The sequence below is a fragment of the Rhinolophus sinicus genome, chromosome 8 (genome assembly GCF_057876585.1).
Source record: "Rhinolophus sinicus isolate RSI-liver-muscle chromosome 8, RSI-T2T, whole genome shotgun sequence".
Classification (NCBI taxonomy): Eukaryota; Metazoa; Chordata; class Mammalia; order Chiroptera; family Rhinolophidae; genus Rhinolophus; species Rhinolophus sinicus.
Genome location: NC_142508.1, coordinates 32,638,563 through 32,751,075, shown reverse-complemented (window position 1 = coordinate 32,751,075; position 112,513 = coordinate 32,638,563). Strand labels below are relative to the sequence as shown.

At 44.1% G+C, this 112,513-nt stretch overlaps 6 protein-coding genes, 1 long non-coding RNA gene and 1 other non-coding gene across 13 annotated transcripts; 6 read left to right on the top strand and 2 right to left on the bottom strand.

Annotated features, from left to right (window-relative positions):
- The first annotated feature begins 903 nt into the window (after positions 1-903).
- Positions 904-7,276, top strand: AURKC (aurora kinase C). 2 transcript variants are annotated; one of them, XM_074315422.2, is made up of 7 exons: positions 904-1,535; positions 1,653-1,689; positions 1,946-2,137; positions 2,483-2,621; positions 3,882-4,030; positions 6,720-6,894; positions 7,068-7,276. In XM_074315422.2, the coding sequence occupies exons 1-7, from the start codon at positions 1,487-1,489 to the stop codon at positions 7,236-7,238; spliced, it is 912 nt and encodes a 303-aa protein (XP_074171523.1). In that variant the 5' UTR covers positions 904-1,486; the 3' UTR covers positions 7,239-7,276. The 2 variants fall into 2 exon arrangements, with proteins under 2 accessions (XP_074171523.1, XP_019572484.1); XM_019716925.3 differs by having other exon boundaries at positions 906-1,535; positions 1,650-1,689.
- A 3,271-nt stretch (positions 7,277-10,547) lies between these two features.
- Positions 10,548-42,922, top strand: ZNF805 (zinc finger protein 805). The gene is made up of 4 exons (XM_074315433.2): positions 10,548-10,841; positions 12,228-12,354; positions 15,633-15,722; positions 31,808-42,922. The coding sequence occupies exons 1-4, from the start codon at positions 10,623-10,625 to the stop codon at positions 33,439-33,441; spliced, it is 2,070 nt and encodes a 689-aa protein (XP_074171534.2). The 5' UTR covers positions 10,548-10,622; the 3' UTR covers positions 33,442-42,922.
- Positions 12,349-44,278, bottom strand: LOC148757477 (uncharacterized). Of its 2 annotated transcripts, none has more exons than XR_016022167.1 (3): positions 43,899-44,267; positions 15,106-15,246; positions 12,349-13,210 (listed from the first exon to the last, which is right to left on the bottom strand). It is a non-coding gene; the product is annotated as an uncharacterized LOC148757477 (long non-coding RNA). The 2 variants fall into 2 exon arrangements; XR_016022168.1 differs by lacking the exon at positions 12,349-13,210 and adding an exon at positions 13,220-13,571 and having other exon boundaries at positions 14,892-15,246; positions 43,899-44,278.
- Positions 44,279-44,280: 2 nt separating this feature from the next.
- On the top strand, positions 44,281-57,446 carry LOC109437592 (uncharacterized). Of its 2 annotated transcripts, XM_088800447.1 has the most exons (4): positions 44,281-44,710; positions 46,874-47,000; positions 50,648-50,743; positions 53,485-57,446. In XM_088800447.1, exons 1-4 carry the CDS (start codon positions 44,678-44,680, stop codon positions 55,323-55,325), a joined length of 2,097 nt encoding a protein of 698 aa, XP_088656573.1. In that variant the 5' UTR covers positions 44,281-44,677; the 3' UTR covers positions 55,326-57,446. The 2 variants fall into 2 exon arrangements, with proteins under 2 accessions (XP_088656573.1, XP_088656574.1); XM_088800448.1 differs by lacking the exon at positions 50,648-50,743.
- Positions 57,447-73,566: 16,120 nt separating this feature from the next.
- On the top strand, positions 73,567-84,545 carry ZNF304 (zinc finger protein 304). The gene is made up of 3 exons (XM_074315381.2): positions 73,567-74,141; positions 76,269-76,395; positions 78,216-84,545. The coding sequence occupies exons 1-3, from the start codon at positions 74,109-74,111 to the stop codon at positions 80,033-80,035; spliced, it is 1,980 nt and encodes a 659-aa protein (XP_074171482.2). The 5' UTR covers positions 73,567-74,108; the 3' UTR covers positions 80,036-84,545.
- LOC141567751 (U6 spliceosomal RNA) lies at positions 74,791-74,897 on the bottom strand. Its single transcript, XR_012490580.1, has one exon. It is a non-coding gene; the product is annotated as a U6 spliceosomal RNA (small nuclear RNA).
- A 5,471-nt stretch (positions 84,546-90,016) lies between the features above and the next one.
- Positions 90,017-94,414, top strand: LOC109437576 (zinc finger protein 416; the record flags this gene model as incomplete). Its single annotated transcript, XM_088800473.1, is given in 2 exon segments — positions 90,017-90,224; positions 91,446-94,414. Coding segments are annotated over 2 exon segments (1,275 nt in total), but the record flags the coding sequence as incomplete, so codon positions are not given.
- ZNF548 (zinc finger protein 548) lies at positions 91,580-106,872 on the top strand. Of its 3 annotated transcripts, XM_088800456.1 has the most exons (6): positions 97,171-98,808; positions 100,552-100,590; positions 101,641-101,767; positions 102,284-102,475; positions 102,617-103,325; positions 103,409-106,872. In XM_088800456.1, exons 5-6 carry the CDS (start codon positions 103,202-103,204, stop codon positions 105,094-105,096), a joined length of 1,812 nt encoding a protein of 603 aa, XP_088656582.1. In that variant the 5' UTR covers positions 97,171-98,808; positions 100,552-100,590; positions 101,641-101,767; positions 102,284-102,475; positions 102,617-103,201; the 3' UTR covers positions 105,097-106,872. The 3 variants fall into 3 exon arrangements, with proteins under 3 accessions (XP_088656581.1, XP_074171481.2, XP_088656582.1); XM_088800455.1 differs by lacking the exons at positions 100,552-100,590; positions 102,284-102,475; positions 102,617-103,325 and adding exons at positions 91,580-91,601; positions 96,950-97,160 and having other exon boundaries at positions 98,767-98,808; XM_074315380.2 differs by lacking the exons at positions 100,552-100,590; positions 102,284-102,475; positions 102,617-103,325 and having other exon boundaries at positions 97,170-98,808.
- Positions 106,873-112,513: the final 5,641 nt, after the last annotated feature.

Here is a 112,513-nt window from a genome sequence, read left to right as displayed (position 1 = left end):
CTGTGTGCTGCTGTGGGCTACCGTGTGCTGCCATGAGTGGCTGGTGGCCAGCATGAGTGGCCGGCAGCCAGGGTGAGCGGCTGGCAACCGGTGAGAACTGCCATGAGCTGCTGTGAGTGGCTGACCGATGACTGGCGACCGACTGCCTCAGCCGTGGGGAGCAAGGCTCATAATACCAGCATGGGCCAGGGAGCTGTGTCCTACACAACTAGACTGAGAAACAATGGCTTGGAAAAAAATTATATATACACACTGTAAAAAAAAAAAGAGAGAATAAAAGAAACAACAAAAAAAAGTTTTCCTGGAGCTGGTCAAGTGCAAGGCCTTTCTTTGCAATGTGTAGCATTTGAGAAACCTGTTCAGTTAACTTTCCTGCACAGTCCAGCCTTCACCCCTGGTCCTTGGCCTAGGCTCTGTTACAGCAAAACAATCATATTTGCCTGAGCATGTACTTGTAAGATACACCATAGTATTATCAAGAATATGGCTAACATTTGAAGGAGGCAGTATGGGGTATGGATAGATTTAAAGAAACCCCCAATTCATCCTATAAAGGCGTTTATCCATAGTTTTGTACTAATTTGATTACTCATGCTCTTTGTTCAATTGTACTTTGTGATAAACCACCTCCCCTGTCATTATGTTAGTTTAAGCTATCATCCTCACACATATGGAAAGCAGTAAGAACTTCCGAACAGATCTACTTCTCCTCTCTTGCCCCTCCTATACGCTATAATTTCCATGCAGCACCCAGACTGACCCTTTACCACATGAATCATGTCACATTACTGTTCAGATCAAAGCCCTGTGGTAGCTACCTGTTAGGGTAGGGCCCTCACGTATTCGCATGATTGAGGAGCAGCCTGGGTAGTGGCCTGAACTGGAAACACACAGGCCAAGCAGGGGGCATTTGGGCACGCACGTAGTTTTGGAGTTTTCCAACTGCCCAAGGTACTCCAGCAGCTTTCTATGGTTGGTTTATGTTCATTCACATGTGCGTCCTGAATGTGTTCACTCACTCATGCATTTATGTACGTTATCATTTATTCAGCACCGTTTCCATCATAGCCTCTGCGAACCGTTCTGGGCTTTCCCTTCTAGCGTCCAGCCCACCCCTACATCCACCCCAGGTCCCGCCTCCTTCTGGTCTCCGTTTGCTGCCGTCTCATTGGCCCATAGCCCTCAGTCCTCCGCGGCGGAAGCTCCCATTTCTGTCTCTTCTATTGGACACGCAGCCTAAGTCTCAGAAATTGCAACCAATGGGAATCGGTAAAGAACTACCTGTCAGCCAACCGGGCCGGGGCGCGTAGTATGAAAGGCCGGGCTAGTGTTGCTGCGTACTTCTTCAGACTCTGCGGGTTTCCTCGGCGTTGAGTTGTTGAGGGATCTCCAGGCTGTGCGGCGAGGCCGCCGCGAAAGCAACGCTTTTCAGGATCACCGGGACCGGGCTCAGGAAGACGTCATCTCGCCACCATCTTTTCTATTCATGAATCACCCACCAGCTGTGGTTAATTCGGGCGTTGCTCAGCCCGCAGGTAAGAGGGACAAGAACCAGGACCAGAGGAAGAGGGTTGAGAAGAAAGGCCTGGTATCTGTTCTGGGGAGTGGGGGGTACACAGAAGGAAATGTTGACAGCTCTTCTTTTTCAGCAGCTGCAGAGGGTCAAACGCTGCCCAGCGTGCCCACCTCGTGAGTGCCTTTGGCTTTGTATCTGGGAGAGGAATGGAAGTGGGACGGAGGGATGAAGAGCAAGCTGCATGTGAAGTGTTGGCTCATGGGACTGAGAGCTACTGACCACACACCCTGATAGGGTCCTTGAGAAAGGAAAGGGAAAGGGGGGGGGGGGGTTAAAATAGGAGAGGAAGGTGAGCGTTTGCGGTTCTTGACTCTCCCCCTCCACCTACGGTAACTCCCAAACTGAGGCTTTTTTTCCCTCTCCTGTCAGGCGGCGTCTCACAATTGATGACTTTGAAATCGGGCGTCCTCTGGGCAAGGGAAAATTTGGGAATGTGTACCTGGCTCGGCTCAAGGAAAGCCATTTCATTGTGGCCCTGAAAGTCCTCTTCAAGTCCCAGCTAGAGAAGGAAGGACTGGAGCACCAGCTGCGCAGAGAAATTGAAATACAATCGCATCTACAGTAAGGACTGTCCGCATGAGATTCCCACACTGGTTCTTAACTCTTGTTCTTCTGTATCTTCTTCCATCTTTGACATCTAAACCCAGCATTTCCCCCAATACTACCCCCAAATAGGCCGTTGCTTCCACCTTGAAAATTTTTCTCTTCAATTCATTACATTACACCAGGTAAAGCTCCCTGTGTCACACACCAAATGCCTATTCCCTGTTCTCCCCTTATGCACTCCCTCCTCAGGCTATTATTATTCTGGTCCCAGCACAATTTGCTTCTTGTGTGACCAATCACTGTAATAACATGATTTGGGCCTCAGGGAGGAGTCTGACTTTTCCTCCATCTCTCCTCCAGACACCCCAATATTCTACGTCTGTACAACTACTTCCACGATGCACGCCGCGTGTACTTGATTCTGGAATATGCTCCACAGGGTGAGCTCTACAAGGAGCTGCAAAAGAGCCACACATTAGATGAGCAACGTACAGCCACGGTGAGGTGTGGGGGGACTGGGGGCTCTGGGGTCCATGAGTTTACCTTGGGCTGGTAGGGGGTGGTCACTGCTTGTGGCTGTCATAAGTGTCCAGATTACTTTTTTACTTTTTCTCTGAATTTTATTCTGTAACATTTATATAATGACATATATATCTTACAATTTCACATTTAGATATCCTAATTGCCCCCAAAATATTAATAAGTAGTGTGTCTAAGTTTGGATTCTTTGGTTGCAAGCATAGAATGTTACTCCACTGCCTTATGCAGAGAAACATATTGAAAGGCTATGAGGGAGTTGGCTGAATAAATGAGTGAAATCTGGCTTAGAAATAGGAAACAAGAGGTTTCTAGAGGGCTTCTCATGGGGGAGCAGAGCAACAATCATCCCGGCAGGAATAGTTGGGTCATCCTACTGCCAGAATGAATGATCTTCCAATTTTTCTCCTGTTTTTGTATTATGTCCTCAGGCCTCAAGTCTTGTGGGAGATCATCTGATTGGCTCAGCATAGGTCCTCTGTCTGGCTACTTGCTATGCTATGGCAAAAGGGAGCATGTGTCCACTTTAGCATCCATCCTATAAGACTACATAAAACGGGAGGAGGGGGGCGGTCAGATGGTTCATTTGGTTAGAGCACGAGCTCCTTTCCCACCCCTCTTCCTTCACCTCCCCCCCAACTCCAGCAGCTCTCCCTGGCTGCCAGCCATTCATGCCAACCTCCAACTGAGGGCACAGCTCACTGGCCCATGTGGGAATCGAACTGGAACCGGCAACCTCCGCATTAGGAGTATGGTTCTCCAACCACCTGAGCCACTGGGTGACCTGGTGTGCGAGCTCTTAACAACAAGGTTGCCTGTTCAATTCCTGCATGCGATGGTGGGCTGCGCCCCCTGCAACTAAGATTGAAAACGGCAACTGGACTTGGAGCTGAGCTGCGCCCTCCAAACTAGGCTGAAGGACAATGACTTGACTTGGAGCTGATGGGTCCTAGAAAAACACACTGTTCCCCAATATTCTCCAATAATAATAATAATTAAAAAAATATATATATATATAAATATACATATATACATTAAACAATAAAAACGGGGAAGAGGAAATCTTCTCCCACCAATAGTTATGGTACTATTAAGGAGGCAATGGAGTTGGTAACGAGGAAATAAAAGATTCCACAACAGTTATAAAATGTATGATGAGTATTTTACATCAGGTAGTTGTGACAGGCTTTGACTTCAGACTGCTTTTTCTTTGCTCACACAGATAATGGAGGAGTTAGCAGATGCTCTGACCTACTGCCATGAGAATAAGGTGATTCACAGGGATATTAAGCCGGAGAACCTGCTGCTGGGGTTCAGGGGTGAGGTGAAGATTGCAGACTTTGGCTGGTCTGTGCACACACCCTCGCTGAGGTAGGTGAGGTGGTGGTGGGAGGGGCCCTGGGTGCTGGTTAGGAATGATCCAATTTAATACGTTCCGTATGTAAGACCCAGATACAAAACTGAGTTGGTGTTTGAATATAGTCATGTGCTACCTAATGACATTTTGGTCATGATGGACCACATATATGACGGTGGTCGCATAAGATTATAATGGAGCTGAAAACTTCCTATCTCTTAGTGATGTAGCCAACATAATGTTCCAGCACAACGCATTAGTCACGTGTTTGTAGTGATGCTGGTGTAAACAAGCTTACCGCACTGCCAGTCGTCTAAAAGTACAGCACATATAATTATGTACCATACATAATACTTGATAATGATAGTAAATGACTATGTTACTGGTTTATATATTTGTTATACTATACTGATGCAGTTCTAGAAGGACTACAACATCTATGACTGCATCAAGAACCTTGCTTGGGATTGGGGTGATGTCACCAAGGAGTGTATAATGGCATCAGACGTAGTCCAAGAAGACAGTCAGGAGGTTGTCCATGACTTCAAAGGATTTACCAAGGGTGAGGAGGTTGCAAAAATCAACAAGGCTGTGGTTGAGACGGCAAACCCAGCACTTTAACCTGGGTGTGGATGAAGGTGACATTGGGGAGCTCCTAGAGGTGGTTCCTGAGGGATTGACTAATGAGTTGTTGGAACTGGACAGGAACGCATAGCTGAAGAGGAGGCAAGGACAAAGGAAACTGCAGGGAAAGAAAAAGAAGAACCAAGAAAAACTCACAGTGAAGCATTTAGCAGAAGATTTTGCAGACCTCAACAAGCTCCTTAAAAAATCTGAAAACATGGACCCCAACACCAAAAGGTTTTCATTAATAGAGAGGGATGTTCATGGTGTATTGTCTGCTTACAAGCAAGTCTATGATGAAATAGATTAAGCAAATCACCTATGATGAAATTTCATCACCTATGATGAAATTAAGCAAAAAAACCTATGATGAAATAAATTAAGGACATATTTCTGAAAAGAGGGACACCTCAAGAAGAGCCTCAGGCAAGTCCTTCAGGAGGCCTTCCAGAAGAAAGCATTGTTACCACAGACAACAGCTCCACACGTGTTATTGCCCCCGAAGACCTTCCAATGGGACAAGATGTGGAGGTGGAAGTCAGTGATGCTGATTAACCTGACCCTGTGTAGGCCTAGGCTAATGTGTGTGTGTTAGTTTTTAAGAATAAAGTGAAAAAGTAAAAGAATAATATAAAAAATATATAAAAATAGAAAAAACTATAGAATAAGGATATAAAGAAAATATTTTTGTACAGCTATACAATGTGTTTGTGTTTTTAGCTAAGTGGTATTACAAGAGTCAAAAAGTTATAAAAAATTAAGTTTATAAAGTAAAAAAATTACTGTACCCTAAGGTTAACTTACTATTAAAGAAAAATATTTAAAAACTAAATTTAGTGTAGCCTGTGTACAGTATTTTATCTAATGCAGAGTACAGTATAACTTATTCTACTTTTTACTTCAAAGTCACAGAGATGATATCCATATGATAATTATAATGCCTACTCTACATTTTCAAGTACTCTACCCGAACATACGTGTATAGATGAGGATAGGTCATTCTCATAAAAAGACAAAATAAGTTTGATTGGGAGCCAGGCATTACGCTACTCACACATCAGCAGAATTGTGGAAGCCAAGAGGCAATCCTTTTTTTTTCCTTTTTAAAATAGCAAAGGAACAATAGAATATTGGCTGACTGGTGAGTGGCCCCACTAAGTGTACAGTGTTTATAAAGCCTACAGTAGTGTATGTAATGTCCTAGGCTTTCACATTCACTCACCACTCACTCACTGACTCACCCAGAGCAACTTCCACTCCTGCAAGCTCCACACATGGTAAGTGCCCTGTACAGGTGTGCCATTGTTTTTATCTTTTATGTTATCTTTTTTATGTTTACATACACAAATACCATTGTGTTACAATCGCCTACAATATTCAGTACGGTAAGATATTGTACAGGTTTGTAGCTTAGGAGAATAGGCTGTACCACAAAGCCTAGGTGTGTAGTAGGCTAGACCATCTAGGTTTGTGTAAGTGCATATGATGTTTGGACAATGATGAAGTCGCTTAATGATGCATTTTTCAGATGCATCTCTCCCCATCATTAAGTAGCACATAACTGTACTGCCTTTTTCAAATGCACGTATTTAATATTTGTTTGGAGACTGAAAGAATGCGGTTCAACCATACATGTTTTGATCTGTTAATGTTACCAACCAGTTTCCATGTAAATAAACAACCATTGCTCTGTAATTCCAGGAAGTTTACTGTATGAATAAACCATAATCCATTTACTTGATCTTTCTTGATGCCCAGAATATTCTTGTGAAAACACCCTGGATCATGAGTTAAATAATTGTATGAATAATTCTAGTTTTCCTTCCTTCCTTCCTTCCTTCCTTCCTTCCTTCCTTCCTTCCTTCCTTCCGTATGAATAATTCTAAAGTATAGAAATGGTAGGTCCCACTACTTGCTTTGTCTGAACCTTGATCCATATTAAAATTTGGTGTTTCCAAAGTCCGTGCTGGGGAGGGGACATCTCAGGACTTCCTAGGTCTCCCAACTCACTAGAGACTGGGGAAGAAGGGTTTCACTTGCTCTGGATCTCTGCGCAGTGCTCACTTCTCTGCCCTCTAGGAGAAAGACAATGTGTGGAACTCTGGACTACTTGCCCCCAGAAATGATTGAGGGGAGAACATACAATGAGAAGGTGGATCTGTGGTGCATTGGGGTGCTCTGCTATGAGCTGCTGGTGGGAAACCCACCCTTCGAGAGCACCTCCTATTCTGAGACCTACAGACGCATCCTTAAGGTGAAATGGCCACATTCTGAGAATTCATGGGGGATCCAGTCAGTGGTGGCTGGTGGGCGTGCAGAGCCTGAGGCACACACAGAGGTTGAAAACATTGCCTTGATGGGATTCAAAAACAGGGAGAACATGGACCAGAAATTAACCATACTCCTCTTCTTTTCTGGCCTCATCAGGTTGATCTAAGGTTTCCTCCATCAATACCTTTGGGGGCCCAGGACTTGATCAGCAAGCTTCTCAGATACCAGCCCTCGGAGCGGCTGCCTTTGGCCCATATCCTGCAGCACCCCTGGGTTCGAGCCCATTCTCGGAGGGTGCTCCCTCCATCTACTCAAATGGCTTCCTGAGCCCTTTCCACTCTGTACCTTTGTGTTTGTTCAGAGAGCTCCCCTGCCTCCACTATCTCATCTGCCTTTTGTTTCTTCTCTTTTAAAATGCAAGATGCTAATTAATAAAAGCTGAATCATTTTGTACTAGGTCTTTATAGTTGTGAAGTTGGTATGTAATTATGTAGAATCTTTATTTCTTGTAGAACTTTTTCCTATGAGAGGGGCCCAAAATGATGCTTCTCCTGGCCACCAGGGTTGGTGACTGGTTTCCTCTTTGAACACTAGTGACTACTTTCTACCGATAACCATCCCAGTGGTGCATAACCTACCACCTATCATAGTGGTTCCTAGACTCAACCTACTATTTCCCATGTTTTCAGGAGTATGCCATTTGTAAAACAGGACCCTGATCAACCCAGATTCAGTTTCTATTGACATCCAACATGCGGCTGTCTTCTAGATAAAATGTCTCACTGCACATCAGTGCCACCCAATTCTCAAATCATTTCACTAGCACCTCTGTGATGTGTCATCTGATTGCATCAGAATAAATCATCCCAAATAATAAAAGTAGCATCACCTCTTATGAAATCACATCCTCGGCTTGCAGCAATTTAGAGAGTGTTCTAACTTTCTTTCATGTGGCAGTTGCTCCATTCATGATTAGCTGACTGTACCAGAGTAAACATCTTAACTCAGCTGAGAGCTCAAACATGTATTCTGCTCATTGCAAGCATCGTAACCACACTGTCTCCTGACTAAAAACATGGAGTTTGCCCCAGTAATATTACTCCCACCACCATATTCTATACATTCTCAATGTGAACTGTCCAGCAGATGCAGGAGCACATCCTGTGATGACCAGACTCCCTCATTAAATATAAATAATTCAGCCACTCCACTCTTGGATGCACAGCCCCATCACTGCAGATCTATCATTTAAATGTTATGAGACATTGGCTTATGGTTTTTCACCCACACCTTCAGTGTTCACATCTCTGCTTTCTAGCTTCATCCTCTCTATCAGTTCTCTTGACTTAATACTTCAATTAAACACCTGGAAATTCCTAATAACTGGTGCATACGCAGGAACCATGCAATTTTACTAATTTCTGGTGTTGAATAAACTCATCAGTGGGCACATTTTGGACAGCAGAGAAGGAAAGGAAAATCAAACTAGTGCCTCAACATTGACTAGTAGATGATATGTGTTCAAATAATGAAAATTCTGACATGCTTTACAGTAGGGATTTCAAAGTTCTCCAATAGGTGTATAGTTTTCCTCACCTGCACTGATTTAGACATTCTGCCTCCCATGATGCAGAAAACATAAAAATCTTAGCTTTAATATCTGTTTTATGTCCTAACTCAAAATAATTTCATTTAACCAAAGGGTTTACCACATGTGAAAAGGAGAATTATGTCTCTCTTCCAATATGGGCAAATTACTGTCTCCAATGATGGATGATATTGTTCCTTATGCGCTAATTAAGCCACATTTGTCTACAACCTCCTTTTATGAGCAGCATCATCTTCTAGGAAATTAACTCCACCTTAATCCTTGATTCAATTAAAATCCTGTCACTACGCATTTCTCCAATTTAAAAATTAAATCTCTTGGGGCTGGCCCGGTGGCTCAGGCGGTTAGAGCTCCATGCTCCTAACTCCGAAGGCTGCTGGTTCGATTCCCACATGGGCCAGTGGGCTCTCAACCACAAAGTTGCCCGTTCAACTCCTCGAGTCCCGCAAGGGATGGTGGGCTCCACCCCCTGCAACTAAGATTGAACAGGGCACCTTGAGCTGAGCTGCCTCCCGGATGGCTCAGTTGGTTGGAGCATGGGTTCTCAACCACAAGGTTGCCAGTTCAATTCCTCAAGTCCCGCAAGGGATGGTGGGCAGCGCCTCCTGCAACTAAGATTGAACTCAGCACCTTGAGCTGAGCTGCCGCTGAGCTTCCGGATGGCTGAGTTGTTTGGAGCGCATCCTCTCAACCACAGGGTTGCCGGTTCGACCACCAAGGGATGGTGGGCTGTGCCCCCTGCAACTAGAAAATGGCAACTGGACCTGGAGCCGAGCTGCATCCTCCACAACTAAGACTGAAAGGACAACAACTTGAAGCTAACGGCACCCTCCACAACTAAGATTGAAAGGACAATAACTTGACTTGGAAAAAAAGGCCTGGAAGTACACACTGTTCCCCAATAAAGTTCTGTTCCCCTTCCCCAATAATAACAATAAAAAATCTCTTGAGTTCCATTTTCATAACCGCATGTATTCTCTACACATTAGAAGCTGGATTTTATTACCTGATTTTCATAGTCATGAGAAGAAAACAAGAAGTCACTGAGGTTGACTTCCAAGACTTTGGGCAATGTAATTCTAGAAGGAATGTTAGAATTCCTAACATGACTTTGTTGGTTTCTTGTCTGCCACTAGTTAATGATTGGTTCTGGGTTCACCCGTCCTTTACTTTCTCCATCTATTCTCATTCTTTTGTTGGTATCATGACTTGGAATAAAAGCATGCACTAACAACTCCTAAATTTATATACTCAGGCATGAACCCTCTCCTAATGTTCAGACATGGGTGAAAGTGCCTATGTGACACAATGTGTGGTCTTACAGATATTTCAAACTGACCTTGCTGTAAAGTGGAATACTGAGCTTCCCTCCAAGCCACCCCTATTTACGGCCTCCTTTCCTCAGAGGATGGCAAACCACTCTCTTCTGGTTACCTGGGCCCAACTCCATTACCCAGAAGTCCCTGCCTCACGTGAAGGTGGCTCTGAGCCAAAGGCAGCCCAAAAGACCTGTTCTTGCCTGCGCAACACGTCGGCGAGGAACTTTATGGAGTGCTCCTTTTGGCGGTTAATTTGCTCATTTATACGTATCGCCTACAGGAGGAGCAAGAGAGAGATGAGGCGCACCGGGAAGTCACGAAAACAGCAGAGGGCCGGGTTTCGCACCTTTGCACTTGCCATGACCCGGGGTGAATGTCCCTGCCTCCTGAGCCTCAATTTCCCCGGGCGGAGAATGGACGGTCTCGCCCCTTCTCCTTGGTTGCCCCGTGTTGTGTGAAGACACGTGACGAGGCGGGTCTGACCCGTAGCTCTGGGCCTGGTAAGTCTTTCACACCAAGGACCACTCGCTACTGAACGCGCTCAATGCTGGTTGTTTGAAGACAAAAACTATATCGTCCAGAAGGCTGTGCAATGTACGTGTGCGGCGGGCGCTGGACCAATGACGGACCAGGAGAGGGGCGTTTCCTGCGGCGGCCGGCTGAGGGGGACTGGATTTCCGGTCTCTCTGTGATAGACGTCATTTGCATGCGACGGTTTCGTCCACGCTAGTTGTGGGGAGGGGATTGCTGTTCTGTGGTCGCTGGTAGTACGGCTCTTCGAAAATGAGCAGAAAGGAGGCTAAGAGTCACCTCCGTCCTTTCGAACGAGCCATGAGCTTCCCTGTCAGCGGGGAGTGCGACAGTCAGTCGAGGTCACCCCGAGGGCAGGGAAGGGGTGGCGGTCGGCTGAGTCCGCGGGACCCGCCTGTGTCACCGCCTGTCTGGGCCCCCCTCTCTCCACTGGGTCCCGTGATGGCGGCGGCGTGGATAGACCCGGCACAGGTGAGTGGACATTGTTTTTGGCATTGCTGCTTCTCTGCTGGTTCGGAGAGGGCTCCTGCGCAGAGTGGAGGCCAAGTCAGCCATAGAATTCCTCTTTGTCCTTGTCGTTTATTTACAAGTGTAGCTGGCTTGTCACTTATCTCCAGCCTTAGAACATGAGAGACCGAATATGCAAATGTACAGTAGACAGACCAGATAGAAAAACAGAATTTTGACCCACAACCTGCAGCAACCTGCCAGGCAAATCAACCGCTTACCTACAAAAAACGACTCAGGACGTCAGCCTGCTCTAAATCAACTAACCAGACCCCAGATTACTATCTTTAGTGACAGTCCACGAAGCTGAACAATGACGTCCATAACTGTCGACCCGAAATGGCCAGGACTTGATTAATAACCAACTCTTTCTCTAATTGTTTCCACACTTCTAACTTAAAACCACAGAAAGACATATGTGCAACCCTAACCAGTTATATAGTATGCTATGATTGTATGTCAGAGAGTTTTCATCATTGAAACATGTATCATCTGGTAGTAAGTGTTGAGGCCCTAGTTGATTTTTCTATCCTTATCTGTTATCCACAGTAATGTGAGTTTATCCAGCACCTTAAATAAGTAATATTGCATGGTTCCTGTTAATTTATTAGGAATTGAAAAGTATTTAATTGAGATATTAAGAGAACTGATAGAGAGGATGAAGCTAGAAAGCAGAGATGTGAACACTGAAGGTGTGGGTGAAAAACCATGAGCCAATGTCTCATAACATTTAAATGATAGATCTGCAATGATGGGACTGTGCATCCGAGAGTGGTGTGGCTGAATTATTTATATTTGATGAATGGCTCTGGTCATCACAGGATGTGCTCCTGCATCTGATGGACAGTTCACATTGAGGAGAATGGATAGAATTTGGCGGTGGGAGTAATTACCGAGGCAACCTCCATGTTTTTAATCAGGAAACACTGGTGAAAACGATGACTTATGAACTGGGGACTTGTTATCACTTTAAGATATAATGTGAAGCCCTCAACATGGGGAAGGCACCTAGCAGGACCAGTGAGGCTCAGGTCCTGCTGTTGTTACTGTTATTGGTATTATAATTATTTCCTCAGTTCTCTGAAGTCCTAGAGACTTTACTATCTGCATCTTCCAGTCCATATGTCATTGTCTTTTGTCGTTTTACAATGTCTTCTGCATAGGAGACTTCTCTTTTACACTGTTATGTCCAAAGCATTGTCTACCTTGCTCGTGAGCCCAGCGTGGAGCTCGTCCCTCAGGAGGTGTTCGATGATTAGGGCCTTGATAGCTACACCATGATGCAGAATGAGCTCTGATTGCATGCAGCAGCCAGAAGGCCAACTCTGTTACCTCTATTTCACATTCCAGGTGTCTGTGACCTTTGAGGATGTGGCTGTGACTTTCACCCAGGAGGAGTGGGGGCAGCTGGACCCGGCCCAGAGGGCCCTGTACCAGGAAGTGATGCTGGAAAACTGTGGGCTTCTCGTGTCTCTGGGTAAGTCCTCCCCACTCTGCCATGGGGGACACCTGCCACCTCCTTCATTCTAACCTCTGGCTCTATCTTGGCTGGTCAAGAAGGCCCCAGAAGCCCTCCCTCCCTCCTACCACCAGGTGCAGTTATTTTCTAAACTCATTCCTTCCTGCCTGGTCTCCTGGTCTCACTTGAGCAAGAAACAATTTCCCTCTGGCTCCTAGAATGTGGTGGAAGGAAATGGGGGTGGTCTGTAGAACCCAAAGGCAGGATGTCCAGTCGGGCCCAATGAGAGACTGGTATAGGAATTGGGGACCACCAGGACTACGTCTTGGCTCCTGGGTCTCCTCTTCTGGCTTCTCTCTCTGGGTCTGCTCATGTCACTGTGTTCACAATGGCTTTTACTCCACATTGAGTTTGCGACAGGACTGGCCACCTCGGTCTCGGCTCTCTGTGGCCCCAGATTCCTTGTCTGTACTTCTTTGCACGTTTATATTGTTTCTTTTTCTTACTTTGCTGCTGGGCTCCCTGGGGCATCCCTGAGGCAGGAATGGCCATCCGAGCCCATACTTCCTGGGATCTCTCACCCCAGTGCCCAGCACAGACTGGCCTGTCTGTGGTTCTTATTTCACATTCCAGAGAGGGATCTGACTGAGCCAGCCTGCTCAGCTCAAGCGTCCCCTACAGGCCAGTTTTCAGGGCGGTGAGTGATGGGATGTTGTCCAAGAAGAGGGTGAGCAGGCAGACCCCCAGGAGGCCTTTGCCCTCCTTGCTACCGGGTATTGTTCCGAACAACATGGTCTTGGCTATGGGCCTTCTTTATTCTCGTGTGCCTCCATGATCGTCTCTTGTTTCCTAAGTCCAGGGCCAAAGTCCTCTCCTAGCACAAGAGAGAACAGTTAAGAGTGGCATTTTTATCCCCCAGGCAACATTTGGCAATGTGTGCAGTCACTTTTGCTTGCTCCGCCCTGGGGTGGGTGGTAATGTCATCTAGTGGGTAGATCCAGAGGTGCCATTAAATCCAGCAATGGACAGGACAGCCTCTCCCCACTCCTGCCCCACTCCCCCGCCAAAGGATTGTGCAGCGTAGTGTCAGGAGTGCCGAGGTCGAGAAACACCAGCTTAGGTGTTTTGTCTGCTTAAAGATGGTCACTGCAGACCACTCAGCTTGAGGGAATGGAGGGCTGAAAATCCAGGGTAAGGCATGCCTATTATTACAGAACTGGAATCATGTCCTGTGTCTATCAGAAGAGATAAAACACAATTAGAAAAGTTTGATAGATTAAATATTTAAAAAGTTTTAAAATAAAAGGTGCCCCATCTGGCCCTGCTGACTCTTCACCCCCTTTACATGCTTTCCTGGAGCTCACGCTGCCCGTCATGCTGGGTTTCTTGCTAGCGCCCATGCACATACCTCTTTATATGTCAAGGAAAGTGTTTCCCATTTATTAAGCGCAATACAGGATTTCATTTTTATTTTATTTTATTTTTATTTTTTATTTTTTTAAGAAGGGCACAGCTCACAGTGGCCCATGAGGGGATCGAACCGGCAACTTTGGTGTTATCAGCAACACACTCTAACCAACTGAGCTAACCGGCCACCTCCCAGGATTCCCTTTTATTTATTTATTTATTTATTTATTTATTTATTTATTTATTTAAATCAATTAAGTTTTTTCTAAAACTTTAAGTATGATTTTCCAGGACCCATCAGCTCCAAGTCAAGTAGTTGTTTCAATCTAGTTGTGGAGGGCGCAGCTCACAGTGGCCCATGTGAGGATCGAACCTGCAACCTTGTTGTTAAGAGCACTGCGCTCTAACCAACTGAGCTAACCGGCCGCTCCCAGGATTCCCTTTTAGAAGCAGTCTAAGAAAAATAAAAATTGGGTCACTTTAAGAAAAGTGATTAATAGTCACAGCTTGTGGTCCGTGGAGCACTGGTGGCATGTTAGGCCTGTTCCAGGTTCTGTTCCCTCTGCACCCATTTAATTTCATGGCATGCCAGGCCGCTGCAAAGTCAGGAAAACTTGGCCATTGCCACTTAACTTACCCAATATAGAATATACACTTCATTTCATGAAGCTGTCCTCTCTATTTTTTTGTAGTAATCCTTTTTTAATGAAATGTTGAAGACAGTAGATAATATTTGATGTTCCTGTAAATGTCCTTATGTGACCATATCACTATGTAGCATTCTCAGTTTTATTATTTTTTAGTAGTTATGAAATGCTGAAGTCTAGAGTCACTGAGTCTGCCCCTCCCCTGGCCCGTTCTCTGAGGATGAATCTTTATGCTCACGTCCCTGCCTCCCCACAATCCTGCACTTGGTCTCAGGCTGCTGGCCCCACATAGTGGTGTTCACTGTTTCCTCAGTAATGGAGTGTTTGGGAGACAAGGGTCTGGAGCCAGACCCCTGGTGTTCACTCCAGCTCTGCTCTTTAAAAACTGTGGCCCTGGGCAAGTTACTGAACCTGTCTGTGCCTTCCTGTGCTCATTGGTAAAACGGGGTGATAATGATATCTACTTTCCAGGACTGTGGCAAGAGTAAATGGGTAACTTACGCAGAGGGCTCAGAACACCTGGTGTGATCCCGTTGTGTGCAGGTTAGCAACTGAAAACCCTGCTACCACCACGACTACTGTTACTCTCATCAGATTCTTTTGGTCCTTGTGTCTGGACTCGGCACCTTCTGGAGCTGAGTTGTGTAGCTTTGAGGTTATAGCACAGAGAGCAGAGATGGCTAGACCTGGCTTGCATATTGGCTCCGCCACTCACCACTTACGCGCTCTTTGGCAAGTCGCGTTATCTGCTTGAGCCTTGGTTTCTTCAGTGATAAAATGGTGTTGATCACAGTATGTACTTCCTGGGATGTTATGAGGAAATCCTGAGATACAGAATCCTCATGTTGTCTGTGGTCTGTAGGAAGAACGATATACAACTTAGTTTAGGATCTAAAAAAAGACCTAGATCAATGAAGACACATACCTTGTTTTGAATGAAAAGAGTCAATATTTTAAATATGTCAATTGCTTAAATTACTCCATAAATTTATTTCAATTTTGAAATGACATAATTCATTAAAGTTGGTTGGAATATGATTGTACTCTCTATATATTAGTTTTTGGTTTAGTATTAGGAATAACAACTCCATGTCAGTATGGCATATCTGTGGTTTCCAGCATTTTGCGTGGATGGGAGCAGCTTCATTCTGAGGTCTTGTCCACATCCTGAAGTCCCTGACTAGACTGACAGGTTGTGTTTCTTTTCACAGAAATCCTTATGTGCTCTTTCTCCATGAACAGGGTGTCCTGTTCCCAGACCTGAGCTGATCTACCAGCTGGAGCAGGAGCTATGGACAGTGAAGAAAGACCTCTCGCAAAGCACCTGTCCAGGTAGGAGCCAAGATGTGGGCAAGTGGGAGACCCTGCAGGCTTGAGACCTCGAGGAGACCACTGTCATGGATCCCTGGGGAAGCTTCTTGTGGCCTGTCTGGTGGTTTGGAAGCCTTGTAGCCCTTTGATCCGTGGGCCCTCTGACCTCATGGAGGACAGAGGTGTGTGAGCTAAGATCTGTCTTAGGCTCAAAGCCTGACTTGCCGACTCCCAGCTCTGTGGTCAGAGCGAAGTTACAGGATCTCGCTGTGTGTTCATATAAGCTAAAACTAGCTACCAGATCAGACAAACTCCAGAATCTCAGTGCTCAGCATATGGAAACTGTTTTTCTCACTTCCCCTGAGGTGGGTCCATGTGAGTCAGCGGGGAGCTGTGTACCACACAGTTAATCGGGGACCCAGGTCCTTTCTGTCATCAACATGTGGCTTTCATGTTGTCCTGACATCCTGCAGCTGGCAGAGGAGAATGGAGAGAGGAAGGGGGAATGTCACACCTACTCCCACAAACATCGGGTTCCCCTCACATCCCCCTGACGAGAACTAGGCATTCAGGCCCACTTGGGTGTGTGGAAGTGTGAAGCTGTGTGTCCAGTTTGAGGAGCGCAGGGTTTGGTGAGTGTTGTCTGCTACACTCAGTGTGTTCCTGGAAGATGCTAGTAAATCACGTTTTCTGTGTCATGGGGTTGTTTGGGGCTGTAAGCACATCATGCATTTATGCATAAAACTGCTTAGCACAGTGTCTGAGCCATAGGAAGTGGTTCATGAAAAGTAAGTTGTTGGTATTATTTATCGCGTCAACTGAGAAGGTCATGTTGGCATTTTCTTCATTCTGTTAATGTGTATGACATTGATCAGTTTTTGTATGTCAAACCTTCTTTGCATTACAGGAATAAACCCCACTTGGTAATGGTATATTATCCTTTTCATATGCTGCTGGATTCAGTTTGATAATTTTTTTTTCTTTCTTTTTTTTTTTAGTTAAATTTTATTAGTTTCAGGTGTACAAAACAGCATAATGATCAGAAATTTACGCCCCTCACAAAGTGATAACCACCCCAAGTCTACTACCCCTCTGACATCATACATAGCCTATTACAATACCATATTTCCTGTTGTGTACCATATATATACATCCTGTGACCATATATATACATGTATATATATGTATATATATGTATATATACATATATATGTAATTATATTGACGTTTAATATTCTATATCAGCTTTAGGTGTAGAGTGCAGTGGTCAGGCATCTACACGATCTATGAAGTAATCCACCCCGATACGTCCAGTACCCTTCTTACACCCTACATAATCTTTATAACAATATTGATTATATTCCCTATACTGTATTGCATATCCCCATGACGATTTTGGGACTACCAATTTGTACTTTCTAATCCCTTCACCCTCTCTCCCATCCCCCAACACCCCTCCCATCTAGCAACCATCAGTTTTTTTCTCTGAATCTATGAGTCTGTTTCTGTTTTGTTTGCCTTATTCTGTTCTTTAGATTGCACATATAAGTGAGATCACATGGTGTTTGTCTTTTTCGGTCTGTGTTTCCCTGAAAATAAGACCTAGCCGGACAATCAGCTCTAATGCGTCTTTTGGAGCAAAAATTAATACAAGACTCAGTCTTATTTTACTATAAGACCCGGTCTTATATTATAGTAAAATAAGACTGGGTCTTGTATTAATTTTTGCTCCAAGACGCATTAGAGCTGATTGGATGGCTAGGTCTTATTTTTGGGGAAACACGGCAGATCCATCAATGTTGTTGCAAATGGTAAGATTTCATTCCTTTTTTTTTTTTTAATTCAAGTTTATTGGGGTGACAATTGTTAGTAAAGTTACACACATTTCAGGTATACAATTCTGTATTACATCATCTATAAATCCCATTGTGTGTTCACCACCCAGAGTCAGAGATTTCATTCCTTTTAATGGCAGAGTAATTCTCCATTGTATAAATGTACAACAATTTCTTTATCCAGTTGTCTATTGTTGGGCATTTCGGTTGTTTCTATATTTTGGCTATTGTGAATAGCTCTCCAGTAAACATAGGGGTGCATGTAGTTTTTTGAATTGGTGTTTTGGATTTCTTTGTATAGATACCCAGGAGTGGAATTGCTAGGTCATAAGGTAGTTCTATTTTTAATTTTTTGAGGAACCTCCATACTGTTTTCCATAGTGGCTGCACCAATTTGGAATCCCACCAACAGTGCACCAGGGGTCGCTTTTCTCCACATCCTCACCAACACTTGTTTTTTGATTTATTGATGATAGCCATTCTGACAGGAGTGAGATGGTATCTCAGTGTGGTTTTCATTTGCATTTCTCTGATGATTAGTGACATTGAGCATCTTTTCAGACGAGATCGGGCGCGTTCAGGGTGGTATGGCCGTAGACTGAGCATCTTTTCATACGTCTCTTGGCCATATGTATGTCCTCTTTGGAGAAATGTCTCTTCATGTCCTCTGCCCGTTTTTTAATTGGGCTGTTGGTTTTTTTGATGTTGGGTTGTGTGAATATTTTTTGTTTTAATTAATCCCTTATCAGATGTATCATTGGCAGATATCCTCCCATTCAGTAGGATGTCTTTTTGTTTTGTCGATGGTTTCCTTTGCTGTGAAAAACCTTTTTGGTTTGATGTAGTCCATTTGTTTATTTTTTCTTTTGTTTCCCTTGCCCTAGAGGATATATCAGTAAAAATATTATTAAAGGTAATGTCTGAGGATTCACTTCCTATATTTTCTTCTAGGACTTTTATGGTTTCAGGTTTTACATTTAAGTCTTTAATCCATTTGAGTTTATTGTAAATGGCTTAAGAAGGTGGTCTAGTTTCATTTTTTTGCTTGTATCTGTCCAGTTTTCCCAGAACCATTTATTAAATAGACTGTCTTTACCCCAATGTAAATTCTTGCTTCCTGTGTGATTAAATGACCATATAGGCATGAATTTATTTCTGGGCTCTGTGTTCTGTTCCACTGATCTATGTGTCTGTTTGTATGCCAGTACCATGCTGTTTTGATAACTATAGCTTTGTAGTATAATTTGATATCAGTTAGCACGCTACCTCCCACTTTGTTGTTATTTCTCAGGATTGCTGTGGCTATTCGGGGTCTTGTAAGATTCCATATAAATTTTAGGATTATTTGTTTTAGTTCTGCGAAAAATGTCGTTGGTATTTTGATAGGGATTGCGTTGACTATATTGCTTTGGGTAGTATGGATATTTTAGCTACATTAATTCTTCCTATCCATGAGCATGGTATATGTTTCCATTTGTTTGTATCTTCTTAATTTCTCTTTTCATTATCTTATAATTTTCTGAGTACCAGTCTTTTATTTCCTTGGTTAAATTTATTCCTATGTATTTTATTTTATTTATTTATTTTTATTTTTTAAAAAAAAGATGTTATAAAGCTTTATTATAAAGAATAAAAAGGAAAAAGAGAATTGAAAATACTTAACGATCACTTAACATTGTTATCTGTGCTCCATCAAAATCTAACAATCATGCCTTTTTCACACCTATATATACAATACAAACTTTTCTACAACTACCAACTTTATTTTCTTCAGGGAGGAGAGGTTCATATGAAGGGAGTGGGGAGTATTCTTAAATCAACAAAAGTTTACTGTCACAATAATCTAATTGAGAAGAAGAAAAAATTGAAATTAAAATCCTATAGAGATGGAGAAGAGAGGGCTAGGAACAAAAAAAATAAACAAGCAGTAGGTAGCAGGAAATTAACAAACCAAGAAAAATTGGGGTAAGGGAAAGAAAAAAACTCTAGGGAACTGATTTATATATAATTTTTTTCAATATAGTCCAAAATGTAATTTTTTATTGTTTTTTCACATTTTCTTTATTGAAATAATTAATTCATTTGGGAGGGATAGCAATGGACAAAAATATGCCTAATAAAATATTTCTGTTAACTGAATCTGTAAAATTCCCAAGTCCAAATTCAGAAAGGAGGTAAAAATCAGAATAATGTGCTCAGAAGTATCCAAGTTTCTCAAAAATATTAACAGTATATGTACTGTCTATTTCTTAAATGTCTGCTTGCACCTTTTTGCAATACTCCTGCTTCACTTCACTACCTTTTCTGGCCTACTGATATTCTCAAACCAGCACAGTCTTTAAAAAAAGAAGGAAAAGAAAGAAAAAAGGAGTACTTGAATAGCACAAATCCTAGATTTAAAAAATAAAAGTTCAATGACCAAAAAAGGATTCTAAAATCAATTACATTAGCCCTCGTAAATAAGTGTACTACATATACTATTCTGGCCACTGCTGAAGTTTCTCTGTGACCACTAAGAATGCCAGATGAGTAGTTAAACATTTGAATAAAGTATTTTCAAGCTCTTGTTTATAGGCGAACTACTGACATACTAACTGAAAATAACTCATCATTAAATGAGATAGCTATAAATCTCTATCTGACATTTTATTAAACTGCAGTAAGAGAAATTCCATTGTCTGATTCTGGCAAATGTAAATATTCAAGAATGGTAAAATTTAGGGAAATGATCTGAAACAGATATCACCTGTTCCTGTTTTTGCATCAAATTAGGAAATTCTTGGAATCACTAGCAGTGTTCCAAGGTGTCTCTCCCATAATTTACACTTAAGTTATAACTGTGGGTTAATTACAGGTTTGTTTGTTATATTTTCCGGTAACTTGTGTTTAAATATATTTCTGTCATGTTGAAAGATGTTATGTCCCTAAAACTGAGCCAAAGAATTTGAGAAGGGAATTAGTTCAGTAACTCACATTTTAACCTCCAGTGGATTTTGTCTGAACAGAATGTGACTTACAATAGGCAGTTTTCATAACTCTGTCTGAAATGAATGATCCAAAGGTCAGAGCTTTGGGATGCTGCTGTGGCACTTGGTAGCACTCAGTAAATGTTTGCTGAATAACTAACTATTCAGATTGAATAAATCTGAAAGACTTCAATAAGTTTTCTTTCACTATTTCTACAATATAAAATTTATACCATTGTAGGTAAAAATCTTAACATTCTCCTGCCTTTAGGCATAATGAATCAATCTCCCACTCTCAAAGATCTCAAAAATGTCAAGTGTATTTTGTTTGGAATGTTTGAGACATTAACAAACCTCCCTGAAGCTTTTCTTTTTATTTTTTAATAAGACAATGATAAAGAGATGGTATTTATTGTCATAACAAAGGACTAACTGTGCTCTAGGCCCTAGAGTCTAGGAAAACACTAAGTATAACAGTAGATTTTACAAAAAAATTTCTTCAGTTTTATCCAAATATAATAAAAACTTGAGAGTTAGAGTTAGAAAACAAGCCACTATGTAAGTATATGTATAAGAAGTCTTTAAATCTCTTATTAGTGTATTCTTTGGTAGTTCTTACCAGATAGAGGAAGAGCCCATGTTAAAGTCTGCTGGACTCTGTGCTTCTTTAACAATTATAGCTTCTTCTTGATTTCCAGTTTCTTTTAACTAGGTGGCTCAAGGGTAACAATATCAGAATCATCACTGACAGTTCCAAAATAGACATTGTCTTCAGGTGACTTTTCCTCTCCCTCAAGTGCTGACTTCGTTTCCTCCAAAGCTGGATAAACAGTTTCTCCCACTAACATTGTGCCATTTTCGCTTCTCTCTCCTTGCTCTACCTGCAGTACTTGTAACTCCTCTTGCTCTGAAGATGAATACTCTGGGGTGAGCTCACAGCTGTCACTGGCTGTACCATGTTCAGAATTCACCATCTCTTTATTGACCCCTCATGATTGATGAAAGTCCAACCACAAGACGATTCACTGTCACTGGAGTTTTCAGGCATATTTTAGGTCTGAAGGGGCAGCGCCACCTCCACCCCACTGCGCTGGCTGTCGTGGTGGCGGTGGTCATAGCCGTATTTTATTTTTTTTATGCAATTTTAAATGGGATTGTTTTCTTAATTTCTCTTTCTGATACTTCATTATTGGTGTATAAAAATGCAACCGATTTCTGAATATTAATTTTGTATCTTGCCACTTTATTAAATTCATTTATCAGTTCTAATAGTTTTTTGATGGAATCTTTGGAGTTGTCTCTATATAGTATCCTGTCATCTGTAAATGAGGACAATTTTATTTTGTCCTTTCCAATTTGGATGCCATTTATTTCTTTTTCTTGTCTGATTGCTCTGGTTAGAACCTCCAGTACTAAACTGAATAAAAGTGGTGAAAATGGGTATCCTTGTTTTGTTCCTGATCTTAAGGGGAATGATTTTAGCTTTTCCCCATTGAATGTTATATTAGCTGTGGGTTTGTCATATATGGCCTGTATTATGTTGAGATATGTTCCCAGTATTCCCACTTTGCTGGGAATATCATCATGGATGCTGGCTTTTGTCAAATGAATTTTCTGCATCTACTGATACGACTGTATGATTTTTATTTTTCATTTTGTTTATGTGGTGTATCACGTTAATTGATTTGCGCATATTGAACCAACCTTGCATATCAGGAATGAGTCCTATTGATCATAGTGTATGTATTTTTAATGTATTGCTAAATTAGTTTTGCTAATATACATATACATATATATATATATATATATATATATATATATATATTTTTTTTTTTTTTTTTTTTTTTTTTTTTTCCTTTCCTTCTTCTGCTTCACCCCCACTCTGGTTCAAGCCGTTGTTCTCAGTCTAGTGTAGGACACAGCTCCCTGGCCCATGCTGGCATTATGAGCCTTGTGCCCCCCCTCCCCCACAGCTCAGGCAGTCGGTCACCTGTTGTCAGTCGGCTGCTCACAGCAGCTCATGGCAGCTCTCGCCTGCTGCCGGCCACTCACGATGGCTGCCAGCCACTTGTGCTGGCCATCGGCTGCTCATGGCAGCACACGGTAGCCCACGGCAGCACACAGCAGCCCACGGCAGCTCACGCTGACCTCCAGCTGCACAGCCCAGCTCCAGGGAGAGCTGTTGTTCACAATCTTAGCTGTAGAGGGCACAGCTCACTGGCCCATGTGGGAACTGAACCGTCTCAGCGTTGGGAGTGCGCGCTCCAACCACCTGAGCCACCGGGCCGGCCCAGTTTTGCTACTATTTTCTTGAGGATTTTTGCATCTGTGTTCATTAGGGATTATGGCCTGTAGTTTTCTGTTTTGTAATGTCTTTGTCTGGTTTTTGGATCATGGTAATGGTGACCTAGTAAAATGAGCTTGGGAGCTTTCTTTCCTATTTGATTTTTTGGAATAGTTTAAGGAGAATAGTTGTTAATTCTTTTTTGCATGTTTGGTAAAATTCATCTGTAAAGCCATCTGGTCCAGGACTTTGTTTTTTGGGAGCTTGTTGATTACTGATTCAATTTCATTGGTAGTAATTGGTCAGTCAGATTTTCTGTTTCTTCTTGATTGAGTCTTTGAAGATTGTATGCTTCTAGGAATTTATCCATTTCTCCTAGATTGTCTTAATTTGTTGGTGTATCATTGCTTGTAGTATTTTCTTAAATTTTTTTGTATTTCTGTGGTGTTGGTTGTCAGTTCTCCTCTTTCATTTCTGATTTTCTTTATTGGGGTGCTGTCTCTTTTTTTCTTGATGAGTCTGGTTAAAGGTTTGTCAGTTTTGTTTATCTTTTCAAAAACCAGCTCTTGGTTTCATTGATCTTCTATATTGTTTTTTTGTTTGTTTGTTTGTTTTTTGTTTTTTGGTGTCTATTTTGTTTATTTCCACTCTGATCTTTGTTATATCCTTCCTTATACTCCCTTTGGGCTTATTTTGCTGTTCTTTTCCCAGTTTCCTTAGGTGGAAAGATGGATTGTTGATTTTGAGATTTTTCTTGTTTCTTTAGGTAGGTCTGCATTGCTGTGAATTTCCCTCTTAGGACTGCTTTTGCTGTGTTCCATAGATTTTGGGTCATTGGGTCATGTTTTCCTTTTCGTTTGTCTCAAGGTATTTTCTGATTTCTTCCTTGATCTCATTGTTGACCCACTCATTATTTTGTAGCATGTTATTGAATTCCCATGTGGTTGTGTGTGTTTTTCAGTTTTTTTCTTATAATTGATTTCTAGTTTCATACCACTGTGGTCAGAGAAGACACTTTATATGATTTCATTCTTCCTAAATTTATTGAGACTTTTTTTGTGGCCTAACGTGTGGTCTGTCTTTGAAAATATTCCATGTGCACTTGAAAAGAATGCATATTCTGCTGCTTTGGGGTGAAATGCTCTAAAAATATCATTTAAATCCATCTGGTCTAGTGTGTCATTAAGGCCACTGTTTCCATGTTATTTTCTGTCTGGAGGATCTGTTCATTGGAGTCAGTGGGGTGTTAAAGTATTCTACTATGATTGTGTAATTATTGGTCTCTGCCTTTGTGTCTGTTGATATTTTATATATTTATGTGATTCTGTGTTGGATGCATAGATGTTTATTAGGGTTTTGTCTTGTTGGATTGATCCCTTTATTATTATGTAATGTCCTTCTTTGTCTCTTATTATAGTCTTCGTTTTAAAGTCAATTTTGTCCAATATAAGTATTGCTACCCCAGCTTTTTTCTCGTTTCCATTTGTGTGAAGTATCTTTTTCCATCCCTTTACTTTCAGTCTGTGTGTGTCTTTTGATCTGAGGTGGGTATCTTGTAGACAGCATATGCATGGGTCTTGTTTTCTTCTTATGCATTCAGCTACCGTATGTTTTTTTTCTTTAGATTTTTTTTTATTGGGGAAGGGGAACAGGACTTTATTGGGGAACAGTGTGTACTTCCAGGCCTTTTTTTCCAAGTCAAGTTGTTGTCCTTTCAATCTTAGTTGTGGAGGGTGCCGTTCAGCTTCAAGTTGTTGTCCTTTTAGTCTTAGTTGTGGAGGGTGCAGCTCAGCTCCAGGTCCAGTTGCCGTTGCTAGTTGCAGGGAGCGCAGCCCACCATCCCTTGCGGGAGTCAAACCAGCAACCTTGTGGTTGAGAGGACACTCCAACCAACTGAGCCATCCGGGAGCTCAGCGGCAGCTCAGCTCAAGGTGCTGTGTTCAATCTTTAGTTGCAGGGGGCGCTGCCCACCATTCCTTGTGGGACTCGAGGAGTTGAACTGGCATCCTTGTGGTTGAGAGCCCACTGGCCCATGTGGGAGTCGAACCGGCAGCCTTCGGAGTTAGGAGCATGGAGCTCCAACTGCCTGAACCACGGGGCCGGCCCTACCCTATGTTTTTTGATTGGAGCATTTAATCCATTTACATTTAAAGTGATTATTGAGAGGCACATAGTTACTGCCATTTTATTATTCATATTTTTTATTTTCTACTTAAATAAATCCTTAGAACATTTCCTGTAATAATGGTTTGGTGTTAATGAAGTCCTTTAGCTTTATTATCTGGGATTTTTTGTTTGTTTGTTTGTTTCTATTTCAATTTTAAATGATAGCCTTACTGTGTAGAGTAGTCTTGGTTGTAGGCCCTTGTTTTTCATTACTTTGGATGTTTCCTGGCACTCCCTTCTGACCTGCAAAGTTTCTGTTGAGAAATTAGCTGATTGTCTTATGGGAGCTTCCTTGTGAGTAACTAGCTGTCTTTCTCTTGCTGCTTTTTGGATTCACTCATTGTCTTTAACCTTTGCCATTTTAACTATGATATGTCTTGGTGTGGGCCTGTTTGGGTTCATCTTGTTTGGGATTCTCTGTGTTTCCTGGGCTTGTATTTCTATTTCCTTCAACAGGTTGTGGAAGTTTTCAGTTATTATTTCTTTTTTAATGATGAAATCTGAATTAAGTCTGTAGTTTATAGTAGTGTACCAAGATTATTTTCTTTTTTTTTTTTTTTTTAATTTTATTGGGGAGCATTGGGGAAGTGTGGTTCTCCAGGGCCCATGAGCTCCAAGTCATTGTCCTTCAATCTAGTTGTGGAGGACACAGCTCAGCTCCAAGTCCAGTTGCTGTTTTCAATCTTTAGTTACAGGGGGTGCAGCCCACCATCAAATGTAGAAATTGAACCGGCAACCTTGTTGTTGAGATATCGTGCTCTAACCAGCTGAACCATCCGGTCGCCCCTCAGTTATTATTTCTTCAAATAGGTTCTCGATCACTTGCTCCCTCTCTTCTCCTTCTGGTATTCCTATGATACAAATGTTCTTGTGCTTGATGTTGTCCCACAGGTCCCTTAAACTATCTTTATTGTTTTTTATTCTTTTTTCTTTTTGCTGTTCCATTTGGGTGTGTTTTGCTACCCTTTCTCCTAAATCGCTGATTCAGTCCTCAGCTTCATTTGATCTGGTGTTGATTCCTTCTAGTGTATTCTTCATTTCAGTTATTGAATTCTTTATTATGGTTTCTATGTCCTTTATGCTTTCTATCTCTTCGTTGAAATTCTCACTAAGTTCCTTAAGCATTTTAAACTCTGTCTCTGGTAGGTTGGTGGCCTCCATTTCATTTAGTTCCATTTCTGGAGGTTTTGCCTGTTCTTTTATTTGGGACATATTTTTTTTGTTTCCTCATTCTGGCTGCTGCTGTCTGTTTGCTTCTGTATTAGGTAGTTGTCCTATGTCTTTCAGTTGCTGGGGTGGACTTATGTAGTATGTGTACTGGGTAGTCCGATTGCACAGTCTCCCTGATCTCCTCTCCAAGAATATCCCTTGTGTGTGTTCTGTTGTAGTTGAACCTTGATTGCTTTTGGCACATCAGTAGGTGGGGTTGACTTCCAAGTTGAGTAACCGTGAGGATTGTCTCTACCCACAGTGTATGAGCTGCTCTGTGGGGGCTGACCCCTCAGAGGAGGCTTTGCCCTTACAGACTCTTGTGCCTGTTGAGACCCCCTCCCCTTTGGGTGTGCTGCTTGTGGGGCTAACCAGGTAGTGCTCTGGTGTGTTCTGAAGCTGGCCTCTGGGTGTGTTGTTTCTGGTGTCTTTTGGGCGGGTATCCAGACAGCAGGCCAATTTCAGCTTCAAGTGTTACCTGACCATGGCTATCTGATAGGAGCCTCAAAGCTGTCTGGGCTGGACTTGGAGGGATATGGGGTTCGCCTCGCTGTGAACTGAGGCTGCGTTCCACCAATTGTGGGCCTGAGGCAGCTTAGCAAGAGGCCCAGGGCCCCCTAGGCCTCTCACCACCTGCCAGCTGCCCATAAGGTCTAGCTGTTTAAAGAGGCTTCTGAGATGCACGTGCCTGGCTGGTTGACCCAGTGTTGAGAGTGTCCATGGTGATGCAGCACTAGCTGGGTGGGGTAGAGTTCAAGGGAGTCACAAGACATGACTGGTTTTTACAAAGTTAATGCAGATTCAGTTCTTATGCCAGTGCCCAGCCTGTGACCACCTTGCACAGCACCCGCAGAACACTGAAGCCAGCCACCACCTCAAGCTTGCAAATTCTCAAGAGTTGCCCCTAAGTGGGCAGGTTTTGGGTCACTGTCCACCACCGGGGCTATTGTGGATTGTACACTGCTATAGAAAACATCTGCAGCTTGTGGGATTGGGCCAGCCACCCAGGCGCCCAGAGTGCCCCAGCAGTGCAGCTCTAAGTGGACAGGGTAGGATTACAGGGAGCTAAGGGGCATGGTCCATGGTTTTATAAAGTCAGTGCACTCTCGGCTCCTGCCCTGGTGCTGGGCCTGTGTCCACCCTGCAAAATCCCCCAAGAATACTACGACTAGCTACTGCTTGTCTCAGGCCTGCTACCGCCTATCTACACAACAGTGCAGGTGTTGGGTCACTGCCTTCCAGCAAACACGGGCTGCCACAGGCCCTCTGCCCACTTTAATCTGTAGCCGGTGTGGCGGGGCCAGCAGCCCAGCAGTCAAGTTGCCTGGGCGATGTAGCACCAGCTGTGTGGACGGGGGGGACCCAGGTTGTCAACAAGGCAGTGCACACACACAGATTCCCCCAGACCAGTGCATCAAAGTCTTGGCCTTTTGGGGAAGGGCTTAACCCTCAATAGATGGTGCCATCCTGTAAGCCACACGTGTGTCAGGCTCCACACAGGGACAACAATGGCCTCTGTCCCTTTGGCTCCAGCACCAAAGTCACTCAATTCAGCCCTTCCCCGTGTGTCTCTGGGCCTCCCTAGCTGCCACCTCTCCAGCAGAGATCATGAGTGCCCATGAGTGAGTGAGTCCATGTGCCGGCTCCACAAGAAGGTGTCTTGGGTTCCACCTGGCTTCCATCCCACCAGGAAGGGAAGACAGAGTCCTCACTGATTTTCACTGCCAGATGTTATAGGAACGCCTCTTTCTGGCACAGGATCCCTTAGCTGGGGAGCCTGGTGTGGGGCTGGGGGTCCTCTCCCTCTTCAGGGGGTACCTCTGCTAACGAGGTCTCCCTCCTGGCATACAACCTCTCTCTGTGGGTTTCACATCTCTGTCCCTCCTACCAGTCTTGATGTGGCCTCTTCTTTATATTCTTAGTTATATTCGTTCTCTCAGTTTGCTAATATTTTATTGAGGATTTTTGCATTGGTTTTCATAAGGGATAATGGTCTTGTACTGGTAGTGTCTAGTTTTCTTGTAGCGGTAGTGTCTGTGAGCATCAGTCAGCCCCTCACAGTAGCTCTCGCTGGCTGCCATCCACTCACTGGCTGCTGGCTACTCACGCTGGCCACCGGCCGCTCATGGCAGCACACGGTAACCCATGGCAGCACACAGCAGTCCACGCTGACCTCTGCTGCTCACTGTAGCACAGCTCCAGAGAGAGCCATTGTTCACAGTCTTAGCTGTAGAGGGCGCAGCTCACTGGCCCATGTGGGAATTGAATCGGCGACCTCAGCGTTAGTAGCACAGCGCTCCAACCACCTGAGCCACCGTGCTGGCCTTTTTTTTGTTTTTTAATGTAAGCATGTGTAGCTACAAATTTCTCTTTTACCACTGCTTCCACTGCATGCCGTAAGTTTTGGTATGTTAAGGTTTTTTTTCATTAGGAACGAATCATACTTAGCATGATATCTTTTTAAAGCTGTTGAAACTAAATTTGTGGCCTAACATAAGGTCTACTCTGGAAAATGTCCCATGTGCCCTTGAGAAGAATGTGTATGCTATTACTGTTACGCAGAATGTTACATGTTTATTAGCTTTAGTTGGCTTATTATGTTATTTAAGTCCTCTATTTCTTTACCAGTCTCTTGTCTGATTGTTTTATCTATTATTGAGAATGAGGTATTGAAGTCTTCATCTATTATTATAGAGTTGTCTCTTCCTTCCATTTTGGCACTTTTTGTTTCATATATTTTTATATCTACAACTATGTGTTTACAATTGTTACATCTTCTTGTTGTATTATACCTTTTATTAATATAGTCATGTACTACATAATGACATTTTGATCAACAGTGGACTGCATATATGATGGTGGTGCCATAAGTTTATAATTTCTTTATAACCTTTTATACTGTATTTTTAATGTATCTTTTCTGTTTAGATATGTTTAGATACACCAGTACTTAACATTGTATTACAGTTGCCTACAGTATTGAGTACAACAACATGCTGTATATGTTTGTATCCTAGGAGCAACAGGCTGTACCATACAGCCTAGGTATGTAATGTAGTATGCTCTACCATCTAGGTTTGAGTAAGTGCATTCTATGACTTTCATACAACGAAATCACCTAATAATGCATTTCTCAGAATGTATCCCCGTTGTTAAGTGATGCATAACTGTATATAATGTCCTTTATTGTCTCATAACCTTTTTTTATTAAAAATAAATTTTATCTGATGTTAATATAGCCACCCCTGCTCTCTTCTGGTTAGTAGTTGCATGAGATACCCTTCTCCATCCTTTGACTTTCAATCTATTTGTGTCTTTGGATCTAAATTGAATCTCTTGTAAACAGCATATAGTTGGATCATGTGGTTTTACCAATTCTGTCTATCTCTTGTCTTTCATTTACATTTAATTTACAGAGTAATTACTGATATGGAGAGATTTTTGTCATTTTGATATTTGTTTTCTACATGCATTATAGCTTTTTTCTTCCCTCATTTCTTGTATTATTGTCTTCTGTGTTTAATTAATTTTTTGTAGAGAAATGTTTAAATTCCTTTCTCATCTCCTTTCGCAGATATGCTATAGGTATTTTGTTTGTGGGATTACATTTAACATCTTAAAGTTCAAACATTAATTTGATTTTGTACCAGCTAAACTTCAATAACATAAAAAACAAACTCCTCTACAACTGTCCGCACCCCTTTCAGTTATTCATGTCCCAAAATTACATCTTTACATATTGTATACCCAGTAACTTAAAGTAATTGCTCTCTTAAATGCATTAGTGTCTTAAGTTATGTAGGAAACTACATTATAAACTAACGTTACAATACTTGCTTTTAGATTAATAATTTTAAAAAATTCATCTCCTAAATTATGTAGAAAACAAAAATTGTAGTTCTAAACCATTGTTAAAATAACACTAGCTTTTAAAATTGCCTATGTATTTACGTTTATCGAGACTGTTATTTCTTCATATGGCTTTGAGTTACTCTCTAGTGTCCTTTCATTTCTAGTGTCCTGCAGGACTCTCTTTAGAATTTTTTGCAAGGCAGGTCTAGTGGTAACAAACTCCCTCAGCTTTTATATATGGGAACATCTTAATTTCTTTCTCACTGTTGAGGACAGTTTTGCCAGATATAGGATTCTTGGTTGACAGGTCTTTTTTCTTTTACACTTGAATATATTGGCCCATTCTCTTTTCGCCTCCTAAGTGTCCAGTGATAACTATGCTGATATTCTTATTGAAGATCCCTTTTATGTTTCATGCTTGATATTAAGATACTCTCTCCATCTTTGGCTTTCAAAAGTTAGATATAATTCTTCTCAGTGTGAGTCTATTTGAGTTCATCTTGGAGTTCTTTGAGGTTGTTGGATATTTATATTGATGTTTTTAATGGAGTTTGGGAAATTTTCAAGCCATTTGTTCAAATATTCTCTGATCCTTTATCTCTCCTCCTGGGAATCCCACATGAGTATATTAATTCACTTGGTGGTATATCACAGGTCTTTAGGTTCTGTTCACTTCAGTCTTTTTTCCTCAGACATGAGAATATCCATTGTCCGATCGTCAAGTTTGCTGTTTTGTTCTTCATGCTCAAATCTGTCTTTGTGGCCCTCTAGTGAACTTCTTGTTTCACTTATACCTTTCTGCTTCAGAAATTGTTTTTGGTTTCTTTTTAGGTTTCCTAGCTCTTTATTGATATTTCCATTTTGTTTATACACTGGTACCTCGGTTTTTTAACATAATCCATTCCAGAAGACCATTTGAGTTCTGAAACATTTGAAAACTGAGGCACGGTTTCCCCATGGAAAGTAATGCAAAATGAATTAATCTGTTACAGACCTTTAAAATCAACCCCTAAAACTGCAAATTTAGCATGAATTTTACTATCTAATGATACCATAGACCCATAAAATCTACGGTGTTTGTAAACCAAAATGTTCGTCAATGGAGACGTTCAAAACTGAGGTACTACTGTACATAACTTAAGTCTTTGTCTAGTAAGTGTGCATCAGGTGTTTTTCTGGAAAATTTTTGGAGGGGATCCAAACATAAGCTACCATATTCTCAGGGACTCGTTACCCTCCTAACATTGATGTATGGCAGTAAATGCCTGAAGTATTGCCAACCTAGAAATTTCAACTGGTTTCAGGGTCCAAATTTGATTGACTCTTATTTCATAAGCACAATGGATTGACTCATTACCCACATAACTCAGTCTCTTGCCCTCTCATCATCTCTTTCCAGAGGCCCAGTTATCTTATAGCTCAATGCCCCAATCCTTTAATCACATGGTTAGTATTTCAAGTGTGGCCAGGACTTGCCCTGAGTCATCTCTTCAGCATAAACTATCTAAAGGACCAAATTAGTTACCTATTTGTATAAATATCCAACCTGGAATTGACTGTGTCTGCTCTCTAGTATTGTGTTCCGTAACCCAGCCACTCCCCTGAGTCTCCTATTCAAGGTGTCAACAGTCCAGGGACCAGGAAAGAAAGAAATTGCAATCATGGGATTCAGAGGTAGCAAAACATAACAAATACAGAGGCACTGTTTCATCTTCATTTTTTTCACTGAAATGCTAATATTTCTTCTCTATTGGCATTACTAACAGGCCCTATTGTGTATTGAATTTCTTTCAGATGACAAAGAAAAGCCCAACACCATAGAAACTACCACTTGTGAGCCAGCCTTGTCCAAGGCAGCCTCACTTCAGGAACAATTAACAGAAGGAGCTGGAGCCCCGGAAGACTCCCAGTTAGACCAAACCAAGGATCAGAATGGGCCATTGGAATTACAAGAAGGATACTTGAAACCAGAGGTAGACCCCCAGAAGGAGAGGATCCCTAGGAAATCTAAGTCTAAACATGGTGGCTTAGGGACAGCTGACGGTGTGTGTTCAAAGATTGTACAGGAGCCAGTCCATCCAGGAGGTGCTGTACTTGACCATGACTCATACAGATTAGGTAAAGATCCCATTGTTCAGGAGGAGGAAAATATCTTTAAATGCAATGAATGTGGGAAAGTTTTTAACAAGAAACGCCTCCTTGCTCGACATGAGAGGATTCACTCAGGAGTAAAGCCCTATGAATGCACAGAGTGTGGGAAAACCTTTAGTAAGAGCACTTACCTCCTTCAACACCACATGGTCCACACAGGGGAGAAGCCCTATAAGTGCATGGAGTGTGGGAAGGCTTTTAACCGCAAGTCACACCTTACACAACACCAACGGATTCACAGTGGAGAGAAGCCCTATAAGTGCAATGAATGTGGAAAGGCCTTCACCCACCGTTCTACTTTTGTCCTCCATAATAGGAGCCACACTGGAGAAAAACCCTTTGTGTGCAAAGAATGTGGAAAAGCCTTCCGCGATAGACCAGGTTTCATTCGACACTACATTATCCACAGTGGTGAGAATCCCTATGAATGCTTTGAATGTGGCAAGGTTTTCAAACACAGGTCATACCTCATGTGGCACCAGCAGACTCACACGGGGGAGAAGCCCTATGAGTGCAGTGAGTGTGGGAAAGCCTTCTGTGAGAGTGCAGCCCTCATTCACCACTATGTCATCCACACGGGGGAGAAGCCTTTTGAGTGCCTTGAGTGTGGGAAGGCCTTCAACCATAGGTCATACCTCAAGAGACACCAGCGGATCCATACGGGAGAAAAGCCTTATGTGTGCAATGAATGTGGAAAGGCCTTTACCCACTGTTCCACTTTTATCTTACATAAAAGGGCCCACACTGGAGAAAAACCTTTTGAGTGCAAAGAATGTGGGAAAGCCTTTAGTAATCGGGCCGACCTCATTCGACATTTCAGCATCCACACGGGGGAGAAACCCTATGAGTGCAGTGAGTGTGGGAAGGCCTTCAACCGCAGGTCAGGCCTCACGAGGCACCAGCGGATTCACAGTGGAGAGAAGCCCTATGAATGCCTTGAATGTGGGAAAACCTTCTGCTGGAGCACAAACCTCATTAGACACTCCATCATCCACACCGGAGAGAAGCCCTATGAGTGCAGTGAGTGTGGAAAAGCCTTCAGTCGCAGCTCATCCCTGAGTCAGCATCAAAGGGTTCATTCTGGGAGAAATCCTGTCAGTGTAACAGAAGTCGGAAGACCCTTCACAAGTGGACAATCCTCAGTCAACCTCCAAGAACTCCTTTTGGGGAAAGACTTTTTGAATGTAACCACTGAGGAAAATGTTTTACCAGAAGAAACATCTTACTCAGAATCTACTCATTCATACCAAAGAGAAACCCCACAATTTTCCCTGTGAGAAAATGTGTTGGAGGTTATCAGTCATCGTCTAATGAGTCATATTGGAAATTGACCCTGTGTAGAGTCCTATTCTACATCTGAGAATTCATCCAGGAGAGTGACCCAGTAGTTATTATGCACTTATAAAACATTCACCTACATCTGTCTCCTTAGTTTATACTGCAGTGTTATCTCAGGAATTTTTTTTTTTTTTTTTTTTTTTTTTTAAAGACGGGAGAGACTTAGAAGAGAACAAGAACTACAGTTTCTTTCAGACTGCTTGCCAAGCCTGGGGCACTTTGTCACTGATTCCTTAGTTTAATTGGCAGAAGGAAAGTTTTGTTCCAGAAGTAAAGGATATAGGGTCTTTATGTCTTGTACATATACATTCATTACTGTCCAATGTCCAGAGAGTTTGCCAGTTCAGGGCAGGTCTGGAAACTTTCATTGAACCTCTTATTTGTTCTAAAACATTGTCTCTACTGTTAAGGAGCTTAATTTTAATGACAAATATGAAGGTTTGAGTTACCAAATACCTATTTGAGGAGATAAGAAAACATATGAATAGGCACATTTTTTTTACATCAGTTAAGGCTGTTTAAGGCTGTCTGGTTATTTAAAAACAAATTTTTGATGTGGTTTTAAAGACCTAATACGCAGATATTTCCTTGGATCTGTACTATTGGTTTACTTGATTGCTATAGTTACATGATAAGTTTTTTAATTGGGTAAAGTGATTCTTCTTATTCTTTATTTAAAACTGATTTATCACTCCTAGTTACTTTGAATTTCCATATAAAGTTTTAGATATAGTTGACTGTTTTTATCAAAAAAATCTTTATTGAATTTTGATAGAAATTGAGTTAAACTGGCAGATCAATTTGTTCAGAATAGGCATTTTTACTATGTTGAGTCTAATTAACATGGTATGTCTCTACATTTAAGTATGGCTTGATTTACTTCATTACAGTTTCATAAATTTCAATAACAGGTCTTGTACAATTTTTATAAGATTTATATCTAGGCTTTTTTTTTTTTTTAAGTATAAATGGCATTGATTTTTTTAACTTTCAATTTCCACACAATCTTTGGTAGTATACAAATATAAGGATTTTTTTAATGTTATTTTGTCATCCTGAAACCTTGCTGAACTGTAGCCATTTCTTTTGATAGAATGGTTGGAATTTTCTACATAGAAATATAATTTGCAAATAGTGATAGTTTTGTTTCTTCCTTCTCATCTATGTACCTGTTTTTTCTTGTTGTACTGCACTGGCTAGGATTTCCAATATGATACTGAATGGTAGTAGTGAGAAAGGATATCCTTGTCTGATTCCTGATACTAGGGGGAAACATTTAGTTTTTCATCAAGTATGATGTTAGTCTTAATGTTTTCTTCATAGAGGTTTCTTATCAAGTTTCCCATATTCCTAATTTGATTTTTTTTTGTTATTTCGAATGTGTGTTGAATTCTGTTAAATGCTTTTTCTCTATCAGTTGATATAGTCATGTTTTGTTTCTTCTGTAGCCTATTGATGTGATGTATTATATTGACTTGAGATTTGAAAGCTGAACCAGCCTTGTGTCCTTGGAATAAGCCTCACTTGGTCATGGAGTATAATTTCATATATTACAGTATTCAATATGCTAGTATTTTATGGAGGAAGTTTTCCTCTATTTTCATGAGAGTAATATGTAGTTTCTGGGGTTTTTAAAATTTCATTTGTAGGTTTTGTTTGTTTTGTAGTGTCATTGTCTGGTTTTGGTGTCTAGGTGATACTGGCCTCCCAACATGTGTTGGGGGGTTGTTCCTTCTTCTATTATTTGGAAGACAGTGTGTAGAATTGGTTTTATTTGATCTTTTAGTGTTTCGTTGCACTCTCCCGTGAACCATTTAGTCATGGAGGTTATTCTTTTGGATGTTTTTTAAATTATATATTTATTTTATTTAATATGTATAGAACTATTTAGAGTATCTAGTTCCTATTGGATGAATTTTCATAGTTTGTCCTTTTCTAGTAATGTTTCATTATGTCTAAAGTTTATTTGCTTCAAGTATTCCTTTATTATTCTTTTGATGGCAGCAGAATCTGTTTGTATACCCTGTTTTATTCCTCATGAGAAATGTGTCAACTCTCTTTTTATCTTTGTCAGTCTTCTAGTATTTATCAATTTTTTGATCATTTCCAAAAGCCAGCACTTTATCTCATTGTTTTTACTGTTATCTTTCGGTTCCTGATTTCACTGATTTTTTTCCCCTGATATTCTTTTTACTATTTACTTTGGTTATATTTTCATTGGTAGTTTCTTGAGGTGGGTGTTTAGATTATTGATTTGAGATTTACTTTTCTAATGTAAGCATTAAGTTCTATAAATTTCCCTCATAGCAGTGTTTTAACTTCATCTCAGAAGTTTTAATATGTTTTGATTACGTTTCATGCAGTTTTAAATATTTCTTCATTTCAGACTTCCTCTCTAACCCATGGATTATTTCAAAGTATGTAGTTTAATTTTCTAGTGTTGGCATATTTCATGTTCTCTTTTTGTTACTGATTTCTAGTTTGTTATATGTTTGATCTGGCTGTTTAAATTTGTTGAGGATTGTTTTATGATCCAGGCTATGGTCTGGTTTGAATATTCTGTAAGACTGTTTGAAAAGAATATATTCTACTGTTATTGGATGGAGTTTCTGTAACTGTCTACACAAACCTTTTGGTTGATGATGTTATTCAGATTTTCTATATTCTTGCTGATTTTCTGTCTAGTATTTCTATAATAGCTGAGAGATGGGTGTTGAAGTCTTTCAGTATAATGGTGGAATTGTCTGTTCGTCCTTTAAGTTCTATCAGTTTTTTGCTTCATGTATTTCAAAGCTCTGTTGTTTGGTGCATACACATTTAGAATTGCTATGTCATCTTGGTCTATTGACCCTTTTATCATTATGTAATGCACCTTTTAGCCCTAGTAAATTTTCTTTGCTTTGAACTATACTTTATCTGATATTAATGTAGTCACTATTGCATATGTTGGTTAATGTTTGCATGGTTTAAATTTTTTCATAATTTCATTTTCAACCTTATCTATATCATTACATTTGCAGTAAGTTTCTGTGACTAGCATATACTCGGGTCATACTTTTTATCCATTTTATCAATTTCTGGTTTTAAATTGGTATATTTAGGCCATTTAAATTTAAAATAATTATTGATGTGTTAGGGCTTAAGTCTGCCATTTTATTTTTGTTTTTGTTCCTTGTGTATTGTCCCCCTGTTGTTATTTTTGCCTTCCTGTGGGTTACTTTAGAATTCCATTTGATGTATCTGTGATGTTTTTGAGTATATCTCTTTGTATTTTAATGATTACTTTAGGTATTGTATTATATACATAACTTATCACAGGCTACAATATTAACATTTTAGCACTTTGATGTATAGAAACCTTACTATTATTGGGTCCCTTTACATTCCCCATTCTTTAATAATACAATTGTCTTAAGAATGTCCTCTTCATATGCTGAGCACCATATTGGGTGATGTTCTTTTTTGCTTTACCTTTCAAATAGGTTTTACAAAACTCATGAGAAGCATAGTCTGTTTGCCTTTACTTTTACACATTCCATTGTTCTTTCTTCCTTTTTGAAATCCCAAGATTTCTTCTATTAACATTTCCTTTCTTTTCCACTAACTCCTGTAGTCTTTCTTTTAGGGTAGATCTTTTGGTAACAAACAGTTTTGTATTCCTTCATCTAAAAATGTCTTTATGTCCCTCCCCTTCATTCCTGAAGGATGTTTTTGTGGGATTTTTATGCCCTTGGCCAAATTTGGGAAATTTTTAGTTATTCTTCAAAAAGTTTTGAAGCCCCATACTTTCTCCTTTCTTTCAGACACTTCAATAACATGAATGATAGACCTCATTTTTTACCCCTCAGGTCCTTCAGGCTCCCATCTGTATTTTTCCCCATTCTATTTTTCTCTGTTGCTCAGATTAATTAATTTGCATCAATCTTTCTTTGAACTCATTGATTTCTTTCTCATATCTAATTGATTGAGCTCACCCAGTGAGTTTGCATTTTGGCTTTTGCATTTTTCAGTTGTTTAATTTCCATTTGGTTCTTTTATACATCTTCTAGTTCTTTGCTTAGTTTATAATGCCAAAAAAGGACTCTGAGAAAACAGGCAAAACCGTAGTAGTTCAAAGTCATGGTTCTCTGGTGGTTTATCTTGACGTTGGAATGGAAATCCTAAATCATCTGAAGGAATGGCAGGCCTGTAGTCTTATATGTTGGTATCCACAAATGTTTCTAAGGACAAATATTATAACGGTGTGATCTGCAGATTGTTTAGAGTTGTATTCTTCAGGAAAGGTTTCTGTGTAAAATTCCCCAGCTCTCTAAACCGTGTTGTAGCCTCAAAGGAGAAGGGGTCATTCCTCTTCCAGGATTACTCTTCCTCTTTGTGGTCGAACACATCCCCCTACTTTCCAACTTGTCTAGGACTTTCCCACTTTCCTCTGTCTTTTATGCCCCTACTGCTTGGTCTTTAACTTCTCCCTCATAATCCCTTCTATCCTCATGATCCATACCCGTGTTCAAGTTTCTAGTCTCACCCTCAGGCACTTTCTGTCCCACTTGCCCATTGAGCTCTGCCCTACTCCCTTCTTTCACAGACACATTTTGTATAACTTTTGTGTCCACTTCTGTCCTCACTGTCTCACATTCCTTTCACTCCACTGACAACTAAAAGAGTGGCTTCTACCACTGTAACTGACTTCAGCAGATCTCACAAAGTTCCCTTTTGCCCTCTCCCCTCCCCCCTTCCATTATTGGACCTTTTTACTGATACCCTCCTCTCTGATTTGAAGGTCCTTTCCTAGCTTCTGTGAGTTCCTTCCCTTCTCCTTCAGAGGGTCTGTATCTTCTATCTATTAAACCATTGTGCTTCCTAGGACCCATCCGTGGTCATTGCTATCTCACTTGTGTTCTATGAGTGAGTTAATTCCCTCTCAATTCATTTTATTCTGAATGATCTAGAGGTTCCCCCAAATTCATATCTCCAGGCTGAATGAGTCTAATGTCTGTTACCCACTGGTCATCCTTCCACACCTTCTCTGTATTCATATACACTGAGTTTATGCATGTGTCATGTAGCCATGGCTATGGATGCACACATAATAATCATAAGAGCAAGCAAACATAGTATTACTGTGTATCGGCCACTGTTATGAATGTTTTACACATTTTGACTCTTAACCTTTGCAACAAGTCTCTGTGGTAGGTCTTGTTATCCCCGTTTTACCGATGAGAAAAGTTAAGGAACAGAAAGGTTGAAGAATTTGCCCAAAGTTGTAGTCGATTGGGAAGTGTGAGATTAGGGATTGGAGGCCAGATAGGGTGGCTGTAGAATCCATGCCTGTACGACTCCTATATTTTTTCTCACAGGATAAGTCTTTGTTTTCCTGGTCACTATTCATTTTTACTAAAATAGATCAAATAATCCTCATTTAGCTGTAACCCCCTTTTCTCATTTGACAATTCATCTTGGCCATTCTTTCAGGTTGAATGAGATAAACCAAACTCTTTAATGGTTGTATAATCTGTTGTAACTTTGTAGAATATACAGATGATCTCTGGGTTTGAGATTGGGGGAAGGTAGAGAGAGATTTAAGCAGGCATTTGGTTTTAGATGTTATGTTTGGGGTGCCTGAAAAACATCTCAGTGAATCCCATTACCTTCTGCTTTGTCCAAGCCTGATACTTTGCAGCCATTTTTCTTTCATCACCCTGCATCCAGCCACTGTCATTTTACCTTTTTATTTTCCTTACTAGACACTCAATATGTGTGTGTTTTAGTGAATGGCCACATGCAGCAGTGTATTTTTATTCTAATGTTTGTGTCCCTCACAGAATGCTTACACAAAGCTGTGTATATAGTTGGCATAGTACGTGACGTGTTGACCTCAATGAGAATCTACATGGGCTTTTATGGCCGGATCTATAAGACTGCAAATCATAATGAATAGTTGTGTCAGAAGTCAACACTATCCCAGGTTTGATGATTTACTATGGAAACGCAAAGGACTGAGCCTATTACCATACTCAATAGCTATGATTGTTTTACAGCAAAAGAATACAAAGCAAAGTCAGACAAGGGAAAAGGCATGGACTGAAGTCCAGAGAAAACCAGGGACAAGCTTTAGACGTTCTGAGTGCTTAATTTAGGATTCATCAATGAGTTAGGACAGAAGGTGTGAAATGTCTGCTAGAGAGGCTCATTAGAAACTCAGTGCCCAGAATTTTTTTGGGCATTCTTTGTTTAGAACATAACCAAGATTTTAGACCACCAGAAGGATAGCAGGTCACCAGCATACACCACATTGTTTACACAAACAACAGACACACTGAGTCATTCATCATTACTGGGAATGATAGAAAACCTTCCAAAATCTGAGGTCCCAAATTCCAGCCCAGGGCAAATGCTGAAGTTCAAAGGATAGCAGTTTAAGGCCTGCTGTGTTAACTCTTCTTCACAGTGACTTGAATGGTGTTACAATGTTGAGTAAGTTCAAATATTTTTGACAAATATAGTTTGCTACAACAAAAAATACATCATAGCTCTGTGGGGAACACGCGCGCGCACACACGCAAACCATGGTAACTAAAACAGTCAGTTAAGTCACAGTAGAAATTCTTACAAAGCAGTCAGTATTTAATTTGATAAGGTACAGAGAATGGTGGGAAAGGATCTTGTCTCTCTTGATACCTATATATGTATATAGATATGTCTTCAAGTGATTTAACTTGTAAATATTCCCTTTGTTTGCCTTTATGTCTACAAAGATATAATGGCCAGGTCAATGCTGTGTATTTCCATTGCACATATGCCAACAATTTCTCCTTTACTATTTCTGCTTATGAAACTTGTAGCCTTTGGGTTCAAGAAAGAGAAAATTAAAGAACATGGGGTCATAATCATTTCTGTGTCATTAAATGTACATAACTTGAGATTGAGGAGTGTGTTACTGCAGGCTTAGTCATGTTCACAGATCTGTGTGTGAGTTTCACTTGGAAGGTGTGGGAGCAGGTGGCCCTGGCTAGGAGGGCCTTCTACAGGGACATGATGCTAGAGACCTACGGGAACCTGCTCTCTGGGAGTATGTGCAGCTCCCCTTTGTACTCACCCTCCGGCCCAGACCACCTTCCCTGTCTCAGTTATGGGAAGCTGGGGTACCCCCGGAATCCTCAGTGATGTCATCCTTGTGTTTTGAGGGTTCAAGATTTGTAATCTGTTTGCTCACAGGTATGTTATGCATCTCATAATGGAATGGTCTCAGCTAAATTGTAAATGGGCAGTGAAAAGAGCATGGGCCCTCTAGTCTGCCTACCTGGTTATACTTGCTGGCCCTGTTCTTACCTGCTGGATGATTTTAAGGAAATTCCTGTCCACTCTGTAATTTGAAGGTCCATGTATTAAGTGTATCTTTTGTTCTGATGTTTTGGCATCTGGTACCTTGCTCATACTGCAGAGACTACTCTTTCTTTGGAATGTCCCAGGGGCTAGCTGATTCCTAGAGGTAGCAAAAGACTCCCCTGAGCACGCCTTTTACATGCAAACCAACCAATCCAGAGCCCACACCCTTTAACCTAACTTTTCAAAGTCTCACACATGGAGCCACTGTCTCCTTGCCCTAATCAATCCAGAGTCAGGTCCCAGGCAACTGAGGGACTCAGGTGGTCTTCCTGAAGCTGGTCAAGAGCCAGTTTTTTCTTTGGAATGTGCAGCATTTGAGCAACCAAAGACTTCAGTTAAGACTTTCCTGCACAGCCCACCTCTCTGTACTTTGGCCTAGGCTCTATTACAGCAAAACAATCATATTTGCCTGAGCATGTACTTGTATGAAAGCATTTTTGTAACAGATACACCATAGTATCATCTTGAATATGCCTAACATTTGAAGGGTACAGTGGGGGGTATGGATAGATTTAAAGAAACAACCAATCCATACTATAAATCCATTATATCCATATCTGTATTGTAGTGCTCATTTGATTACATGTCCTATTTGATCAATTGTTGTTTGTACTTTGTGATAAACCACCTCCCCTGTCATTACATTGGTTTAAGTCATCATCCTCACACACATGGAAAGCAGTGAGAACTTCCTAACAGATCTCCTTCCTCCTCTCATGACCCTTCCATGGTCTCAGCAAAATATTCATAGGGGCCATTCCTTTCATATGCAAATTAAACAATTCAAAGCCCCTAATTGGAACCACCCACTCTTTCTGGCTTAAAGAGACAATATTCTGTTCTGGTCATCTCAGGGCCTGGTACCAGACAAATAGGGAGGTCCCTATGCCCCAAAGTCTGCTGACAGTATTCAAGTTAGGCAGCCCTAAGCTGTTTTCCCTGGCCCTGCCTTTCCTGTGGAAAACAATAAAGGCTGTGGGTCAGGCTTTCTCCTCTCCTGCCCCCTGACCCATCCTGGTCTTCCCCACGTTGCGCAATGTGATATGCCCTGCTTCCCCTTTATAAAGATCTGTGAGTATAAACTTCCGTTATGACAATCATTTCCAGGTCTGTGCATCTTAACCATACCAGGTTAAACAATTCCTGGGTACATTTTAGAACCCTCAGAGAACATGTTAGAACCTCCTTACAATGGCCTGCGAGGCTCTCTAAAAGTTGTCTCCATTTATCTGTCCAACTTGTCTTGAACCACTCTATTCTAACCCCTGTGGATGCAGCTCTAGCCACACTAGCCTTCTTGCTCTTCCTCAGACACCCCTGTACTCTTGTCCTAGGTGTTTATGTGGGTCACTATTCCCTCTGATACCCACTTGGTGACTCAGTCCTCAAAGTCTGTGTTCGGATATCAATGTCTTATGAGACCTGTCCCAACCACATTACTCAATATTGCAAAGTTGCTTTTGTCCCACTCTTCCACTATTACCTGCTCTACTTTTTCTTATCTCCATAGCACTGCCTCCTTTTAACCATCTATATTGTTTAGGTTTTGTTGTTGTTGTTTTAAAATTATTGGTTGTTAGGGTGAAAGACCCTCAAGAACAGTAATGTACTTTTTTTTGGTTATATATCCCGTAGTTTAGAGTAGTGCCTCTCAAAAGATAGGCACTCAATAAGTACTTACTGAATTAGTTAATAGGTAAATATATTTTCAAATGGTTATGAGTGACAAGAGAAATAGAACAGCGTCACATTGGGGTGGGGGACCACTTCAAATTGAGAGATGCAGAAAGGCCTCTATGAGTTGGGAATGGTTATATGATCTGATCCCATCACCCTGACCTCTGATGTCAAGTTACTGTTTTTCTCTTTCCATACTTAGTCACTATGTCTAGCCAACTCAGGTGGAAGGGAATCAAACTCCACTACCTGAAATAGGGGTATCTATGTATTCTTTGGTATTCTTAAGGAAGATTTGTCTCATTTCCCTCTATGTGCTTTTATTTTTAAAAATCAAATAAATATGAATACTTATTATGTGTGTTGTGATTCCCATTTTATACATGTGGGGGGCAAAGGAGAAAGGAGAGGTCAATTCCTTTGCCTGTGACAGTACAGCAGGGTCAAATGCTGTTGACCTGTTTCCATTTTCATAACTTTATGTATCCTCAGGTCATCGGAAGCTGAATTTTATTTTCTCACCTTCATAGTCATTTGAAGAAAAAAGTCACCAATTATGACTTCTAAGACTTTTCTTAATATAATTGTTGAAGGATTGTTAATATTCCTAATGTGACTTTTTTGATTTCTGGTTTGCAACTACTTAATGCTGGGTTTGTCTGGTGTTCACCCCTGTCCATTTCTTTACCTACACACTCATTCCCTGTTGGTGTCACCCAGTATCATTACTTAAAATAACAGTGTATGCTAACAACTTCCAAAATTTATATATCCAGTCACAAACTCTCTCCCAATGTTCAGACATAGTTTGAAATGCATATGGGACACACTGTGGTGTGGACAAAAAAGGGGTTCTATGGAAAGTAACTTCACAGGGTGATCTGATCATAAATTCCTAACTGGGTAGGTCATGGTGAGTAGTCACACCTCAGGCATATGACTTTTTTAGTAAAAGGCTTATCTTTACCTTAAGCAAGCCCTGTCCATTGTTTCTGTGCATTTAGATGAACACACCTTTGAAATGTGTCTTTTCAGACTTAACAATGCTTGACCACACTTTCAAAACCCTCCCTCCAAAACGTGACTACCCTCTAGAGAGCACATAATCTTGTTAACCATCCTACAATCCAATTCCCGCCTTGCTTTCTCCCACCTCCATGTCATCTTCCTTACGTTCCCTCCTTAATTCTATATGCATAAAAGAATCTGCAAATGACAGTGTTTTCTCATTCTGTTTAGATCTTGACTCCAGGCATATCCTGTTTGGCTCAAATACACTTCCAAAAAAAACCCACAACAACAAAAAACTCACTACAGGTTTGGACATTCTTACCTTGACAGTGGTCTTGAGTTGTTTTACTCAGAAGTCTGTGCATCCTGTGGAGGTGGCTCCAGGTCAAAGTAGGTACAAGGGTTTGAGGTCTGTGCGTTCTGTAAAATGTCAGGGCGGGACTTCCGGCACCCTCCTGTGGGCGTTTATTTAGATTGCTCATTCATCCGCGTGCCCTGTAAAGGGATCCGGAGAGAAGAAACCAAGATCGCAGCGTTGATTCCACGCCGAGGGCGAAGGCCTTTGCCTCCTGAGCCTCGATCCCTCTGCTTCTTGTTCACTCAGTTGTGAAGAGGCGGATCTGAGGCGGCGTTCAGGGTCTCCTGGCTTGGACAGTTCCCCACACCCTGTTGTCGCTAGGAAAACAACTGCATTACCCAGGAGGCTAGGAGCCGCGTGTGCGCGGGGCCAATGACGGCCCAGGACGGCTGTTTCCTGCGGCCGGTCCGGCGGGGCGGGGCTTCTGGCTCCTGGCTGATGTACGTCATCTGACTGCGGGGTTGCGCCTCCGGTGCGCTAGGAGCTGGAGGGATGTTCCGGGCGCGTTTCCCCGGCCCGGGTAGGGAAGGGGCACCCCGTGAGCGCCAGCCGGGGCCCCAACCTCGGTCCCCGCAACCCTGACGCGACCACTTAGGCCTGGTGTGCATTTTCACTCGGGGAAACTGAGTGCGACAGTCAGGCGACGTTGCCCTGCTCTGGGCAGGGAGGAGGTGGCGGTCGGCAGAATTCTGGAGCCGCCTCGGTCGCCACCTCTCCGGGTCCCGCTTTGTCCGCAGGGTCCCATGATGGCGGCGGTGTGGATGGACCCGGCACAAGTGAGTGGACGATGTTTTGGGCATTGCTGCTTCTCTGCTGGTTCCGAGAGGGCTCCTGGGCAGGGTGGAGGTCAGGAAAGGCACTGCATTTTCTTTGTCCTTGTCGTTTATTTACAGTTGTGTCGCGTCTGTGACACGTTTTCAGACTGCGTGAAGGACAAATGATGCTTCCTTCCTAAGCTCCCATGAGCAGTTACGAATCCAGCCGCCGCCATGGCCTGCAGGCTCCTACCCCGTCACCCACCGGCTGACCTCTGGCGTTCCGTTCTTCCCGTACCACCTCTTCAGAAACATCAACCTGACCGTTCCAAGTTCTCATTCATCCCCCAGTCTTTGTCCTTGCCTGAGTGTTTTCCTGGGATACTGTCCCTATACCTTTGCAGGGCCTCCCTCTCATCTGGCCTGTGCTCAGATGTCACCTATGTAGAGAGGCCTTTCCTAGCTGTTCCAGCTACAACGGCCTCTTCCCTACTTGCCAATCTTTCTGGCATTTTTGTGTAGAAACCTAGCCAAATGAAATAAGTGTATCTGATTGAATTTGTCCAGGATGTTGTGGGAGCAAAGAGAAAACAATAACAAAAAAGTAGAATAGCTGACCTTCATTGAGTCCTTGCTGTGGGCTGACAGGCAGGCATAATATATAACCTGGTTACATCCTCAACTCAGAGCTGAGTTCTGTTTTGCACAAGATCAACTTGAGGCTCAGAGGCTCAGTTACCTGCCCAAGGTCACCGCAGCTCTTAAGTAGCAGAAACTAACAACCACTATGTCTACCACAGCCTGTATTTTTACCCTCTTCTCTACCAGCAGTGGATAGGGAGGCCTGCAGGTAACACGTAAAGTAAGCGCCGAGTGGGATACCTTCCAGTAGGTGGTCTTGGCATGAGTTGAGGACATGGCATTTCAGCAGGTGGACAGAAAGAGGATATATTGGTTGTTTAAGGAGTCCCCAGAGGACGTGTGGGGTTGCCTTGCCCCTCCCTCAGTCTGCTGAGACATGTCCTAGGATGGCCAGACTGTGGTCATTTGCTGAATGTTCCAGCCTACTCAGCCAGGACAGACATCGTTCTGTTGTGGGTCACAGCCTGCATTGTCCTTGGCAACTCCTCTTCCTGGTCCCGAAGTATTCTTTCCTCAGGGATATGTGCTGTCAGGAAAGAGGTAAGTTAAAGAAATGATGTCTCATTGTGGATTCTCCTTGGGAGTCTCCAAGGCACAGAAGCAACGGGAGCTGGTCCTGCCACTTCCCAAGCAGGTGCCACCACCTCAGGTGACTCTCCTGTAAGGTGGGTGATAATGAGTCTGCTCCTCTGCCCAAGTCCACAGAAATATTTTCAGTGGTGGCTGAAATGAATGTAACAGTGAAATTTATTTGAAATACTTCATATCTTCACTAACTCTGATTTTGCTTTGCTAATGGAGGAATGTCAGGGTTATGCAATTAGACCCTAGACCAGAGGGGCCCGGGTTCAAATCCTACCTCTGCTCATAAGACATGTAAACTTTGGGTGAACTGGTAGAGCCCCCTGGATCTCAGGTCTCTGACTGATGTGAAGATGATGGTATTGACTTTACAGGCTGTGCTCAGTCACCCCAGTATTTCTTTCACAAATATTTTTTCTTTAATTCTTTATAACTATTATTGCTGAGTGAGAATTATTGTATTCATCCAGAAATCCAGGTTCTGAGAAATGACGTGAGGTCCCCAAGTTCACACAGTAGGCAAGTGTTGATTTTAAGATTTGGGATTCGCATCTCAGTATGACGTCAGAACTGGGGACTTCCTGTCACTTTTAACACAGGTAGGCACACAGTGAGGACCAGTGAGTCTTGGGTGCAGGTACTGTAATTATTATTGGTATTGTTTTCATTATCATTATTACTTCCTATTCCTCTGACATCCGAGAGTTTTTACTATTCTGTCCCTCATAGTCCACACAGGATGGTCCTGACCTTGTGTCCTCCTCCATTGGCTCCCACAGAGGGGACTGGTCTCCTGCACTGCTGTGATCAGTGCAAGCAGTGTCTGTTTCCTTGAGCCTAACACAGAGCTCAGCCCTCAGGAAGTGTTTGCTCTCTGCCCCTTTTCCATCGACACAGACGGTCTCTGATCCCATCCAACAGCCACAGGACCAACACTACTGCCTCTATTTGACTTTCCAGATGCCTGTGACCTTTGAGGATGTGGCAGTGACTTTCACCCAGGAGGAGTGGGGGCAGCTGGCCCTGGCCCAGAGGACCCTGTACCAGGAGGTGATGCTGGAAACCTGCAGGCTCCTGGTATCTCTGGGTAAGTCCTCCCCACTCTGCCATGTGGGGGACCTGCCACCTCCTTCATTCTATCCTCTGGCTCCAGGCTTGCTGGTTGAGAAGGCCTGTAGCCTGCCCTCCCTAATCCCCACAGCTTCAGTCTTTTTCTGGACTCTTCTCTTCCTACCTAGTCTCCTGTCTCTTAGCAAGGGTTGGGCAAGAAACAGACTTTTTCACCTTTGGTCACAGCCAAAGGAGAAGGATGTGTTGGGAGGAAGTGAGGGTGTCTTGCAGAACCCAAAGGCGCATTCTGGCTGGGCTCCTTGAGGGACAGATAAAAGAACTCAGAAAACCATGATTAGCCCTGGCTTCTGGGTCTCTCCTCCTGGCTTCTCTCTTTGGGGTGGCCTGTGTCATTGTCTTTTCACAGTGGATTTTTCTGCCGCAGCTATTTTGCAGAAGAAAGTGGTCATCCAGCCCTTGCTCTCTGAGGCCAATACATTCCTCGTCTCTACTTCTTTCTGTATGTTTATATTGTTTCTCTTCACTCATTCAATTCTCCCAGCATGCTGTCATTGGCAAGGAAGGAAAATAGGGCCATTGCAATGAGTCCCTCATAAAGGTTAATCCACTCAATTTAAACGACTCATCTTTATTTTGAAAAGCTCTGCAGTTTTTGATGGTACAAGTCCTTTCTTTTGTGAAATGTTGATAAGAATAGATACTTGATGTTTGTACAAATGTGTCATTTTGACCAGATCACTATGTGGAATTCCCAATTTTTTATTTTATTGGTTCGTGAAATGCTGAAGTCTGGCGTCACCAAGCCTGCCCCTCTCTGGTCCCTGTTTCCTGAGAATTGAATTCTGCTCATGTCCTGTCATCACCACAGCTCATTTGTCTGAGGGTGCTGGCCCCACACAGGAGTATTCGTAGCTTCCTCCTTAGTGTAGCACTTGGAAGACCAGTGTCTGGTCTCAGACCCTTGGTGTCCAGTCCCTACTCTGCTACTTATGAGCTGTGCATTCCTGGGCAAGTTACTGAACCCATATGTGCCTCAGTTATTTCATAGGTAAAGTGAGGTGAAATAGTATCTACTTCACAGGCTGTTATGAGGGTAAATGGCTCAGAACAATGCTTGGTGATTCCTTGCTATGTGGTTTAGCATTTGTGACTCCTGCTGCTGTCATGACTCTTAGTGAGACCATCATTGTCCTGGTCATCATCCTCACACTGGGACTCAGCCTTTTCTGGAACAGTGCTGTGTAGCTTTGTAGTTAAGTAGGCCAGATGCCAGACACGACTAGACCCTGGTTTCCATCTTGGCTCAGCTATCAATTTACCTGATTTCAACAAATCATTTTGCCTCCCTGAGCCTTGGTTTCTTCATCTATAAAATGGTGCTCATTCAGAGTATGTACTTCATGTGGATGCCATAAGGAAATCCTAAAATGGAATTTTTCATGCCTACAGGAAGAACAACAGAACACTGCTTAGGACCAAAAAAAAAAAAAGAATAAAAACCAGTTAGATCAATGAATGAAGACACTTAACCTGTTCCTTTTTGAAAAGACTCAATATTTTAAACATGTCATTTCTTTTCTAAATTACTACATAAATTTAATTCAATTTGAAACAAAACGATGCTGTTAAATTGCTTGGCGCAGTCCCTGGGATGTGGTTACACCCTATTAACACTAGTTTGGTTTTTTTTTTGTTTTTAAGATTTTTTACAGCAGTTTTAGGTTCACATCAATATTGAGAGGAAAGTACAGACATTTCCCATACAACCCCTGTCCTGACATGCACAGGCTTCCCCATGATCGACATTTCCCCAGATGGGACATTTGTTATAGTTGAGAGCCTACACTGACACATGATAGTCACCCAGAGTCCATAGTTCACAGCAGGGTCACCCTTGCTGTTGTACACCCTTCTCCCAGGTGACTTAGGCTCTGATAAAACTCTAGTTGGTTAGGCTTTGTTAACTCCATAGTTTCTCCTAGAGGCGGGCTTGTTAAGAACAGGGCACTATGGAATATTTCAACATTGGTTCTTTTCCCCTCCCCCTGCCAGAAGCCCAAGGGGATGTTTTTCTTGTATTTTTTGTGGGAATCTAGTTGAGCTCCTAGAGGTAAATCTCATAATATTGTGAGGATCCTTCTCTGACTGGGTCCCCCTGGAGTTGTCTGCACTGAGCTTCCAACAATTCATCTCTTACTGCTCAGGTTTCCTGCCCAGGCACTGGTTCCCACAGCAGTTTCTGCTCATGAGTCTGCTCTGGAAAGCCATGACTCCCTGTATTCGCTGTCTATCTCTGCAGTCTTGGGGGCAGGCAGCAGTTTGCCCTGTGTGCTCCCCTCTGTCACTGTTCCAAGAAGAGTTGTTGATTTTGCCGTTCAGTCTTTGCAGCTTTTCACTTGTTAGGATGGAGTGGCAACTCCCAAGCTCCTTATATGCAGAACTAGAAATGGGAAATGCCCTAAGTGTTAGTTTTTGACTTACTATTAGGATTAAAAATTCCGTAACAACATGGCAGATTAATGAAGCACCCGGACCCAGGAGCCACAGTTCAGTGAAGTCTTTTCAGGAAGTGACATTTGAGCTGAGACCCAAAGAGTTAGAGTTAGCTAGAAGGAGCTAGGTGGGAGTCAGAACAGCCTTCCAGGTAGAAGGCTGACATGTGCAAAGGCCCTGAGGTCACAGGGAGAATGGCTTCTGATAGTTCTGAAGGACAGCCTCGGTCACCTTTCCACTGCCCTGTCACCGAGCTCTGTGCTGGGCATGTGGCAGACGTGAGTGAACATTTGCTTTGCGAAGATGGGTGAACCCTGAGCTTTGGTGCAGGATCTGCAGGTGACTTTTCTGTGGTCCCGGCTCCTCTGCTGTTGACTTCTCCAGCGTCTTTTCCCTTCATATTTGTTGATATGTGTTTAGCTACACATGACACCAGCTCAGTCTTCATCCTGAAGGAAATTCAGCATCTCATCCAACAAGAAACTCAGATGTGGGCAGGCTCCTGGGTTGGTGGGTGCTAACCCAGTTATCTGTTTCTTCGCTTCCTGTCCTTGGTCGTGATGCTCAGGCTGGGTCCCTCACAGAAGTCTCAACACGCTCCAGGACAACAGGAGCTGTAGGCGTGTCATTCCGCCCTTCCTGGAATAAGCTCTCTTGTTACTCAGAGTGGTTCGTGTGGGTCACCTGCCTATCTCAGACTACTGACGATCAGGGCTGTCATTTGTGAGATGATGGAGACCAGGGCTTTTTAACCTATCAGGTAGGTGGGTCACCATCACCTGGGGCTTGTGTAAAACGTACTGATGCCCAGGCCTTGCCCACAGGTTTTGTCTGAATGGATCTGGTGGCGACCAGGAGCCCTGGGGTTGCTGATGCCTGGGGAGCTTGAAGCCCGACTTGGATTAACGAGAAAGCATCTCTGTGGTGGGATTCTACACATGGAAATCAAAGGGAACTGGTGTGGTCTATGCAGCCAGCCTGAATGTCAACAGTCTGGGGCCCAATGATGGTGTTTTCGCCATTGGTTTCCAGGTCACAGCATTTTGTTTGCGTGAATGGGAGCAGCTTTGTTCCAAGGTCTCCTCCATATCCTGAAGTCCCAGCCTAGACTGAGAGGTTTTCTTTCTTGTCACCAAAATCCCTATGTCTTCTTTCTATCTCTATGAACAGGCTGTCCCTTGCCCAAACCAGAGCTGATCTACCCACTGGAACATAGCCCGGAGTTACAGACATCAAAGAGAGGCCTCTCCCCAAGTTCCTGCCCAGGTGGGTGCCAACAGCTGGCCAGGTGGGGGTCACGGCCCCCTTGCTGACAATGAGTTGACCACTGCCTCTGGAATTTGTGGGAATTTTCTTGTGGCCTCTGTAAGGTTGGGATCCATGGAGGCTTTTAATCTGTGGTCCTCTCTCCCCCTCCTTTGAGCCCTATCACACTCTTCACTGCTCCTGGTGGGGAGTTGTGGGGTGTTAGGTACATTTGCATTCTAGGCTCTGGCTGCCTGGGTTTAAAAGCTAGCTGTGACGCACAGCAGCCTTGTGGCCCTGGGGAAGTTGCGTGTGATCTTGTCGTGCCACTGATGTCTCAGCAGAGTTTCATGGCAAAAATAGTCTTCTTCCTGTGTGGCTTGGTCCTCACCCTTACACATTCATCTTCATCTCTCGTGTGTGTGTCTTCCCTTCTCACCTCCCTAGGGGAGGTCTTGCCTCCAAACACGGCCGATTCCTGCACCAGTGTCTAGATCACACCTTCTCCGGAAACCTGCTTCTTCTTTTCTGCCTCTTCAGTAACTTCATCTGTTCTCTACTTGACATAAAATATTCTCAGGGCCTTGTGCTTGGGGAAAGTAAATAAAAAGTGCCAATGCCTCTCTAATGGCTTCACACTGGCATTGATTCCTTTCCCTGTCCAATCGATCTTAGAGAAGCTTTGTCATTCTTCAAAGAGATGTCTACACTTGTGTTCCATACCTCCCACTTACTATTATTTCTTGCACTTTTTGAATGAGGTGTACTCATCCTGTATTGTGCAAAATCTTAAGAGGTCAGCTTGATGAATTTTTGCATATGTATAAACTTTTACACACCACCTTGGCCAATATATAAACTATCTCCAGCACCTCATCGAGGTCCATGCCCTGAGTAGCCCTTCTCTAGGTTCCCCTATTTAGCCTGTCAGCATAGATCAGTTTTGACTATTGAGCCCCACAGTCTGCTATTTGTCATATCTGCCTTACAATTCTTATTCTTTTTAAAGATTTTATTGGGGAAGGGGAACAGGACTTTATTTGGGAACAGTGTGTACTTCCAGGCCTTTTTTCCAAGTCAAGTTGTTGTCCTTTCAGTCTTAGTTGTGGAGGGCGCAGCTCAGCTCCAGGTCCAGTTGCTGTTGCTAGTTACAGGGGGCGCAGCCCACCATCCCGTGTCGGAGTCGAACCGACAACCTTATGGTTGAGAGGATGCACTCCAACCAACTGAGCCATCTGGGAGCTCAGTGGCAGCTCAGCTCAAGGTGCCATGTTCAATCTTAGTTGCAGGGGGCGCTGCCCACCATCCCTTGCGGGACTCGAGGAATTGAACTGGCAACCTTGTGGTTGAGAGCCCATGTGGGAATCGAACCGGCAGCCTTCAGAGTTAGGAGCACGGAGCTCCAACTGCCTGAGCCACCGGCCGGCCCCTGCCTTACAATTCTTTTTGTGTGGTTGGACTTTGATCAATTTCAGTACAATGTGTTATGTCACTGAAATTCATTTATCCATTCCTGTCTTGATGGACATTTCTGTTGTTTTTAACTTAACACTGCAGGAAATACTCTTGCCGTGTCTTGGTGTATGTAAGCATTGGTTTCTGTTAACCTGTTCCGGTATGTGTATAGGTCGTGGGGTAGCTTTATGTTCAGCATCAGTAGAAACTACCAGACTCGCAGTGTCTGCAACCTTTCCCATCCCCACTGTTCACATGTGCATGTCCATCCCTCCCTGTCCTTGTCAGCTCAAGGTAACATAGTTCCCTTTGCCCTTTGAGGCCTTGTGGGGAAGTCCCTTTGTTCCAACAACAGCAGTGAACTGCTGCTTCTACGGTCAGTGCTTTGCTCCAAATTTTCAAATGTGGCAGTGATCACAATGGTTTGGGTAATGGCCCACAGTTTACCGAACGCTCCTGCTGTGCCCGGCACAGTGCAAAGCGCTTTACGGACATCTTCTCACTTAGCCCTCATGACAGCCTGTGAGGCAGAAACGGAGTCTCTTCATTTTGCAGATGAGGAAATTGAGACGGGAACAGCTAAGGAATTTGTCAGCTGACTTTGTGCAGGCAGAATTTGAGCTGCGTTGTTCTGGTACAGGAAAAACCTGTATTAAAATTACACTGATGATAACGACTTTGAGCACCTCTGGTAATTGCATAAATCAAATGTGACTTGACTTATATTCATCTTGTGTTATCGGTATATATTAAGTATTACAATTTCAATACAATTTTTTCCTTTCTTAAAATGTGTATACATTTTTTTGGCACCCTCTGTATAAGCATTATATAAGGCAGGCACTATTTTTAGCTTTATTATTTAGAGAAGAAAGTGAAGGCTTACAGAATTTGAGTCCCTTGCCAGGTGCCACAAAGCTAATATTGAGTTCCTCTGGAACTTGGGCCTACAGTTTTTGTGGCCAGAGACCACGATCTTACTGCTTCCCATCTAGGCTGCATTAGGTGCCCCTTCGCTGGCCCCTTGTAGCACCTTGAGATATTCTTGCTTTGAGCAAACTCAGTGTCATTATGCTGTACCCGCCTGTACTCTCCAGACACTTTGTCCCCCATCCATCCGTTCCCTCTGAGTCTCCCTTCTAAAGGTTTCAAGAGTCCAAGAACCAAAAAAATAAATGGCAAACCTGGGTTTCAGAGATTGAACACAGGGCCACTATCTTCATCTTCTTGCTCTCACTGAAATGGTGATCCTGTTTTTTCTGTGTTGTCATCACTAATAAGCCATTGTGTGTGTGTGTTCTCTTCAGGTGATAGCACAAAACCCGAGACCACACAGCCTCCCCCTTCCCACCTGGCCTTGTCTGAGGATTTCTTACTCCAGGAAAGACGGACTCATCAAGCCTCAGGGGATGCCCGTGTAGGGCAAGGCAAGGGTCAGGATGGGCTATCAGAAGTTCAGGAAGGACCTTTGAGACCAGGGACAGAATCCCCGAGGGAGAAGCTCCCTGGAAAACTGAGCTCTGAATGTGATGGTTTAGGGAGAGATGATGGTTTGCCCTACAGGATTGTCCAGGAACCAGTCTCTCCAGGAGACATTCTATGTGAACAAGACTCATGCAGACTGATGAGAGGTCCCTTAATTCATGAAGGGAAACAGCCCTATAAATGTGAGGAATGTGGGAAAGTGTTTAACAAGAAATGCTTCCTGGTTCGACATAAGCACATTCACTCTGGAGTGAAGTCCTATGAGTGCACAGAGTGTGGGAAAACCTTTAGCAAGAGCACACACCTCCTGCAGCACCACATGATCCACACGGGGGACAAGCCCTATGAGTGCCTCGATTGTGGGAAGGCCTTCAACCGCAGATCACATCTCACGAGGCACCAGCGGATCCACACTGGGGAGAAGCCCTATGTGTGCAGTGAGTGTGGAAAGGCCTTTACCCACCATTCCAATCTGGTCCTGCATAACAGAAGCCACACTGGAGAAAAACCCTTTGTGTGCAAAGAATGTGGGAAAGCCTTCCGTGATAAGACTGGTTTCCTTCGACACTACATCATCCACACGGGAGAGAAACCCTTTGTGTGTGTCGAGTGTGGGAAGGCTTTCAACCGCAGGTCACACCTCACATGGCACCAGCAAATTCATAGCGGAGTGAGACCCTTTGAATGCAAGGAATGTGGAAAAGCCTTTTGTGACAGCACAGACCTCATTCAGCACTACGTTATCCACACTGGAGAGAAGCCGTATAAGTGCCTTGAGTGTGGTAAGGCCTTCTACCGCAGGTCACACCTCAAGCAGCACCAGCGGAGTCACACTGGGGAGAAACCTTACGTGTGCAGTGAGTGTGGAAAGGCCTTCACCCACTGCTCCACTTTTATCTTGCATAAAAGGGCCCACACTGGAGAAAAACCCTATGAATGCAAAGAATGTGGGAAAGCCTTTACCAATCGGTCAGACCTCATTCGACATTTCAGCATCCACACTGAAGAGAAGCCCTATGAGTGCAGTGAGTGTGGGAAGGCCTTCAACCGCAGGTCATACCTCACGAGGCACCAGCGGATTCACAGTGGAGAGAAGCCCTATGAATGCTTGGAGTGCGGCAAAGCCTTTTGCCAGAGGGCAAACCTCATTCGACATGCCATTATCCACACAGGAGAGAAGCCTTATGTGTGCACTGAATGTGGAAAGGCCTTCACCTACTGCTACACTTTTATCTTGCATAAAAGGGCCCACATTGGAGAAAAACCTTTTGAGTGCAAAGAATGTGAGAAAGCCTTCAGCACTAGAAAAGACCTCATTCGACACATCAGCATCCATGCTGGAGAGAAGCCCTATGAGTGCAGTGAGTGTGGGAAGGCCTTCAACCGCAGCTCAGGCCTCACAAGGCACCAGCGGATTCACAGTGGAGAGAAGCCCTATGAATGCATGGAGTGTGGGAAATCCTTTTGCTGGAGCACAAGCCTCATTCGACACACCGTCATCCACACTGGAGAGAAGCCCTATGAGTGCATTGAGTGTGGAAAGGCCTTTAGTCGCAGCTCATCCCTGAATCAGCATCAAAGGATGCATTCTGGGAGAAACCCTGTCAGTGTAACAGAAATGGGAAGACCCTTCACAAATGGGCAGACTGCAGTCAACCTCTAAGAACTCCTTTTGGGGAAAGACTTTTTTAATGTAACCACTGAGGAAAATGTTTTGCCAGAAGTAACATCTACTCATTCATACCAAAGAGCAATTCCACAATTTTCTTCTCTGTGAGAAAACCTTCTATTGCAGTATATCAGTTGTCATTTAACAAGTCACGTTAGAAATTGACTCAGCCTAGAATTTCATTCAACATCAGAGAATTCATCCAGGAAAGTGACCCAGTGTTTATCATGCACTTAGCAAAACCTTCAGCCACATCTTCCTCCTTAGTTTATACTACAAAATTATTTTCAGGGAAATTTAAACAAAGGAGAAGAGACAGAAGAGGGAAGACAAATGCAAGCACAGCTTCTTCCATACAAGTTTATGGCAATTTGTCATCCCATCCTTAGTTTATTTGGGGAGAGGGGAGTGTTGTTTCAGAGATCAGAGGGTCTTGTCCCTTTGTCTTTTATATACCTTCACTTCTGTCCAGTATTGGGAGAGTTAGCTGTCTGAAAACATCGATTGAAAGAAAGCCTGTGTTCTACAACATTGTCTCTACCTGTGAGCAGCATAAGTCTGTGAGAAATATGAAGGCCTGAGTGATGAACTGCTTTTATATGTCTATGAATGGGTCCATTTTACTGCACACTTAAGACTGTTTGAATTTTGAAAATCATGATTTTTTTAAATGTGTCTTTAACCACCCAAAAAACTCATACTTCGTCTTTATCCATTCACTTGTTTGTTTTTTCTCTATTTTTCTGTGAGGTGAGGATGATAGTGGCTGTGCAACCTTTCCAGATAAAACTTAATTCTTACCTCTGATTGTGGTTTCTGAGCTTCTTCAATCTTCCTTAGAGACGCTTCCACCTCAACAATTTTATAGGGGTTGAATGAGAGTGAAAATAAAGTAAAACATGGCTAAGTTAAGCTAAAGAATGATAATAAAGTCAGAAAAACACATAGAGAAAGCATCTCATTTTTAACTTTACAAAAGATTGTGTGAAGGTTCACTGTCAAATTAACTAGCATTTTAACAGGTGAAATGGGCATGTATACATTTAGGTATGTGTGAGTGGCACTGTTGTCACCATAAGCTTAGTCTCGATATAAAGACTAATGACTAGTATCTTTTATCAGGGTATTTTGGAATTCCTTCATTGATTTTTTTTGAGCTTCATGTGATAGTATTACCTCATGTTAAGAAATATACTGTACAGAAAGATATCAAAATAATCACGTATTCACTTGGAACCCTCCTTAGGGCCTTTTAAGTGAGTACATGTGTAGTTTTGGCATTGTAGGCCAAGCCATTTTCGTTGTATTTATCCATGGCATTATTGTGAAAACCTTCATCCTTTTCATGTTATGTCTAAGAAGTCTTCAGAAAGCTTTAGGTCTGGAATATTTTCTCTTGTGTTTTCTTATAGTTTTACTGTTTTATCTTTTACATTTCTGGTTCATGTTAATTTTTGTATTGCCATGTGAGGTTTACATTAAATTTCTTTCTTGTGTTTCTGCCTAAGGATGTTCTAGCACCATTTGTTGAAAAGACTATCCTACCTTCATTGAATTGCGTTTACTCCTTAGTCAAAAATCAGTTGGGCATTCATGCTGGGCTATTTCTGAGTTCTCTATATTATCCCATTGATTGCTGTGTCTTAACTTCTGCCAGTACCACACTATCTTGATTACTGTAGTTATTACTAAGTCTTAAAATTGGGTAAAATGGTTCTTCCATATCCTTTTAAAAAATTGATTTAGATTTCCATGTCATTTTTTTTCCTGTCTTTCCATATACATTTTTATCATGTGCTTATCTATATTTACAAAACTTCATGCTGGGATTTTGGTAGAAATTAATCTGTGGGTCATTTTGGTGAGGTTGGAATCTTTATTATATTGACTCTTTCAGTCCATGGACATGGTATGCCTCTCCATTTATCTAGATCCTTGTTGATTTATTTCGCTAATGTTTTGTAACTTTAGCTTATAGACCCTGACTGTATTTTGTTAGATTTTTATCTAGGCACTTTTTTTTTGAGTCATTGTATGCATTGTTGGGTTTTTAATTTCAGTTTGCACATGATCATTACTGTTATATTGAAATATGATATTTGTATGTTGAACTTGTATCTTATGGTCTTGCCGAATTCATTTATTAGTTCTAGCAGCATTTTTTTTTTGTAGATTCCTTGGAATTTTCTTCATAAACAATAATGTTACCAGTAAATAGTGAACATCTTATTTCTTCTTCCTAATCTGTAACCCTTTCATTTCCTTTTCCTGTCTTTATCATACCAGCTAGAACTTCCAGTAAAGTGTTGAATGGAAGTGATGAAAGAGGACACACTTGTTCTTAATGGTAGGGAGAAAGAATTCAGTGTTGACCATTAAATAAGATGATAGCTGTGGGTTTTTATTACACATGTTCTTTAGTTTAGAATGTTTCCCTCCTAATTTGCTAAGAGCTTTCGTTATGAATGGATGTTGAATTTTGTTAAATACTTTTCTCCAGCCAGCCTGGTGGCTCAGGTGGTTGGAGCGCCGTGCTCCTAACACTGAGGTCAGCAGTTCCATTCCCACATGGGCCAGTGAGCTGCGCCCTCTACAACTAAGATTGTGAACAACAGCTCTCCCTGGAGCTAGGCTGCTGTGAGCATCCGTGGGCTGCTTATTTCCTGCCACAGGCTACCGTGTGCTGCCATGAGTGGCCAACTGGCAACCGGCAACCAACTATCTCCCTTGGTAGAAGCGCAAGGCTCATAATACCAGCATGGGCCAGGGAGCTGTGTCCTACACAACTAGACTGAGAAACAATGGTTTAAACTGGAGTGGGGAGGGGAGGCGAATGAAGGGGGGAAAATTCTTTTCTCCTTCGATTGATGTGATCGTGTGATATTGTCTCTTATTTTGTTGGGGAATTTTGTGTCTAAAATCATGTACATATTGGTCCATAGTCTAATTTTTTTTGTAGTGGTGTTGGTGTCTGAATAATACTGACCTCCAAAAATTAACTGGAAAGTGTTCCTCCTCTTCTTCTTTTCTGGATGAGATTTTATAGTATTGGTGTTATTCCATCTATTTCTGTATTATTTCTTAGTGTCACTGTAAACAGAATATTGCTGGATATTTTTCAACCCACCAAAGTTACTGACTACTAATTTAAACACTTATTCCATACTCATTTCATATGGTAGTTGGTATATTTGGGTTTAAATGCATTTTTCTGTTTTGTGCTTATCTTTGCTTCAGTTCTGTTTCTTGTACTTTCCTTTAAAAATTTATGTAGATTGTTTACATTCTACACTTTTCTTTTAGTTGGGAGTGTATATACTCCTATTAAAGTTTAAGCTAAAATTATAACACTTGTCCTTAACATAAATGAGCATAGAGTTAATACCTTCACCTTCCTCTTGCACAATATGAGGGATATTGAGGATTGCATGATAATTCTATCATTGTACTCAGCAATGAGATACTGTTTATGTTTTATACAGATAATGAATAACTATTATTCACAGATGCATCCTTTTGGATCTTTATTCCTTCTACTGTGTTTCCCTGAAAATAAGACTGGGTCTTATATTAATTTTTGCTCCAAAAGACACATCAGGGCTTATGTTCAGGGGATGTCATCCTGAAAAATCATGCTAGGGCTTATTTTCCGGTTAGGTCTTAATTTCAGGGAAAAAAAGTATTGCTGCAGACCTTTCACCTGGTCACTTTCCTTTGACCTTAAATGGAACCTTTAACATTCATTTTCTGTGAGTTAGTTTTCTATTACATTTTTCGTTTTTGGCCACATATAATCTTATTCCACGCTTTTTCTTGAAAAACACTATTGAAATCTTTGTTGGCGATGATTTCTTCAGGATCTTCAGTATGTCCTTTCATTATGTCCCTGACCCACTATATATTGGGAGTGAGTGGAGACTATTTTGTGTTGATTGTTTCCTAATGGTAAGGAACAATATTTGAACATGATGCAAAGGACAACACACCTTAGGGATTGTCAACAGTGAAATGAGCTCAGTAACTAATGGTGTTTTGACTTGTAATAATAAAAGGGTGACAGTGCAGAATACATAGGATAAATAATAAAATATACATCTGGTGGCCAGATTGATGGGTTGTGACATAAACTGGCCAGATGCTTACCAATCCTATTTTCTTTTTTTGGACACCTGGCAGAACAGTGTCTCAGCTTTCTTTACACTTAATTTGGGACCATGTGAATGAGTTGCAGCCAGTTGAATATAGGCAGAAATGACTGAAATTGTGTATTAATTGTTCTTGTATTTGTGCACCATTCTGGGGATCTCCTCAGTGATTCTAGATTTTACACCTCCCCAGGATTTAGTGCTGCCTTGGGGGCTGCAAGTTCAGGTGATGGGCTTATTGTGATGGTGTTTTGATGAGGACAGGACCTGATGACCTGAAGCCTCTGAGCTTCAGGCTGGGCCATCTCATGATTACTTATTTGTACCTCCTCTGAGGGTCAGAAGGAGATGAAGGAGGGGAAAAGGGAGGTCCTGGTTACTGTGAACTAGTATGTCACAAGTGTGAAGCTATATCAACTCCACTATCCATTTAGGCCTGAGAGCAGTTAATCCTGATGTTTCCAAGATCTGAACTGTGTGGCCTGCAATAAGGCATCTCTTGGGCAACATGCCTACCTGTAGTTTAAGAAACCCTGCCGTGCTGTTTAAAAAATAACTAAAGCCAAATAGTACAAATGTGTGCTTTTTTTTTTTTTTTTTTTTTTTAATTTTATTGGGGAAGGGGAACAGGATTTTTATTGTGTATCTCTAGGACTTTTTTTTCCACATCAAATTGTCCTTTCAATCTTAGTTATGGAGGATGCCATTCAGCTTCAAGTTGTTGTCCTTTCAGTCTTAGTTGTGGAGGGCGCAGCTCAGCTCCAGGTCTAGTTGCCGTTGCTAGTTACAGGGGATGCAGCCCACCATCCCTTGCGGGAGTCGAACCGGCAACCTTGTGGTTGAGAGGGCGCACTCCAACCAACTGAGCCATCCAGGAGCTCAACAGCAGCTCAGCTCAAGGTGCTGTATTCAATCTTAGTTGCAGGGGGTGCTGCCCACCATCCCTTGCAGAACTCAAGGAATCGAACTGGCAACCTTGTGGTTGAGAGCCCACTGGCCCATGTGGGAATCCAACCGGCAGCCTTCGGAGTTAGGAGCACAGAGCTCCAACCGCCTGAGCCACCAGGCGGCCCCAAATGTGTGCTTTTATGTAAAACTTTTAATCAAAACTTATGCAACTACCTGCTGAGTCAGTGAGTCATTTTTTGTTTTGTTTTGTTAAATAATGGCAAGAATCCTGCAGAGATGCCCCCCCACTTCACCTCCCACAGCAGTGTACATGAAAGCATTGTGATGATAACGCTAACGACAGTGGTCTCCCTTATCTGTGGGGGATACTTCCAAGATCCGCAGTGAATATTTGAAATGGAGGATAGTACCGAACACTATACTATGTATTTTTCTATTCAGACATATACATATACAGTGCAGATATGCTGGACAAAGGCATGATTCACATCCCGGGTAGGACGGAGCAGGATGAGTTGAGATTTCAACATGCTACTCAGAACTGTGTGCAATTTAAAATTTATGAATTATTTATTTCTGGACTTTTCCATGTAATATTTTCAGACTAGGTGACCACAGTTAACTAACACTGCGGAAAGCAAAACCACTGATGGGGGGATTAGTGTAGTTATTAATTTATTGTGCACTATGTGAAAGGCACTTTTATGTGCATTCCCATGAGGGACTTAACTACTTCCCATCAAAGTCACAGTAGCGCTATGGTTCTCATGGTTGAGTGAGCTACCAGAAGATTCCATAAAGCAGCATGCTGCACCCGGTCCCCAACGTTTCTGATTCACTAGGTCTGGGTTAGGCCACAGAGCTGGCATTTCTAACAGATTCCCTGGTCCTGCGGTTACATAACTGAGGGCAGGCTTTGCTTCCATGCCTATCGAAATTTGGTCGTTTTAAGAGAAAGAGAACCAACCGCTCCTGTGTTTGGAAACCTGGAACTTTATTTCCCGGCCTGTTCCACTAGCGCCGCTTGTCGGTTGATATGGAGAAGAGAAACCGCACATGCGCACAAACACGGAATAGACTTAACTACTCAGAAGGAGATGCCTCACGCTTCCGCCCGAGCTCTGGGCCAATGAAAGCCTGGGAGAGGGGCGATTCCGGCGCCTTGGGGCGGGACTTCTGGCCTTGCCTCCGGAATACTTCCTGTAGCGCGCAGTTGCTGGTTGGACCGGGTCCACGTGGATGGGAGCGCAGCGCTAGGCGGCTACTCGGGCGGAGCACGAAAGGAGGGTGACGTGGCGGGGCTGTCCCTGCTCCTGTGCGATTGTGACTTCTGGTGCCTGCTCTGTCTCCCAGAGACTGTCGGCGACTGTGGGAAGGGCGCCCTCGTGCCTCGTGCTTGCCCAGGGCTTCAACGATCCGGCGCCCCGACACCTGAAAGTGGCGGCCTGGGCCTTGTGAGGGTTCTACACCCTCTTATAGCGACGCTCAAAGTGCGACACGAAGCAGGAGGTTACCCCACCCTGGTCACACGCCACACAGGGCTCCGCGTAGCCCATTCGGCCGGGTGACAGAGGCGTGGGCGGCAGCGCTGATGAATCCCGCGCAGGTGAGTGGAGGGTCCTTTGGCCTCACCGTCACATACCCTCGTCGTCACCATTCCCCTAGGTAGCTGATGGTGGTGTCCTAGGGCTCTACCTTTCCATCTCTCGGTTCTCTTTCGTGGAGTCCCTGGAGGGGGTCAGTTCTGGACTAGTGTCCTGAGAACAAGCCAAGGATTACATGGAAGAAAAAATGTTCGGAAGTGTGTCCCAGTCACGAGAACAGGCATGTACAAAGACTTGGAAGTGAGACTGAGTTGGGAGTGATCGGGATCTCTATTGTATCTTACGGAAACAGCGTGGGCAGAAGCCCGGCCTGGAATGGTATCTGGAGGAGCTAAGTGCCCCTTCTGAAAGTTTGGATCAGAGAACGGAGATGATTTAACAGATTTCATTCAGCATGTTCCTTCTGGCTGCAGAGTGGAGAATAGAAATGAGACAGGAGGAAGGGAGACCAGGGAGGAATATGAACTGACAGCCTTAAAGTTGTGTCTTGGAGGCATGGTCTGGATGGCACCAGGGGAACTGACTGGCAGCAAGGTGTTCTGGGCCCTTCCCGCCAGACCCATAATTTACAGAGTATCTGTCTGCCCACCTGCCTGGTTCTGTTTGGGGCTGGACATAGTGATCAGAGGCCTGGTGTGTCCTCTGAGTTGGGAGGCTGGGAGGAGAGGGACCAGGGGTTGGGTATGTGAGCAGATTGACTGGGGGGTCCTGTTGCCTGTGGGCTCAACTCCCCATCATGGCAGGGCTGTGTGACCTTCGAGGACGTGTTCGTGTACTTCTCTCGGGAGGAGTGGGAGCTCCTTGAGGAGGCTCAGAGATGCCTGTATCGTGATGTGATGCTGGAGAACTTTGCACTTGTGTCCTCACTGGGTAAGTCCCTGTTTTAGTTATCTGTTGGTACACAGCAAATTCCCCCAAATTTAGTAGGTTGAAAAGACAGAAATTTATTATTTCATGGTTTTTGTGGGTCACAATCAGACATATCCTACGTGGGTACCTCTAGCTCAAGGTCTTTTGTGACATTGCTGTCACACTGTCCAGGGCTGTTGTCTCACCTGAAGGCTTAACTGGAGATGAATCTCTTCAAGATCATGTACACAAGCAGGAGACTATTGGGCTAATTTGTCATTTCCTTGCTGGCTGTTGGCCAGAGCCCTCCCTCAGTTTCTTGCTATGTTGTCTTCTCTGAAAGCAGGCCACAAGGCAGCTGATTCCCATGAACATGAGCAAGAGACAACATTCAACATAGAAGCCAGTATTTTTGTAATCTATTCTCAAAAGTGCCATCCCAGGGCCAGGCTGGTGGCTTAGGCGGTTAGAGCTCCATGCTCCTAACTCCGAAGGCTGCCGGTTCGATTCCCACATGGGCCAGTGGGCTCTCAACCACAAGGTTGCCAATTCAATTCCTCGACTCCCGCAAGGTATGGTGGGCTGTGCCCCCTGCAACTAGTAATGGGAACTGGACCTGGAGCTGAGCTGCGCCCTCCACAACTAAGATTGAAAGGACAACAACTTGACTTGGAAAAAAGTCCTGGAAGTACACACTGTTTCCCAGTGAAGTCCTGTTCCCCTTCCCCAATAAAATCTTAAAAAAAAAAAAAAGGCCTTCCCATCATTTTTGCCATATTCTGTTTCTTATTAATAAGAAAGAGTATTTAGGTCCAGCCCAAACACAGCTGGAGGTGCTTAATGAGGGCATGGATTCCAGGGGGGGTGGGTATGATTCCCAGTTTCCTGGGCTGGGTTTTAGTCTTCCTTTTTTTCCCAAGGGGCAGCTCTGTGTCTCATGGTTCTATCACAGCACAGCTCTTTGGTTCCCTGGAGTAGTTGGTGTGGGTACCAGGGCCAGGCAGTGGGCACTGCCTTCTACTGCCTTCTCCTTTTCCTGAGCAGCCCCAACATGTACTATCCAAAGCTTTGAAATGAAGGATTTGGGGTCACGAGACTTACAGTCTGTTCAACAGATTGCCAATGTCCTGGCCACACGTTGGCTGGGAGGACTATCCCAATTCCTGGCCTTTCTGTTCCCAGGTTCTGCCCCTTTCCTCCAAATGACATTTCCCAAGGCCTAACTATTCAAAGAATTGCAGGCACTGATGTGATTACGCCTTATGAAAAACAGTGAGCTGTTCCTGCAAGAGTTTCTTCCAAGATTTTTTTTTTTTTTAAATTTAATTTTCTTCTCTGTGGAAATCGTTGCCCTGGGTCATGGTTGGCCACTCACCAGCTCTTTCCCCTTAGGACTTGCAGTTTCCAGGTCCCATGGAGTCACCCACATGGAGCCAGAGGGGAGCCCAGGGTTCCTGAGAAGGTAGACAGCTCCAGCCATAGCAAAGAAGACCTGGAGGAGGCCTGGCCCTGGTGAGTGCAGTGGTGACATCAGGGCTGGCTTCGCATTACATGAGTGATCTGTGCTTTTGACTAGTAGTGTTTGATGCCAACATCAGTGGTTAACCTCATCTCACTTTTCCTTCCCCATTTTTGATGCTTTGCTCACTTGTCATTTGTACTCGGACTTTAGGTACCGGTTAGTCCCCCACCTTTCTCGTCCCACATCTTATCTATTCTTTTCTTGGTACTCCATGTAGTGCTCTACAGAATTGGCTTTCAATGAACATGTCATGAGGTGTGCACATTTCGTTAAAATTTCCTTGAAGACTAAGTATTCAGTTTCAGACAGATTTTTCTGGCCCTGGACACACCCTTTGGCATAGCATTCACCTGTCACAAGGAGCCTATGCCTTGTTGGGAGACTATATCTCTTCTCCTTACACTGTTCCTTGTCCTCAGACCCTCTCCCCGTGATGTGTCCTCCATTCTGTGAAGTGCACAACAGCCCTTCCTCATCCTGATTCTAGCACCCATGTTCTGCCAACAGTCCCAGGGACTAATTCCTTTGTCAGACACACGTTTGTTATGGGATGCCATTTGCCCCCCCATTAAACATGTACTTCACCAGCATTTCTCTTTCTCCAGGTTGTTGGTGTGGACAGGAGGATGAAGCTGCACCTTCTGAGCAGGGTGTTTCTGGAAGTGTCACAGATGAGAACTCTCAAGGCGGGCCCTTCCCCACAGAAGGCTCACTCTGATGGGTAGCCTGGTTTTGACAGACAGTTTTGCACCTGGCTGAGCCACAGGGACCAATGTCTGGCAGTGACCATCCAGCAACATGTGACTCATGTAGGAGAGACTTCCCGTTCAGTGTAAGCCTTGATCAGAGGCAGAAGCAGCAGGGGGAGCAGAATTGTTTAGAAGGGTAGAGGGCTAGGCCTCATTTGTGAGGAGTGGCAGATCCTGTGTGTTAGAGAAGGCCTTCACTTGCAGGGCAGGTCAGAATAACTTCTGGCCAACTCTGGATTTGTTCAGCACCAGGCCCCTGACTGGGAGAAGCCACACATGAGCACGGAGTGTGGGGAGGTCTTTCTGTGCCGGCATCACTAATAGGCCTTTGTGTGTGTGTTGGATTCATGTTAGGCGAGAAAGCATGACCTGAGACCATAAAGCCTTCCTCCTCTCAGCTGGCCCTGTTGCAGGGAGCCTCACTGCAGGGTCAATTGACTCGGAGTCTCAAGGGACTCCCGGGTGAGGTGAGCCAGGGAACAACCAAACTGCTGGAAGCCAAGGAGAGTCTCCCAAGGAAGATGAGCTATGAACACATTGGTGTGGGGACAGATGATAGTCTGCTCTGTCCAGGACATGCTTTCCACGAACAGAACTCACATGGACCAGGTGATGCCTTCATGGTCTCCACAGGGGAAGATCTGCACATGTGGAAGGAACACGGGTAAGGATTCCAACGTTGGCATGTTACGCCATTAGCAGTTTGTGCCGAAGTGAAGCCCTGACTGCAGTGAACATGAGAAAGCCTTTCTCAAGAGGCCGGAGCTATTTCCCACACTAGACAAAGTTTCTGAGTGCAGAGTATGTTGGTAAGCCTTTTGTGACAGGTGTTTTTTCACTCATCACCAGTGGGTTCTCACAGGAGCGAAGCCCTGAGTGCAGTGAATGTGGAAAGGCCTTCTTCACCCTTCTGTTTTTTTCTGGGGTAATAGGATCCACATTGGAGAAAAACCCTTTGAGTGGAAAGAATATTGGAGAGCCTTTTGTGACTGCTGTTCCCTAACTCAACATGTGAGGAATCACACTGGGGAGAAACCTGTCAATACAGAGAATGCAGACCCACCTTCAGCTTTCGTTCATTCCTCACCCAGCCTCAAAGTATGTGTGTTGGAGGAGAAAACCTGTGAGTATAAGGGACGTGGGAAAGCCTGCGAGTGGACATACCTCAGTCAAATTTAGAGAACTCATACTAGGGAAAGACCTTTAGAATGTAACTTTTTGAGGAACAGCTTTTGACCAGAGGAAGCATCTTACTTGGCATCCGAGAATTTTACCAAAGAGAAGCCCAGCAAGTGTCATTGCTATGAGAAACTCGGAGGCAAATCATCAGAGTCATACTGGAAATTGACCCAGCCTAAGATATTACATCTGAGAATTTATAAAAGAGAACCAGTGATTATTGTGCAATTATAAAAACCTTCACCTGTAGCTCTACCCTTGGTATTCACTGACAAGCAATCACAGGAATATTTAAAAAACATAAAACAGACGCAAAGGAGGAGGAAGAAAGGAAGTAGACGAAACAAAAAGAAATGCATTCATGGCTTCTTTGGGGTTTTCCTGACAAACCCATGACAATTTGTTATTCATTGTTTTTTGTTGCTGGGTGGCAGAAAAGGAGCAGGGTTTGAAGTAAAGGGGACTTGTCCCCGTCACCTGACTTAATGTACATGCTCTGCCTTCCTGCATCAGGTAACCTGCGCACTTGAGAACAGCTCTGGAAATATTTATTGAAATCCTTTATTACAAAACACTGTCTCAACCATTGGGGAGCATAAGCCTTTGTGATAAATGTGAAGCACTTAAAACTTAAAGGAGAATACTAAAAGTCTTGTTGCCTAAGATTATTTCATATCTAAGGAGATAAGTCCACACCTATGAATAGGTACATTTTACTGTGCCACTTAAGATCGTTTGAGACCTCAGTATTAATTTATTTGGTATTGTTTTGAGGTATAATTGACATATAACACTGTGTACAACGTTTAAGACGTACAATATATTCATCTCATACATTTATATTGCACTATGATTGCCATTGTAGTGTTAACTACCACCTCTATCACGTTGCATATGTATCATTTCTGGTAGTGGGAACAATTAAGATCTAGTCTATTACCAAATTGAACGTTTGTAATACAGTTTTGTTGTCTGTAATCTGTACTGTTTATTAAATCTCCAGGAAATATTTATCTACCAGTTGCCAGTATGTACCCTCTAAACAGCAATCTCTTCCATTTCTTACCCACCAGCCTTTGGTAACCATTGTTCCACTCTGTTTTTTTTAATTTGATTTGGTTTTTCTTTTAGATTCCACATGTAAGAGAGATCATACAGTATTTGTCTTTCTCTGTCTGACTTATCTCAGCATAATGTTCTCAAGGTCCATCTATGTTTTTGCAAATGGCAGGATTTCCTTTTTTGTCTTGGCTGAATAGTGTGTGTGTGTGTATCAATTTTATCCATCCATTGATGGACACTTTGGTTGTTGCCATATCTTGGCTGTTGTGAACAGTGCTATAATAAACGTGCAAGTGCATATATCTGTTCAACAACCTGTTTTCATTTCCTTTGGATAAATACCCAGAAGTGGGATTGCTGAATCATATGGTAGTTCTATTTTTAATTTTTTGAAGAACCTCCATACTGTTCTCTAAAGTGACTGGACCAGTTTACAATCCCAGCGGTATTACACAAGGATTCTCTTTTCTCTACTTTCTTGTCAACATTTTTCTTTCTTTCCTTTTTTTTTTTTTTAAATTGTGGGTTTTCTTTTTTTGTTTTTGTGTTTTCAAGATTTTATTGGGGAAGGGGAATAGGACTTTATTGGGGAACAGTAGTATGTTTTTCCCAGGACTCATCAGCTTCATCCAAGTCAAGTTGTTGTCCTTTCAATCTTAGTTGTGGAGGGCACAGCTCAGTTCCAGGTCCAGTTGCGTTGCTAGTTGCAGGGGGCTCAGCCCACCATCCCTTGCGGTAGTCGAACCGGCAACCTTGTGGTTGAGAGGACGCGCTCCAACCAACTGAGCCATCTGGGAGCTCAGCGGCAGCTCAGCTCAAGGTGCTGTGTTCAATCTTAGTTACAGGGGGGCGGAGCCCACCATCCCTTGCAGGACTCAAGGAGTTGAACCGGCAACCTTGTGGTTGAGAGCCCACTGGCCCATGTGGGAATCGAACTGGCAGCCTTCGGAGTTAGCAGCATGGAGCTCCAACCGCCTGAGCCACCGGGCTGGCCTGTCCTTTCAATCTTAGTTGTGGAGGGCACAGCTCAGCTCCACGTCCAGTCACCGTTGCTAGTTGCAGAGGTACAGCTCACCATCCCTTGTGGGAGTAGAACCGGCAACCTTGTTGTTAAGAGCATGCGCTCTAACAAACTGAGCCATTTGGCTGCCCACCGGCAGCTCAGCTCAAGTTGTCTTCAAGGTAGTTGTGAAGGGCGCAGCTCACTGGCCCATGGGGAAATTGAACGAGCAGCCTTATTAAGAGCATGTGCTCTGACCTACTGAGCTAACCAGCCACCTCCTGGTGTGGTTTTGATTTGCATTTCCATGATGATTAGTGATGCTGAGCACCTTTTCACGTATGTGTTGGCTGTTTGGGTATCTTCTTTGGAAAATTGTCTATTTAGTTCTTTTGCCCATTTTTTAATCGATTGTTTGGGGTTTTTTTGTTGTTGTTATTGAGTTGTTATTTAGGAGAACCTAAATAAATAGGTCGCCCTTTTATTTTGTTAATTATTTTACAGTGAAAAAGGTTTTAAGTTTCATGTAGTCCCACTTGTTGATTTGTTGTTGTTGTTTGTGCTTTTGGTGTCATATCCAAAAAATCATTGTCGAGGAGCTTCTTCCCAGTGTTTTCTTTCAGAAGTTTTATGGTATCAGGGTTTATGTTTAAGGCTTTGATTCATATCAAGTTAATTTTTGTGAATGGTGTAACACAGGCATTCAATTTCATTTTTCTGCATGTGGTTTTTCTATTTTCCCAACACCATTTGTTGAAGAGACTATTTCCCTATTGGATGTTCTTGGCTCCCTTATCAAATATTACTTGAGCATTTATGTGGATTTTAATTCTAGACTCTCTGTTCTGTTTGATTGGTGTATCATTTTTTTTATGCCAGTACCATACTGTTTTAATTATTATAGCTTTGCAGGATAGTTTGAAATCAGTAAGTGTGATACCTCTGGTTTTGTTCTTTCTCAGGATTGTTGTGGCTATTTGGGATCTTTTGTGGTTCCATACAAATTTTAGGATTGTTTTTCTATTCCTGTGAAAAATGCCGTTGGAATTGTGATAGGGATTGCATTGAATCTATGGATGGCTTTGAGCAGCATGGACATTTTAACAATATTAACTCTTCTAATCCATGAACACAGGATGTCCTTCCATTTGTTTGTGTATTCTTCGATTTCTTTCAACAGTCTTATAGTTTTCAGTGTACAGGTATTTCACGTCCTTGGTTAAATTTATTCCTAGGTATTTTATTGGTTTTGGTGTTGTTTGAATGGGATAGTTTTCTTTATTTTGCAGATGTTTCATGGCTAGTGTATAGAAATGCAACTGATTTGTGTGTTTTGATTTTTATATCCTGCAACTTTACTGAATTTATTGATTAGATCCAATAGTGTTTTAGTTGAGTCTCTGGGATTTTCAATATATAAGATCATATCATTTGCAAATAATGACAATTTTTCTTTCCAACTTGGATGCCTTTTATTTCTTTGTCTTGCTTGATTTCTATAGCTAGGACTTCCAATACTATGTTGAATAAGAGTGGTGAGCGAGGACTTCAATTAAAACAACAAAAAAGTAATACATATGAAGCTAATACAATATTGTATGTCAACTGTATTTTTAAAAAATAATTTAAAAAGATACTGTTAAGAGAAACAAATGAACAAAAAAACCAAGCTCTTTTTTCATGTCAGTTTAAACATCCAACACAGTCATTTTTCCATCGTGATCTGCGTGTTTTTTATTTTCTCTGAGGCATGAAGATGATCATGAAGCTGTGCAGTCTTCCCAGTGAGTCCTGATTCCTTCCTCTGGCTGAATTTTCACTTTTTAAAATCTCTTGAGGGTCTTTTCTAAGTCCACCTCAATAATTTTCTAGGCGTTGAATTAGGGCTAAAACAGTAAAAGCATACATTCAATTTAAATTCATGCTAAACTTCGAAAAAACAAATGAATAAGCAATATCAGTATTTAATCTTATGAGAATGTATCAAGTGTTGCCATAAAGAAAAGTGATTGGAACTACCAGCGAGCTGAAGACATGCAGGTACGTGTGGGTTTCACTTTGTTGGTGCTCTCATCAGGAAGTTCATTTTGGAATATCTCCTATGGGATTGTCTATGAGGCTAAATGTTGAACTATATGACATGATCATTATTACCTCATGTTAAAAAATATAGCACATTGTTTAATATAAAAATAATCACACCCTCACTGTGAACCGTCTTCAGTGCCTCGTCAATGAGCTCAGGCATAGTTTTGAATCACCATTGTGGATGAAGCCATTCTGTGGTGCCTTTACCATGTTTCATTATGCACTCATTTCTCAATGAGTCAGTAGTCAAAATAATTACGATTTTTTAGTGACAACCTGTATAGTTTTCTGTTATTTGTGAGAGTTGTCTCTCAAGGGCCCATCTATCCTCTCTTGAAAAACGTATCTGTGCAGTGGCTCTGGCTGTACCTGTAGCTGAGCTCCTGGGTCCATAAAAATCAAAGAAACCCTCTCCTGCAGAAGATGTTTCTTTCCACACCTGGGAGATCTTCAGTATAACAGCAGATTCAGAGACTTGGTCCTGCATTTGTCCCAAAGCAGTTATGACATGCCCTCCAGAGGATGAAGGACTCAGGTTTGTTCCCTTATCTCCCGTTTCTCATTGTCTGGTCTTCCATGTTCAGTCAGAGGGGCCACTATGACCTTGCCACTGTTGGGGCAAGTGATGTGACCCTGTCCTTCATTCACATGGCACACGGTGAGGAGCTGAGCTACCCGGGGTGACTGAGATGTGGGCCCTGCCCTTGAGCTCGTCTCATGTGGAGAACATTAAATGAAGCCCGTGCAATCAAGTAATTGTTGCGTTGACAGAAATGTGTCTGGGGACCCCAGAAGTACAGAGAAAGAAGGATGGAAATGGGGGAATGAGAGGGCAGGTGTGGAGGGGGCAGAGTGAATTAGGAGCTAAGAGCTTGGATTTGGGATTCCAGCCTGTCTGCACCATACCCATCCCCAGCCATGTCACCTTGGAGTTCAGTGCTCTTGTGTGTAAAATGGGAAGATGGGCATTGAACGAAAGCTCAGGAAGCAGGGCAGACAAGTGGTTGATACAAAGACTCCTGAAGGATATGTGATCCTGTGTCGATAAGTATCGATTGCTGTGCACAGACTTAATTTCAAGGCGCGATACGCAAGACACACCACCACAAGCCGGGATGAAGGGGTTAGAGTTTTATTACAAAGCGAAAGTAAGTAAAACAAGACAGAGATTAGGGGAATATATCATCATACCACTAACAAGGAGGCAATACATACCACCAGGGCCCAGTCAATTAGAGTCGCAGAAACAGCACCACGGGCGAAACATCATGTGCAGAAACAGCACCAGCCCTTCATCCATGCGGGTGAAATCCCAGTCAATTAGAGTCGCAGAAGCAATAATGGCCTTTCATCAGTACGGGCGAAATATCTTGCAGTAGCAGAGGCGGCTGGGGGAACAACCGTGCCTGCCTCGGTTTTCTGGGGTTTGAGGACTTCACTAACAACAGTGGCAAGGAGCCAATAAGCATACATGTCAGCAACACAAGGAATTGGTCTCGGATCTGGCTAGGAGCCAGGGCCAGCCCTTGGTACAAGATTAGATGTATCGGAGCTTGGCCCAGTTGCGCTGAGGCGAAGGCCAGGCTCCTCATCATGTTGTTTTCTTGGTCTTTGGGAGGGTAGCCAATCTTTCCAAGGCCATGCACATATCCCAGCCACTGTGAGAGTTTACATCCCCAAATGTTCCCAGGCAGACCTTCATATATTCTATTCCTTACAGATCCCCAGGCAGAGTCAGTTGTAGAACACCTCCAGCAAAGGTAACAGAGATTGACAATATCATGGTCTGTTGCACATGCCAGATGAAGGCTACCATGGCTGTAGTGAGCAGTGAGATTGACGGGCAGGGATAGATGAGGAATTGTTTTGTACTCAGTGAATTTGAAATGTCCATCAGACATCCAAGAGGAAACAAACTAGTTGGACGTATAAGTCTAGAATTTAGGGGAGTGTTTCAGTCTGCAGGTATGTGGTACCAGTACCCTCAAGCACCAGCAACATACCTGAGACCTGTGGAACAGTAAGGTTGGTACATTGTGATGTGGGATACAACACGGAAGTACAGGGTGCTCAGTAAGAGGATGATAGGACATTTTCTAGGCTCGGCTTGTGTTCAGTTATTTGGAGGAGAGTTTAAGGAAATATAGCTTTGGTCTGAAGTGGATGCTGTTGACTATTGAGATGTGGGGTTAATTCTATGATCAGATATCCTAAAATTTGCTACCTACAAGGCAGGGGAAGGAAGCTGCACTGAAGCAGCAGGTGATAGAAGATGTAGCTGTCACTTATGTTACCCAGGAAAAGGGGGCTATGTGGTCATTTCTGTTTGCACAGGGTTCTTGTTTTTGTCTGTGCTCAGACACAATGATAGGGTAATTTTGTCTTTGTCTCACTCAATCATGGTCACTGAGTGGCCTTGACTGAGGTTGGTGTTCTGTGAACTTGTTTATATTCAACAAGAGATTCCCAGAGTTTAGAGGTGATTTCCAGATCAGCTACTAAAAACAACATGGCCTGACCTCCTGGATCGCCCTGAGCTCCTCTTTCCCCCTTCCAATCACAAGCCCTACTGTGGCATATAATTTAAACCTGATACAATAGAAGTTAGCCCTACACCTGGACTTCTAGGCAGAGAGAACATCCTGAGCAAAGGTTGGTGTGTGGGAGTGATCCTGGGCATTTGAGAAAGTGAAAGTACAGTATGGGGAGATTTGAAGTCAAGGCCTGGGGACTGTGGTGGCCCACCTGAGGGGCTGGTCACAGAGGCCTCCCGGAGGAGGTGCATTCTGAGTTCACAAATGATGCTGATACTGCGAAATCAAGGACCCAAATTTGGGAGTCAGCGAATTCGAGAAACATTTAATGTTAACACTACACAAATCCCCCACGAGTGAGGTATATTCATTGTTCAATTTAAATCTCAGGCCCCAAAGCTGAGAGACGTGAAGCAGCTCTTCAGGGATTAAAGTATGGATCACCTGCTGGAGACCCCTGAGGACGTAGCATTGTCCCAGGTGACCACGGAAATCTGGATGCGTCCCCTTTAAGATGCCCGTTAGCCTTTCAGGACGTTATTTCCCCAACTTTCCCTACTACTGGCCTTCGCGCTGTTGTCCTGGACAACCGGAAAAGTACACACGGTTGGAGTGGATGTAGTGCATAAACTGCATTACCCAGAAGTCTCTGCCCGGCGCCTAAACGTTGCGTCAATGGCAGCCCGAAAAATGGGCGTTTCCTGCTGCGGGTGAGGCAGAGGTGGAACTTCCGGTGCCGTCGTCCTGACGTCTTTATCTTGTGCCGGGCCTGTCAGGCAGTCCGCTCTGGCTGTAGAGGCTCCAAAACCTGGGTGGGGTTCGCTTCCCGCGCGGCCCTTCGGAATCCAGCCGGAAAGGACGATAAAGGAAAGGACGTCCCTCCACGCCTTTGTTACGACCCCTGATCCCCGTCCGGGGACGGGTGGCCCTGCGCCGAGGTGTCCGCCCGGGCTGCGCTCTTTTCGAGGCCTTCGCGCCCGCGCCCTGTCCTCGTCCGCCCCCAGAGGCGTCACCCTGAGACCTGTGCGCGTTTTTAACTGGGGGACGGACGCACCGTGCGACGGTCAGCCCAAGGTCACCCGGCCCTGTGGAAGTGTGGGGTTTCGGCTGAGTCTTAGGTCTGCTCTCGGGACTCCATGGCGGCTGCGGCGCTGACGGACCGGGCTCTGGTGAGTGGAGGGTCCCGTAAGCCCTCACTGACACGGATCTAGTGGGTGGTGTGTTCTAGGACCATCATCACTTCGCCCTCATCGCTCCCTCCTCTCAAGTATAAAGGCCATGGAGGGCGGACACTCCGGCGGATATATTGCGAGGTGCTCATTCCCAGTGTCGATGGGATGAGGTGTGCAAGGGTTTCCAAGGCACGGTAGCCAGCTGGTACAAATACGTGGAGATGAGAATGAGTCAGGAGTGTTTCGGGAACCGCGGGTCTCTGTTATGTCTGGTGAGAACAGGGAGCAGGAGGTCAGGGGTCAGTCCTGGAGCGGGAGCCTGAGGAGCTGGGCCTGTGTTCTGATGGTGGTGGGAGCCATGGGAGGTTTGGAACAGAGGAGGGAGGTGATCTGACTTAGGTGTTAACAGGCTCCCTGTGGCTGCAGAGTGGAAAAATTGGGGGGCAGGGGTGGTGGTTAGGGGGTGGGCAGGGAGAATAAGATGGAGTCTACTCCACTAATCTAAGTAGGTATGGTGGTGGGTGGACCAGAGTGGTGGCAGTAGATGTTAGAGAAGTTTATGGGTTTGTGTGTGTGTGTGTGTGTGTGTGTGTGTGTGTGTGTGTGTAATTTGTTTCAGCTTTACTGAGGGAAAATTGACATATAAAAAATTATGGAAGGCTTCACAAACTTGCGTGTCATCCTTGTGCAGGGACCATGCTAATCTTCTCTGTATCATTCCAATTTTAGTATATGTGCTGCCAAAGCGAGCACTTGTATAAGTTTTTAAAGTAGGGCCAACCAGATTTTCTGATGAGACATAGCAATAATCTGGGACTCTTCACTTGTCCTTCTGTCTACACTTGAGTCTGGGAGGTTTGGGTGGGTCATTTTTAGCCCAGCATCCTGAATCTAGTCCAGAAGTTAGATAGAGAGGTTCCCACTGGACAGCCAATAGGATGAGGACTGGAAGGGTGTGTTAGTCCCAGGAACAGCATGTGCAAATGCTTGGAGGTAAGATTGAGCTGGGGATCCTCAAGGAATCTCATGTCTGAATTACTATTGGGAACAGGGCTAGGAGTCAGGTAGGAATGGCAGGCTGAGGAGATGGGCCTCTTCTGAGGAGGGTGAAGGACATGAAAGATTTGGAGCAGAAGAGAGATGGTCTGACCCAGATCTTAATAGGTTCCATCTGCCTGCTGTCTGGTTGTGAACAACATGGGTGTGAGGGAGGAGCTATGAGTGTTGACGGTGGCTGGGGAAGTGAGAGAATTTGGTGGATTCAGGATCTTATAAGTGATGGGGTTTTTCAATGTGAAGAGTAAACAAGAGAAAACGAAGAGTCGTGGGTGACCCCAGGGTGGTTTTTTTCGCTTTAGTTGGTAGGACAACAAGACATGCCAGCAACTGAGATAGAGAAGTTGGTGGCAGGAGTAATTTTTCAGTGGTTACATCGAGACTTAGGCTTTCGACGTGTTTAGTTTAAGAAATCCCAAAGACCCCCTTAGTTGAGGCATTGTGCTGGACATAGGATTTTAAGTTCTGGTTGGAGAAGTTCAGATGTGGCAGCCAGTGTGTGGAGTGGGGTTGAGCTGTGGGTTAAATTTAGGAGGGATTATCTTCAGATTGTGGTAGTGCCGTTAATAACAAGAAAGTCAAAACGTGTGACTAAGGACTCGGTATCTTCCTTAAGCACTTGGGTGGCAGTGGTACCTGTCACAAAGACATAAGGTCGTTTCCTGGACACCATGTGCAGAGTGGCATGGGGGTGGAGTGCACTGGAGGTGCATATAGTGTGGTCAGTGGTAGTGGGGTCCCAGATGTGACAAAGGTGTTGTTCAAAGGGTGATGGACATGTTGGGAGGAGTGTGAACTGACAGCCTTAAAGTTGTGTCTTGGAGGCATGGTCTGGATGGCACCAGGGGAACTGACTGGCAGCAAGGTGTTCTGGGCCCTTCCCGCCAGACCCATAACTTACAGAGTATCTGTCTGCCCACCTGCCTGGTTCTGTTCGGGGCTGGACATAGTGATCAGAGGCCTGGTGTCTCCTCTGAGTTGGGAGGCTGGGAGGAGAGGGACCAGGGGTTGGGTATGTGAGCAGATAGACTGGGGGTTCCTGTGGGCTCAACTTCCCCATCATGGCAGGGCTGTGTGACCTTCGAGGACGTGTTCGTGTACTTCTCTCGGGAGGAGTGGGAGCTCCTTGAGGAGGCTCAGAGATGCCTGTATCGTGATGTGATGCTGGAGAACTTTGCGCTTGTGGCCTCACTGGGTAAGTCCCTGTTTTAGTTGACAAATTTCCCAATTTAGTGGCTTAAAACATTAAAAATTCATTGTCTCACATTTGGTGCATCAGGAGTCTGGTCACAGCTTACCTGGGTGCTTTTGGCTCAGGGTCTCCTGTGAGGTTTCAGTCAAGCTGTCAGCCAGAGCCATGTTCTCATTTGAAAGCCAGTTTCAGGAAGAGTCCACTTAGAAACTCACTCGTGTGGCTGTTGGCAGGATATAGCTTCTTTCGGTTTGTTGAACTGTGAGCATTAGTTCCTCACTGGCTGTTAGCCAAAGCCCTCTCTCAGTTCCTTGTCACGGTGGCCTTTCTGTAGTGTACCTCGTAGCATGGAAGATGTCTTCCCTCTGAGCAAAAGAGCAGGACAGAATACCCAGGATGGAAGCTGGTCTTTTTCTCACCTGACCTTGAAAGTAACATCCCAATATGTTCGCCATGTTCTGTTTCTTAGAAATGGGTTAATCAGTCTAGTCTATAATCAAGGCTGATATAAGGGCATGAATACCAGGTGGTAGGCATTCCTCAGGCTGTCTTCGAGGCTACCTTCCACAGACCCTCACGCCCACTCCAGTGTCCTTGTGGGTTGGTTACTCCCATGTTCCCTAGGAGCAGCTCTTGGTGTCCAGCCAGATCAGTGAGTCTTCTCTCCCCCTTCTTTGGTTATGGGTGCCAGGCCTGGGCTATGTGCAGCGTCCCCTTCCTCGCTGAGCAGTCCTAACACCTGCTGCTCAGAGCCATGAACGAACAGGTTAGGGGCTCAGGGCCTTTTCAGTCTGCTCAACAGATTCTACATGGCGTGGGCACTCCACATCCAGGTGAATGTCCAGCTCCATGGTGTCCCAGGTTCTGCCGTCATTCTCTAGCTGACATCTTCTGGGGCCTGACTATGCCAGGAATTGCAAGTACTGACCTGGTCACTACTTGCAGAGGTCACAGGACTGTTCTGCCAAATCCCCCTGTGAGGTTGTTTTTTTTTAACATTTTGTTTTCTTTGAGGGGATAGATACCTGGGCCACTCATCTATCCCTGTGTTTTCTTCACCATTTCCATCTGCCAGAGCCCATGTAGTTGTCCAGTTGGAGAGGGTCAGAAAGCCCTGGGTGCCTGACGGGGCAGACCTGACTCCCGCCACAGTGAGAGAGGCCCCGAGAGGGCCTAGCCCAGTAGAACAGGAGCTGGAGACAGTGTCATGTTAGGACTGCTTTCAGAGTGTATCTTCAAACTGCTCTGCATGCACCAATGTTTTTTTGTCAAGGCCAATAGCTACACCTCATTTATCCCTTTCCTTCCCCAGTCTTGGCACTTTTTCCACTTTTCATTGATCTTGTGGCTTCTGTCCCTTGGCTGTTTCCCCACTTCTCTGGCCTTTGTGTCTCATTCTTTCTCCCTGCTCCCTCTAATGTGTCATGAGCTGTGCACACATCCTTGAATCATCGTGAAGAACCAGCTGCCTCCCTGCAGTCAGATTTCCCTTGGCCTGGACAGAGCCTTCTGCACAGAACTCACCTGCCACCAGCAGCTGAGGACCTGCTGAAACTCTTTTGGAGAAGAGTGAGTTGGAGACCTCACCTCTACTTCCTATGCTGTGCACCATCATTGTGTCTTTAACTGTCATTGGAGTCCCTCTGTTCTGTGGCATTCAGAGGGCCAGGACTGACAGTGGGCCCTTTTTCACCCCCATCCTGGCTCCCTCGTCCTGCCCACAAGCCAGTAGACTCATTCCTTGGTGTGTCACACACATGTAATAGGGCTGCTACTTCCCGCCAAAGTCAACCTGCACTTCACCAGCATTTCTTTGCTTTCAGATTGCTGGCGTGGAGCAGCCCCTGAGGACTCCCCTTCTGAGCAGAGCATTTCCGTAGGAGTGTCACAGGTCAGGACTCCTGAATCAGGTCCATTTATCCAGAAAGCGCACTCATGTGAGATGTGTGAGCCACTCCTGAAAGGCGTTGTGCACCTGGCTGAACACCAGGATTTACACCCTGTGCAGAAACTGTACACATGTGACCCATGTGGGAGAGGATTGTTGTTTGATGCAAACTTTGACCAGCACCAGAAGCGACATAGTGGCGAGAATCCCTTCAATGGTGATGAAGGTGGGGCCTCATTTGTGAATAGCTATGCAGTCCACATATTAGGGAGGCCCTGTACTTGCAGGGAGGAAGGGATGGACTTGCTGGACAGTTCTGGCCTCTTCCAGCACCAGCCCACTCAGTGCGGGATGAGTCCATGCAAAAGGACAGAGTTCATGGAGTCCTTCCCACACAGCACCAGCCTTGGGCAACACCAGGAGGATCATGATGGACAGATGCTCTTCAATTGCAGTGACCATGGGAAAGCCTTCCTGAACACCTTCACTCTTCTTGACAAACAGATAACTCATACTGAAGTGAGACCCTTTAGATGCCTACCATGTGGAAATATGTCCAAGGAGAAAGCGGCTGTCATACATCACCGAAAAATTCACAATGGAGAAACTCCACATGTATGTAAGGAGTGTGGAAAGGCCTTCATTCACCTGTCCCACCTGAAAATGCACCAGAAATTTCACACTGGGAAAAGACATACATGCAGTGAATGTGGCAAGGCCTTCAGCCGCAAAGACACACTTGTGCAACACCAGAGAGTCCACACGGGAGAGAGGTCTTATGACTGCAGTGAGTGTGGGAAAGCCTACAGTAGAAGCTCCCACCTTGTCCAGCACCAGAGAATCCACACTGGAGAGAGGCCTTACAAGTGTGGTGAGTGTGGGAAGGCCTTCAGCCGTAAAGACACACTTGTGCAGCACCAGAGGTTTCACACTGGAGAGCGGCCATACGAGTGCAGCGAGTGTGGGAAATTCTTTAGCCAAAGCTCTCACCTGATTGAGCACTGGAGGATTCACACTGGGGCAAGGCCTTACGAATGCATTGAATGTGGGAAATTCTTTAGCCATAACTCCAGCCTAATTAAACATCGAAGAGTCCACACAGGAGCAAGGTCTTACGTGTGCAGCAAATGTGGGAAGGCTTTCAGCTGTAAAGACACACTTGTTCAGCACCAGATAATTCACACAGGAGCAAGGCCTTATGAATGCAGCGAGTGTGGGAAAGCTTTCAGCCGCAAGGACACACTTGTGCAGCACCAGAAAATCCACACAGGAGAGAGGCCTTATGAGTGTAGTGAGTGTGGAAAATTCTTTAGCCACAGCTCCAACCTTATTGTGCACCAGAGAATCCACACTGGAGCGAAGCCTTATGAGTGCAGTGAGTGTGGGAAATGCTTCAGCCACAACTCCAGCCTCATTCTACACCAGAGAGTTCACACCGGAGCAAGGCCTTACATGTGCAGTGAGTGTGGAAAAGCCTACATTAGTAGCTCCCACCTTGTTCAACACAAGAAAGTTCACACTGGAGCAAGACCTTATGAGTGCAGTGAATGTGGGAAATTCTTTAGCCGCAACTCCAGCCTCATTCTACACCAGAGGGTTCACACTGGAGAAAAGCCTTATGTGTGCAGCAAATGTGGGAAAGCCTATAGCAGGAGCTCCCATCTTGTTCGGCACCAGAAAGTTCACACTGGAGAAAGGCCTAAGGAATGCAACAGTTTTGGTGGCCCTTTAGCTGCATCTCTTAAACTTGTTTAGTACCAGAAAGTTCACATTAAAGAAAGGCTGTGTGAATGCAGAAAACCTGCTGTGTCCTTGTTCAACCTCATAGGATTCACATTCAAGGAAAGCTCTGTGAGTACCTTTTGTGAGGGAGGCATCAGCCAGCAGGTTAACCTTGTACATTCATGTATCTATCCTGGGGACATTCCCAATAAGTACCACGTAGGTGGGAAGCTTTCAGGAGGTATGTTGCACTTTGTAAAACTGTTCAGGGACCTTGACAGAGTTACATCAATGTCAGTGCCTCGGCAGAAGCCATCTCATTGCTGCCAGTTGTCAGGGTCCCACAATGTGTGTCAGTCACGCCAGTATGCTCAGGGAAGGCGACCCTCCTGCACTCTGTCTCTCATTCCCGGAGGGAATCATGAGTGTTCTGAGCTCACTGAAGGTCCTCATTTCCTCCCCCATGACTGGCCAAAAGGATCTGAACTGGAGTGTGTTGGGGATTTCCAGACAAGATTTTCCTTCTTCATGGACAATGTTGACTGTAAACATGAGAGCCATGACTTATTCGTCCTGCTTCCATATCACCCAACTTTGGAACTGCCTGCCCCATGCTGCTCTGGTTTGTGCAGTGAGAAAGGCTTATGGTGGCAGTCTTTACTTTGGGGAGTGGACTGTTCATTGTGTAGAATGGATTGAAAATAAATTGGGTCCTGCCAGCATGAAGGGAATTATACCTTTTGTTGGCACCAACTTTATGTGCCTCAGAAGGGACAGCAGGATGGCAGAAAAGTCTAGTTTGGCCTCATTTACATTGCTGCCCAAAGCTTTCTAGAAAAGACTGAAGAGCTTTGTGTGCCTAATCCTGGGGCCTGGAAGTCAGGATTTCCTGTGAGCCGAGTTCATTCTGAGAAGGGCATAGCTGGTGTCAAAATCTCCAGTGCTTCTGGAAGCAACAAATTGGGTCCCTTGAAACTCAGGAATGTCCCCTATTCCACAGCACTTTTAAGGAATTTCTATCTCCTGGACCTGTACATGATCCTGTCCCTGATGTCCAGAATCCCATAGGCTGGTGTCATTGATTGGAAAGCCTACAGTACTGGGTGGGAATCATAATTTGTCCAGAAACACTGAGATAATATAGTGAGGATGACTGGCCAATGAGAGGAGATGTGTCTTCTAGAGAAGGCATCTGTAAATGTCCATGTGATTTTGGCTGAGTGGAATGAGTACAAAAATTCTTAGGACATTCAGACGTCTGTATCTCCTGTGGCCAAGGCCCCCGTCAGAGTAAGTAAGGTAGATTCCTCTACCTCCCTGGGCTGCTGATATTATGGCCATCGCTGCACAGGCAGGAACCACCGCACTGACAAAAGAAAGATCCAGGATATGACTTCTCTGACCCAGCCAGCATTCCTCATGTAGAAAGTGGAGATGGACTTCATTGCTCTCCAGTTTTTGCTGACTTTGAGGCAGGGCTCACCCTCCTAAATTGTGGGGAGAGAGAGATAGTAGAACCAAAATAATTGACAGGAGTCATGTTCAAAGAGGGATGATAAATATGGATTTTGGGGGGAACGTTTAGTTCTTAACAGCTTTATTGAGGTATGATTGACATGAAATAAACTGCACGTATGTAAAGTGTAAAATGTGTTATGTTTCAGCATGTGTATGTATCTGAAAAACCATCACCACAAGCAAGGTAATGAATGTGACCAACAACCAAAAGATTGCTTGTGTTCCTTGTGTCCCTTTATAAGCCTTTCCTCAGTCCTTTCTAGACCCCTTTCCCACAATTCACAAGCAACAGCAAGCAATTTCTAGAATTTTCTGTAAACGGAATCATATGGTATGTACTTTCTGGGGAGTGGGGACTCTGGCCTTTTTCACTAACCATGGTTATTTTGAGATTAACCCACCTTGTTGCATGCATCGATGTTTATTTATGTGTATTGCTGAGTATTATTCCATTTTTTTCATCCATTCAGCCGTTAGTGGATATTTGGGTTTCCAGTTTTGGGCTATTGCAAATAAAGCTGCTGTGAAGATTCATGTACAAGTTATCACTGAATGTACAATGGTTTATGCGTTCACCTACTGAAGGATATCTTGGTTGCTTCCAAGTTTTGGCGATTATGAATAAACCCACAATATACATTTGTTTGTAGGTTTCGTGTGGGCATAAGTTTTCAACTTGTTTGGATTCAAGCCAAACAAGTTGCTGGATCATATAGTAAATTATGTTTTGTTTAGTTTTGTTATAAACTGTCTTCCAAGTGGCTGTACCATTTTGCATTCCCACTGGCAATGAATGTTTGTTCCTGTTGCTCCATGTCCTTATCAGCATTTGGTTGTGTCAGTATTTTGGATTTTAGCCGTTCAAATAGGTGTGTAGTGGTATGTCATTGTTGCTTTAATTTGCAGTTCCCTAATGACATATGATGAGTATCTTTTCGTATTTTAACAGTGTCTTTTGCAGAGCCTAAGTTTTTAATTTTAATCAACTCTAAACTATGCAGTTTTTATCTCATGGATTGTGTTTTTGGTGTTGTATCTAAAGAGTCATTGCCAAAAACAAGGTCACCTACATTTTCTCCTATTATTTCTAAGTATTTTATAGTTTTGTATTTTGCATTTAGGTCTATTATCCCTTTACAGAAAATATTTATGAAAGGTATGAGATCTATGTCTGTATCATTTTTTTAAACATGAGGATGTCTGTCAGTTCCAGCACCGTTTTTTGAAAAGACTATCCTTTCTCCATTGAATTGCTTTTGTTTCTTTTTCAAAGATCAGTTGACTATATAGTTGTGGATCTTTTTCTAGACTCTGTTGCAATTTTTCCATCTGCTGAGATAATCATTGTGTGGGTGTGGGTTGTTACTCCACTGTTAAACTAATCTTACATTTCCTGGGACAAATCCCACTTTGTATATGTTGCTGAATCACTTTTCTGATACTTTGTTAATGTGTTTTGCATCTGCATTGATGAAGGATAATGGCTTTGTAGATTTCTTGTGATATCTTTGACTTTGCTATCAGAGTAATTTTGACCTCACAGAATAAGTTGGGAAGTGTGTCCTTTATTTTTTGGAAGAGTTTTTGAGGGATTAATGACATTGCTTCTTTAAATATTTACTAGAATTCCTTAGTGAAGGCACCTAAGCCTGGGATTTTTTGTAGGAAGATTTTCAATAAAAATTTAGTTCTCTATAGATTTTCTACTTATGTCAGTTTTGATAATTGGTGTCTTTCTAGAAATTTGTCCATCTCAACTAAATTGTCTAATTTGGGAGGATAAAGATTGTTTATAATATTTCCTTATGGTACTTATAATTTCTGTAGGGTCAGCACTGTCCTGCCTTCATTCCAGATTATGCTAATGTATTGTCTACTGTTGTCAGCCTACTTAAAGTTGTGTCAATTTTATTGATCTTTTGAAAGAAAAACTTTTTGTTTCACTGATTTTTAAAAGTGTTTTTGTTTTGTTTTGTAGTTCATTGAGTTTTGTTCTAATCTTTATTACTTCCTGTCTTATCCTTGCTTTGGGGCAAGTTTGGTCTTATTTTCCAGGTTTCTTAACATGGGAGCTTAGGTTATTGACATCTTTCTTCTTTTGTACTAAGTTTAAAGCTGTATATTTCCCTGTAATCATTTAATTTAGCTGTCATATTCATTTTTATAGGTAACATTTTTATTTTCATCTAGTTCAAAATATTTATGTTTTTAAAATTTCCCTTATAATTTCTTTCTCCTTTTACCCATAGTATATTTGGTGGTGTGTGGTTTTGCCTGGGAACCTGGGTCTATAACTGATTGACTGTCTTTTGGGACTGGGGCCTGAACACTGATTGGCTGAATTTTAGAAGTTTGGGTCTATCAATGATGTGCTAATTTTCAGAAGTTGAGTTACTGGGATGAGGCTGTTGTTGCCTGAGCTGGCTTTCAGAGGTCATCCACAATTCTTTCTTACAAATTTTTGTTTCTTGTTTATGACTTTGGAATTTGGCCAAAGTACAGTCTTTTCCTTTCCTGAATGTGAAAAACAACCACTTAGTTGTTAGCCCCCCCTTTTGTTCTTCCTCAACCAAACCTATAGGAGAGACCATAAGGTATTTTCCAGAAGGTTATTTATGCAGATATGCTTTTGAGCTAGTTTTGCCACTAAATTATTTAATTGCCAAATTCAGTGAGAGAAAAAAAGCTCTAACAACTGACTTTTTGTAATGTATTTTAAAAAGCTAGATACAGGATCATTAGGGCATCCTGACTGTGTCAATACAGGATATGGGACATGTGCTATATACACAGAACAGCTGACAGTCCTATGCCTGATGTGTGCCATGTGCCTACCATTGTTCCTGAAACCCTGTAGGGTTTGCTCTTTGAACATTTGTAGATCAGTAAATACACAACATTACAACTTTTCTATTTATGTTTACCTTTCTTACAACTCTTTTTAAATACCATCATTACCTCTCCCTCTGAGCTGTTAATGCACAATGTTGCCAACTATTAAAAATAATCACATTTTGGGACCAAACCCTGAGTGTAGCTAGTGTTTCAGCCAGTCACAGTCTCAACTTTATTCTCTTTAACTTTTCAGATACAGTGCCTCTTGCTCAAACTTCACTGAGATCTTAACAGCCCTCCCCACATTTGTCACAGATACATTTCTCTAAAACTATTTCGGCCACTTTCCTTGAAAAACTGCAAAATCATTATTAACAACATTTAGTAATATCCATTTCACAAGTGTTTTTCCAGAGATAATCTCAACTCCTGTGCAGACAACTGTTGCTGCAATTACAGATGAAATGATAAACTACTTCCGAGCAAGGAGATGATCTTGGATAGCCAAACCTTTATCTCAGGGATAAGACTCCCCTTTGCACACGCGGCTTTGCACATGCGGTCAAGTTGTCAGAAAGGCATACATTGTCCCAGCAGGAGATGGTATGATATGTCCCTCTTCTTTTGGAGAGATTTCAGATTCTTTTTTTTTTTTTTTTTAATTTATTGGGGAATATTGGGGAACTGTGTGTTTCTCCAGGGCCCATCAGCTCCAAGTCATTGTCCTTCAATCAGTTGTGGAGGGCGCAGCTCAGCTCCAAATCCAGTCGCCGTTTTCAATCTTAGTTGCAGGGGGCGCAGTCCTCCATCCCATGTGGGAATTGAACCGGCAACCTTGTTGAGAGCTCAGGCTCTAACCAATGGGCCATCCTGCCACCCCTCTGGAAGCTCAGCGGTAGTTCCTGTTCAATCTAGTTCTGGAGGGCGCAGCTCACTGGCCAATGTGGGAACTGAACTGGCAACCCTGTTATTCAGAGCTGGCGCTCTGACCAACTGAGCCACCCTGCTGCCCCTAAATTACTTTTTTTTTTTTTTTTTAAAGAGGGTGTAGCTAACAGTGGCCCATGCGGCAACCTTGGTGTTATTAACACCATGCTTTAACCAACTGAGCTAACCAGCCACCCTGCAGATTCTTAAATGGAATATATCTCAGATATGGATTAATAAATATTATCTGAATAAAACTGTGGTTCGCTAGGTTGGAACACCATCACTGACTATACAGGCAGGAAAGATGTTTTCTGTGGGAAGGTGAGGCACAGCGTCACCCTAACTACTTCAGTGCCTCCTGTCATCCCGCCTCCAAGTTCCCCATCATAGCCCCGTCTGGGAGCTTTTCTTACTGTCCCAGACTGAACCTATTGAAGCTCAAAAAACTACTCCAAAGCGTCTTTGACAAGATAGCTGACAGCGGTGAGGGGACGCCGAGTGTCATTACGGTGTGGTGTGTCCTTTTCTATGTGCAGCCTTTGGAAACTGGCGATTCCCGGAGTCTGAAATAGCTGGTCTCTAAACATTTCTGTAACGTGTCCTGCACTAAACTCTAACGAAATCTGAGTATAACCCCTTTAAGAGCCAGCGAAGGCCCGCCCCTTTTGGACACAGGAACTTCATTTTCCAGCGCCTCTTTTGTAGCTTGGCGGGTATCCACAGTCAGAAACCACCTACATTCTGAGACAGAGCAGATAATGGCGTGGAAACTGCGTTACCCAGAAGGCAGTGCAGCAGTGACGGCAACCGACCAATGAGGACCCAGCGGAGAGACGTTTCCGTGTGTGCGCAGCGCGTGGGGCGGGATTTAAACGGCCTGCTAGTGACGTCGGGCGATTTAGGTACTCTGGCGTCCGTTTGCTGGTTCTGAGTGTCATCAGTCCTGAGTCAGTGACTGAGGTCAATGGGAAGTGTGAGAGGCGTCGTCCCCGGCTGCACGGAAGCCGCTGTCAGACCCGACTGAGTCCATTGGTGACGGCGGCGCCCTGTTCTCGCCCCATCGCCCCGTTCCGGTTCCGCTCTTCCCGCAGGTCTGTGGCGGGGGCCGCACCGATGAGCCGGACTCAGGTGGGTGCTGCGTACCCCCGCCCTCACCTCGCTCGGCTCCCACCTTCGAGAGCGAAGCCCGAGTGGAGGGGAACCGATTGGTTTCCTGCAGTCAGGCCCCCGTGTCCGCCGTGTGATGAGGGTGGGAGGGTTCCCTCAGGGGCGGCCTGTGCACAGGCTGCAGGAGCTGCTGGGTCGGCAGCACTGGGGAGACCGCGGGTCTGTGTCTCCAGAGGACACAGGGCCAGGCGTGTTGCCTGGAGTGGCGACCTGAGCTTCTGGACGTTGTGGAAGGTTCTGAAGGGACGGCGGTGAGGAGGGGCACGCCCAGAGCTAGAAGTTTAAAGTGGGTGAAAACAAGACGGGGAATGGAGGCCGGTAAGGTCACAGCAATAGAGCCCAGGGGAGTGGTGGTGGTGGTGGACGTGGTGGTGGTTGGTGGTGGGTGGTTGGTGGTGGTTGGTGGTGGTGGACCAGGGCGGTGGCGGTGAAATTCTGAGTTGATTTCAATGCAGCCTAAAGGATTTCCTGATGCATCACACATATCTGTGAGCAAAAGTAGGGAGTGAACCACTATCTTAAGTTTTTTGTTTTATTTTGTTTTTGCCTGAACATCTGAAAGTATGGAGATGGGGAGAGCACAGGAAACAGGTTTCAGGGAGATCATGAGTTGGATTTTGGACGTGTGATCCTAAGATGTCACAAGGTGGAGACATCACGTGAGTATGTGGACATAGAGATCTAGAGGCCTGGAAAGGGACCTGGGCTGGAGCTATCCAGGAGGTGGAGGGTGTTGGACTGGAGCAGGGCAGGTCTGGGGATCAGACTGCGGAGGGAGCATCTTAAGGTCATTATTTTTGATGGGCCCTGTAGTGAGTGTCAGGAGGGCTGAGACTGAGTGCAGGGCATAGGGGTTTCAGCTTCCCTGATGCTCCTTGAGCATATCTGGCATACGAGATATTCTGGCCAGTGTCTATAGAAAAGGATGCCTGAATGTGGTAACTTGATGGCCTGTAAGGTAGACTCAGCTCTGCACGTCAACTGACAGTTTCTATAGGACAAAGAAACAGCCAGGTTTGTGAAGCATATGGGTTCCAGACAAGGGCACTGCTGTCTCACCTTCTCCACCACTCCAGACAAGGGGAATGAAGGAGTAATACAGTAACGGGCTCCTGTAGGCGCCCTTTGGAGGGTCATGTAGTAGGCAGGCCTGCTTGCCTAAAGGAAAAATGGCTGACCTGTCTGCTCAGACACCACCATTTTCAAAACCTTATCCTTTTATTTGCACTGAAAACATACAAAATTGTTAATCCCGTGGATAGTTACAGCTGACAGGTAATGTGTGCTATTTATGTTTAATACTGTTATCTCTATAAGGTGGGAACCATTGTTATCCTTGTTTTACAGTAAAGGAATTGAGGTTCAGTGTTATGCATAGTCACACAGCTGGTTATAGTGGCACTGAAGTCAGACAAACTGAGCAGCACAGGGCAGGGGTGGTGGTCCAGGCAGCTTGTTGGATCCTACCATTACTGCCTATTTCTCATGGCCCACTTCTTCCCACAGGTTCCCATGGCAGTGGCAGAAATGCGTATGGATCCTGTGCAGGTGAATGGAGAATATGCCAGGTCTTCATCCACTCCAGTGACCACCCTGATGGTTTTGCCACTCCCATATAAAGAATGGTGAAATTGTTCACCCATCCTTCTCCCTATCTTGGGTCTGAAGTCCCTGTGGTTTCACCAATGCCCAGGGTCTTGAACTCAGCCTCAGATTATATGGAGAAGTTCCCATTTCTGACATCCGATGAGGTAAGAGGTGGAAGGGTGTCCTGGGCGCAGGATCCAGAATGTTCAAATGATTGGAGGTGACACTGAGCTGGAATGTTCAGGGAACTATAGGTCTGCTATATCTGGTGGGATGCAGGATGGCAGTGCGAGTGTTTAAGGGATAAAAGTACACAGTCTAAAATTACAACCTAAGGTTTAGAGTCTGTAATCTGAAGCAAGTAAGAGCTAGGGAATATTTGGAGCAGAAGAGCCAGGTGATTTGACCCAGATTTTAGTAGGCTGCGTCTGGCTGCAGAGTAGAAGAGATTCTGTGCGTGGGAAGGTGGCGGTAGAGTGACCTGGGAGGAAGTTGCTGTGATCATGCAGGTGACTGTGTATAGAGGCTGTGGAGGTAGAGGACTAGTTGCTTTCTGGACGTGTTGTGAACATAGTTGCCAACATTTAGTGATACGGAGAGTGAGAGAGCTGGGAGATGAGATGGAAGGGGGAGTTAGGGACAGCCCCAAGGTTTTTTCCTTTCTGCAGAAGGATGGATGTTTTGTCAATTGAGATGGGGAAGTCAGTAGTAGGAGGGATTTTCAGAGGAATAGGAAGAGTCAGGTTTTGTCACAGGTGTCCAGATGTCCCAGAGACTCTGAGGGGAGGTGCCCAGTTGGCAGCTGAACACCGTGGGCAGCTGGAGGTCAGGGGATGTGGTCAGATTGCAGGCAGCCACAGCATAGTGGCCAGCATGTGGGCCAAAGTGTAACTGAATCAGATTTCGGAGGGGGCATTGTTGGGTTATGGTGGCAGGAAGGGGAAGCAGGAGGCTGAGGTTTGTATCTCTGTTGGGAGCCTGGATGGTGGTGATGGATGTCACATAGGCAGGTGAGGAAGCAGAGTGCCTGTGGGGAAGTGTGCCTGGGAGAGACGGGCAGAGGAGTCTGAAAGGCTTCCAAGGGTGTCGGCTTCCAAGGCTTCCAAGGATGTGGGGTAGATGTTGAAGCACCTCCATGAAGGAGGTGAGATGTCAGTGAGCCCAGGGTGGGCTCTCTGCTCCTGCCTGCACTCACCAATGTTTGGTGGTCACTCTTGGTGAGGCCTTTTTGTTTCATTTAGGCTGGTAGATCAGTTTAGGTGAAAAAGGAGAGCAAGGAGCATTGCTATGCCTGGAGAGAGCGCAGAGGACTCAGTGTATCTGGGCTTTGAATGAGGGTCAGGTAAAGAGAGGTTGTTCATGACTGCGTATGGGACAGCACATGCAGTGAAGACGGTGGCAGGCCGAGTCTGGGTTCTGCACCTTAGCCTTGGGAGGGTGAGTGTGACGCAGGTGTCAGGTCCAGGTGGGGAGAACTATAAAGGGACCCTCATGCTCTCTGGTGCTACAGGTCTTGGGCATACAGAGCAAGGATGTAATTCCATTTACAAAATACTGCCTGGATTCCATGTGCACAGTGGCATGGAGGCCACGGAAATGCCTATGGAGTAGGTGGGTGGGGGGTATCAGTAACTGAGTTGTTAAAGTGGAGGGACCACAAGGTCTGTAGAGAGGTTGAGTTCAAGAATGATCTGCAGTGTCTAGCCCCACACCCTGACACTGGACACTTAAGGGAGAAAGATGAGTTCAAGTTTCGTTGTCTGGGAGGCAAGATCTGGGGGACCTAAAGATAATTTAGTGATGAAAGAGGAGTCCCCATTCCAGCCCCAGAGTTTAGATGATGCTTATCTGTGCCCTACCCCACTTGTTTTTACTGTATTCTGGGCACAGTGATCAGTGGTGACAAGGAGAGAGTAGGCACTGGTGCCACCAGTACCTGGTATCTCTTCCACATTTGGAAGTCGGGGTGGAGGGTGAGGGAATGAAGGTGTGAGGGGAAAGACTGAAGATCCTGGAGAGAGAAAGTGCGCATTGATTGACCTGTCCCCATTTTGGCAGGGGCAAGTGGTTTTTACAGAAATGGCCATACATTTCTCCCAGGAGGAGTGGGACCTCCTTTAGGAGGCTCAGAGACGCTTGTACCACCATGTGATGCTGGAGAACTTTGCAGATTTGTCATCACTAGGTAAGGTCATCACACCTACCTGAGGGTCCTGGCCTGGCGTCTGTTTTTCCCCTGTTCCCTACGGGTAGTTCTGTCCTTCCCACGAGACTCTGGTGGGCACTACTTCCTTTCCTGGCATCTCTGTTGTTGCTGCCAGGGCTGGGCCGTGTGCACTGTACTCGCTGTCCCCAAGTAGCCCGTCCCTGTTGCTCTGAGTACTTGTAAGACAGGGTTCAGGAGACAGAAATATTGAAGCTTGTCTGAGACCTCCCTTCATACCTGCCTGTCCCTGCTTGGGTCACTCAGGTTAGATGCTAGAACCTCGGTGCCCTGGGCCTTTCCCCTTCCTCTTGCTGACATTTCCTGGAGTCTTCCTGTGTCAGGAATTTTAGGCACCAATGTAGTCACTACTTGTAGACACCACTGATTCTGCAAGACCCTTCTGTGAAGTGTTCATGATTTTAGAATGTGGGGTGTCATGTGCTGGATCGCTCTGGGGACATGCTGTCCACTCCCTTTCCCTGTGTTTCATTTGGTTGGCCTGTTCCAGGTTGCCTTGAGGAAAAGGGAGGGGCCTGGCTGCCTGACAGTGTGCACATCACTCCATCAATGGCAACAGGAAATGACCTTGGTGCTTCATAGCTAGGAAAAGCCGTGTTGTCAGAACTGGGTTCAAATCATACTGGGAACCAGGCCTGTGCCCACCGTTGTGTGATGTGAGGGACACTGGTGACGCCTCATTTCTACCTTTTCTTTTCCATTGTCATTTCTAATTTTCTGGTCCCCAGCTCTCCCCACTTTTGTGGCCTTCACCTTTCATTTGTTCCCTTCCACTGCTTCCTTTGCAGTGCCCTGGACATTTGACGTCTGCACATATCCTTAAATAGCCCTTGAACACTAGCTATTGTGTTGCAATCAGACATTTCTGTGTCTGGACACAACCTGCTACACAATGATCACCAGTCACCAGCAGCCAGGCCTTGTTGAAAGCCATTTGCAGAGGAGTGATTTGGAGACCCTGCCTCTGCTCCCTGCACTGTACCCCTGCCTTGGGTCCTTCCTCATCGTCAGGGGTCTCCCACCCAGCTCTGCACAACAGGCCTTCCTCTCTCTGGCTCTAGCTCCCTTTCCTGTCAGCAGTCCCATGGGCTTACTCGTGGTGTGTCTGACACTCATTTGTGATGGGGCTGCCCCCTCCCACCACAGTCAACATTCACTTCACTGGCATTTCTCTACTTACAGGCTGTTGGCATGGAGCCCAGGATGAGGTGGCCCCTTCTGAGGAAGGTGATTCTGTGGGAGAGTTACAGGTCAGGACTCCAAAGCCAGAGCCATCCACCCACAATGCCCAGGCCTGTGAGACATATAGCTCCCTCTTGAAAGACATTTTGTCCATAGGTGAGCAGGATGGAACATACCCTGATCAAGGCCTGTATGCTTATGGGGCAAAGCACCAGCACCAAAAGCTTCAAATTAGAGAGAAACTTTCCAGAAAGGACAAGGGGAGGCCTTCATTTGTGAAGAAGTGCAGCGTGCACTTGACAGAGAGGACCTTTACATGCCAGGAAAGTGGGAAGGACTTCACAGCCAGCACAGACCTTTTCCAACAACTGTCTTTTCACAGTGTGGGGCAGCCACATAGGGCAGCAAGTGGAGAGGCCCTTCGAAATTCGCAAAATGATTATAAGTGTACTCATTGTGGGAAAGCCTTCAGCCATAAACATAAACTTGTCGACCGTGAGAAAGTCCACACTGGAGAAAAGCTTTATGAGTGTAGGGAATGTGGGGAGGTCTTCCTTAGAAACTCCCACCTTGACCAGCACCAGAAAGTCTACACTGAAGCCAGGCTTTCTGAGCACCTGGACTGTGGCATATTCTATACACAAATACTGGGCCTCAGTGATCACCAGAGAATTTACACCAGGCCGAGGCCTTTTGAGTGCAGCCAGTGTGGGAAGACCTTCCTTAGACTGTCCCAACTCGTTGCTCACCAGAAAGTCCACTCTGCAGAAAGACCTATGGTTGCAGTGATTGTGGGAAATTCTTTAGGAACCACTCCAAACTGGTTAGACATCAGAAAGTGCATACTGGAGAGAGGCCTTATGTGTGCAGTGAATGTGGGAAAGCCTTCAGCCACAAACAAACTTATCGAGCATCAGAAAATGCAGAGTGACGAGAAGCCTTATGAGTGCACAGAATGTGGGAAGGCTTTCAGCCGCAAAGACAAAGCTGTTGTACCAGAAAATCCACACTGGAGAGAGGCCTTACATGTGCAGCGAGGGTGCGAAAACCTTCAGTCACAAATATAAACTTGTCAAGCACCAAAAAATCCACAGTGGAGAAAGGGCTTATGAGTGTAGCGGATGTGGGAAATCCTTTCTGGATGACTCCACACACATTATTAATCAGAGAGTTCACACCAGAGAAAGGCCTTATGAGTGCAGTGAGTGGGAAGTTTTTTAGGTACTGTTTCACACTCAACATCATGAAATTCATACTGGAGAAAGGTCCTATAAGTGCAGTGATGTAGGAAATTCTTTAGTTGCTGCTTCACACTCATTAGATGTTAGACAAGTCACACTAGAGAGAGACCTTTATGAGCATAGCTAATGTGGGAAGTTTTTGTGGTACAGCTGCAGACTCATTACACATCAGTGAATTCACATTGCCAGGAGACCTTATGAGAACAGCAGCTATGGGAACGTCTTTACATAAAACTCTGGCCTCAGTAAACATTGTTGAGGTTGCACTGGAGAAATGCTTTCTGAGTGCAGTGAATGTTGGAGAGTCTTTAGCTAATGCTCCCAGTCACTTGGCTCCCAAAAGTTCATACCAAAGAAAGAACTTACGAGTGCAGCAGATGGGTAAAAGACTTCAGTCAGTCTACTCTGATTGGTACTGTAAAGTACTATTATGTATTTATGGGTTTTTTTCTTTTTATTGTGTTAAAATACACATACATAAAATTTGCCATCTTAAGTATTTTAGTGTACAGTTTAGTTCTGTTAATAAGTACATTCACATTCTGTGCAATGAATATCCAGTACTTTCTTCATCTTGCATAAGTGGAACTGTGCCCATTAAATGATGTCGATTCCTCTCTTCATCCAGCCTCTGGCAACCTCCATGCTACTTTCTGTCTCTTTGAATTTGACTGCCCCCACTACCTCATGTAAGAAGAACCATACAGTTTTTGTCATTTTGTGAGCAGCTTACTTTATCTACCATATCTCAGGTATTATCTAATATGTGACATGTTTCAGAATTAACTTTTTAAGGCTGTGCAACACTCCATTGTATGTGCATACCACATTTTCTTTATCCAGTCACTCACCCGTTGATGGACATGTCCCTCATTTCCACATTTTGGCTATCATTACAATGTTGCTATTAGGATGACTGTACAAATATCTCCTTGAGATCCTGCCTTCCATTCTTTTGGGTATATAGCCAGGCGTGGAATTGCTGGATTATGTGCTAATTTTATATTTAGTCTTTTCAGGAACTGAGGAACTGTTTTCTGTATTGGCTGCACCATTTTACATTCCCATTAAAGGTCCAAAAGGTTTCCAGTATCTCCACATCCTCTTCAACATAATTTTATTTTCTGTTTCATGTTTAATAACAGCTATCCTAATGGGTGTGAGGTAGTATTTCATTGTGTTTTTGTTTAGCATTTCCCTAGCGATTAATGATCATGGACTTCTTGGCCATATTCTTTGTGGAAATGTCTAAATTTGTCCATTTTTTAATCAGGTTATTTTCTTATTGTTGAGTTGTAGCAGTCTGTATATAATCTAGATACTAACCACTTATTGAATATATGATTTGCACATGTTTTCTTCCATTCAGTAGGTTGCCTGTTCACTCTATTGATTGTGTCTTTTGATGCATACTTTATAATTCGATGTAGTCCAATTTAATCTATTTTTATTTTTGTTCCCTGTGCTTTTTGTGTCAGTGCCAAGAAGTTATTTCCAAATCTAGTGTTACGAAGGTTTTTCCCTATGTTTTTATCTAAGAATTTTATATGTTTACATCTTGCTGTTAGGTCTTTGATCCATTTTGAGTTCATTTTTATGTGTGGTTTAAGTAAGGGTCCAACTTCATTCTTTTGCACGCAGACATCCACTTTCCGCAGAATCAGTGTTGAAAAGACTGCCCTTTCTCCATTAAATTGTCTTGGCACTCTTGTCAATTATTTGATCAAATACGCTGGCTTTCATTTCTGGGAACTCTGTTCTATTTCATTGCTCTATATGTTAATCTTTATGTCAGTGCTACGGTGTTTTAATATGTAGTTTTATGAAAATATTATTTTGATCCAGTTTTGTGTTCCTGGCTTGATGCTGGTTATTTCCCATTTTGTAACAGCTGATTAAGTCCACACTCCAACCACTGTCCTTATGAGGAACTCACATTCTAGACTGCTGTACTCTGATGTCTCAGAACCAGATATCAGGCAACTCGGGACAACCCCTAGTTGCCCTTGAGCCCATGAAATTATTCAAATGAAGCCACTGGCAGGGAGCCTGGGAAACCTACCTAACCCCAGGCCACTTGCTATACATAGGGTGCCCTCTACAGCTCCAGGTGGCTTATCATGTCCCCCTCTGCAGCCCACTGTGTGGTCCTACCTGATGCCCTTCTGTCATTCCAAGGTCAAAGTATCTACTCAAGTGTCATTGTGTTGTGTCCCGCCATCAAGAATCTTTAAGTCTTATAAGGTAGCTATGAGATTATTATAAAAGGCATCACTTGGTAAGGTCCTCACACCTACTCCAGTGTCCTGGACAGGGCACTACTTTTCTCCTTTCTCCTCAGGGCACATCTGGGTTCACCACATCCAGACCATGAGTCCTAATTCCTTTCCTGGCATATTTATTGTGGGTGCCAGGGCTGGGCTTTGTGCAGTGTACTGTCTGTCCCCAAGCACCCCCTCCTCTGCTGCTCAGGGCTCAGAAATCTCAAAGATTGTCAGAGATCCCAGTGGCCTCTCCTATCCCTTATCAGTTTAAGGTCCCTGCAACCTGTTTGGCCAAATACAATGAGTGTCAAGGCAGAAATACCATGGAATAGCTTAACTACACTTTGACACCCTGGAAATGAAGAGGCCAGGCACACCACAGAAGTCCACATGAAACGTGTCACATGTGGGAAGAAGTGGGTGGGGGAGAAACTGGGATTATGCCTTAATGACTAAAGTGACCAGGAGTACCTAGGTGGGGACATCCCCTATTTGGCAGGAATTGAAAACACATTAGGGTTTGTTTTTGGGGTGTTTGTAGTACGAGTTTTTTGAACCCTTGAAAGCTGACTTGCACAACTTGACTGTTAGTTTGGCCTTGTAATAAATGAATGCTAAATAGACAAATACCGAATCTAAGAAAACAGAACAGCTCTGTATACACAGAGCAGCTGGCACCTACTATTGTGCCTGAAACCCAGTAGGTGCTCACTGAACCTTTCTTAGACCAATGAATACAGCACAGCTCCCCTATTCATTTTCACTTTACCGTCAAGTCTTTCAAATACCATCTCTATCACTCCAAACAATTAAGGAGCCACATTTTCAAGTATGAAAAAAATCATGTTTTGGAGAATGAAAGCCTGAATGTGGCCAAGATTCCAGCATAGCCACAGGCTCTGCTTCATTCTCTGGCTTTTCAAACTAAACTGTCTTGATTAAATTTCACTGAGATCTTGACTTTTCTTTACATGTCACAGGTGTGTTTCTCTAGGACTTTTTCTGCTACTTTCTTCGAATAACTACATAGTCGTTATTAATACCTTACAGTAATTTCCATTCACAAGTGTTTTTCACAGATAATGTCAACTCCCTTTGAAGGCACTGCTGCTGCAATTTCAGGTGAAATGATAAATCACTTCCCAGCAAGGAGATTAGATCATGGAATCCCACACCTTTGTTTTGGGGGCAAGGTTCTCCTTTTGTACATGTGCTCCAACAATGAAAAGAGCACACATTGCCCCTGCAGAAGATGGTATAAGTGACATTCTTTTCAGATGGCTTTCAGATTCTTAAAAGAGTTGAAAAATGTCTCAGGTATGGAGTAGTATACATATGAAGAAATGTGCTGTGCACTGGGTTCATACACAATCACTGATTATACAGCCAGGAAAGATGTTTTCTGTGTGCCTCTGAACCCGAGGCACAGCTTCACCCTTTCTACCTACTTCTGTAGCTCCTGTCATCCCTTCTGCATCTTCCCCACCATGCCTCTGTCTGAGTCTTTTCTTGTTCTGGGCCAAATATACTGAAAGCTCATTAAACAGCCCCCAGATCTTCAGTCTACGTGTATTTGAAAAGCAACAAGATATCTGACAACCATGAGTGGACGTAGAGTGTCATAATGACATGGTGGTCCCTTTGGATGTGTTAGCCTTTGGGAATTTGCTGTGCTTCAGTCTCTGAAATAACAGGTCCCTAACCTTTCTGTGACTTCCTACACTGCTCTCCAGGAAATGTCCCCTTTAATGTCGCCCTCTTCTTAGAGTTGTGGAACTCTATTTCCCAGCGCCCCTGTCCTGGTTCCTTGCCTGTTATCCGCCACTAATGAGTGACTTAATGCTCTGAGAGGGGATAAGTGGTGGCGATAGTGGAAACTACAATACCCAGAAGTCTCTACGGTGCGGGCGGCAGCGTCGGCGGCGACTGAACCAATGCGCGCGCATGGTGGGGATGGGACTGCCGGCGTCCCTTATAGTTGTTATTTTGGTCGCTCCAGGGTTGGTCATCGGTCCAGCGCCTCAGAAGCGTTTCCCGGGCATCGAGGTAAGGGAGCGGAAAAGCGCGAGGAGAGGTGTCGCCCCCGCCGCATGGAGGCAGCTGTGAGGCCCGACTGAGCCCGCTGGTGACCGCAGCGCCCTGTTCCCGCCCCGTCGCCGGGCTCCGGTTCCACTTTTCCCACAGGTCGGTGGCGGGGGCCGTGAACTCAGGTGGGTGCTGCATCCCCCGGGCTTCACACTGCCGGGCTCCCGCCTCCGAGAATGGAGCCCGGGTGGAGGGGCGCCGCTCGGTTCCTCGCACAGGCCCCCGTGTCCGCCCTGTGATGAGGTGGGCGGGTTCCCTCAGGTGCGGCCTGTGCACAGGCTGCAGGTGCTGCTGAGTCGGCAGCACTGGGAAGACCTCGGGTCTGTGTCTCCAGGAGACACTTGGTCTTAGCCAAAAGGCTGAGAAGCGATGGGGTAGGTTTCAATAGAGTCTAAAGGATTTCCTTCCTGATGCATCACATATACCTGTGAGCAAAAGTAAGGAATGAACCACCATCCTAAGTATTTTTTCCTGAACATTTGAAAGTATTCAGATGGGGACATGTGACCCTGACACGTCTCAAGACAGATGTTACAACATGGAGATATCATATGTGTAGATGAACGTAAAGGTTTGGAAGCTGAGGAAGGGGGCAGGATTGGAGATGATATCAAAGGGTTGAAGAATGTGGACTGGACCAGGGCAGGCCTGGGGATCAAACAGGAGGGCGAGTCTTAAGGTTGTTGTTTCAGATGGGACAGGAGGGCACAGGGAGGGGGTGTTGGCATCCCTTCTGCTCCCTCCAGAAAAGAAGGAACGTGACATAGGAGGAACACTGGCCTGTGTCTGTAGAAAGGGAGGCCTCAATGGAGTAAGGAGCTTCCCTTCAGTGGAGCCTGCTGTGTGACTGGTGCAGATTCTCCACTTGCAGGCTCTGCCAACCCTCAGGGCCACTCCCTATGGAATAAAGGAAACATTGGCCTGGCTGGTGGAGCCGCTGGGTCTCAGACCAGGGCACTGCTGCCTCTCACCTCCTCCAGCCCTCAGAGCCAGAGGGGTGATCCACTGCTTCAGTCATGGGCCCCCAACAAGCTCCCCTTAGAGGATTATGTTGCAGGCAGGACTGGTTGCTGAAAGACTGGTAGCTGACCTGCCTGCTCAGTCCCTCCCTGCAACTCATTAACATAAGATTGTATGAAGTTTATTGATTTAAACACTAACCAATATCCCTCTCAATGTGTACACACAGGTAGGCAATTAGAAATGAACCTATTCAATAAGTTCAGTTTATACAAATACTTCATAATTGGTTTGACAATGATTTACTTCTAAGTATTTGTTTGCAGTGTAATTTTAGATATGATATCCTGTGAAATCTTAAAAAGCGGTAAAAATAAAGACCCCAAATTGTAAAATCCTACCACTTCATCTGCACTGAAAATATATAGAAATTTGATCCTATGGACAGCAATAGCTGATTTAATAATAGCATACTGTGTAATGCACACAATACCTAGTATGCACTCCTTATATTCAATACCAATTTGAGCCCTATGAAGTCGGAAGCATTCTTAACCCCATAAGCATTTTCTTTTTTCTGAGGCTCAGGGAAGCTCAGTTCTTCTACAGGATCACCCAGCTGGTGAGAAGCAGCACTGAGGTCTGAGGAACTGAGATTCGACCATCAGGCTGAGGTCGCTTTGCTCTAGGGCAGGGCAGGGGTAATGGTCCAGGCAGCTTATTGGATCCTACCATGGCTGCCCATTTCTCATGGCCTCCCTCTTCCCGCAGGGTCCCATGGCAGTGGCAGAAATACTTATGGATCCTGTACAGGTGAGTGGAGGGCATCCAACCTTTAATCCATCCCAATTATCACCCCAAAGGTTTTGGTACCTCGATATATAGTGTCCTGAGACTTCTCCCATTCTTCTCACTCTCTTGAGTCTGAAGACCATGTGTTTTCACCAAGCCCAGGATTTTGTATTTAGTCCCAGGTTATATGAAGCAGTTCCCATTTCTGACAACTGATAGGGTTGGATGTAGCAGGGAGTCCTTGATGTCCACAAGGAGTCCTGGTCACAGGATTTAGAATGTTCAAATGCTTGCAGGTGAGACCTAGCTGGAATGTTTAGGGAACTGCAGGTCTGTGTTATATCCAGTGGGAATGGGGAGCCGGGGGGCGGGAGTAGAGGAGCGCAGGTATCAGGCCTGGAATGACAGGCTGAGGTCCTGGGCCTCTGTCTAGTTGGTGTGAAGGTTTGAAGCAGAAGAGGAAGGTGTTGTGACCCAGATTTTAACAGGCTCCCTCTGGCTGTAATGTGGAAGACAGACAGGGTGTGTGTGTGAAGGCAGGGAGACCTGGCAGGAATTTCTTGCAACAGTTGGCAGTAGCTACACAGAGTGGTGGCTGTGGAGATAGAGTAGTGGTTGGTTTCTGGGTTTATTTGAACTACAACTGCCCATGTTTTAGGATATGGAGTGTGAGGGAGATGAGGTGGTGGAATGGAAGGGAGAATCAGGGATGACCCCAGGTTTTCAGCCTTGTTAGGAAGGATGGGTGCCTTGTGAACTAAAACGGGAAAGTCAGCAGGATGATGAGTGTTCAGATGGAACATGAAGAGTCAGTTTGTATCATGTCACAGATGTTCCAGAGACTGCAAGGGAAGGGGTCAAGTGAGCTCTTTTACATAGAGGCCTGGAGTTCAGGGGATGGATTCAGGTTGGAGACAGCAAGTAGGGGCCAGTGTGTGGACTAGGATGGATCTGGGAGCGGGTGTCAGAGGCAGTATCTGTAGGTCATGGTGGCCTGCAATCACTGGAACACAAGCAATGGCAGTGAAAGGCCTGAGTACCAGGCCTTCTGATTGGGCAACTGGATGGTCACAGGTGAGGAAGCGGAGTGTGTGTGTGTGTGTGTGTGTGTGTGTGTGTTTTGGGGAGTAGGAGTGACAGTCTTCCCAGGCCAGCGTGCACATGACATGGATGTGGACAGGACAAATGGGTCAGCCAGGAGAGTTGCTAGACTAAGGGGTGTGGGAGTATGGGTGAGAGGGCAGTGTAACTGGCTTTCAGTGAGGAGACAGGAGGGTTCTGAGCATGGGACAGCTAGTGCAATGCAGAAGGGGGAGGCTAAGGTATGTGAGGTCCCCACATGGGAAGGGCCCTGGGAGACTGGCATTCAGGGGCGGGATGGAACTGAGTCAGATGCTGCATGCACTGGTCATGCACAACTGGTTTCCACGTGCAGAGTGGCCTGTTAGGAGGTGAAGGAAATGCCAGTGGCATGGGCTGGCGTGTCTGTGGAGTTGTCACTGTGCAGGGTTCAGAGTTCTGAGGGAGGGCAGTCCAAACAGTGATGTGCAGGTGAGAAGGGTGAGTGGTTGGCCCTGGGCCCTGGCACTGGCCCTTAGGGTGGAATGATGAGACTGAGTTTGGTTGTCTGAGAGGCAAGATCTGGGAGACCCTAGGGAAACTGGCTGACAGGAGAGGGCTGGGATCCCATATACCAGGCCAGAGCCTAAGATGGCACTTTTCTGCCCCCTCCCCCACCTGTTTCATGCTGTGTGCTGGACTCAGTGCTATTGAGAGAGGAGACACAGGTGCCCCCAGCACCTGGTAAGTGTTCCACATCGGGAAGTCGGGAAGAGGATCAGCAGGAGGGATGTGTGGGGGAAGGGCTGATGGTGCTGGAGAGAAGTGTATGAGTGACAGTACCTATGGGGTTTTAATTTATGCACAATCAATGAGTAAGTGAGGACACAGAGAGGCCAGTGACAGTGAAAGAAAGTTTTTATTACTTCCTTTCTTCCACCTCCCCCCCCACTCTGGTTTAAGCCATTGTCTCTCAGTCCGGTTGTAGGACACAGCTCCCTAGTATTATGCTGGTATTATGAGCCTTGCACTCCCCCATCTGAGGCAGTCGGTCACCAGTTGTAGGTTGGCTGCTCACAGCAGCTCACGCAGCTCTCGCCGGCTGCCAGCCGCTCACGATGGCTGCCAGCCAGTTGTGCTCATGGCATCACACAGTAGCCCACGGCAGCACACAGCAGCCCATGGCAGCACTCAGCTGCCCCAGTAGCTCACGCCAACCCCTGGCTGTTCACTGTAGCCCAGCTCCAGGGAGAGCTATTATTCACAATCTTAGCTGTAGCGGGCGCAGCTCACTGGTCCAGGTGGGAAAACAACCAGCGACCTCTGAGTTAGGAGCACAGCGCTCCAACAACCTGAGCCACCGGGCCAGCCCTACTTACATTTCCTGAGAGGAGGGGCACACCATATAATACAGGGCCACATGGGGAAGCACGAGTAGAGGGAAACCTGAGGTCAGAGCCTTTATTGGACTTTCCAAGGGCAATGCAGGGAGGGTGGGATGAAAAGCTTAGGGATGGCTAGTTTGTATAATTGTAGTGTACCTGGGGGGCAGAGGCTGTCCCTAGTTGTCTGATCCTTCATCCTGGGCTGATTTGGGGCAGGGGAACTATCCACTTGATGTGCGAGAGTTCATTGAGGTGATTCAGACTGGGCTCTGGATCACAGGGGAGAGATAAACAGATTTGGCTGTTAGTTTGGTTCTGTAATTAATGGGTGGCAAGGAGACAAATGCGGAATTGAAGGAAACACAGAACAAGAAGCTGCTCGTGGACTAAATTGTCCCCACTTTGGCAGGGCCGTGTGGTCTTTGAGGACGTGGCCGTACATTTCTCCCAGGAGGAGTGGGAACTCCTTGATGAAGCTCAGAGATCCCTGTACCACCATGTGATGACGGAGAACGTCGCACTTCTATCTGCCATAGGTAAGGCCCTCACACCTACCCCAGGGTCCTGGGCTGGGCATTGTTTTCCCTCTTTTCAGGGGCAGCTCTGTCCTTCCCACAATGAGACTCTGGTGGGCACTACTTCCTTTCCTGGCATGTGTGTTGTTGCTGCCATGGCCGGGCCGTGTGCACTGTACTCGCTGTCCCCAAGCAGCCCGTCCCGGCTGCTCTGAGTACTTGCAAGACAGGGCTCAGGAGTCGGAAATCTTGAAGCTTGTCTGAGACCTGCCCTCATACCTGCCTGTCCCTGCTTGGGTCACTCAGCTTAGATGCTAGAACCTCGGTGCCCTGGGCCTTTCCCCTTCCTCTTGCTGACATTTCTTGGAGTCTTCCTGTGCCAGGAATTTAGGTATCGACATTGTTACTAATTTGGGGGACCACTGGATTGTTTATACTGTCTACCTTGTGAAGTTCTTGGAATTTGAGAATGACGGATGTCCGGTGTTGGATCACTCTGGGCACATGCTGGCCATGTTTTTCGTGTCTTTCACCTAGAACCGGCCTCTTTAGGTGCCATGTCAGTGCTCACCTTGAGCAATGGAGAGGACCCTGGACACCTAATAGGGTGGATATTATTATGTCAGTGGCACGAGACACTCAAAAGTACATGGCCCTGCAAAGGGGCTGGGCGAGGACGAGATGTCAGAGCTGGGAAACTGGCTTTTGTTTGTCATTGCTCGATGCCAGGTTAGTGGCCACACTTCATGTCTACTTTTTCTTCCCCATTTTCATTTCTACTCTGACTTCTAATCCCATTTCTGCCACACTCCAACCATACCTAGGTGGCCTTCAGCTCTCACCCATCCTGTTTCATTGCTCCCTCTGCAGCACTCTCCAACATTTGATCTACACTTACGAAGTTGCGAGGTCTGCACGTATCATTAAATGTCCTAGAACTGCAGCATGTCTGTTCTAGTCACGTATTCCTGGGTCTGGACACTACCTGCTACACAGTGCTCACCAGTCACCAGCAGCCAGGACTTGTTGAAAGCCATTTGCAGAGGAGTGATTTGGAGACCCTGCCTCTGCTCCCTGCACTGTACCTGCTATGGTCTGAATGTTTGTGTCCTCCAAGAATCATACATTGAAAACCTCATGTGCAAGGTGATGATATTAGCAGATGGGGCGTTTGGGGAATGATTAGGTCATGAGGGCCAAGCCCTCATGAATGACATTAGTGCTCTTATAAAAGAGACCCCACAGAGGTCTCGAGCCCGTTCCACTATGTGAAGAACCAACGAGAAGTCTGCGACCTGGAAGAGGGCCTTCACCCAGCCATGCTGGCACCCTGATCCTGGCATTCCTGCTTCCAGAACTGTGGGAAATAAATTTCTGTTGTTTAGAAGATTGTTTTTGTTGTTAAAATACCACCCAGTCAATTGTATTTTGTTATAGGAACCTGAATGGACTAAGATGTTACCCCTGCTTTCGGTCCTTCCTCATCATCAGGGGTCTCCCACCCAGCTCTGTACAGCAGGCCTTCCTCTCTCTGGCTCTAGCCGCCTTTCCTGTCAGCAGTCCCATGGGCTTACTCATGGTGTGTCTGATACTCATTTGTGATGGGGCTGCCCCCTCCCACCACAGTCGATGTGCACTTCACCGGCATTTCTCTGCTTGCAGGCTGGTGTCATGGAGCCCAGGATGAGGCGGCCCCTTCTGAGCAAGGTGATTCTGTGGGAGAGTCACAGGTCAGGACTCCAAAGCCAGATCTGTCCACCCACAGGGCCCAGCCTTGTGATGCGCATGGCCCACTCTTGAAAGACGTTTTGCATCTTGCTGAGCGTGATGGAATGTACCCTGATCAAAGGGTATACATTTGTGGGACAGATCTTTACCAGCACCAAATGGAGCAGATTGGAGACAGACTTTCCAAAAGGGATGAGGGGAGGCCTTCATTTGTGATGAATGGCAGCACTCACATGACAGAGGAGATTCTCACGTGCATGGAGATTGAGAAGGACTTCCAGACCAGCACAAGCCTCCCCCAGCACCAGGCCCCTCGCAGTGGAGGGAAGCCACATGGGGACTCCGAGTGCAGAGAGGCCTTTGAAAGTGGACAAAATGACTACAAGTGCACTCAGTGTGGGAAAGGCTTCAGCCGAAAGCAGATACTTGTTCAGCACCAGAAAATTCACACTGGAGTCAGGCCTCATGAATGCAGCAAATGTGGAATGGCCTTTATTAGAAAATTCCACCTTGTTCAGCACCAGAAAATCCACACTGGAGAAAGGCCTTTTAAGTGCAGTGAGTGTGGGAAAGCCTTTAGGTCCAAGTCCACACTCATTAGTCACCAGAGAGTTCACACTGGATTAAGCCCTTATGAGTGCAGCAAATGTGGGGGATTCTTTAAGTACAAAGCCAACTTCATGAAACATCAGAGAATTCACAATGGTGAATGGCCTTATGAGTGCAGAGAATGTGGAAAATTCTTTAGGTATAACTACAGACTGATAAGACATGAGAGAGTTCACACTGGAGAAAGGCCTTATGAGTGCAGCGAATGTGGGAAATTTTTCAGGTATAGCTCCACATTCATGAGACACCAGAGAGTTCACACTGCAGAAAGGCCTTATGGTTGCAATGAATGTGGCAAGTTCTTTAGGTACAACTCCACACTTGTTAAACATCAGAGAGTCCACACCGGAGAAAGGCCTTATGAGTGCAGTGAATGTGGGAAGTTCTTTAGGTACACCTCCACACTCATTAGACATCAAAGAGTTCACTCTGTAGAAAGGCCTTATGAGTGCAGCTTATGTGGGGAATTCTTTAGGTACAAGTCCAAGCTCATTAAACATTGGCAAAATCACACTGGAGAAAGGCCTTATGAGTGCAGTGAATGTGGGAAAGCCTTTCGGTACCACTGCAGACTCGTTAGACATAAGAGAGTTCACACTGGAGAAAGGCCTTATGAGTGCAGTGAGTGTGGGAAATTTTTCCGGTACAACTCCAACCTCATTAAACATTGGAGAAATCACACTGGAGAGAGGCCTTATGAGTGCAGCGAATGTGGGAAAGCCTTTAGCCATAAACATATACTTGTCGAGCACCAGAAAATCCACAGTGGAGAAAGGCCTTATGAGTGTAGCAAATGTCAGAAAGCCTTCATTAGAAAGTCCCACCTCGTTCATCACCAGAAAATCCACAGTCAGGACAGGCCTATGAGCACCACGAATGTGGGGAATTCTTTAGATACAACACCAGTGTCATTAAACAGAATTCACACTGACCAAGACTTCATGAGTGCAGAGAATATGGTAGATCCTGTAGGTACCACTCTAAACTCATTACACTGGAGAATCACCTTCTGAGTACAGTGAATATGGGGAAGTCTTTAGGTACGACTGCAGCCCCATCACACGTCAGAGATTTCACAGTGGAGAAAGACCTTATGAGGGCAGCAGACATGGGCACGTGTTCAGCCAAAACTCCCACCACATTCTGGCACCGAAAAGTTCACACCAGAGAGAGGACTGCAAATGGGGAGACTTCAGCCAAAAGACCCTGGGAGCTACTGTAATGTGTTTTTTTTTTTTATCTTACATTTTTAATTGTGGTAAAATACATGTAACAAAGTTAATCCTCTACCATTTTAATTGTACAGGTTAGTAATGTTAAAAAATTCATATATCTGTGCAACTAATCTCCAGTATTCTTTTGATCTTGCAAAACTGAAACTCTATACTCATTAAATAACTCCTCCTCCTCCCTCCCCACCCCCACCTTTCCCACTGCACCTGACAACCACATTGTACTTTCTGTTTCTTTGAGTTTGACTACTCTGGATACTTCATATAAGTAGAATCATATATTATTTGTCTTTTTGTGACTGGCTCATTTTGCTTAGCATAATTTCCCCACATTGAAGCATTTGTCAGCATTTCCTGCTGTTTTGAGAAGGAATCAGATTATCCCACCTGACATGGGAAATGGTGCCAATGGAGTCAGTACGTTTTTGCCAGATGTATTTCTAGAGGAAGAGACTTAGATTTTATATGGAATCTTTATTATTATTATTTTTTCCAAGTCAAGTTGTTGTCCTTTCAATCTCAGTTGTGGAGGGTGCTGTTCAGCTTCAAATTGTTGTTCTTTTAGTCTTACTTGTGGAGGGCACAACTCAGCTCCAGGTCCAGTTGCCGTTGCTAGTTGCAGGGGGCACAGCCCACCATCCCTTGCGGGAGTCGAACCGGCAACCTTGTGGTTGAGAGGATGCTCTCCAACCAACTGAGCCATCTGGGTGCTCAGTGGCAGCTCAGCTCAAGGTGCCATGTTCAATTTTAGTTGCAGGGGGCGCTTCCCACCATCGCTTGTGGGACTCGAGGAATTGAACTGGCAACCTTGTGGTTGAGAGCCCGCGCTCCAACCAACTGAGCCATCCGGGAGGCAGCTCAGCTCAAGGTGCCGTGTTCAACCTTAGTTGCAGGGGGCGGAGCCCACCATCCCTTGTGGGACTCGAGGAGTTGAACTGGCAACCTTGTGGTTGAGAGCCCACTGGCCCATGTGGGAATCGAACTGGCAGCCTTCAGAGTTAGGAGCATGGAGCTCTAACCACCTGAGCCACCGGGCCGGCCCTGGAATCTTTATTTAACAGCTTTATTGAGGTAGTGACATACATTAAGCTGCATTTATTAAAAGTGTAAAATGTATTTTCATGTGTGAGTATAACGGGACCATCACCAAAGTCAGGATAATGAACACATCATTGCCCCTATAGTTTTCATTGGCTCCTTTATAGTCGCTCTCTCCCAGCCTTAACCAACTTGCCATCCCAGGTAGACGGTATAGTTTGCATTTCTAGATTTTTATATAAACTCTTATATGGCTGTTTTCACGAAGTATGTATATATACAAGTATACACACACACACATATATATATTTAGTACTATCCATGTGTGTACAAAAAGCATGGCATCAAATAAGCAAGGCTCTGTGTTATGTATTAGAGTGGCATGTGTAATAAACAAAGGTGCTTTCATGTTCTGAGAATCACTGAGAAAAAGTTGTTTCAAGTGGGAAAGTGAAGTTAAACTAACAAATTTAAATTCTGTTTCATATGAATTCTTTATCAATAAAAATGTTTGAGTCATCTGCCTTGTACACAAGTTTCCACCGAATTATGTTTGTAGGTTTTTCTTATTTGACTTCTTTTTTCTAGTAGTGTCTTTCAGTTGTTAAGTACTTTAGAGAGAAGGAAAATGATATGGATTAGGTACTCAGATCTACAAAAAAAGGAAGAGCATTGGAGAAGGAATAAGTAAAGGTAAAATAAAAACATTTTTCTTAATCTAACAGATTACAGTTTGTCCAAAAAATAATAGCAACAATGCATTCAAGTATGTATGTGTGTGAATATATACTATAAGTGAACTGAATAACAGCAATGGTACAAGGGATGAGACGGAGGAATTAGGATTATCTTGTTAAGGTGCACACACTACCTGTGAAGTGGTATAGTGGATTTGGATTAGCTGTAAATGTATACTGTAAACTCTAGGGCAACCACTAAGCAAAGTAAAAAAAGTGTAACTGATAAAGGAGAGAAAACTGAATTATAAAATGCTCAAAACTACAAAAGGCAGCGGGAGGATGGAAGACAAAAATAGGAGCAAAGTACAAGGGCAACAAATAGAAAACAGTAACCAATATGGTAGATATTAATCCAACTATATCATTAATCACTTTGAATGTCTGCACCAATCAAAAGACATTGTCAAAGTGGGTCAAAACACAGGAACCAACTATATGTTGTCTATAAGAAATAGGTGGTTTAAATATAAAGATACTTATATATTTTAACATACAGTAAATGGAGAAAAATATACCATGGTAATAGTAATCAAAAGAAAGCAGGAATAGCTATATTCATTTTAGAGAGGGCAGACTTCAGACTGAGGAAAGTTATCAGGGATATAGGGGTGCATTACCTAATGATAAAAGGATAAATTCTGTACAATTTCTTTTAGAAGATAGAAGCAGAGGGAATACTTCCCAACTCATTCTACGAGGCCAGCGCTACTTTAATAGGAAAAACCAGATAACGACATAAGAAAACTACAGACCGACATTTCTCATGAACATAGGTGCAGAAATCCTCAACAAAATACTGGCTTCCCTTGTGAAGACATCTGAGCCTGGATTTTCTTGTGGGAAGATTTTAAATAAAAATTACGTAATGTAGTTCTAGTATATAGATTTTCTACTTCTTCTTTAGTCATTTTGATGATTTGTGTCTTGGAATTTATGCATTTCAACTAAGGTGTCTAACTTCAGGGGATAAAATTTGTTCATAATATTCTCTTATAATACTTTTAATTTCTGCGTCATCAGTAGTCATGTCTTCCCTTCATTTCTGATTTCCTTAATTTGACTTATTTTAATTGTCAGCCTACCTAAAGTTTTATCGATTTTACCAATCTTTTGAGAGAACCAACTTTTTGTTACGCCAATTTTATAATTTTGTTGTTGTTTTGTTTTCTATTGCATTGGTTTTATTCTAATCTTTCTTGTTTCCTGTCTTCTTGCTTTGTGGCTGTTTGGTTTCATTTTTTTTTTTTTTTGGTTTCTTAATCTGGAAGTCTAAGTTACTGACATCTTTCTTCTTTTGTAATACAGCTGTTTTAAAGCTGCACATTTCCCTTCTAAGTGCTTGGTCTTCCTGGGTCTCATTGATTTTGATGTATTGCATTTTAATTTTCATCCAGTTCAAAATTTTTATGTTTTAAACTTTTTCCTTATAATTTTTTTTCTTTTACTCATAGATTTATTTTTTTGGCAGCTTGTTGATTAACAAGTCTCTTCCTATTGTATTTGCAAAGCTGGTATCACAGATCAGGGAGGAATTTTTTCAGTCAAAAGCCTTAGTATTTCAGTTGAGGGCTGGGAGATGGGGAAAATCTATGGGTTACTGGAAACACCTGCCACCTATTTGGTATGTTTACTCTGAAGAAGAGGTTGAGCAATTGTGGTTTAATGATCTGTTGTGCAGCCTGTTGCCTGAACTGTTTTCATCTTGCAAAACTGAAACTCTATATCTATTCAACAACAATTACTCGCTACCCCCAGTCCCTGGAAACCACTATTCTACTTTTTGTCTCTATGGATTTCACTATTCTAGGGACCTCATCTAAGTGGAATCATACAAATGTTGTCTTTTGGGACAAGACAAGCTTACTTCATCTACAATAATGTCATTGTAGCATACGTAAGAATTTTCCTTTCTTTTTTGTTAAGGCTTGACAGGCCATGAGCAGAAAGGTACAAGGGACCATCTACGGTAACGTACCCGGAGGAAATCTGGAGCCCGCAAGTGAGGAACAGTGGGACCTCTCTCGTAATTATGATACATTGTAGCTTAGCTTCTATTGTCACGCAGTTGCCTGCCTGTCTGTCCCCTCGTGCCTACCCCTAAAAAGAAAGAAGAGTCTGTGAGACTACTTTCAGGGACTTTGCTTCACCTTTGTGCTTACACCTCATGTCTCTGTTTGGCCCCCAAAGGATGGCTGGTAGCCAGTGACGGGTAAGATTCCTCAAAAGAGGAACGACCTAAGACAGGCACAGTTGTGTCGGGACCACCAGAAGAACTCACAGGGTCAATAGAGGTGGGCACAGCCCCCCACTTTCCCCCGTCTAAGGATTGCGTCTGACTATGTGGCTGTATTCCTTCCCACAACCTGCTTAGGAAGTGATTCTTGATGTGATAACATCAGTTCTCCATCTCAGCAAGTTTCAGCATAAAGGTTTTGTCCCCTGGGGAGGTACAAACAACAATTACTAATACATCATGGGACTTTCAGCAGGCAAGGCTGCTTGATTTGAACCAGTTTCCTGGTATGGTGTATGAGACTCACAGACCGTAGAACAATGTTACTTCCTTGTATGTGCATCAATAAAAGCCACCAGGTGGCCCAATTCGGAGCTCTCAGTCCTTTGAGGCTGTGACACCCTTGGCTCCTTTTTCAAAACTTTCCTGATTTCTGTTTCTTAACCCTTTGCCACCCCTTCTCATTCTCTTACTGTCTGCGTTGTGCTGGATGCGACAAGCTACCATAGCAGTCACATCCTACTTATATCATTCTTTTCTCCATCAGACGTTTATAATGAGAAACATGATCAATAGTACTGTTACTGAATTTCAAATATAGATAACAATGGAAATAGTGAGTACTCAAATGAGAACGAGCAGAGCCCATTTCTTCAGAGAGAGTCAGACACCATTACTCGTATTTGGGAGAGACTCAAACATGAGCAGAAAAGTGAAAAAACTTTGTGATGGATAAAAGACACTGTACTCAGTGTGCCCTGGTGGAAGGCTGTCATCATGGGGCAGCTGTAGGGGGGGTCTAGATGAAAGTGGGGATCAAATAGGATTGGTTAGTCATGCATCCTTACCTTTCTCTGCTTGGTCCTAAGTTGGAAGTGTGGGCAAAATTAGAGAAGCTGAAGGTTATTAATCAAGTCCTGGATGTCTTGTGCCAATCATTGCATATGTTTTTGTTTAGCTTCCTGGTCTGGTTGCCAGAGATTGTGATCTGACTTCCTGGACTATTTACTGTGGATACCAGGTCAGCCATCTGGATAGGTTGGCACAAATTGTAGGTTAGAGTTCTAGAGCTGGTAGGTTAGAGTTCTAGAGCTGGTGTGGCCATTGCCTATGTGTATAGTCATCTCTCACACCAAAAAGGGAAAAAAAATATCCACAATGGTGAGATTCTTTATTATCGTAACTGGTCACACGTTGAGCATTATATAATTTCCATTCATTTTTCAGAGGTGTTTTTGTTTGGGTTTGGCTTTTTTAATCTGTCAGGTGAACCAAAACTTCAAAACCAGAACACTCTGAGGGTCCAATGGATCCTGCTTTCATTGTGATGCTGCAGGTTTATTTTTGGACATGGACTTACTAATACATTCCCCACAACGCCCCAGATTCCAGACATAGTGATCCAGGCTTTCGGCTGAGAGCAGCAACTCAACTTCTCTTGGCAATAAAGAGTAACCATAACCACCCAAGGCAGTGGAGTGTTTCCCTTTTTGCTGACGTGGCATGAGGAGCCCAAGAGGTCCAAGCAGCTGTCTTATGTCCCAAATCAGGTTTAATAATATTCTTCTTCTGGTGGAAGCTTTCTCTTTAAGAACAAAGGCCTTCCAGCCAGCAGAACTTACTGTAGAAGGGATGAGAGCAGAAATTATCTGAGTGGGTGATTAGGTATAATAATGTGGCAAAGTAGGCTTGCCAGATTTAGTAAATAATGTCGGACCCAGTAAAATTTGAATTATTTCTAATTCCCTATGCAGAGAAAAAGAAAAATATTGCATGGGACATACTTATTATAAAAATTATGTGTTGTAAACAATTATTTGTGCATCTGAAAGAAAGTATAACTAAGTTTCATACCTTTCTTTAATTACACTTCTCTGGTAGTTTGCCTCTCCTTAACAGTTCCTTGTTTTGCAGTATTTGTTTATAAAATTCATTGTAGTTACTGCCTATGTTCCATTTACTTTGTTTCATAGCTTCCAGGGTAGTCCAACTTTTTCATTCCTTTGTCCATTGCACATTCCTTATTGAGACAGGTTCAAAAGTAGCGTTGCGAGTGATGATCTAATGATGATGTACAATGCGGAAGACCATTACAACTTCTCCTTTGATTTTAAAAAAATTTTCATCTGAATCCCTCTGAATAAAAATCTTGTTTTATCATTTTGTTTGCTGCTAGGTGAAATCTTACATCTCACATGTTTAAATGTTGTTACATGCTGGTTTATATCTGACCGTGCATAATATCCAAGAATGAATGAACAATTGCATTCCATACAAAGATCTTCAAAAGGAATTTTTTCTCATTTAATAAATGCCCATTCTTCAGAAAATTTATCACAAAATGTACTCTTGCATTTTGGCATTTTCTATTCAATATACACAAATAATAGGTAATATAAAACTTCACAAAAATTGAAAACATTTTATTTTACAGTCTTATGGTTGTATCAACTCATAAATAACTGTACCCAGAAGTTGAACCATTGAAAGTGTTGCAAACTTATGAAGTAACAGTAATTTGAATTTGGTATCTAAGGCAAAATGAAGTGACCTTCCTATTTTCCTGCACGAGAGAGCTCTAGTTTTAAGGCTGTTTCTTTAAACCAAGTCCAAGCTGCTGTAACAGAAGTGTTTGGGAAGTCTGGCATTCAGACTTAGTGGACTTTCAGAAGGGGCAAGTGTTTAAGGTTTGACAAACTTTTAGGTATACTGATGTGGTCACTACTGTTAGTGTGGTCACACCTCATGGGTCTAATCACCGATTGGCTGAATGTCGTGCGGGAGACCCTGCTCACTGCGCCATTTGTCGTGGGCGGAGGCCTGCTCGCCTCGCCATTTTTCAGGCAGGGCGGCCTGCAGGGTCTCTGCTCCTGCTCCCCACACAAGAACGCAGGATATGGTGAGGCCAAAAAGGAACACCCACGGAGCCATAGGTAGGGGAGTCATACCACTATGGTCTCACTGGAGGCTGGGCCCACTGGACGCGTGACCTGCCATCCGCCTTTCCGCCAACCGACCAACCGATGACTCTCCTCCACTCTCTCGACTCTGTTCCTCTCCTCTCTTCCGCTCTGCTCGGCTCTCCTCTTCCGCTCTCCTCTGCTCTGCTCGGCTCCTCGGCAATCCTCGGCAGTCCTTGGCTCTCCTCCGTAGCCGCAGCAGTTATACCAGCGGCCAATTGGCTAAC

Excerpts from the sequence above, each read along its gene's own strand:
- AURKC (XM_019716925.3), top strand. The coding sequence starts at position 1,487 with ATGAATCACCCACCAGCTGTGGTTAATTCGGGCGTTGCTCAGCCCGCA. Across the intron at positions 1,536-1,649 it reads GGGCGTTGCTCAGCCCGCAG|CAGCTGCAGAGGGTCAAACG; the intron begins GTAAGAGGGACA and ends CTTCTTTTTCAG. Across the intron at positions 6,895-7,067 it reads CCTACAGACGCATCCTTAAG|GTTGATCTAAGGTTTCCTCC; the intron begins GTGAAATGGCCA and ends TGGCCTCATCAG.
- ZNF805 (XM_074315433.2), top strand. The coding sequence starts at position 10,623 with ATGAGCAGAAAGGAGGCTAAGAGTCACCTCCGTCCTTTCGAACGAGCC. Across the intron at positions 12,355-15,632 it reads TGGGCTTCTCGTGTCTCTGG|GGTGTCCTGTTCCCAGACCT; the intron begins GTAAGTCCTCCC and ends CTCCATGAACAG. Across the intron at positions 15,723-31,807 it reads CTCGCAAAGCACCTGTCCAG|ATGACAAAGAAAAGCCCAAC; the intron begins GTAGGAGCCAAG and ends AATTTCTTTCAG.
- LOC109437592 (XM_088800447.1), top strand. The coding sequence starts at position 44,678 with ATGATGGCGGCGGTGTGGATGGACCCGGCACAA. Across the intron at positions 44,711-46,873 it reads TGTGGATGGACCCGGCACAA|ATGCCTGTGACCTTTGAGGA; the intron begins GTGAGTGGACGA and ends TTGACTTTCCAG. Across the intron at positions 47,001-50,647 it reads CAGGCTCCTGGTATCTCTGG|GCTGTCCCTTGCCCAAACCA; the intron begins GTAAGTCCTCCC and ends CTCTATGAACAG.
- ZNF304 (XM_074315381.2), top strand. The coding sequence starts at position 74,109 with ATGGCGGCTGCGGCGCTGACGGACCGGGCTCTG. Across the intron at positions 74,142-76,268 it reads CGCTGACGGACCGGGCTCTG|GGCTGTGTGACCTTCGAGGA; the intron begins GTGAGTGGAGGG and ends CCATCATGGCAG. Across the intron at positions 76,396-78,215 it reads TGCGCTTGTGGCCTCACTGG|ATTGCTGGCGTGGAGCAGCC; the intron begins GTAAGTCCCTGT and ends CTTTGCTTTCAG.
- ZNF548 (XM_074315380.2), top strand. The coding sequence starts at position 98,746 with ATGGCCTCCCTCTTCCCGCAGGGTCCCATGGCAGTGGCAGAAATACTT. Across the intron at positions 98,809-101,640 it reads TACTTATGGATCCTGTACAG|GGCCGTGTGGTCTTTGAGGA; the intron begins GTGAGTGGAGGG and ends CCACTTTGGCAG. Across the intron at positions 101,768-103,408 it reads CGCACTTCTATCTGCCATAG|GCTGGTGTCATGGAGCCCAG; the intron begins GTAAGGCCCTCA and ends CTCTGCTTGCAG.